This window comes from Sus scrofa, chromosome 8 (genome assembly GCF_054392235.1).
Source record: "Sus scrofa isolate SSC_HxYL_T2T_F1_AM1 chromosome 8, Sscrofa_HxYL_maternal_Yorkshire_Landrace_v2.0, whole genome shotgun sequence".
NCBI classification, from domain to species: domain Eukaryota; kingdom Metazoa; phylum Chordata; class Mammalia; order Artiodactyla; family Suidae; genus Sus; species Sus scrofa.
The window spans coordinates 7102149-7246327 of record NC_139390.1 but is presented as its reverse complement, the minus strand read 5'-3'; positions in this window follow the sequence as shown (position 1 = coordinate 7246327).

Genomic DNA, 144179 nt, shown 5'->3' with positions numbered 1-144179 from the left:
GCATCTTAGGAGGAAATGCCATATTAAATATCTCCCGAGTGTTAAATGGATCTCCTTCCCGTAGGTCTTTATTCTTTCATTTATTCATTCTTTACTCACCATCTATGTTTATAACACATCCTGGGTACCAAACACTGTGCCAGTCCTTGGGGTGCTCAGCTGACAAGTTACCCTCCCGCTCCGCCCCCCGGAGGACTCAGGTCTAGGGCAGGTAGGGCGGCCAGCCAAGGAGTTGACAAAAATGAGAATATCTGTGAAGACCAGAGAAGGGAGTTAGTGAGGATGTCCCATGTGGAGCTGCGGGCAGAAGGGGCGTCACAATGTCCCTGAAGGGTCTTGGAGGGAGATGGGCTGCTCGCCATCTGGTTTCAGACCTGGGGCAGCAGCCCGAGGACCGGGGGCTAAATCCCAGGACAGAAATCAGTTTCAGCCTGGGTACTGGAAAGACAAGCATCACCCAGAGCAGGCATCTTGTCTTTGAAACCGTCACTTTTGCCCTTTCTTTCTTTGAAGATACTGACTTCTCATGAGCAATAAAGGAGAGCTGGCCAGAGCTGTAATTCATTTGCTAAGGTGTTGGTTCAGGTGTGACCATAAGTGTTGAACAGACTATTTGATGCAGCAGTTTTTACTGAGCACCTACCAGGACAGGCAGGTATCCAGAAAGAGCCCTGCACATAGTAGGTCTTTGTAAATGGATTTTCCACACTATCTATATGGATTTAATCTCTCCCCCAAGTTACTGCCTTAGTCTCTCCAACCCCCTCTGTATGCCTCTCCTTCTCTCTCTCTCTTACACACACACACACACACACACACACACACACACACACACACACACACAGACATCAGGGATGTCTCCCTCCCCTCATCCTACCTGGAACACACCTACAAGCCATCTCTTTAGACACAGGGTATAAAGGGGGCTATAGGGGGTTGTTCCAATTTCTCCTGTGATCCAGCAAAGGCATGCCTGCCCTCCAGATGCCTTCAAGTCCTCAGCTGCAAATAGATGCATGATCACACCAATCTAGTAAGGTAATAGCAGTGATCAAACTGTATAAAATAATAGCCATGGTGACTGGCTACACAGACACAGGGCTAAACCCTACTGAGAGTCTCTCCTTGAATCCTAGGAAATAAATCATAAGAATAAACCCATTTACCGATGGGGAAACTAAGGCTTTAGAGGTTAAGTATCTTTCCCAGATCACAGAAGTGCTACGTGTGCATTGACAAGCATCTTTACTCATCTGTTTCAGTCATTCTCATTGCGCTAAGAACAAACACAAGATCCCAGCCCTCAGTGCAGCTGGATGCATATGAGGTCCTGACCCAGCCAGGGCTTATCTGGCTGACCTTGGCTCTTGTTATTTCTCTCTGGTGCTTGGGCCATGGTGTTCCCATGGTCTGGAACACTTGTTGACTCTTCCTCTCTCTCCACTCTCACCTCTGCCCTGGCTTCCCATCTTTTAGGGACTGTCGAAGCCTGGTTGTACATTTTTTGGGGGAAGCCTTCATATGGTGCCCATGCATGAAATTCCAGCTCAGTAGAGAGAGTGCTTTTGACAAAGAATTCTTGCCCATTTCCTTGTCTGCCTCCTATGAGACAGTGTGCTTCATGGAGGCAGAGTCTGCAACTATCTTGTTTGTCATTTTATTCCTGGTGCCCAACTGACATTTCCTAAATATTGGAGTGAGTGCATCCACAGTTGCTTTCCCTCCTGACCCATCCCTAGATTCTGAGGCTAGACCTCACTTGAGTCATGGGTCACGACAATACCATTTGTATATGATTATACAAATTCCTTTTCTGGAGGCTGGGAACCCTATTCACCCGCTTCATTTCTTCCTACGTTGTCGTAAAACGTGTGCCCAAGGAGTACATGTGCTTATAATTGAATCAGAGAGCATCATACATTAAAGCATTATTCACAATAGTTAAGTATGAATACCTCTGTGCACAGATAAGAGAACTGAGACATGTTTGTTGAATGGATTAATTTGGTTATAAAACTTGGGTAAACACACTCAGAGGTAGAGACTATCACAGGCCTTGATGTCATACTTTATGCACGTATGGGCTTAGATTCTGTTTCTGTCACAAACCAGTTTCATTACCCTGCATAATTTTTTAGCTTCCTTGAATCCTCCACGTGGTCATCTCGGAAAAGTGAACTCACAGTAACTCACTCACCAGGATGTTGTGGGAAATGCACATCGGAAGCATCCTTTGAGAGACAGCTCCTGAAAGTCCTTGAAACTTGCAGTACAGTGCAGGCTCCCTTTGGGTGTCAGCCTGCCTAGGTTCCAATCCCTGTTCTTCCCCTTACTAACTGGGAGACCTTAACCTCTCTGTGCCTCAACTTTCTCATCTATAAAATGAGGATCATGGGAGTTCCCTGGTGGCTCGGTAGGTTAAGGATCCTAAGTTGTCGCTGGCGTGGCCTGGGTTCAATCCCTGGCCTGAGAACTTCCACATGCCTTGGGTGCAACCAAAAAATAATACAAATAAAATGGGCATCAGGAGCTCCCATCATGGCACAGCAGAAACAAATCCGACTGGGAACCACGAGGTTGTGGGTTCGATCCCTGGCCTCGCTCAGTAGGTTGAGGATCCGGCATTGCCGTGAGCTCTGGTGTAGGTCACAGATGCAGCTTGGATCTGGTGTTGCTGTGGCTGTGGTGTCGGTCAGCAGCAACAGCTCTGATTAGACCCCTAACCTGGGAACCTCCATGTAGCTTGGGCGTGGCCCTAAAAGGACAAAAGTCAAAAAATAAAAATAAAGTGGAGATCATAATAATTTACTTCCAATGATTATTATGAAAATGAAAGATCTAGATAATAAAAGCCCTCTCCCCTTTCTCTCTCTCATTCTCTCAGGAAAAGTAAACAGGACTTGCCACATCAGAACAGTCAGGGAGTTCCCATTGTGGCTCAGCAGGTTAAGAACCCCACTAGTATCTCTGAGGATGCAGGTTCAATCCTTGGCCTTGCTCAGTGGGTCAAAGATCCAGCATTACTGAGAGCGGCTGTGTAGGTTGCAGACGCGGCTCCTATCTGGCGTTGCTGTGGCTGTGGTATATAGATTGGTAGCAGTAGCTGCAGCTCTGATTTGACCCCTAGTATGTTTAGGTTTAGAAGAAACCACCAAACCATCTTCCTTAAACCTAAACATACTCTTACTACGTGATCCAGAAATTATTCTGCAGTTTTATTCAGCAGGTGAATGGATAAATTACTGTGGTCCATCCGGACGACGGACTCGTACTCTGTGCTAAAAAGAAAAGAGCTGTCAAGTTGTGAAAGATATGGAGGAAACTTAAATGATATAAGCTAACCTGAAAAGCCTACACGGTATCATTACAACTATATGACATTCTAGAAAAGGCAAAACAGTGGAGTTAGTTAAAAAAATAAGTGGTTTCCAGGGATTGATTGGGAAGGATGAACATGCAAAGCATAGAGATTTTTAGGGCAGTGGAAGTACTCTGTATAATTCCATCAGGATGGATACGTGTCATCGTACATTTGTCCAAACCCACAGAATGTACGACAAAGAATGAACTTTAAGGTAAACCATGGACTTTGGAGGATTATGATGGGTCGGTGAAGGTTCATTAACTGTAACAAATGTACCGCTCTGGGACACTGATAACAGGGGAGGCCGTATGTTTGGGTTGATGAGGGGGTGGATGGGAAATCTCTGTACCTTCCCTCAACTTTGCTGTGAACCTAAAACCTCTTAAAAAAAAAAAAATCAGACGATTAAAAAAAAAAAAAAGAACAAGAAAAAAAGCAGTTGGATTTGAATTTCAGAGAAACCACAGTATAAGTAGTCCTACTTCTACAAAAAACAATCATTATTTACTTAGAATGCATATTTTAACTGAACATTCTGTATTTTATCTGGTGATCCTACCTGGGTTCAAACCCTCGTTTCTCTATTTCTTCATTACATTACACTGAACAGGTACATCCGTTCTTTCATCTGTGACCTTGAAGTTGTCATGAACTCATGGATATAAAACTTCTTGTAAAGACCCTGACATAAACAAGAAAAGTCAAGCACTACTATTCTTCTCATTATTCATCGAACACTGGTTTCCAAGGGCCTGCTATGTGTCTTTTCTCTCAAGAGGAGGTGCATTCTTTGCTTGAGGAGTTCTTGTAGGGGTTTAACGAGGCATTGTATGCAATGAGCCTGGTGCAACGTGTCTACTCTGTAGATGCTGGCTGGTTGCTGTGTCAGCATGTGAGTATAACTGACCACTTCTTGTCTCTAAGGAACTCAGCTTTACTTTCTCTATCTCATCCACCTCAGGACTCAGGTGAAGCAAGCAAGACACTCACCTTGAGAACAAAATTCAAGCAGTGACAAAAGACTCCGTAGTTGGATCAATAATATCTTTATGTTATTTAGTGAAATGTTAAAAAAATCAAAGTTAGTGCAAAAAATCCATTCTGAACAAAATTCAGTTTAAAAAAAAAATTCAGGCAAAATCAGACCTTGTATTTTCAGGATCCAAATTCATTTGATGAATTGTATTCCTGGTCCTGCTAATCATTTTAATGAAATGATTGAATATTTTCCCCCTGAAAAATTATCTAGCAAAGAAAAGCATCTTCTGTTGCTGGTGGTAAACTTGAAAAAGTTCATTCTCTATTCTTCCATATTGTTTTTTTTAATATTTTATGATAGCCCAATAAAACTTGAAACATGTAGTTGTTCGTGTTACTACTTTTGTTTTCTTTAATGTTTCATGAGGGCCTAATAGCAGTGAGTCACTGTTCCATACTCACGCAGACCTTGTATAATAAAACTTCATCAAGTTCTCCCAATCCTATGTAATTGATGCTATTAATCCCAATCTGCAGAGGAGGACACAGGTTCAAGGAGATCATCTAATCATCCAAGGTCACAAAGCTGGAGGGGCATGCGGCAGGGCTAGGGACCAAATACCATCTGGCCAGATGCCATATTTTAACATGACATCATGTTTCATCACCCTGAGTCCAGAATGAATGAGATTGTCTTGAAATAAATCAACAGTACGTGGGATGTTTATCCACATCTGGCTCATCCTTCATGGCCCAGCTCATAGCCACTCTTCCAGCCAATACACAGTCTGGGCAAACTCTTCTAGACAACCATCTGCTTAGAATCTGCCTTCTTTACAATCACAACTCACTGACAGCCTGCACATAAGGACTTAATTAGAATTATCATCTATATTATAACTCTTTTTTCTTAGTTTTGTATCATCAATAAGATCCCTAGTATCTTGAGGACCAACCCCATCTCACATCCTTAGTATCCCAAGGACCACTTGCATCTCACACCCCTGTTTATCTCAGGGACCAACCCCATCTCACATCCTTGGATCATGTTTTCCTCTATGCCCATCCCAAATCATAAGTTTCAGCCATGGGGTAGACATTTCATACATTCAGGGGACTCCTTGTCCAATGTCTTCAGTTTACAAATGCAGATGCAGAGACTGAGAAATTAAGCAATTCAAGCAAAGCCACACAACTAGCTCATCCATTCATTGAGTATTTATTATATGCCAAGCACCAGGGGAGGGAAATTAATATAAATACAAAAATGTTTATGATAATTTCTGAGAGTGACAAATACCATCTGGGGAAAAAAGCACGAGAGAGCTGTGACAGAAAATGGAGGGTGCTGAGTTAAGCAGAGGGGTCAGAGACACCATATTACAACAAGGATAGCACGGGGACCTGAATGAAGGTAAATACATGATGATGCAAAGTCGTGGGGTGAAGCATTACTGTGTGGAGCACAGTAAGTGCCAACATCCGTGGTGTGAGCAAGGCTCCACGTGTAAGGAGCAGAAGGAAGGCAGAGTCTAGAGTGTAGGAATGTTAGAATTTGACAATGTCAGGGCAAAAGCACTTGAGGGCTTTAAGCAGGGGAGCCACAGGGTCTAATTTATATTTTACAACAATCCTCTAGCTGCCATGTGAGAAATGGGTTAGAAGGAAGAATGAAACAGAGATCAATTGGGAAAGCATTCCATTATTCTTTTTAACAGCTTTGTTGAGGTCTAATCTATACACAAAAAAAGCATGCATGCTTAATGTACACAATTTAATTTGGACGTGTGCATTCACCAGCGAAACCATCACCACCTTATTAAGGTAACAGACCTATCCATCACCTCCAAGAGTTCCCTTTGTGTGTGTGTGTGTGTGTGTGTGTTAACCATAAGATCTGCCCACCTAAAAAAATTTTAAGTGCACTATTAATTATAGACATTATGTTGGACAGATCTATGGAATTTATGCATCTTGCATAATGGAAACTTCATACCAATTAAAAGACTTGCCAATTTCCCCATCCCCTAGCCCCTGGTAACCACCATTCTATTCTTTGCTTCTATGAGTTTGACTCTTGTATTTATTTATTTTTTAAAATTTTTTGCCCATGCCTGTGGCATGCAGAAGTTGCCAGAGCAGGGATGGAATCCATGCCACAACTATATCCAGAGCCATGGCAGTGACAGAGCCAGATCCTTAACCTGCTAAGCCACAAGGGAGCTGAGTTTGACTTTTAGATACCTTATATTAAGCGAAATCATATAGTATTTGTCCTTCTGTAACTGGCTTATTTCACTCAGCAAAAACATCCAAGTTCATCCATGATATCACAAATGACAGGGTTTTCATCTAAGAAGAAAATTTTGTTTTGTTGAGCTTAATTTCTTCTATATTTACTCTGCTGAGAGTTTTTATCATAAAAGATTGATGAACTATGCTAAGTGCCTTTTCTGCAATTATTGAGATTACTGTGTAGTTTTTATCTTTCACTTCTTTAATGGTTACATATTAATTAATTTTCACATATTAAACCATCACTCTAACCTGGATAAATACCACCTAATCATGGTTAAGGTCATTTTAATGACCTGCTGAATTTGGTTTGCTAGTATTTCGTTGAGGATTTTTGCATTTGTTTTTTGTCACGGATATTGGCCTGTAATTGTTTTTTCCTGTGGTGCCTCTGTCTGGCTTTAGTGTCGGGATAAGGCTGGCTGGCTACTTCATTAAATGAGCTTATAAGTGTTACCTCTTCTTCAGATTTTTGCATGAGTTTGAGAAAGATTGCTGTTAGTTCTTCTTTAAGTGTTTGGTGGAATTCACCAGGGAAGCCATCTAGTCGTGGGCTTTTCTTTGTTGGGAGGGTTTTGATTATTGATTCAATCTTCTTATTCGTTTCTTCATGATTCATTTTTGGTGGGTTGTGTTAGGTGTTTTTAGGCATTTATTCATTTCTTCTTCTTTTTATTTTATGGACACACTTGGGCATGTGGAAGTTCCCAGGCTAGGGGTCAAATCAGAGCTGCAGCTGTGGCCTACACCACAGCCCCAGCCACAGCCACAGCAACACTGGATCTGAGCCCCATCTTTGACCCAAGCTGCAGCTCGTGGCGACACTGGATCCTTAACCCACTGATCTGAGTGAGGCCAAGGATTGAAACACGCATCCTCACAGGCACTATAGTGGATTTGTAACAGGAACTCCCATTTCTTCTTGATTATATGATTTGTGGGCATATAATTATACATAGAAGTCTCTTATGATCGTTTTTATTCTATAGCATCAATTAAAATGTCTCCTCTCTCTTTTCCAATTTTACTTGTTTAAGGTCGAAGAACCAGGATTGGCATTTAGACCTTCGGATTCCTTGTCTTTCTCTGTCTTCTTTTCTGTCTTTCTCTCTGTTGTCTACCCTGGTTTTTCCTTCATCCCCAAATATTTGTGAAGTTCTCTTACCACGAACATTGCGTTTGACCGCAGAGGTGGCTCCGTTGAGTGGATGATGAGATGGCCCTCTTTAGGTTCACGCAATGAACCGGTTTGGGGGTGCATTTCTGCAGGAGAGGCTCTGCAAATATGAGCGGTATTATTGTGCAAAATGTCCCTTCTTGCCAAACTCTACTTTCAGCATATAGGCTATGTCCTGGTACGTCATCTTCTCAAAAGAAAACAGAGTAAAGCAAAGAAAGAAGGGGGAACCAGTGCCCTTCCCATGGGGCACACTTCTCCAGGCCCCTGCCTCTCCGTGTCCATTTAGCACAGTGGTTAGAGATCAGTCAGTCAAATAAGTTGAAGAATAAACAGTGGTCACAGTGTCTCATGTAGAGTGGTTAACAGTTATTGACGTCGTCCTTCCATTTTCCAAACTAGTGGTAATCACTTCCCATATTACTCTGGATATCTTCCACGTTGAAGAATGAACACATGTGTCTGCACTGGGAGGGGCCCCAAGTGCCAACAAACACCCACAGTCCAGGCAGAGCTTCCAGCTGACGCCAAGGAGGGAAAGCTGGCTAATATTATTACAATCTTCATTGGGAATCTTATTTTTATAGCTTCCTGATCTGCATACATTTAATATTAATTTTGAGTTTACTGATATCACAACTGAGTCCCGTGAGGGCAGAGATTCCAATACTTGGGGTCAAGGACATGGTCTGTGGAGAAGCATGGGGGCATGTATGGGCCTCTGCTTTGCTGGTTCCATAAATTCTGGCTCCTAGAGGAGGCCTCCACAAAGGCAAAGGAAGTTTTCAGTCAGCATGGCTTCTCAGAAAGGAAAAAAATCTAGATTATGAAATGAGAAGAGGAAAAGAAGGAGACAGCGCTCAGCTTGTGTTGCTTAATCTCAGAGGCTCAGTGAGGACAGGGGTCTCCAGCTTCAGTCCTGCAGACGAGGCAGGGGAAGGATCGGAGGAGCGAGTCTTTCTGTTTGGGTCGTGCAGACAGCAAGACTCAAGGGCAGACTTTGAACTCATGTTTCTGTGAGGTGGTTCTCTCCTAGGAAGGCTTATGACGTGAAAGGAAGGTGCAGGAAGGTAGAGGAATGAAACTTACCCGGAGGACACATATCAGGGCAGCCTCTCCCGGGAGCCCCTCCTTGCAGAATAAAGAGGCAGGGAGCCCAGTGGGTGAGGGACCACCATGTACCTGGCCTCCCTCTGTCTGTCAAAGTAGCTGAGGGTTAGTGGGGTTTTGGGGGGTCCCTGAGAATCTTCAACATCAGGCATCCAGGTACTTCTGGGTAGCGTATTAACCAACTTCCATTTCTCTGAACTCTTTGCCTTCTTCTAAGTAATCCTTGCCTAATCCTTCCAGATAGGAATTGTATTAACCAAGACGCTTCTGGTTGTAAGTGACAGAAAGCTCATCTTAAGCACAACTAGGGGTTTTATTGGCTCACGTAACAGAAATGTCCAGGCAATCAACTAGCTTCACATGCAGCTGGATCCAAGTATTCAGTATTTATGTTCAGAGGCAGACACTTTTTCTCTCTCGCTATGCTTACGTTTCTGGGCACTAATTTCCCTGGCAGGCAGGCTATTTTAAAGAATATAATGGCTTCTGTGTTTCTAAGTTTGCCTTTTCAGTGAGCCCAGCAACACGAGAATATCCATATTTCAATAATAGGGGCAAACATTGGAAAATCTCCAGTTTGCCTCGTTTCTGTCATATGCTGATATAACCAATATGTCCAACAGCCAGGGGAATAGAATGTACTAGTTGGTCAAGCTTGAAGCACAAGCCCACACCTGGGATCACAAGACTGCACCTGGACCACAAGCCCACGCCTAGAGTTGGGGCATGGGAAAGGGCTGGATAGACATCATTACCCCAGGCTGACATTGTGTGGTGGGGAATGAAAAACTGGCCTTATGAAAATGGAGTGTTAGTATCTGAGGATGGAGGAAGAGATTCTGGAGGGAGGTACAAAAGATAGATTGATACAATTGATGCCCCCTGGAAGAGCCATGATATTTAGACCTGCCTGGATCTTTTCTAAATCTTTGCTGTTCAAAGAGTGGCCTGGGGGCCCGCAGTGTCAACATCACCTGGGATCTCATGGTAAATGAAGAATCACAGGCCTTCCCAGGACCCAGGGTTCAGAATTTGCTCTTTAACAAGATCCTTCTGAGAACGTTGTGCATATTACATTTGTGAGGCACTGATCTGAACTTCATTAATTGTTATTTTTATCAACGGGCAAGTACTCCTTAGGTAGAAGAGAGAAGCGCAGTCTGAGAAAGAGAAGAAAGCGACGTTGGAAACCAGGATCTGTTACTGAGCTCAGAAACTCTGAGCTGGTCTTTTCTGCATTCTACACGTTGTTTCTGTTTTCTCATCAGGAAAGTGAGGTTTTGGACCAGCAAACCTCTGAGATCGCTGCCAGGTTCTGACCTTTCAAAATGCTGGATTTGCTATGTCTCAAAGAGGAGTTAATTTGGACATTAGACAAATCATAATAAAGAGTTTTATGCAGCTGTCAAAGGAGAAAGATGCCTTCAGAGGTAATCTTTGGAATACAAATTTTTGATTTTCCAGTGTAGAAAATAATCAAAGATCTACACTGGTGGTTTTAAACTCTGGGTCCAAAAAACCCTGCAATTCCAAGAAGGGGGCAGACAAAAGTTTGAAAATTCTGGACAAGATGTTATGATTCTAAGGAGAAGTTCTACAGCAGCTCAGAGACGATGTTAGTTAGCATCTGCTCCAAGAACCCAGGTATCTGAAGTTCCCGCTGTGGCACAATCAGTTAATGAGCCCACTGGTGCAGGCACCAGTTTGATCCCCAGCCCAGCGCAGTGGGTTAAGAATCCAGAGGTGCCATGGCTGTGTTGTAGGTCACAGAAACAGCTCGGATTCAATTCCTGGCCTGGGAACTTCCATATGCTGCAAGGATGCCTGGAAAAAAAAGAATTCAGGCATCCATCCTAGAGAAGACAAGGCATAAATTACACCCTACAAACTGCATAGAATAGGACTGGGTTCTGGGAAGCCTAGAGAAAGCTTTTAAAAGTTCAAGCCTACCTCTCCTCACTCGACTAATTGCTTTTCAGAATATAAAATAAATTAAGTAACAACAGCTCCAATTAAATAATAGCAGCTACCACTTCCTGTGGTAATTAGGGAGATAGATCGCATGTAATTAATCCAGATCCCCCAGAAACCACTTTCGCCCTTTGGAAATCAGCTCTCAGACGTTCTTTTTCAATGGAAGGAACTCTGAGGATTTCTGGTTGCCTTTATGCTCAGGGCGTTATTTATGCCCACAATTCCTCGGTGTAAAACACTAATTGCCTGCCTGCCCACTCATGTCTGAATCTCAACACTGGGTCTGTTGAAACCAAATCCATCCTCACACTTTGCTGGGTAACTGACCTCACCAGTAGAGTCTGAACGAATTTCTTGATGAATCTGATGCACACCCTTCATCTCAGATGGAATTTTATTTAAATTTTTAAATTTTTTTTTTGGTCTTTTTAGGGCCGCACCCATGGCATATGGAGGTTCCCAGGCTAGGGGTCTAATCGGAGCTGCAGCTGCCAGCCTATGCCACAGACACGGCAATGCCAGATCCTTAACCCACTGAGAGCAGCCAGGGATCAATCCCGCAACCTGATGGGCTCCTAGTCGGATTCGTTTCCCCTGCGCCACGATGGAAACTCCAATCCTAGATGGAATTTTGTCAATGCAACCACTGCCCTCAAGAAGAAAAATGCATTTGAAAACAAAGCAGACAAAAACACACAGCTCAATCCCATTCGCAGGCGCCACTTGTTTGTGAGCTAATATCTTGGGGAGCAAATTAAAGAGATAATGACTTTGGTAAAACTCTGACTTGAAATGGCAGTTTGGGAGGGGAACACGGCGAATAGCCTGACACTGTCTTTGTTAGAGGCGCTGAGGAAGAAGACGGGAAGGAAGGGAGTGGGCCCCTGTGCTCATTCCCTGGCCAGAGAAAAAGCACTGAGCCCTGTTGTAAGGGGTTCCGAAGGGGTCAGGAAAAATTTACCAGGATGAGCTAACCCAGTGTTATGACTTGCAGTGCCACTGATAAACACAGGACCCTTCAACCTTGAACTTGGGGCTTACCTCCTTGCTCTAATTCCCCACTGCTCTGAGGGTCTGCTGCCCTTTCCAGGTCCCTCTTGTATCCCTCAGGTACCTGGCAGCAAAAACTTGTGTATGATGATCAAATTTGTGAAGATTTAGGTCACTTAAGCATTTTTTTTTTTTTAAATAAAAGGACAACAGCACAGGCAGCGTTCAGGAAAAAACCCAACAAGGGACAAGAGGTTGATGATACTTACATCCTCAGCCTGAGAGGGTTAAAGGAAAGAGAAGGGCCACGTGCAGTGATAGAGACAGTAGCGGAGGAACGGGTCAGCCTCAAAAACTAGGGCCCCTGGAGGAGGAATGGAGTCTACACTTGCAGGACAACAGGAAAAGAGCCAGGGCGGTACACAGCCTGCTTCCACTCTCCCATGTTCTGGACTTTTCTTTTGGAGAACCAACTGGAAGACAGAGGGTGAGGAGGCCCACTGAGCCATTGTCTGTCTCCTATCATTCAGAGCCTGATGGAAAGCAAGGGAGAGTTATTGAGAGGGTCAGATGGAAGACATTCAGCACATCTCACTGGAGGGTATTTCACACCTCCCAAGCTGCAAGCTGAACTCCAGGTTTCTCCCAGCCCTGCCCCCCCTTCACCTTCCGTCTTCCCCATCGTGGGAAAGATACCCACCAGCCACTTAGCAAAGCCCAAACCTGGGAACTGTTCTTGAATCCTCCCCCCTTTCCCAAGCCCCAAACTGCATTCTCTCAGCAAATCCTAGAGGTCAGCTTTCCAAATGCAGCCCTTATAATTTGTCCCTGTCTCCACGGCTGCCCGTCTGGACCAAGCCACTTTTATCTCTCTAGTGGATTGCTGCAGTGGTTTTCCAACCATTCCCCTTGCTTCCACCCCCTCTTCTCTAAAATCTATCACTGACACTTAGCAACATTCTTTCTTTTTCTTTTCTTTCTTTCTCTCTCTCTCTCTCTCTCTTTTTTTTTTTTTTTTTTTTTTGTATAGCGCAAAGAACGACACTCAATATCCTTTGATAAACCACAAAGGAAAAGAACATGAAAAAGAATTCATGTATGTATAACTGAATCACGCAGCACATCAGAAGCTGTTACAACCACACAAACCAGCTCCCTGCCCTGGCACAGCACCTCCAGAGGCACACAGTGTCCCCAGGTCATCCCATCTTGTATCCAGCCGGGAGTGAGTTTCCACTGTTATTTCTTCTCCCTCATTGCCTTTTATACTCTCTTCCAATTTACACTCATCTTGCCCTGCCTTTCAAGTGGGTCACATACTTTCCCGCCTTAGGACCTTTGCACCAATGATTCCCTTCCCTTGCAAACTCCTTTCTGGAAACACAAGGCAAGCTCCCTTTGGTATATGGACATGAAATCATATGTCACGTTCTTCGAACTAGTTCTGGCATCTATTCCAAGGTTGGATCACTCTTGATCATGTCACCCTGCCTTAGTTTCTTGTACATTCATTTGTTTGTTTCCTTATTTGCTGTTGGTGTTCTTTGTCTCTTTCTCTAATATAAAGCCTAGGAGGTCAACGACCTTTTTTCTCTTATTTGTCTAGGACACTGATGGGGGCTCAAAAATGTAATTCTGATTGAATGTTTGGGAGCAGTTAACACACATACATTTCAAATTACCCAGAAAAGATGTGAAGGAGGGACAAAAGAAAGCATATGGACTTGGATACAGATGATCTGAATTTAAATCTGGGTTCTACCACTCAGAGCATTGATGAGAAACTGTGGGGGGATTTCTATGCTTCATGCCTCAGCACTTCTGTCTATTAACTGAGATCACAATCTTTCATATTTTATAGGTTTCTGAGAGGATTACATTGAAGAATGCATGTAAAATGCCCAGCAAAATCATAGGACTAGGCAGTTGTACCCTAGCAATAGTAGCCGTTATTTAATTTAGAACAAAATGAATAGTGTTATTAGGGTAAGAAGCTGAATAATTTACAAAGAAACCTAAGAATACTCTCTATATATTTCAATGTACTTGACAGTCAACTCCATCCAGGATTTGTGTATTTTACTCAACATTATAGAATTGTAGTATCAGATACAGAATAGATGCTCAGTTGTTATGAATGAATGAATGAATGAATGAGTAGTATAACAGAGTGATAAACAGTGTAATAAAATGGAAAGGAGCTTTGTAATTCAAACCAAATTTAAAAATTATATTTATAATGGATAAGCAATGAAGTCCTACCTAACAGAGGGAAATGTATCCAGTATCTTAGGATAGACCATGATGGAAAATAATATAAGAATTATTATATATATACACACACACATTCTCTTTATATATACATATACAAACACACACACACACACAAAGTGGCTGGGTCACTTTGCTGTACATCAGAAATTGGCACCACATTGTGAATCAACTATACTTTAATAAAAATTTAAAAATAAAACAAACAAATAAACAAAAAATGTTTCTTGAGCACTAACTCTGTGCTGGTCATGGTTCTTGGTAACGGAGACAGCAATGAGGAAAACAAGCATGTCTTCATGAAGCTCCCATTTGTGACGTGCCCATATTTGTTTTTCCTTTCAAAGATATTAGCTCTTGATTTTAGTTGCTATAAAATTGTTGTAAACTCGAGTCTGCAGTAGAGAATCAGAAGGAATATAACCTAACTTCAAGTAAGGCAAGTCAAGTGTGTCTGAAAAGGGCACCAGTTATTTCTTGAAGTCTCTTCCTTATAATACTTTCCCCATGAAATTTTAGTGAATTTTTTTTTTTAAAGTCAAATAAGGAGTTCCCATCGTGGCTCAGTGGAAACAAAACTGACTAGTATCCACGAGGATGCAGGTTAGATCCCTGGCCCTGCCCAGTGGGTTAAGGATCTGGTGCTGCCATGAGCTGTGGTATAGGTTGCAGATGTGGCTCGGATCTGGCCTTGCTGTGGCTGTGATGTAGGCCGACGGCTACAGTTTTGATTGGACCCCTAGCCTGGAAACTTCCATATGCCGAGGGTGCAGCCTTAAAGAAAAAGAAAAAGTCAAATAAGTTTAGGAAAGACAAAGATAAATAATATATTTGCTACCAGATTGATCAGAGCTGCTAGGATGGCACTGTGCACTCTGAGCCTTCACGTCACAATATCCCCAGGGTGTTCTGGGCTGAATTATGTCCTGCCCCTAATCCATACATTGGAGTCCTAATCTCCAGGTCCCCAGAATGTGACTATATTTGGAGACAGGCTCTTTCTAGAGGCGATTAAATTAAAACAAGGTCATAGGGATGAGTTCTAATCCAATTTTACTGGCGTCCTTATAAGAAGAGTAGACTGGGACACAGACTCACACAGATAAGACCACATGAGGACAACACAGGGAAATGGCCACTGGTAAACCAAGGGGAGACACAACAGAAGAAAGCAACCCACTCCTTGACCTCAAACTTCTGGCCTCTGGAACTCTGAGAACACGTATTTCTCTTGTTGAAGCAGCTCAGTCTGTACTGTTTGGGTACGCAGCCTTAGGAACTAGAGTATCTGTCCGTTTTGAAGAACTTACCAAAGGCAGATACAGGTCTATGTGTGGTCATTAGTTAGGAGCTCAAAACAGCTCAGGAAGATTCAGGGGCAGGTGACTAATTGAGAGGAAGTTCCCTGAATGATAGCAGAAGTGACTCTGTAGTCACTAATGGTAAAAAGCCAACAACGAGCAGAATATAAAGACATATTCAGGGGTGGACATAAAATTCCACATAAAATGCATGCATGCACAGGGGCCTTGCTTACTTACTCTGAGGACAAGGGTTTTAAATTAAGGAAAGAAGACCATACCCAGCTGAAGCGGTGCCATGGATCCTGAGATACCCAAAGATGGTGCTACACCATGATCCAACAAGTGGCTTTCTCTCTTTAGCTGCTGAGATTGAGATGAAGGACTGATGGAAATTGGGGGGAAAAATGGGGACTTACAAGATCAGTCTTTATTTGGTAACACAGCACTTAATATGTTATGATATGCTCTGCCCTGTTAATTGCCTTTTATTTTCATAATCTCTTGAGACGGAACTGCCAGCAGAATTCTGAGAAGGTATGCATGCATGCATGGTATGAAAGGGGATGAGTAATGCATCATCAGAAGCTACATCCCCTGAAAATAATTCATGGGAGAATTTGCAGAAAGGAGCACCAATACTGGTATAACTTAAAAAAAAATATATGCACAGGAATTCCCATTGTGGTGCAGCAGAAATGAAACTGAAACTGACTAGTATCTATGAGGTTGTGGGTTTGATCCCTGGCCTTGCTCAGTGAGTTAAGGATCTGACATTGCTGTGAGCTACGGTGTAGTTTGCAGGGGTGGCTTGGATGTGGCGTTGCTACGACTGTGGCTGTGGCTGGCAACTGTAGCTCTGATTCGACCCCTAGCCTGGGAATTTCCATATGCTATGGGTGCAGCCCTAAAAAAAAAAAAAAAAAAAAAGCACAAATGAGTTTTCTATCATTTCTGCCATGCAACTTGATTGATTCACTACTCTTTAAGGGTTTCTCATAATTTACTAGGAGAATGAATTCAATACTCTTCCTTCCTGAAGTGCTTTTTTTTTTTTTTTTTTTTTTAACGTGGCATTGGTTGCAGAGATAATTAATTCTTCCCTGTAGATGTATCCTCAGTACCTGATGAGGTGCTACAAAAAGAAATTTCATGTCTCAGACCAGCACTTCAGATGGTGTGCTAACTACCAGACTAATCACAAAATGGATCACACAGTGGGAATGAATACAGAACTAGCAGGAGGTTTCTAGGAAGGACTGGGCATTAAAACCTGCACTGCACTGAATTCCTTTAAAGCAAACCTGAACAGGGAGACACAGTAGCTGGAACAGCATAGCTAAGTGGTGAGCTAATCTTGAAAATGACATTAATCTTGAGGACCGTCTCCCCTGAGCAAACATTAATTAGCTATATGTAGATATTATGTTGAAAAATTGTGTCTTTATGTCTCATCTGATACATTCTTGTGTATACAAGTTTCCCATTCCTAATTCCTTTTCCTTACAGAAGCCTTCACAATGAGCATCCATCTATTCCCTTCTTAACCATTTGTAGGACTTATAATTTGATATATGCTCTGTGTATCCTACAGTGTCTTAAGTACTCACTTTTTGTATTTCATATAAACTAGGCAATGTTGGAACTACAGGGGGCCTCAGAAATAAACTCTTCTGTATAAGAGGAATAATAATACCTTCCATTAAGTGTTCTTATGAAAGTTAGAGGGCATGCATAAAAAAAAAAATCTTAGTATTGATTAATGCTATCTATTTTTGTTTCTGATTAAATTAGCATTGGAACTTTTTAAAATCAAATTCTAATCCATACTTGTAATTTTACACATGCATGAACTGAGGCTTAAAAAAGACTTCATTTTTGTCCTCCAAATATTAAAAGGGGGAAGGGTGGCAGATAGACCATGGTTTTGAGCCCCCCCAGATACTGTTAAGAGGTATTTGACTTCCTGACTTGCCTTAGAGAAAACCTAATTTTTTTATGATTTTTATTTTTCCATTATAGTTGATGTACAGTGTTCTGTCAATTTCTACTGTACAGCAAAGTGACCCAGTCATACATATATATATACATATTCTTTTTCTCACATTATCCTCCATCACATTCCATCACAAGTGACTAGATATAATTTCCTGTGCTATACAGCAGGATCTCATTGCTTAATTTTTTTTCTATTTTGTAGGCTAGTTTTGAAGATTAAATAATAGAACAAACTTATATGGTTATGTGGTACCTGGAATATTTTAGACAATAATCATTAGGAAAGAAAAAATAAAATAAAAGCCTGTAAGATAAAATAAATAAAATATAAAGAGTGTAAAGTATATACCATCTAGAACTTGGTAGCTTGTAAGAATAGGAAGAAAATATGAGAGAATTTACCCTAATGTTTTTGGACAGTTGGTTGGGAGCACAGGTGAAAACCTGGACTTGGAATTGGTGTCTGGAATTAGCGAGAGGGCAGTCTTATGGGACTAGCCCTTAACTTCTGAGATTTGATGATCCAATGATCTGATGCTACCTCCAGGAGGACAGACTCAGAATGGAGTCAAATTTTAGGCCATCTGGGTGGTGTCTGGAGAGTTGGAGAACTGCATGGTTGGAGTCAGAAGTGAAGGGCTGTGAGTAGCGGAATAGTAGCAAGGAGAAACACAGAGTGTCTTCCCTTTTCACATAATGTTTGGTGTTTAATTCATAGTTCTGGTTTAAACAAAAATAATACAAAATAAGAAACAAAGCTGCTTTTAAACTATAAAGGGGCATGCATCCCAGTGTTCATATCAGCACTGTTTACGGTAGCCAAGATATGGAATCAACCTAAGTGTCCATGGATAAAGAAGATGCTGTACATATATATGCACTGGAATATTATTCAGCCTTAAAAAAGAATGAAGTAATGACATCGGCAGCAATCTTGATGGACCTAGAAATTATCATATTAAGTGAAGTAAGTCAGACAGGGAAAAAAAACATCAAATGATACAATTTACATGATAAATTTTTACAAAAAGATGAAAATGAACTTACTTACAAAACACAAATAGATCCACAGACATAGAACACATACTTAAGGTTACCAAAGGAGGAAGACTAATTTAGGAGTTTGGGATTAACATATACCTACTACTGTCTTAATCACTGTGCTGTACACCTAAAACTAATAAGATATTGTAAATAAACTATCATTCAATAAATAAAAATCATATAACTTCACATGCCAAAAAAAACAAGAAGAAACAGAAAGCAATTTTTAAGTCCTGAAAGTGTTAGCTGTATACAAGAGGAAATGTTGCCAAGGCATGACATAGAACCATGAGCGATAAAATGTGCATAGATATAATACTATAAATTCTGGATAGGGGCTTATCCAAAATAGCTGCTAAAACGATATTGGATGATGGTGATGGGGTAATGAAAGTTTATTGGAGGTGGGGCTGGCCACAGCATTTTCTCTCTCATGGTAGGACGTCAATAGATAATATCCAAGGTCAAAAATCAAATCGTGGACAGTCTATTCAGCTGCAATACCTGTGTCCTACGGGATTAGTTTATCCATATTTGCTGGGCATACACGTGGAGATCACATTGGTTCCTGCCTGATGTCTTTCAGGAGCTACTTTGAAACTACCAATCGCAATTTTTTTCACAATGTAAGACGAGAGCATTAGCACCGTACAACGACTTAAAAAGGCATTAAGCTAGAAAATCCTACAGAAATGAGTCCCTTTGGAGCAAACTGTGACATTTTAGTGGCTGTAGGAATCATTACAATTTCCAGTAGCTTAAGGTGTATGTGGATGCTGAGGAGTTAGAGATGAAGAGGTTGCAAAGATAGCTCTGTCAAGACAGGAAAAGGTTGGTGATGAAGTCTACACCTGGGGAAAGACATTTAATTTCGATGAAACTGGTCTCTTTTAGAAGCAGATACCCTCGAGTATCGACATTTTGGAGGAGAGTATGTGCTTCAGGGTATGAAACTTTGATGACCCAGGAAGGTTAGTCTGGATACAAATGCCACCAGAGCTGTAGCCTTGAGACTCTTCCTCGTGGGTTTGCTGTGGTTTTAGTGGATGCTCTACCTTGTGCCCTCCTTAGGTTTCTAGGGGTCTGTCTTTAATCCTGGTTTTCTCCTAACTCTTATTTTTAGGCTTTTTTGTAAGACATTCAACATTATAGCAGAAATGGCTATGCTTAGAAATACGGAGATAAATGCCAAAAGAAACTATTGAAATAGATGAATTTACCGCCTTCAGAGAGCAGCAATTGACAGAAGGGAAGAATGAGATCATGGGATTCTCTTTTCTTTTTATAAGCCTACTATGTATACCATCAATAAAAATAAACTTTAAGCACATCAGTAATTTTCAATGAAAGGATTTAAGCAAATTTACATGCCTAAGCAATATAACAAATTAGTTATAAGGTAGGCAAGTTATATGTCTAGCAATAGAACAGATAGATAAACTTACCCCTTCTTATTACATACCACTCAAAAATACTGGGCACATCATAATGAGCAGCCTTGGCACACATAGTTGGGTGCTTAAGAAAATAAACTCAGGACTAAAAATAGATGAAGAATTAAAAATGAAGGTGGGAGTTCCCATCGTGGCTCAGTGGAAACAAATCTGACCAGTATCAGTGGGTTAAGGATGCCGCATTGCTCTGAGCTGTGGTGTAGGTTGCAGACACAGCTCAGATCTGGCATTGCTGTGCCTGTGGTGCAGCCCAGTAACTGCAGCTCCAATTTGATCTTTAGCCTGGGACCCTCCATATGCTGCAGGTTCAGCCCTCAAAAGACAAACAAACAAACAAAAAAATGAAGTGTGAGCTCCTGAATGAGTTGAAGGATGATTAGAGGTCTCAGTACGTGGAGATGTTGAGATTGAGGCCCACAGATAAAGCCAAGATCCTCACGTCACTGCCTTTATCTACTATTTATATGCACACATACCTGTTTTCCTCTCAACAGTGGAGGATGATCACAAAGCTTGCTTGTCTCTGCCTGAACACTACTTGAGAAAAAAAAAATCTCTGAAGTTTTATTGCCACTGCTCTCATCAAGTTCGAGGGTTAAAGCCATACCATCCCTATAAGCAAGTGAATTAAACTGAAATGTAGGTCTTATGACAACCTGAGCTGCTTTAACACAGAAAATACAAAGCACATCCTTAACTGGGCCACTCAAGAGATCTATATATAAAACTCAACTGAACATAAGGGAACAAACCAAAACTGCCAAACCTGCAAAGAAATAATCCAGTAGTTAGTCACTCAATGTATTTACCAAGACCACTTAGATGCCAGACATCGATCTAGGCACTGAGAGCAAAGTAAGGGAAAAATTGTTCTCAAAGGAACTTTCTTTCTTTCTTTCTTTTTTTTTTTTTTGTCTTTTTTGTCTTTTGAGGGCCACACCCATGGAGGTTCCCAGGCTAGGGGTCTAATTGGAGCTGTATGCGCTGGCCTATGCCACAGTCATAGCCACGCCAGATCTGAGCCACATCTGCAACCTACACCACAGCTCACCGCAACGCCGGATCCTTAACCCACTGAGAGAGGCCAGGAATCGAATTGGCAACCTCATGGTTCCTAGTCGGATTCGTTTCTGCTGAGCCATGATGGGAACTCCTGGCATTTTCATTCAAGAGAAGGAAAAGAGTGCAAACCCACCAAAACCCCCGGCTGGATTAGATTTCCCACAATTCACACAGTAGAACAACTGAGTAAAACCTATAGAGTACAAGCATTGCTAGAATGGCTAAAATTATTAGAGAAATGCAAATTAAAACTACGATGAGGTACCACTTCACACCGGTCAGAATGGCCTTATTAACAAGTCAACAAATGCTGGAGAGGGTGTGGAGAAAAGGGAACCTTCCCACACTGTTGGTGGGAATATAAATTGGTACAACCACTACGGAAAGCAGTGTGGATGTTCCTCAGAAAACTAAAGATAGACCTACCATATGATCTAGCAATCCCACTCCTGGGCATATATTTGGGCAAAACTATAATTCAAAAATATGTGTGCACCCCTATGTTCACAGCAGCATTATTCACAACTGCCAAGACATGGAAACAGCTTAAAAGTCCATTGACAGATGAGTGGAATAAGAAGATAAGGTCCATATATATAATGGAATACTACTCAGCCATAAAAAATGAAATAATGCCATTTGCAGCAACATGGGTGCAAATATAGATTCTCATACTAAGGGAAGTAAGTAGTAAAGAGAAAGAAAAATGCCATAGGATGTTCACTTATGTGCAGAATCTAAAATATGGCACAAGTGAACACATCTGAAAAACAGAAACAGACTCATAGACATAGAGAACAGACTTGTAGTTGCCAAAGGGGTGAGAGAAGGGAGTGGGAGGGATAAGGAGTTTGGGGTTAGTACATGCAACAAACAATAAGGTCCTGCTGTATAGGACAGGGAACTATATCCAATCTCCTGAGGTAGATACTGATGGAAAATAATATTTTAAAAAAGTATGTAAATATATATAATCACTGAGTCACTTTGCTATATAGTGGAATTTGGAACAACATTGTAAATCAACTATAATAGAAAATTAAAAAAAAAAGAAGAATGCTGTGTTAATATTTTTTCCAAATTTATAAAGCTTCATGGTAGACATAAACTCTTGACATTTTCTGAGTTGCTGAGTCTATAGCATTCTACGCATTCTAATACCATTGCAATTTTCATATTTGAATTTTCTGTTTATAATAATTTTTCCTGTAGTTTCCATTGTGGCTCAGTGGTTAATGAATCTGACTAGCATCCATGAGGACCCAGGTTGGATCCCTGCCCTTGCTCAGTGGGTTAAGGATCTGCCATTGCCGTGATCTGTAGTGTAGGTTGCAGACACAGCTCGGATCCTGCATTGCTGTGGCTGTGGCCTACGGCTACAGCTTGGATTCAACCCCTAGCCCGGGAATCCCCTTATGCTGCAGGTGTGGCCCTTAAAAGCAAAAAAAAAAAAAAAAAAATTCACTTTCCTCCTGCCTCCCTTCTTCTTTCCCTCTTTCCCTTCCTTCCTTCCATCCATCCCTCTTACCAATGGTCCCTGAGTACCTCCCACTCCTGGCCACTCTGGAGAACGCAGGGCTGAACTCTGAAGGGCTGTCTTTTCCAGCAGAGAAGAACTGCCAGCTGCATTTGCCGGTTCTGGAATGGGAAGCTGAGGAAGGATTGGTCCTTGGAGTGATGATATCTGAGGTCAAATCCTGATGCTTGTTAGGACTCTGTGATATTGGGCCTGTGAATGTCCCTTTCCTCATCATAAAACTAGGATCATAAAAGCTTATCAGGGTCAGTTGGGTTTCAGGCAGGAGACAAAGAGCATACTGTGGAATTTAACAGAGAAAGTTAATATAAAGAATTATTAACTAGGTATTAAGCAAGTGAAAACTTTAAGTTACAGAGGTGGAGGAACAAAGGGAGAGGCTGGAGTTATTTAGCCCAGAAGCTTGCAGTAGTGCTCTTACAGATGCAAGTTCCTCGGTCCCCAGGGACAGGGCACTGTGTTAGGGTGGCATCTTTGGTTCTCAGGTGAAGGCTTGCAAATCTAAGATCCAGGCCTGCTTATGTGTCTGTGTGTAGATGGAGGAAGGTGGGGAGGAGAAAAGAAGAGCTTTCACTAGTGTATAGAAGACGACACACTGAAAAAACAGAACCCGCTGCCACTATGAGAGGGGATTACTGCTCTCAAAGTGAAGAAATTGTGATGGGGTGACCCTGACCGGGACAGGAAACCCCATGAAGGAGCCAATCTCTCCTTCTTTCACCTTCCCATCTGTCTCAGCACCTCCCATGAACAAAATAGGAATGTGGCTGGCAGAGTTCCAGTCCAATGCCCAGACCATGAAGTCACAGAGCAGAAGGATGGGTCTGAAGTTGAAAGACACTAGCACAATCCTTGGACAAAGTTCGCCTTTTGGCTAAGCCAGCAACCACACACATATTTATAATGTATACAAAGACAAAGACGATGTCATGATTCTAACAACATGCTGTTCTTCTGCTTGTTTGTTTGTTTATGGCTGTACTTGCAGGATATGGAAGGTCCAGGGCCAGGTGTTGAACTGGAGCTGCAGCTTCAGCCTACACCACAGCCACAGCCATGCGGGATCAAAGCCATATCTGTGACCTACGCCTTAGGTTGTGGCAACGCCAGATCCTTAATTCACTGAGCAAGGCCAGGGATAGAACCTCCATCGTCACAGAGACAATGTTGGGCCCTTAACCTGCTGGAACTCCCAAGATGCTATTTTTTTTCAGACAAATGAAGACATTTCCACCTTCTCCCCTAAATGAGGAAATGGGCAAGGGCTACTGGTTATTGTATCCATGTCTGGGGAGCAGGGACCACCCACCCTCTCTGGACTATGCTAATTACATCCCAAGTTCAGTCAGGTCTCACTTGAATATTTTGTTACTGAAGAGTCAGTTGTGTTAGTCTCCAGTAAGCTTGGTTAAAAAATAAAATAAACTTAACTTCCTCTAAAATGTGCATAAAATAAGAGAGGAGAGTGTAGAAATATTGTTTTTTTTTTGTGTGTGTGTGTGTGTGTATACACTTAAAGTTGCATACAAACTTTCATATAGGCACACAAGTAAAGAATAAATAGGAGTCCCGTCGTGGTGCAGTGGTTAATGAATCTGACTGAGAATCATGAGGTTGCTAGTTCGATCCCTGGCCTTGCTCAGTGGGTTAAGGATCCGACGTTGCCATGAGCTGTAGTGTAGGTTGCAGATGCAGCTTGGATCTGGCATTGCTGTGGCTCTGGCATAGGCTGACAGCTGCAGCTCCAACTGGACCCTTAGCCTGGGAATTTCCATATGCCATGGTGCGGCCCTAGAAAAGACAAAAAAAAAAAAAAGAATAAATACACATAGCTTCTCAATCCTTTGCTTCTGTAACTGGTCACAAAGTCATCGTTAATATTTATAACATTTTTTTGTTTTATCCTGTTTTATTCCATTATCCTTTCTGAGTTTTCCTTGATCTCAACCTAGACCTTATCTGGTCAGCATTTTTTTTTTTATCTTGTAGCATCATTCATTCCTGAAGGGTGTGAGTCCTCAGTGGTCCTGCCCCTTTTTCATTGCTGTAGTTTTTCACACTAACTTTTCCTGGGCCTGGAAGTCTGAAGGGGAGCCCCTGAGACTTCACGGTTCTAGACAGCTCTCTGTACCCCCACCTCTCTTTCCTGATTGGGATTAGTCACCTCAGGCAGTAGGTTAATCCCTGGATTTTCCTAACCTTCCCCATTAGGCCACCGAAAGGACGGTGTGCACAGGTGTCTAACAAGTAATGAGGTCTCTGCATGGGTAAGCTCCTCCCCTTGACTTTTCCTGCAGGTGACACTCACTTGTTTTCCTGAAGGTTATTGTCAGGGGCCTTTTAGAAGACATTCCCAATTATACCCCTCTTTCTTGCCTGCGTACAATTTGAGAAAGAATAATTTTTGTCAGTGGAGATGAAATGATCCCCCTATTAACAATTGAAGCCAAAATGAAGGACGCACCTCTGAGGAGGAGTCAATCTGATAGAGACGGCTGCCTGAGCTCCAGGATGATTGACCCACCAGTCCCTCAGCACCGGGGAGCCCCTGGACCAGGTAAGGCTTGCAGCATGAGCAAAGAAGGGATCCTGGGAGCCTGCAGGCAGCTGGCTCCTAAGAGAAAAGCAGAGGTCAGAGCCAGGCATGGCTGCCAACTCTTCCCAAATTCACTAGTTAGGTAAATCTCATTCATTATCTCCTTCTTCCTCCCCCGGGGGAATTAGGAGAGGAAAGGCTGGAGGCAGAGGTGGTATTTGCTTGGGGCAAATTTCCACACTCTAGTAATTTACTAATAAATGTGTTAGGAGAAGCCAGACCTGTTCGCCCCTCCTGGATTTGTAGGAGTAAGTGCAATACCTCCAACTTGTCGGTAGGCCGCAGCCAGCCTGCCTTCCGGAGAGGCATGAGGAACCCCAAAGAGGGGAGAAGATGCCAAGTCTGGGGTATTTCAAAACCTGGAGTTCTACTGAAAGTGAATTTTAGTGCCTTTCAGCACTGTTTTATCCAAGGTCAGAGGAAATGTCTATTCAATACAGTTTTCTGAAACTTCATACATTATGCACACGGCATTCTGCTGGGATGGAGTTCAGCTCTGGAGAGGATTAAAATAAAACACAGATTCAATTATATTTTTAGTCATTGGATAGGAAAAAATGTATATATTATTTTATATGTCAATACCCAGAAAGCATTTGGATACTTCAAATGTTAGGAACAAAACAAACAAATTAGTCTGGCATTCTCTCTTTAAATCTTTAAATCTCTGCTTTTGTGCCAGGCGTGACCGTGCTTTTTATTTCAGCAATGAATGCACAATGGCACCACTTCTGAGAAATCCTAGACTAAAGACAGAGTTATCTCCCCAGCTATCCATTTCTTCAAACTGTCTCTCGTTCTCAAATTTCTCCTCCTTTCCCCTCGTCTCAAATGTGAACCCTCGTGTTTTCCCAGGGCACCAAGCTTGGAAAACCGCCTCCTTTTCACACAGTCTGATGGCCTGTTTTCAGTGACAATTGTGCCGTGTCCCCTGAAGGGGGCCATCTGTTCACCTTGGTGATGTGAGTGTCTCATTACCTGTCAAGATTTCTAAGCTGGATCCTGTTAGTGGATGAGATTCCACAGCTTTTGATTTTTCAGCTCCGGTCCTATTGGTGCCAGAGTCTCTTTCTGCGGCTGGGGAGATGGTTTCACGGGCTCTCTGGGGCCTTCAGGAAACATTTGATCAGGGTGCTGATGGCTTGGACATTGTTCATTTTCTGCCCCATGATCAGCCACTTTACTCTGCCCCCGCCTTGTGTGGTACATGGGCTGTGAATTACAAAATGTTGACCCTGCTTCCCAATCATTCACTGTTTTCTGAACAAAACAGAAGCTGAAATAATGAAAGGAGCAGAGGGAGCTCATCTTACCCAAAACTCTGCCAAATAAACTCATTATTTGCAAACCAAATTAACCCTACCATAGACCGCTAGTGCCAGGTCAGATAGCAACCCAAAGAGATTCACTGAACGGGCCTGGAATCAGTACCCTGAGTGAGACAGTGAGACAAGATATAGAAGATAATTATACAGTATCCAATGTCCTCATTTATTGTTATAAGTCCAACGATTTTCCTTTCTTCCCCCAAATGAGAAAACATATCGTGAAATAACTAAATCACTTTTCAGATCTCCAGAACAAACCAGCCTAAGATTAGTTTTCCAGGGAATAGCATTAACTGGGGAAAGATCAAAGAGCGGGAACCAGCATTTATTAGGAATCTATTATAAATCCATCATTTTGATGTGCCTTCTTCTGGTTTCTCTTTTAATCTCCATAGCCACCTAGAGAGGCAAAGGCTAAAAGTAGTACTTTATAGATGAGCAGAGGGGTGCATAGAGAAGCTAACTACCAAGTCCAAAGTCATACAGCCTGGGAATTTGGTAAGAGAGTAGATTTCAGGTGCTTTCAACATACAGACATACACACACACACACAAATGGTAACTATGTGAAGAGGTGAATATGGCAGTTAGCTTGACTGCAGTAAACATTTCACTATGTGTATGGCTATCAAAACATCGGGTTGTAACCTTAAAGAGATAAGAATTTTTATTTTAAAAATAATATAACAAGTAAAAAGCAAAGGTACCCAGCCAAAGAGTTAGAAATCAAGCCCAACTTGGCCTGAAGTGCATGGTTATTCCATTCAAGGAGTGACTTGAAGTCACATCTGTGTCTCAAGATGAGCTTCATAGGGAACTCAACCCAGGCAGGTTTTTAAAATGATGGAAGGGGCATTCCAGCCGAGGTGGTGGAAAGCCTGAAGCAGGGAAATATAAATGAAGGTGACTGGAATGATCCATTATTCAGTTGCTATTTTGCTCTCCTATTACGGACTAAATGTGTGTGTATTCCCAAACCTGACATATCGAAATCCTAATTCCAATGTGATGGAATTAGTGGATTAGGTCACGAGGGTGAGACGCTCATGAATAGGATGAGTGCCCTTAACAAAGGGACCCCAGAGAACCCCTTACCCCTTGTGCTGTATGAAGACACAGTGACAAAATGGGTGTCTATAAATTCGAAGCAGGTTCTCACTAGACACTGAATGAGTCCTTGGCTTGTGCTTGGACTTCCCAGCCTCTGAAACTATGAAAACTAAATTTTTGTTGGTTCAGCCATGCAATCTGTAGTGTTTTCATTACTTTTGTAACAACAGCCCAAACAAATGAAGACATCTTTCTACATTTGTTCACTCTGGCATCCTGAGCAGATTGCCTGGTCTTGTTCCCTTTAACTTAGAAAAGGATGTGAAACCATACATAGGCAGATGTTAACTCAAACAACCCCTCACCTTGCTGTTTATTTTCCAAAGGACTGGTTAAGTTCTTGAGAGAAAAGACAGAAGGAGAGTGGGAAAAAAAGTTGGCTGAGATTTCCTTTAAGGCTGATTAGGTGGCAGGTGTAGGCAGACATAGATGTGTCAGGTCTATGAAATTTGAGGGAGTCGGGAAATGGGGAGACCTTGAAAATGGCTGTGAGATACACCACGGAGTCTGGACCAGACACCAAGAAGGATCTCTGTGCCCCACTGGACCACACACCATATGGCCTCCTTGCTTTAAGGATTTTGTAGCTGGGACACCCAGAATGTCAGCAGCAAACGTAACTAGACAATTTTCTGGGCACCAAATAAACCCCCAGAATTCTTCTAAAACTTTAAGAATGGATACTAATAATGAATAAAACAATTGTCCATCTTTCTAGAGGCTGGATAGAGGCTTAGAATAAAGATATAATATGATGCAAAGGAAACAGAAATAAATATGACACTATTGTAGACTTGAAACTGTATTATAAGAAACACATCAGCTACAAGTGGAAATACTGTTTGAGTCAGATAAATGTGTAGATACTTTTGGCTGAAGCAGAGAATGCAAAAAGGGTTGGGGAGAGGAGGAAGGGGTATGTTCAGACAGATTGATTGGAGCACTGGTGTGCAGAAGTCCATTCTTAGCATTCGATAAGCCCTGGGGTAATGTTCTTTAATCAGCCCCACTTTATAGCTGATCTCTTGGCTCTATCCCAAGACCCACTGTGTACAATTTGAACTTAACATTTCATGTTTGGACCAGCCTGGATGGGATATGGATTAAGCCATTCTACAGATGGAACGGGATGCCTGGATCATGTCCAATTTCTGCTAATGGACATGGCTCTCTTTCTGAAGACATGTGCAGACAATTTGTCAATTGTAAAGAATAGATATGAGATGATGCTACATTGTTTTACAAATGGCATTGATGATTACTGAATTTCTTTAAACGGTGTAAATAAAATAATAGAAATAGTCACATGTTGTTTACTAATACAAAAAATATATTGGGTTCTAAAAGTTTTACATATTTCAATTCATCTTATCCTCACACAAACATTATGTAGAAGATGCTCTTATTATCCCCATTTTACAGATGAGGAAACTGAGGTACAGAGGTGTTAGATAATTCCTAGGTCACACAGCTTATAAGTGGTAGAACTAGAATTTAAATCAGTTTTTCTAGCCCTGGAGTCCTTAATTTTACCACTGGGTTATGTTACTTGTCTGAATTCTTGTCTCTTCTTCCAACTTACTGTGCTTTTCACTCCTTATTGATGTATTTGTTTCATTTGTCCAGGAATTTTCCAGACACATTTATTTATGTCTTTTGAGAGCATGACACAGGTCAAGGCTCCATGTGCTGGATCTGGTTTTGCCATGGCTGTGGCTAGCAGCTGCAGCTCTGATTAAACCCCTAGCCCAGGAACTTCCATATGCCACAGATGAGGCCATAAAAAGAAAAAAAAAAATCTCCCACCAAATAGAAGTTGAGAACCAGGTAGCTTCGTAGGGGAATTCTACCAACACTTAACACAGAGTTAAAACCTATTGTTTTCAAACTATTCCAAAACAATGAAGAGGAATTTTCAAATTTATTCTATGAGGCTAGCATTGTCCTGATACAAAGACACTACCAAAGGGAAAAACAAATTCACAGGCCCATGTCACCGATAAACATAGATACAAAATATCTTAGCAAAATATTAGCAGACCAAAAGATAAAAGCTGAAAGCTTTTCTTCTAAGACTCTCTAGAACAAGGATGCCCACTCTTGCCAATTTTATTCAACATAGTATTGAAAGGCCTAGTCACATTAGTTAGACAATGACAGAGATAAAATCCAAATTGAAAATGAAGAGTAAAGCTGTCACTATTTGCAGATGATATGATACTTTATGTGAAAATGCTATAAGAAAAATTATGGGGAAAATTCCCCTTTAAAATTATATCAAAAAGAATAAAATACCAAGGGATAAACTTAATCAAGGAAGTGAAAACCTTGTACTCTAAAGATATAATATATTGATGACATACATTGAAGACAACACAAGCAAATGGAAAGATATACCATTTTCATAGATTGGAAATTTTAATACTGTCAGAATGTCCATACTACCCAAAGCAATCTACAGATTTGATGCAAATACCCATGACATTTTTTACAGACTTAGTACAAATGATTCTAAAATTTGTATGGAATCACAAAAGATCCTAAATAGCCAAAGAAATCTCAAGAAAGAAGAACAAAGCAGGAGTCATCACAGTCCCTGACTTCAAATTATTCTACAAAGAAATAGTAATCAAAACAGCATGGCACAGATACAGACATCAGCAGAACAGACTGAAGAGTTAAGAAATAATCCCATGCAGATATGGTCAAGTAATCTATGAAAGAATTGGCAAGAACATACAATGGGGGAAAAACAGTTTTGTGGAAAAATATTTCTTGGAAAACTGGACAGCTACATGCAAAAAAAAAAAATCAAACTGGACTACTTTCTCATATCATTAAAAAAATAACCTTAAAATGGATTAAAGGTTTAAATATAAGACTTCAAATCATAAAACTCCTAGAAGAAACCTATGCAGTATGCTCTGTGACATCAGTCTTAACAAGGTTTTTTAGATCAGTCCCTTCTGACAAGGGGAATGAAAGCAAAAATAAGCAAATGGGATCACATCAAATTAAAGTTTTTCATTAGGAAAGGAAAATACCAACAAAACAAAAAGATAACCTAATCAACTTGATAAGATATTTGCAAATGACATGTCAGATAAAGGGTTAATATTAAAATATATAAAGAACTGATAGAATTCAACATAAAAACGGGCAGAGAATATGAATAGGCATTTTCCAAAGAAGACATTCAAGTGGCCAATAGACACATGAAGAGATGCTCAACCTCATTAATCATCAGGGAAATACAAATAAAAACTACAATGAAATATTATCTCACACCTGTCAATTGGCTATTCTCAAACAGACAACAAATAAGCTTTGGCAAGGATGTGGAGAAAAAGGAACCCTCTTGCACTTAGATTTGAATGTTAATTTGTACAGCCACTATAAAGAACAGAATGGAGTTTTCTCAAAAACTTAAAAGTAGAGCTAACATATAATCCAGCATTTTCACTCTGAGGATTTATTTGAAGAAAGCAAACAAACAAACAAAAAAACAAAAAACACATTCATTTGAAAAGATATTTATACCCCAATCTTCACTGGAGCACAATTTACATAATAGCCAAGATATGGGAGCAACCTAAGTGCCCACTCAAGGATGAATGGATAAAGAAGAAATGTATCAGTCATAAAATGTATAAAATCAGAGTTCCCATTGCAGCTCAGTGGGTTAAGAGCCCAATTTGTGTCCATACGGATGCGGCTTTGATCCCTGGTCTTGCTCAGTGGATTGGGGATTCAGCATTGCCACAGGCTGTGACTTGGGTCACAGATGTGGCTCATATCCCACATTGCTCTTGCTGTGGCATGGGCTGGCAGCTGCAGCTTCTATTGAACTCCTAGCCTAGGAACTTCCAGATGCTGCGAGTGCAGCCCTTAGAAAAAAATGTATAAAATCTTTCCATTTGCAGCAACATGGATGGACCTAGAGGGTATTATGATAAGCGAAGTAAGGAAAAGAGAGGAAAACAAATGCTGTATGATTTCACTTATAGGTGGAATCTAAAGAAAGAAAGAAAGAACCAAACACACATAACAAACAGAAACAGACTTATAGATACACAGAACGAACTCGTGATTGCCAAAAGGAAGGAGGGAGGGTGATGGGCAAAACAGGTGAAGAGGACCAAGAGGTGCAAACTTCCAGTTATACAATATGCCGCAGTAATACAATGCGCAGCATAGGAAATATATTGAATAAGGTTGCAGTAGTTTTGTATGGTAACAGAAGATAACCAGACCCACGATGGTGTTCTTTTCATAATGTATAGATATACAGAATCTCTACGATGTACACCTGAAACCACATAGTCAACTACACTTCAACTGAAAAAAAAAATTAGCCTATGCAGTTTGAGTGAACCAGATTACCCTCCAGAATGTGGGTGAGCCTCATTCAATCAGTTTATAATTTAATAGACCAAAAGGCTGAACTTGTCTTGAGTGTAAAGGAACTCTGCAATTAAAAGACCTTTGGGCTCTAACCAGCATTCTTCCCTGGGTCTCCATCCTCCTAGTCTGCTATGCAAATTTCAGGTTACCAAATTCTGAAAGCATATGAGCCAGTTCTTTCAGACTTCTCTAGATAGGCAGATGGATGGATGGATTAATGGATGGATGGGTGGGTGGATGGATGGATGGAAGGATGGATAGATGGATGGAGACTTTCTGTCTGTGTCCCATTGGTTCAGTTTCTCTGGAAAACCCTAAGACAATGTGGCACTGGAGGCCTTTTGTAGCTTAGTAGGTTAAGGATCCAGTATTGTCACTGCACATGCCAGAGGCATGGCCAAAAATAAGAGACAATACAGGATTTGTATAATTGAAGGCTAACATGGAGTTTTCTTTGATTCTGGTACAGTAAAAAAAATGGGAAGAGATATGACATTTGCAGATTTTTGCTTCCTTTTAGAAGAAGAATTCATCCAGTGATTCTTTATCCCAGGCACAGCTACAAAGTGTGCATGTTTACCAAGTGAATGCCTTGCCTACATCCTTACCTGCAGAGCAGAGAATGAGAGAAAACAACAATGATGATGATGATAAGGATTCTGAAGTGGGAATGACTTGATTTGGAGGAGATGTCAGACGTGTAACATACGGATTGTCAGCGATGGTAAGGGAATGGCCCTTCCTCCTGCCAGCATCAGCACCCTGAAGATGAAGATACCTAGAAGCTCACTTCCCACATCTGCCAGCTCTAACTGTTGGACTTCTGGCTCCTTTTGGACTCCTGTTGGACTAACAAGGGTCACCTGAGACACACTGTGGCCGAGGATGTGCCAATAGCGAAATGGGTATTTTCTAGTAAGTCAAGAAATGTTCACTGGATACCCTCTTCTTCCTGCTTGAGCTCCTGAAGTTGGCCCATCCATGAAATTTGTCCTGGACACACTGCAGCATGATGACAAACAAGGCATGTGATGTCAGGGAACAAGGCACAGGACTGTCTCAGGAAAGGGGGACAGGTGGTAAACACATGTCACCTGTGGCAGAGGATGGACAGCTTCCCTCCGACTTAGCAATACATGATCCTAAAGGAGCCAGATGCAGTTATCCGGAGGTTAGAACAACCTTGATTGCAGAAGGCTGAAAAAAGAAACAGGAGGTAAGAGGAGAAAATGCGATTAGGACTTTCCATAAACTTAGCAGAAGAAGAACATAGAAGTTTCTATCTCTGCTTCTGACTCCCTCCCATACTCCTTCCTTTCCTTCTTTTCTTCTTTTCTTTAGTACTAGACATGGGGTGGTGGGGGGGTCCCTCGAGCACATGTATATTCTGAGAAGAAAAAGGCAACAGAAACGGGAACGTTAAAGGAATAATTGGTGGAACAATCTTTAAGGAGGTCAGAGTGGTGGCATTTAAAGGAGAGCTGGAATGACTGTGTGCCAAGTGCTCTGCCTGGCACTAGACATCCTAACCAGCTCATGATGCCCGGCTCCCCCAGTCACTTACTGTCCAATGTCAGGAAAGAACACGGGAACTTGCAGCAGACAGTGTTGTGCTTCCCCCAGATCCCCATAATTTTTTATGTTTATTTGTTTGTTAATTGATTTGTTTGCTTATTTATTTAGTACACCCTTCAAACACTTCAAGTCTTCTCTGGCTTTTCACACAACTACCTGTAGATTTTCTTAGGAGAACAATCTTTTTTTTTATAATAGATTTTTTTTTTTTTTTTTTTTTTTTTTTTTCCATTTCTTGGGCCGCTCCTGCGGCATATGGAGGTTCCCAGGCTAGGGGTTGAATCGGAGCTGTAGCCACTGGCCTACACCAGAGCCACAGCAACGCGGGATCCGAGCCACGTCTGCAACCTACACCACAGCTCACGGCAACGCCGGATCGTTAACCCACTGAGCAAGGGCAGGGACCGAACCCGCAACCTCATGGTTTCTAGTCGGATTCGTTAACCACTGCGCCACGACGGGCACTCCAGGAGAACAATCTTTAAGCTACCTGCAGAAACAGGTAACAGGAAGTGCCTGAGGATGTATTTCTCACTGGGTGGGCTTTGACCAATAACAGGCAAATGCAGAAGTACATGCTACCCAATTCCCTTGCTTTAATAGGAACAACTTTAGGGCATGATTTGTAATGAAGCTTCCCTCTGGGACTAGATTGAAACCGATCCTCTGGAAGATTCTGTGTTCTTGGTCTTGTTCCTTTTCCTTTGGCTTCCTCTATGCCCTACAGTTCTCCACCTGGAGATCTTCCCTTTTTTTGTTTGTTTTTGTTTTTTGTTTGTTTGTTTGTTTTTTAGGGCTGCACCCAAGGATCCCAGGCTTGGAGTCTACCAGCCTATGCCACAGCCATAGCAACACCAGATCCCAGCCGCATCTGCGACCTACACCACAGCTCACGGCAATGCTGGATCCTTAACCCACTGAGCGAAGCCAGGGGTTGAGCCCACAACCTCATGGTTTCTAGTCAGATTCGTTTCCTATGCACCATGATGGGAACACCTGGAGATCTTCCTTAATAAGTCATTGGCAAAAAAAAAAAAAAAAAAAAAAAAAAAAAATCCTCATCTCAAGGTCAACTTATGGAGACCCACACTTCGAAAAGATTTGAGCAGAGTTGAACTGCATGACTAACTTGGAGAAGTTGGGAAAGAAGATTCTGGGAAGAGTAGTCAGTAGAATCGAGGGTGCAAATGTGGGAAAGCACCTGAAAAGAAAGGGAGAAGAGACCTCTGTGGCCAGGTCTGAGGGTGGAGATGGGGAAGCAACCTTGAGAGGCATCCATTCTACTTGAGAAGAGAGACTTGGAAGTAGGTCAATCCAAGTTCCAAAGTTTCTCTTTACTTTGTCTTCTGAGATAAGCGTATGGGTTGGGTTAGCAGAACTTCCTCTGGTCCATCTCTGTAATTTGGCACCACAGGGCAATTCTGTGTCTGTCGTCAGGGAGTTGTTTACTGATTCCCTTGCCTGCAGGTGCTGCAGTGTGTATCTGGAGAAGATGACATGGATTATTTTCCAGGAGCTCATGCACTGGTAGAGAGTAAGTCACAACAGAGGATGCTAAGATATCCGTCAGCTGTAGGGTTTAAAGGCAGGGTGGCCAACTGATTGAGGACTCAGAGGAACATCTGTCTTCTCTACAGGGGCGATGTGAGCACTAAATTTCCAGTGGGCATTTTAGCTGCAAAGGAAATGGATTGGGGAGAGGCAGGTGAAAAGGTATCCTGGACACATCAAACAAGACCAGGCAAGAGCATGTCTGTCCAGAGAAGAGTGAGTGAGTCCAGAATGGCCTCAAACACTGCATATGGCTGCATGGTGGTCAATGAGGCACCGAGTGGCCCATTTGTCCATACTAATGGGTTTGAACTTGCATGATTAGAATATAGTGAGTCAATGGCTCTTAACAACAGGGAGGTTAGCAGCAGTTCTTCATCTTAAGCACGTGATTAACCAAATGATGGCAAGGAAGGTCATGGTCAACCCTACTGCCACCAGTAAAATGTGGGCTTTTTCTTGCATTTTATCAACTGGGCTGGGAATCCACAGTAGGAACTTGTATCTGATAAAAGAAATTCTGCATTTTTGTACTCGCATTTCTAGGCAACCATGACAACTAGGTCCCTTGAAAGTATTCCTGTACAGTTTGTTTTTACGTCTTTTAATTTAGTAAATTGCCCTGTGAGACTGACACATATACTCATATGCTGCTGCTTCTTTTTCACTACTACTTTGCTATTTCTTTGGGTAACTGTCTTGCAGAACTAATAATTAGCATACAATTAAATACAAAAGCAATCAACCCAAGAAGATACTTCCTATAATTTGCTGCAATCTCACCCGGGCCCTGCATCCCTTTTACTGTTTGATAACTGAAGCCTGGGTAGCAAAACATTCAATTACAAGCAGTCTCAATATTGAAGAAGTACCTGGATGCAATGCAAAATCAAACAAATTAGGGCTGCCTTGTTTCCTTTGCAGCCTGCAGAGATGGGGCCTCAGCAGGTGGCAAAATGCACACGTTGACCCGAGGTCCACTGGAGTACTAATGATGGAAACCTGGCCGAGCAACCTTGGAAATGAGGGGAGCTTTTTGTTACAGCTCTCTTTGCTTTTCTGTTAAAACATTTGCTTAAGAAAAATATGCTGTATTTCCAAGCCGGGTTAGTGCAACAAACACAAGTCCAAAGGCAACACCAATCACTGGGTAAAAGAGGCAGCCAGGAGCCATTTGTTGAAGTTTGTTCTGTGCCAAGCACTGTCTGAACAGTGTTGCAAATTCTCACAATAGTTCTGTCAGTGGGTCTATGATCCTCATTACAGACTTGAAAAAATTAAGACTCAGGAAATTTGGTAGGAACTTATTGCAGTGGATGGGTGAGGAAGGAAAGGGATGGTTTGGACTTTCCAGGGAGGGACATACAAAGTGGGAAGAGACATATTCATGATTACACCATGGTGTGATGTTTTGCAAACTAAAAAATGTGTTTCAACACAAACAGAAGAGAGGAAAGCTTGGCCCCATCTGTCCATCCTGCAGGACTAGCTGAAGACGGATTTTGTATTTGTTGGATCGGAGTTAATGGAGATGCAGCACTCCTATCCCAGGACAGACTTAAAGAGAATCCCTTGAGGTTCCCACGATGTTCAAGTTGCCAATATGGTACACAGCTTAGAAGAGACTCAGAAACACTGCATTACCCACATACAATCTGTCACAGTGACAGGAATACATCTGTCATCAATTAAACATAAAGCCTCTTTATTGAGCAACTATAACACACCAGGCATTGTACTGGATGCCAAGGCCCAATGGAGGATAAGACAGAGTCCCTTCTTCAGTTACCTTCTATTGGGGAAGAGACAATAAGCCATAAACAATAATGACAGAAAATAAATGCTATCAGGAAACATACAAAGCAGGTAAGGGAGATAAAAATGAGTGTGGGGATGATGGCAGGGGTTCCTTAGGGTAGATGCATGGGTTGACATGAGCTGGCCATGGTGGACACTTGAAAAAGTGATATTGGAGCCAAACGCTAGGTGAAGTGACAGAGATATCCTACAGAGAAGGGCTCCGAGAGATGGCATTAGTGTGGTCCACAGATGACAAGAAGGGCAATGTGGCTGCTGGCCCCTAAGGTAGGCAGCATGAAGCAGATCTCACGAGTCCTGTAGAGCATGGTAAGGACTCTGAGTAATAAACACAGAGGTAAATAATAGTAATGTCAATTACTTATGTGCCAGTGTTCTAAGTGATTTCCATAGAAAGCCTCACTGAATTCTCCCAGCAACACTGCTTCATAGATGAGAAGTCAGAATTGGCTCAAAATCTTACAGCTGGTGAGAAGAGGAACTGAATTTGATAGTGATAAGCACAGTATTTTAACAAGAAGAAAACAGGATCCTAGGAAAGCGAGTCACAGCAGAGCTACTTTGTAGGGCTGAAAGCTTTGTGGGTTGGCTGCATGTGGACTTTGTCCATCTGTATGCCCTTCAGGCTGCTGAGAGATTAATCTACTAATTACTGTGCTGGTGCAAATCAATAACAGCAGTTTGCAAAAGTGAAATGTTTAAGGTCCGGGCCATTGAGTCATGGTAATTCAACAAGTCCTTGGTGGAAGGGGTGGGGATCAGTTGTGAGTCAGTACAGTTTCCCAGCAAGACTTGACATCGATCCCAAGGAGACTGGATCTCTGTTACTAGAAATACGGACACGGCGTAGAAATAGATCACCTTGCCAAATGCTTCCATTACAGGCCAGAATGGAGCGAGTGCAGCAGTTTCAGTAGAGGAAAAACATAGAAACATTACCATAAGGGGATTCAGTTTTTAGTCCTGCCTCCATCACGAGCTTGCTGTCATTCAAGAGAAGGTATGTCATCTTCATGCATTTCAGCTTTCTCACTGACCAATGGCAATAATACCTACCGCAAAGGATTTGGGGAGAAACAAAGGCCGTTGAAAGACATACCCCTTGCTCTTGTGATAGTCCAGCAGTGGAAAGGTGACATTCTTAGCATTTCCAGGGATGGGAATGGGGCAGAACTGATCCCTGATTCTAAGGGCTTAGAACTGAAAAGTGTTGGTTATCATAAGAACAGCAGGAAGCCAATTATAGGAAAAACTGTAGGTTCACATATCAAAAATCTTAAGTTTAAGCAACAAGCCAAAATGGCTCAGACCCGTAAACCAGGTCTGGCATCAGGAACAAGAATGGGAGCATCAAGAAGAGCCAAGAGTATGGAGTGAGAGCAGGGCATAAACTGAGGCTGGAGCTCAGGACTGTGGGCAAAATGCCCAGTCTTTTAGGTGGCTGGAGGGCATAAGTGGCCAAGGCAACTGAGCTGTCTCAGAGCTTCTGCGGGTCTGAGGACAGTGCTCTGTGGTTCCTGTATTCATTTGTTTTCTCCATGTCTCCTTTTCTTGTCTTTCACTTACTCAACAGAAGCTGCTGAGTGTCTACACTGTGCCAGCGTTGTTCTGGCTACAGCGGGGGTGAGCAAAGGGCAGAACAAGCCTGGTCCCTACTCTCATCGACCCTGTGTGATCTCAAAGACCTAGATAAAGACATTTTTATTTCTTTAATAAAAAATATTATCTTAAGAATTTTTAATAAATATAATTTAAAAATTTAACAGGAAAAAATTAAAAGATAGTGTTGTAAAAAGTAGCATGAAAATAAATTGGGACTCACTCAAATGTCGTCACTCAATGGGAGGTACTTTGGATAGTGTAGTCAGAGAAGGGTTCTTTTTTTCCCAGGTTTTATTTTGAAAATTTTAAAATTGCTGAGAGATTGAACGGCTAGAACCCGACGATGCCACTCAGGGAGGTTCACAAACTCTTCACTATTTTGTCACCCTTGCCTTGCTTTTGCTTTGCTGAATCATTTAAAATTATACTGCAGACCTCATGATTGATACTTTATCCCAAATATGTTAGCCTTTAGCTTGGGAGAACCAAGTCCTTCTTTTGTATACTTCCATATCATTAGCACAACTGAGAAATTTGACATTTATTCAACACTATCCAGCAGTAAGCTGTGTGGGCCTTAATGCTTTATGGGTGAAGATTTTTCAGTTGAGAATATTATTGGGTTTCTATACAACAAAAGAACAAGCAGACTACCAAAAAACGCTACATTTCAGATATTCAAAATATAGTTATGACTGAGGGTAGGTTTTTGGTACTAAAGATCTAGTAATGAGAATAAGGGGATTAAAGCAACATTTCACTTAATTGGGATTCAAAGGTTGTATTCCTTCTCTTCCGATTGATTGTATATACTCAACTGCTAATGCTGATCTGTGATAATCTTTACCTATTTCATCTTTGAAGCACTTTTTTTAATAGTTAGTTGCTGTCAAATATTGACATCAATCTACCGGCATATTATTAAGCATATGCACCCTTTAGAAGGCACTTACAGAATTTTTTTTTAAGGTTCCTTCCTACATTTTCCTTTTAACATGTCATTACCTTGTGGATTAATCACTTTCAATTGAAACTTAGAAGGAAGCTCGTCAATTGCACTTTTAAGTAGGATTTTAAATAGGGAAATCGCCTTTACACTTGAACTGAGTTCTGAAAAACACTCCTGGAACTCTAGCTAGGGCTCAGAAAAAGAAAAAAATCTATCTGTTGCAAAGTGGCATGGGAATGGAGATCTTATTTCTTATGTTAATTTCTGACAGAAGGGGGATTATAAAGCCGTTGACGTTACTTGTGGGACAAATATTAGTTGCCATTGAAATGACTTGACCACAGTCTTAACTTTTTCATATCGTAGCTCACCTCAGAATTTTTATGTTGCTTTCATTTCCCAACATTGTCAAAGCTACTGTGAAACAATTTCTAAGTCCATTCAATATTATATAATAGTGGTTGAGGATGGAGTGTCTTGTTCAGAAAAATTTTGATAGTGGCTCGAAACCCCAACAATTATAATAAAACCTGAAACCAGAGAATTGCTGATAAATTCAGGATATTCAGCTTTTATTGCTGCTCCCCCAAATCATAGAACTGAGGGAGTTCTAGTCCATGGAAGCAAAGGAAATAATGACACTATTGATGACATTATTGATGACATGGATAATGTCCTTAGTTCAATAATACATGGAATGTTCACGTATTTTCCACAAAATATCCCTTGGTGAATAATACGATGAATAACCTCGGCTTTTAATACCTTACATTTTCACAAATTTTGTCAATTTGACCAGGTAGACTTTTTTTTCTGGTTTGCCCATACTTTTATCAGCATCAAGAACAACAAACCTCCGCAGATTCTACTTCAGGTTGTACTAAATTAATGTTTTCTCTACTTCTTAAAAAATATTCTCACCTGTAATTTCTTTATAGAAATGATGTAGGCTTTTTAAGAAGAAAAACAAGTTAGGGAGCAACTGCAATAACCCAGATGAAAAATGAATTTTGCATGTGGCACAGCAGGTTAAGGACCCAGTGTTGCTGTAACTGTGGCACCACTACAGTGCGGTCACAACTACAGTGCGGGTTCAATCCCTGGCCCAGGAACTTCCACATGACATGGGTGCATCCGAAAAAAAAAAAAGAAAGAAAGAAAAAGTGAAGGCAGATTGGATAAGGGAGGAAATTGTAATGATTAATAATGATTTGTTGCATATGTACCTGCATTGGTGACTGATGAGGAGATTCATAATGCCCTTCCCTGATCACATGAGTTTCCTCCTGGAACATTCTGACACACCTCTCAGGACAACTTAGGAATCACCTCTTCTACGAATCTTTCAGAGCCCATTCCACACGAACTTCTGCCGTGTGAACAGCTGCAGCCCTGAGTGCAGCTCTCATTTCTGTATTTTCTAATAACACCCATCACACCATGTAGAAATGGTGTGTGTGTGTATATATATATATATATATATATATATACACACATATTTTTTTTTTGTCTTTTTACGTTTTCTAGGGCCACTCCCATGGCTTATGGAGGTTCCCAGGCTAAGGGTCTAATTGGAGCTGTGGCTGCCGGCCTACACCACAGCCACAGCAATGCGGGATCTGTAACCCACTGAGCAAGGACAGGGATCAAACCTGCAACCTCATGGTTCCTAGTCAGATTCGTTAACCACAGAGCCAAGACGGGAAGTCCCCCACTCCTCTTTTTTTTGGTATATTTCTTTGTCTGTGTCCACCATTGGACTTTGCTCCCTTCAAGATCAAAGACCACATACTCAGATCAAGCTCAGGTAGAGATGTGTTTATTTTCTGGATGGACTCTTTTGTGAAGCTCATAAGGGCACAGGATATTTCACTTTGTGAGTGGAGTGGCGTAGACATAAAGAGTGTTTAAAGGGCGATGATTTGGAAACCTTACCATTTCTCCTTATTATTTCTTAGCCTGTGTTTCTTCCCTAAGTTGCACCGCAAACTTGACAGGGGGTGGGGAGGGGCGGTGAGGATCTTGCTTTGACCTCAGTTTTCTCACATTCAACAAAATAAATAACTGTTAACATGTATTGAGTGATTCCTTTGAACCAGACACCGTTATATTAGAAGTACATATCTTATTAAATCCTCACAACAACCTTTTGAAGTAGATACAGTTTTTCCCTTCTTGTTACAAATGATGACATGGAGGCAAAGTGAGATTCAATAAGCTCCCCATTGTGTCACATAGACATGTAAGTGGTAGCTATCCAGGAAACCCTGGCAGTTTAGGATCAGAGCTGGTTTTGAGCTATGATTCTGTTTGGGAATTGGAGTCACAGTCTCTGAAGATCACCTTTCTAAGCTGGTATTCAGTGAGGTACTGATGCTAGAGATGGAGAGGCGGCTCCTGGGAAGAGGGACATGATGAAGCTGAAGTCATAGGCGTATATATATGAAAGAGCTCAGCCTGTTTTTATACACACACACACACACACACACACACACACACACACACACACACGCATGCTCATGTGCGTACCCATACACTTACAGATCACTGTCCTTGTGGCTAATCATAGTAGATCTACATAAAGGATTGTTCACAGACCGTCACTGCTGATGTTGAAACATAATGGATGCACTGGAATAATACAAATATATCCAAAGTATCCACTCTAAATTCAAAATGTACAATCTAATTCAGAGCCTAGAATCCAGAACACCTGAAATTGAGTGAGTGAAGAAACATAATAAACTATTACTATGAGCCTAACACACCCATCAAGGACAGGCATTTTCATAATGATGAATACAATGATTGAATTGAATAGTAAGGAGTTCCCTGGTGGCTCAGTGGGTTAAAGATACAGTGTTGTCACTGCAGCAGCTTGTGTCACTGTTGTGGCATGGGTTTGATCCCAGGCCTGAGAATTTCTATATGCCAAGGGTGCAGGTAAAAATGAAACAAAACAAAAAGAAAAACTGAGCAGTAAAGTGAAACAAGAAACACACACACACACACACACACACACACACACACACACACACACACACAAGTCTCCTGGGTGCTCACGTTCAGAAAGTCGGCTGTGGCTAAGGCACCTGTCAGGCATTCAAGCTGGTCCTGAAGATAACGGATAATGTGGTGGTTGGGTTTTCATGATTTCTCATCCTGGCTGTCAGCCTACAACTTGATAAAATGGAATAATTCGAGGTTTATTAGAATCAAGGTGCATTTAGGTCTCCCGTGAGAGACAGGTAAAAAGCTCAGTGTGGCAAGGTGCTTTTAAAGGCCGCCCGTTGCTAATTGCAGGTGTGGGGGAATCTGAATGTGGCAATCTTGACAGGAGACGGGGATCAGGAGCAGTGAAGCCGGCCATTTCCCACCTTGCAGCCACCAGATGCCTAAAAGCCAAGTCACACACACCTGTCACATAAAGCCTTTCTCAGAATCAGAGCGATGATTTACTCTGCAGGGGCTGCATCCTGGGGACTTTTATGCACAACGTAAAGTGGCTTGTGCCTGAAGGAGCACCCTTTCCTTCTAAAGTGTGGATTTGATGAGGAAATGGAAACACTTGTATGTTCACACACTCAGAGGCTAAGTCAAGGGAACAAACACGTGGCAGGAAGGGAGGGAAGAATCACTGTGAGCTGATCCTCTGTTGATACGCTTCCATTACTTCCTTGAAACCTTCCAACAACCTCATGTGTTGATTTGCATTATTCTCTTCCAAGAGGACCTGAGATTTAGAGAATTTAAATAATTAGCCAAATGGACACAACAAGAAGGCAAAGTCAACTCCAGTTTATCTGACCCCCAAAGCCCATACTTATTTTGTAACATATGCTGTTTTCCATTGAGATACGGCAAAGGCAAGCTTGCTTTTCTTACCTAGATCATCAGAGCCATTGCGTGGTTATGGCCCCTAGAACATGAGACCAAAAAGCAGATAGTAGTTGGGGGGTATTCCGGTTAGAAGACAGAAAAGTAATTCGGGAAAAGGACATCAATCACATGAGTGGGTGTATTTTACGGAGTTTCTCAGTCTCATCCATCTCTGCCTCCCTTTAGCAGCTAAAGGATGTGTAAAAAAAAGTGTCCCACTTTTTTTGGGGGACAACCTCCAAGTTCATCGGTCCACAAAGAAATCAGAACTGTTCTAGGAAACAGGTGAAGATTATTTCTTAGCAGAGAAAATTCCTAGCCAGCCTTTCCTCTAACGCTGACCCTACCTCCCCGTCTTTGTGGACCTGTGTGTACAGCAGACCTTGGGCTAAGTCATTTATTATCTTGAGGAAGTTGATTAAGCAGAGAACTTAATTTTCAGGGCAGTAGAATGATAATATTTATATTAGTTGAAGATCAAGGGATTGGCCGCCTGGCACCTGCTCTTCTGAGGAAGCACGTTCAGTGCTGGCTGCAGGCAGGGAGGTCCCTTGCACAGCTTCCTTGCACAGGAAAGTCTAACACACTGCAAAATTTTAGACAAAGGGACTTGGGTTCACACTGAATGCCATTTACTTGTTCTGGAATTGACCTCTCCTCATTAAGAGCCCTTTGAGAGAAAGATTCAGGCAGGAAGGTTGTTTGAAGGGCTATCTTCCCTGTTACCTGACACTTAGGCCAGTAGGTTCCCATTGGCTTGTTTGTTTTTTATTAAAGATTGAACATTTAATAGAAAATCACAGTAGCATAGATTTTTTTTTTTTGTCTTTTTAGGGTTGCACCTGCAGCATATGGAGGTTCTAAGGCTAGGGGTAGAATCAGAGCTGTAGCTGCTGGCCTATACCACAGCCATAGCAACACAGGATCTGAGCTGCATCTGCGACCTACACCACAGCTCACAGCAACGATGGATCGTTAACCCACTGAGTGAGGCCAGGGATCAAACCTGTATCCTCATGGTTCCTAGTCGGATTCATTTCTGCTGAGCCAGGATGGGAACTCCAGTAGCATTTTATTTATTTATTTATTTCTGTCTTTTTGCCATTTCTTGGGCCACTCCTGTGGCATATGGAGGTTCCCAGGCTAGGGGTTGAATTGGAGCTGTAGCTGCCAGCCTACGCCAGAGCCACAGCAACGCAGGATCCGAGCCATGTCTGGATCCGAGCCAGCTCACGGCAATGCTGGATAGTTAACCCACTGAGCAAGGCCAGGGATCGAACACGCAACCTCATGGTTCCTAGTCGGATCTGTTAACCACTGTTCCACGACGGGAACTCCTCCAGTAGCATTTTTAAAACAACCAAAATAATAAGCATTTTTAATGTTTTAAATTGTGAAATATTTAAATTGTCAAATTCGCTAGGGAAAAAATGTCACATACATGTTACCACCCCAATGAGAACAAAGCTTCAGACATTTGATGCTGAGACACCTAAGATTTCTTTCTTTTTTTTTTTTTGAAGAAATTGCATTTAGTTTGGCTACTCCCTAGATTTTTGGTTTACCAGCTTATGAGGAGTGCATCTACAAGGCTGCATGCCTTAAAGCCCTCTTTCCTTTGTCATCTTTGGATAGAAGCTTCACGGAAGGACACGGAGGGCTACAGAGGGGTGTTGGGCCGCATGTACCTCCCTCTCACATGCCACTGACTGGAGGGCTTGTGTCATCCTAGGCCATGGGGTCCCAGTCTGGTTCCTGAGGGCTGTTTATACTTTGGGGTTTGATGCATGATTGATTATCATCTTTCAATTCCATGAAAGCAGGGCCTGGCTCTGCTGGTGTCTCTCCGCATCGCAGTGGAGGTGCTTAAAAAGACCCACTGAGGGAGTTCTGTTTCTCAGGTGCTTGCGAAGTGTAAGACTCTGTACTACGCTCCAGAGAGACAGAGACACCAAGCCATTGTCCCCCCGCCCAGACTTGCGTAGAAAACTAATAATGAGACAGTAAATGCTCAGGAGTTCAGTGTTGGTAGTTACACTATCCACACGTGGCAAGGCACCCTTGGAAATGGGCACTGCTAGACTGGATGGAAATTAGATGCCCCAAAAATGTGGGATCGGGTAAGATTTCTGGACCAAGCTATGTTACTCAACATCCTAAATGAGAAAAAGCTAACCACCTGAATGTCCATCCATGGATGCATAGATAAACAAAATGCAGCATGTATACACAATATTATTCCAGCATGAAAAGAATGAAATCTTGCCGTTTGTGACAACATAGATGAACCCGAAGGCATTAGGATGTTAAATAATCAGGCAGAAATCTATAGATATCACAGGGTCTCACTTGTATATGGAATACAGAAGAAAGAAAGGAAGCAAGGACAAGAGGGAGGAAGGAAGGAAGGAAATGAGGGAGGGAAGAAAGGAGGAAAGAAAAATTGAATTCACGGGAATAGAGAATAGACCGGTGGTTGCCTGAGGGGAGGATGAGATGGGGTTGGGTACAGGGTTGAAGGGAATCAAAAGACACATATTTTCGGTTATAACTGAAGTCCTTGAAAATGTGCAGCACAATGACTATTGTTGATGATACTGTATTGCATACTTGAAAGTAGCTAAGAGAGTAGATCTTGAAAGTCTTCTTCATGACAGGAAAACAATCTAACTGTGTACAGTGATGGATGTTACCGGGAATTATCGTGATGACGATTTCACCAAAAATACAAATACAGAATAGTAAATTGTACTTCTGAAACTAATACCGTGTTACGTCAATTATAGTTCAATTAAAAAAAAAAGAAGAGCATGATTCACTGTTTTCTTGGGATGCAAGGGCTGTTTTAAGAATGATGTGGCCCCTTCACAGCCCTGGGCCCCACAGTTCTCAGCCTGCCTCACAACAACAGTTGGGATAATTCACTCTGTTGCCAGGTGCTCAGGGCACCAGCAGTGGGAGTGAGAGCCAGGACTCAAGAGTAATGGGATGGTACCTCTTACAGGTGCACTGATGGCATCCACCTATCAAAAGAGAGGAGTGGAAGACCTGTTTGTCAGCAAACAGCAGCCAGGTGAAAAGTTTAGGATGTAAGCAGGTGAGACAGGATGCCGGAATCAAAGCTTGGAGATAGAGAACCCCAGCCAGAAACCCTAGAGAGCCTCCACACAGAGATGAGATTGGCTTTTCAGGGAGTTCCCATCAGGGCTCAGCAGTAACAAACCTGACTAGTATCCATGAGGACAAAATGTGACCTCTGGCCTTGTTCAGTGGGTTAAGTATCCAGAGTTGCTGTAAGCAGATTGCAGATGCAGCTCAGATCCCATGTTGCTGTGGCTGTGCTCTGATCTGACCCCTGGAAACTTCCATATGCCCCAAGTGTGGCCTGAAAAGGCAAAAAAAAAAAAAAAATATATATATATATATATATATATATATATGCTTTTCAATTACTTCCCACATGTGCCATGAAACTTGAGGATTTATGTATGTGAAAAAAAATCGTGGCTTTCACAGTCGCTGTGGTCTGAAGGGCAGGTAAACGTGGTCATTCCTTCCCATTTTTTTTTAAGGCAAATGCTCTCAGTCATGCCTATTTAGGCAAAACAAATTTGAAAGCAGATTAAGGTCTTGCTGTCTGGTCACTGCTTATCAGAGAGGCAGGTGGGCTGGCTGTGTTGGGAGGACTAGCATGGCATTGTCTAATCTGCCTCCAGCCAGTGATCTTTAAGGAAAAACGGTGGCCAAGACACCATACACTTTGCTTAAACCAGCCACTGACCGTTGCTATGGAAATTCTGGTCGTTTCCTAGGATTTGAAGGCTGACCAACTTGCTGACGCAGGATGCAAATAGCTTCAGTCTTATAAAAGCTTTTGTGAAAGGTCGGATTCATGTTCTCACTGCAATGACTCCAGAATCTTCCATTTGGTGACTTCATCAGAAGAAATGCTCTAGGAACATAGCATTTGAGATCTCCTACAGGGTCATGAAGACTTTCTGTCTCCTTTTGCCTCCCTTTATGTCTCAATACAACCCCCTGGTGCAATCACTTGAAATATCTTCCTTTCTGAGTCGGTCAGACCCAGCAAGCTATGAATGTCAAATCTGATCTGTACCATTGGCACAACCTTGGGAAAACAACTGTATTTTCACTGAGCCTCAGTTTCCCTATGGTTAAAACTGAAATGGTCATAAAAACTACCTCAAAGGGCTATGAAGAGGGTTAAAAGAGATCACCAGGCCTGCAAATGTACATAGTAAGTAGAGGTAAGTCACCCCTGATCCTTGCTTCCCTTCACTTTCTGGTGCCAAGATGCATACATTTCTAAGAAACATCACGAAATTCTGGAATATAATTCTCACCTCATCAACACATAGTCTTTCTTCAAGATCCAGCTGGAAACTTACTTTATTTAAGCAGTTCTTTCCTATCTTTTCCCTGGGAAGTGAATTCCCCACACTTTTCACTTTGATTATACTTGATATCTGTTATAGGACATATCTTGCCATTTGATAATCATTCTTGAATATGATCATTTATTTAACCAACATTTATTCTGCATCTCTTCTATCCCAGGACCTGGGACTATGTTAGATGCTAGGGATACCATGAGAATAAGATGAGCTTGCTGCTACCCTCATGGGTCTGAACTTTTGCTTTTACCTCTGGACTTGATCATGAAACAGGCTTTTGTATTGTCATCATGCCACACAGCATCTGAATTGAATTCCAAGACTCACAAGAGAGAAACAGTTACATTATCCTGGAGCCCCAGGGGGTGTGGTTGAAAATCACATATCCCTCATATCTTTGAATATCCCAGAACCCCATGCTCCATGCAGGTGTGGATCTGGAAGCAGAAGTCTAGAATATTCCATAAGGTATCTGGGGACTCAGAGAGATAAACAGGGGAGGAAGGATTTACCTTCTACCTCCCAGGTTTGATAGGTGGGTATATGAAATAAACTGACACTGACAAGAGGAAGATTACCAGGAGAAAACGCACACACATTTATCTTTAATATGCATGCATGGGGGCACCACAGAAAAAAATGAATAGCCAAAAGTTCAGTGAGATTTGAGAGCTTAAATACCATCTTAATAAGAGAAGTCTCTAGGCGGTAAGGGGAGTTGAAAGAAATCTTCTCCCAATATTTGCTATTTCACAAATGCCTTCAGCTCCAAACAACTGATATACCAAAGTGGCATATTTTGAGGGTAGTGTGCCTTAAAATTCTTTCAGGTGCAAAGAAATATGGCTTTCATCTCCTTAAGCTCAGTAGAGTTGGAGCAGGAGCAGACAGGCCTCCTGGTGAGGAGGCGATGTTTCTATGCAGTCCACAAAGATGAACAGGGACTCACAGGGGGATAGGGGGTATGGGGGAGACATGGGGGGTGTGAGGAGGAGCTAGCTCTTCATGCAGGGGCAGAGAGAGCTGAAAACAGATCTTCCTCTACACTGGCCTTGCCTGGATTCCCATCCAATACCCAGACTGACACTCTGCCTTCTTTTGCCTCTCCTGCCCTTTCCCAGCTTGTCTGTGGTCTTATCTTTGGGTCACTGATCTGCTTGCTCCCCTTCTCATGACACCAGAGCTGCTGGCTTCCCCAGCCCCATCTCTAGCATCAACCTATTCTTGAGAGGTATCTGTCAACTCCAGGTGCTTGGGCATTTAAAGCAAGAGTTCTATGGTCCCCTAAGATATACCCATTGCACAAGCTATCTTTCCTCCTGCTCAGTAACGTTTAACTTCCTCTTTTGTTTAGAGAGCTGCCACTGTATGGGTTACACAGACAAAGAGCCATATTCCACTGTGTCCCTCCACATACAAGCCATGTCTCTGCCCCCAAATAGTCAGCAAATGTCATGTCCTCTGCCATGCCGTCTGTATCTTGCATGACTGCCCACGGCAGCAGCCCTTTTCAAATCTCTCACTATTCAGGGTCACTAGCATGACTGCTACACTCACCTGTGAATGTGTTCTCCTATGTCTGACCTTTAGTATTCCCAGTCCATCACGAGGGGTTTCCCTGGAAACCTATGGCCCCTTCCCAGTGCCTGCTTGGTGTGGCATTCCAGGCCCACCACAGCCTGCCTTTCATTCTCCTCTCTTTCTCCTGTTTAGTAAGTATCATATTTCCCGATCATGAAATTGGTGAAGACTCTAGAAGAGAAGCATGGTGCAGTGGGTTTGTTCTACCCTGGGAGTATAGGACCTTTATTTTCACATCAGCTCTGCCAGTAAGTATCAAACAACTACAGGTAAGTAACTTCAACTCACTGAGCTACAACATTTTCTAATCTAAAGCCGGGTCTGCAAATTATGGCCCATAAGTCAAATCTAATGCACTGCATAATTTTGTAAAGAGATTTCAAACATTCAGAACGTAGTAAATGAATGGGTATTCATTTCCATGTAGTCTATGGCTTCTTTTGTGTTACAGCAACACAATTGAGTAGTTGTGACAGAAACTATCTGTTCCCCAAAGCCTAAAATATTTACTATCTGGTTCTTTGCAGAGAAAGTTTCCTTAATCCTGAACTATAGAATGATCTGATGTTTATAATCTCTAAAATTTTATGACTATAATTAAATATATTTATAACTGTTTAAAATCATGTACATATAAACACCAGTGGAAAATTAAGCTGCTTATTCTTCTGTAAATTGCTATTTACAGGCTCAGGGAGTTCAGACAAGTCACTTCATCTCTTTGAGTTCAGATTTCCTTATTTTTAAAATGCTGCTAGCACCTACTTTTTAGGGTTGTTGTGAGATTTAAAGGTAAAAATACTTGAAGAGCCATCCAGCCTCATGCCTGGCATGTGGCAGGTTTTCAATACATGTACTTTGCTTTCCCCAAATCTTCTCAGTCATTTTATCACAATCTCCAAGTAGAGAAGAGACAAAAATCTTTCTTATTTAACAGGTCCTGAGATAAACTCCCATCACTTCAATATCAATATTCCAAGCCAGCTGTGGCTTCAACATCTACATAAATGCACTTAATACCTTTGCATTTGCCCTCCCTTCCTCCTCTCCCATTACTCTGTCTTTCCATGCATGAAGATGGTAAACACAATCTGCCTGCATAATTAAAGTCTCTACGAAGGGTCAAGTCACTTGGGGCAGGTGCTGCCCTGGAGTGTGTAGGATGATAATCATCTAGAGATGCATCAACAGGACCAGAGCTATTGGAGAAGGAAGACAGCAGCTTATTATCTGTTCATCTTTGTGTTCATCTTTGCATCCTATGCCATCCTGGAGTTAGAATCTTCCCACCACATTTTTGGAGATAGTGTTGTGTTTAAGATAGAATGAGTATCTCAGGAAGAGATAAGGCATCCATGAACATGTGCTGCCCAGGTCATTTGCTTTGGGGAAAAGTAGTTGAATGATAGCCCAGGAGGTGAACCTCTGATCCATCACCTTGGATGTGCTAGGGCCGTGCTTCCCCACAGTTGCTCACAGCCAATGACTGAGCACTGGGGAAACTAAAGCATCTCAGGAAATGGGAGGTGTCTCCATTGGGCAACATTGGCTAGAAGAGTCCCCACTGGCCCAGGGGAAAGATACAGTTTCAGAGTTTGAGACTCCTCTTACCCAATCTCCCTCTTTCTCCCTCTCTCTTCATAAATGTCAGGCCCGCATCACAGTCTGAAGGCTCTCCCTGCCCATTTCTACTTTCTCACCTTTACCCTATGCAGGTGTTTGTACCAATAATTCCCTCAGTCCTGTCTCAGTGTGTACATCTCAGAAGATAAGATCTATCACAAGCATATCGGGAATGGTCTGAGAAAGCAGGTGGTGAGATGCGGATTGATGACCATCTAAGTCACTATCTGGATGGTTGAGAGAATGCCATCCTGAGTGGTGTGTGGGCACAGTAGTCCCTGGTAGACTGTAGTAGCCTCATTACTGAATATTTCACTGCTGGTAACTTGGAATGATGTCCTGAGGAGGCGATCCCACCTGCAAATGTGATGTTTTGGGCATTGGGAAAGATAGAGTCTGCACAATGCTTGGAAGGACAGTGAGGTTAGCTGATTATGGCTAAGTTGTATGGATGCCCTACAGAGGGATCATGGGAAGCTATTTCCGAACAGTTCAAGGCAAAGTGTGGAGCCAGAGGAGTTCTTTGGTAGCTTATAAAAAGGCTCTTATTTTCTGCACAGGAAGAGCAGACAAACCTGAGGCGACAATGCAGGACTTGATAGTCACAGAGCAACAGAGCTAAATGCTCAACAAGTGCAGGTATGTTATGCTAAGGTCAAGGCTCTGGATGCAAAAATCTTGGCCCCAGAAATATGGAATACATGTAAATGGATCACCCAAGCTTTGTAGAATCCCTTGAATCTTCACAGCTTAGAGTAGCCTATAAGCCCCTAATAAAAGCTAGCACTTCTACTGGGCTGAGTGATGCCGCAGAATATTCTTCACCAGAAAACAGGTCCCTTACCACGCTCACCTCCTTTTCCTGCTTCCAGATCAATAACTAGGGTTAAGTCCTGGCATAAATCAACTAGGGATATGCTTAGTCTGATATAAGGAGAGCCTGATTATATGCCAAATCAAGTACCAGGAATCAGCCAGCATGTACCAACAGGAGCCAAATGGATGCTGCTGGTATTGGAATTGGAGTATGTTTCACCAGAGGGAGAGAAACTAAGACTGGATAGATAAGAAGTTTTTGAATCAGGGGCACTTTTTCCAAGACATAGAAGTTAACATCTTGGCAAGGATCCCAGGGAAATAAGGCAAATTTAGTACTAAATTGGCCCAAGTAGAGCAAGGTAGAAGTGCTTAACTTGGCCTGGCAGCTGGTGGAAGAAGAAATAAAGGAGCTGGAGAGTGGGCATGCAGAATCAACTTAATATTTAGACTACAAGACCCACGCGAAATCACATTCCACCGAGGAGACTGTAGGACCCATCAAAACAGCTTAGTGAAGTGGAGACCTTCACTAAGACATTTAGTGATGACTTTCCTCTGTTGGCCAGGGAGGAAACTGGGAGTAGTGGAGGTGATCCCGGAGCTGGGATTGTTCATAACAGGGGGACAATAAGAAAAATCAAGAATGATTGAGCAGGAGATGGAGGCAATCTGGTCAATAATAAGTCATGATCTCCTGCTCAGCTCCAGGTCCTGAGCCCATGAAATAAAGAGGTAGCTGAATCCCTCGCAGGAAAGACTTTGTGATGCTGCAGCAAGACTGTCTTGTGATGATCTCTCCAGTCCTTCCCCAAAGGGACCTATAGTTGTTGATAAGGAGAACGTGCACTGGGGAAAGGGGACCATCCAGATGTCACAAGGACTCTGGGACACAGGGTCTGAATTGGCCCCTAGTAGAATAGGTGCTTGTGAATCTGTAAGAAGTGGGTCTGTGTACCACCAGGGATGTACCTTGGTGGCCATGGAATGCCTCTGCTCCAATCTTTCTCCAGCAGCACCACCTGCAGGGAGTGGACTTGACTGACAGGTCACACAGGCTCAACCACCATGAAGGCTGACACCATGCCACCCTCAGGCTGATCCTGTTAGGGATACCGGTTCTGGCCAATTTATCCTGATGTGGGACCCTTCTCATGGTTCCAGCAGATCAGAAACTCTCATCAGGCTAGAGAGATTTCTCAGACCACCATCCTGTGTCTGGAGCCTTTTCCTATTCAATCTTTCCTTCCTTTCTCCTTTCATAAGTGCAAGAGGCACTACGTATGTGATAGGTGTTATTATTATTCAATGATGTGTTTGCTTCTTAGACAGAACAGAAACATTTCCTCTATGGCAGCACCATATTAAATATTGGGTATATAGGAAGTTATTTTTAAAGAAAAGATCTAGGAGAGTGACTGGAAAGATCATGGCATCATGATTTCAAGATGTGCCAGGTATGGTCTGATGGCTCTCCCCACCTATGCCAAGGAACATTTCTCATTCACGATTTCCCCAATACATCTCTTGCATGTGCAGTTTTGCCTTGGCATCTTCCTCTCCATGGACTCAGAGGTCCACCAGAGCAATCAGAAAAAAGGAGCCAGTGATCATTGATTCAATCATCAATTCATTCAACAAACATTCATGGATCCTCCTATGTGCCAGGCATTATGCTAATGATAAGAAGTTAAATAAATAAGAAGAAGAAGTTAAATATTAAGCTAGTGTCTGTCCTTTCAGTGGAAACAGTTCAGTCAATATTTTCTGACATAGTCTTTTTTTTCTTCTCTGACATATTCTGAATGGGGTGCACACATTGTCACAGTAGCAGGAGTTTAGCAGAAAAAATGACCCTGCACTCACAGCAGTGGCGAGGAAGAACACAGGGACATAAAAAGAAGAGCTGGACACTCTCCAGGGAGCAGGTTAGAAGAAAAGTCACAAAATTAGCCGCTTGGCAATATTCTAAATGCAAAGGCTCAGGTTAAATACAACCACATTAAGAAAATGTGAGGATTAGGGAGGATGTGGTTGGGTCCATTGTCTCGGGTCTTTTCAGAAGTTTTCCTTGTGATGAGTCAAGATGTTACCTCTGGAAAAAATCTGTTTATGAAGCCTATTAAAAATTTGCATCCTCGGAGTTCCCTTGGTGGCACAGTGGTTAACGAATCCGACTAGGAACCATGAGATTGTGGGTTCGATTCCTGGCCTTTCTCAGTGGGTTAAGGATCCGGCGTTGCTGCGAGCTGTGGTGTATGTTGCAGACGTGGCTCGGATCCCGCATTGCTGTAGCTGTGGTGTAGGCTTGGCAGCTACAGCTCTGATTCGACCCCCAGCCCGGGAACCTCCATATGCCGCGGGAGCGGTCCTAGAAAAGGCAAAAAGAAAAAAAAATTGCATCCATCACCTGAATCAACACAAATAAAAGTGGAGCTACCAAGCTGAGGAAGAAAAAAGAGGAGGGGGCCTGTGGTGAGCTTGCCAAGGAATAAATTGGTGAAAAGTTGAGGCTGTATAAAGCTCCTTAGTTGGAATAACAGAATGAACTTTGGATGCATTGAAGCTGTTACACATTTTGTGGAAATAAGCCCCCTTCGTGTTGTTAACGTGGCCATGTGTACTGCTAAAGACCATCATGTACATCTCGTGGGGAAGATGCTTCATTTCTGGTTTCAAATGTAAGTACTGAGCAACCAGGAAACAGCTGTCCGGGCTAATCACAATAAATAGGACATTTTCCAGGATAATCACAATAAATGGGACATTTATGGGGCAAATACACTTTTAAGCATCTCACGTCCATTCCCTTGTTTGGGGCTCAAGATTACTTTACAAGAGGCATTGTAGCGACATCATACCTGATTCATACAGAGATGGGGACCGGGATAAGGAAAACCCCAGTGATGGAAGACGGGGACCCAGGTATCCTGATGCTTTGTCCTGGGCACTCGTCACCACCATATATTTGCACCACTGTTTTCAGCATACACATATGTACACATATTGTTTCCCTAGGAAACATCTAAATATTTGACCAACGGAGAACTTCTGTACAGCAAAGGGAACTCTGCCCAATATTCTGTGACAATCTATATGGGAAAAGAATCTGTTAAAGAATAGGTGTGAGTGTAGGTATAATGGAATCACCGTGTCATACAGCAAAAATAATCACAACATTGTAAATCAACTATATGTCAATAAAACTCTACAAAAAATTAAAAAATAATTTGCATTTGATCATTACTATTATGATTAATTTAGTCATCATTTTCTATAAAAGTAAGGAGAGAAAAAAAGGCTTTTTGTATGTTTTCTGGTTCTATGTGTATGGATCCATTTTAATTACATGATGGCATTTATTTAGAAATGTCTGCTGTGACTATGCTGCTTCTTAACTGCATACTCAACCTCAGCAAGCTAAACATACAATTCTTGTTAGGAAATTACCCCTCCTCCAAAGACCTAGGGGAGATCTGAAAAAGCCCTTGAAGTTCTGAAGAGTTATGCTTAGGACTCGGCTGGCTGTGTAGCCCCCAGCATCACAGGGAGGAGGGGGAAGCAGCCTCTTCATGGAGTCCCAGCTGGCTTAGCTGGCGTGGGCTCTCCTCCCCACAGGACAGGTCACTGTGGGGTCCCCATTCTGAATTCTTCCTGGAGGGATGTATTTTCCTCTTTCCACATCAGCTGTTCTCTAAGGTTCTTCCTGAATGATATGCAGACATTGTTCTCAATCCCTGGAAGCTGGCGGGGCTCCCTAGCCCTATGTGGGAGGGAGACAGCCTGAGCTTTGGGACGGTGAAAAGAAATCCATTAATCTTCTAGGAGGCAGCAGGATACAGCTCCTTGCTCTCTGCTCCTGCCAGTTTCCCAACCTCTGCTGGTGAAGGGCTCAGAGGACAGAACGGGAACTCATGAACTGCTCCTGTTCCACTGATGGAATCTCATGGAAATGGGATCCCTGCATCCTTCTCTGTTTTCCTGAATCTCCTAAGCTGACAATGTCCTCTATTTTTTTCTTTTTCCCCAAAGGGAGGCCACACAGTAGCCACTGCCCCTTGGGGAAGCAAGTTGCTCCAGAAACCAGAATAAATGTCCTCGACTTGTGTGAAATGCTTTCAAAGAGCAAAAGTGATCTGTAGGTGTTAAGACTGCATGCCCCCTTGGAGTTCCCGTCATGGCTCAGTGGTTAACCAATCCAACAAGTATCCATGAGGATGCACGTTCAATCCCTGGCCTCACTCAGTGGGTTAAGGATCCAGCATTACTGTGAGCTGTGGTGTAGGTCAAAGACATGGCTTGGATCTGGCATTGTCGTGGCTATGGCTGTGGCCGGTGGTTACAAATTTGATTCCACCCCTACCCTGGGTTCCTCCATATGCCGTGGGTGCAGCCCTAAAAAGACAAAAGCCAAAAACAAAAAAAAAGAATGCACGCCCCACTCCACTTGCAGGACTGTGGGGCCGGGAGCAGAGAGGACTCGTGATCAGTAACAGTAACAATAGCAGTAACAACTATCATGGTAGAAGCTAAGTTATTGAGCACTTAGGTTTGTTAGGCACTGTTCTAAGGACTTGTGTAACTGACCCAGTATAACTATTGGATCTTCACAATATAACTGTGGAGTTCCTGTTGTAGCCCAGTAGAAACGAATCCAACTAGTATCCATGAGGATTCAGGTTCTATCCCTGGCCTGGCTCAACAGGTCAGGGATCCGGTGTTGCCGTGAGCTGCAGTGTAGGTCACAGATGTGGCTTGGTTCTGGCATTGCTGTGGTTCTGGCATAGGCTGGCAGCTGCAGCTCTGATTCGACCCCCGGCCTGGGAACTTCCACATGTTGTGGGTGCAGCCCTAGAAAGCAAAACAAAACAAAACAAACAAATGAACAAAACCAATGGAACTGGAAGATGGGAACTGAGAGGAGCTCCACTGGACAGAGCTGAAGCTAGTGCACAGAGAGGTTAAGCTGATCACACAGCCTGGATGCAGCAAAGCCAGAGGAAATTCAGGTCACCGGACTTCAAAACTCCTGAGTCATCCCCTGATGACGTGACAGGCACTAGCACTAGAAAGCAGCCTTCCAATGAGGCAGCATGTCCAGAAGTTGAGGAAATAGAGGCTTACAAAATTTCCATACTTTCCCAGAGTTGTAGAGTTAGTGACAGGATAGGAAATGGGAGCCTGGCTCTAAGGTCATTTCCGTTTCTCCTCTGCTATGTAACTTTTCATTCCATGAGGCCCTGACCATAACACAAAGCTTTTCTAAGTGAACCACATGTGGGAAAGAGACTATTTTTTATGCAGATCTATGAAATGTCAAAAATACAGTACGAGTTAAGTTATTGGGCAAAGGTATGATTGGTGGTAACTTAGCAGCCGAGGACTTATGTCATGACATTTAATTTTAGCCTTTGTCCTTTCAAGAAAATAAGTCACACTCTATGGATCCCACCGCATAGTTTAAATATGTGAAAGTTACCGTTTTCCTCTTAAGTGTTCCCCTTTGGAAGAGTCCTTTCCAGGGTCAACGGGCGATACTCACCACCGTTATTGCCCTGATCATTTTGAATTGAGAGCTTTATCTACTCCATGCATATAAAAATATGAGGAAGTACTGATAAAACACAAACCAAAAAAGTGTTAATAATTTGCCTATCAAGTCACTTTCAAATGGGGGATGGGGAGGGGGCACAAATAAGCCTCAATGATTCAGTTTGAAAGACTATTTAATAGAAAGTATCAACATGTATTGACTCTTCTCTTTTAACCAGACAATGATCTGAAAAATTAACATCTATTAATTATTGGAATTTTTACATCAGCGCTATCGGATAAGTGCTATAATTACATAGATCATATTTGCGGTCCTCAACCAGAGCCATTTTTTCCCTCCCCTGCAGGGGGCGTTGGCAATGTTAGGAAATTTTAGGTTGTCACAACTGGGAGTAGGGATAGGAAGGTGTCACTGGCACCTAGTGGGTAGAGCCTCAGGAACGCTGCTAAACATCCTACACAGCACAGGCCAGTCTTCAATAACAAAGAATTATCCAGCCCCAAATGTCGACAGTGCCAAGGCTGAGATACCTTGCAACAGACGAAATGTAGAAAATCTGAATAATCCAATCAAAATTCCATAAAGTTAATCTACATTCAAAATCCCCCCTACTTTTTTCCCTCTCCAAATAAAAAGGTAGTAAGGTTTTAAGACAAGTATTAAAATTTTAAGACAAGTATTAAAATTTTTTCTAACTCATGCTCTTAGGCTAATAAATCTTGATCCCTAAATTACACAAGGGTATTTCCAAAAAGAATATTATCAACTGATATACCTAATGAATTATGATGTGAAAATCTTAAAGAAATTATGGCACATTAAATCCAACAAATACAAATGAATACAACCTGACCAAGTAGAGTTTGTCTCAAAAATTCAAGGATGGTTCAACATCAGAAAATTAGTTAATGCAATATATCACATCAAAAGATTACAACTATAAATAGATACAGAGAAATATTTTAAAAAACATCAATTCTCATATTTGAAAAATAAAATTTTAAATGTTAAGAATATAGGAAATTATTTAAGTTGACATCAACTAAAATCATTTAGCAAAAAAACATGCATAATGATGACCTTTAGAGGCATTCAAATTAATGAAATAAGAATGTTGAAAGTCATCATTTATATTTAGTACTAGAAGTCTAAAAAGGAAAAATATGAATATTTAAAAATGGAAATAAGGATTATAAACAAATAAAATGAAGGCAAAGCTACAAACTAAAACCTAATAAAATGGTGCATCTAGGTCGCTATAAACAAGATTACCATATGAAAATTCATGGCATTTATATACCTCATAATAGTTAATTAGAGATTATAATGAAAAGAATGCATTCACTATAAAAATAAATTATAATAAATTATAAGATCCTTAGCAATAAATGTAACAAAATATACAATACTCTTATAGAAGGAATTACAACACATTATTAACAAATTAAAGAATGTATTAAAGAATATACTACTAAATAGAAAGATATAAAATAGTCATGAATGCAAGATTTAATATTACAAAAATGTCAATTCTCTTAAATCAATTGCCAATTTTTTTTTTCCGTGGAGCCACATCTAGGGCATATGGAGGTTCCCAGGCTGGGAGCTGAATCAGAGCTACTGCTGCTGGCCTACATCATAGCCACAGCAATGCAGATCTGAGCCAGATCTGCGACCTACACCACAGTTCCTGGCAACGCCGGATCCCCAACCCACTGAGCAAGGCCAGAGGTCGAACCCGCATCCTCATGGATACTAGTCGGAATCGTTTCTGCTGTGCCACAACGGGAATTCTGATTGCTAAATATTAATCCCATATAGTCTCAACAATTTTTAATGGACGTTTTAAAACCATGACTATCATACTCTTTATAACAAAGTGGTAATTTACACAAATTCATTGAAACGAATGGATAGAAATTCCCAAAACAGCTCTATACCTGTATGATACCGTGACATATGATGTAGACGGCATACGCAGTAAATCCTGCCTGCAAATGGAAGGAGACAGAGTCCCCTCCTCACGTCATAAATAAAAACCGATACCAGACATATATTTTAAAACACTTTAAAGGCCAGCACTTCAACATTTTTAAAAAAGAAAATACAGGAGAAATTCTTTAAGACCTCGGGACAGGGAAAATAGTTATTGGAAAAAAACAGAGATGCAAATAATAAAACAATTTGCCTATTTTAAAATCAAAACTTTCAGTTTAATTAAAAGATTGAGAGAAGAAATTGACAATACACATAACTATTAAAAGATTAATTTCCTGCCTTTAAGAAAAGCTCTTACAAATCTGTAAGAAAATGATTTTTAAAAAAATCTAATGGAAAATGGGCATATGATACAAATAGACGAGATGCAGAAAAAAGGCATGAATGATAATCAAGTAAAATGAAAATGATATTCAGCCTTTCTGCTAATAGGAAAAGTGAAAATCAAAACTGCAACAAGAAACCACTTCACACACGTATCAGAATGGTGAAATTTACAAAATAGGGAAGTACCCACTTTTGTCAAGATTCCCGAAGGTTGGGAACAAGCCTGCACCGCTGGGGAGATGGTGGGTTTAGGTGTCTGTCTTTGAAAGCACTGTGGTACACAGCCAATAAAGTGAAGGATGTGGAGGTGACTGACTCAACAAGGGCCTTCCTGAATGCGAATCCCGAAGACACTTTGAACTTGCACACAGGATGACCTAGACGAGAAGTTCAGGTGGGGGCTTGAGGAAGGAAAGGCTGATTCTGCAGGTGGGAAAGGTTTACGAGCCAGGATGTGGCTAGAAGGCTGTGATTCCATGAAGTTCAGGTCCTTGTGGGGGGGATATGGGACCTTCAGAAGGGATCTTTGCCTTGAAGGAGGCTGGGCCCTGAGCAGAAATTTCTCAGCCTTGGGAAAGATGCTCAGTGGCCCGGTTCAATGAAGAAGCAGCAAGACATAACTTTGAAAAGCAGTCCGAGCGTTGGGCGATGAACACAGCCATAGTGACCCGTGAGGCCCAAAGACCGGAGGACACAGACATGTCACCTAGTTTCCAATTCCCTACAAGACTAGCTGGGCACTTCACTCTAATCAGTGATGAACAAACCAGAATGACTTCCGTTAAACTTCTACCAGCCTGGCAGGGCAGTGGTTAATAGCACACTTCATTTGATTTTGTTTTAAAGTAATGGGCCGATCTTTGCAAACTCGAGTTTGGAGAGTAATTTCCATCCGGGCTGTAGATACGTCCACCATGCAAAGCTCAGGCATGGAACTCCTGATGGATTATCCGTCTAGAACCCTGCCTAAAAATCCCTGTCTTAGGCATCTTTCCTCGGCATTCCCTGTATTAGAGCAATTATCACATGATATATAACTGTAAAGATTATTTTTATCTCTTCAGACTCAGAGTCTGGGATGCCTGTCAAGTAACAGCCTTTTTGAAAAGGTCATTGTCTTCCTTCTGGTAGGTCTGAAGTCATACCCTTTGTGTGCCTCCTTCACCAGCAGGCAAGCCTGTGTCTCCTGCAGGACAATGATATTTAGGGATATTGTCTTAAAGGTTTTTTACCCCTAAACTCCAAACATCTTTCTTCCAACCCCGACGCATCCTGAAATCAGTTGTTCCTCCATCATATTTGTTCTGGGCTTAGTGCTAAATACGGTGCCAGTGAGAACAAAATAGAACTGACCTCCTCTCCACCCCCTCCGCCTCATCTTCCATGGCTTAATTTTGAAATTAAAATCCCAGGGATTCTGTCAGAGCATTTAGTGTCAGACCTTTTTCTCCTGATGCTCCTCACAGGCTATTAGGCTAATAAGCTTTATTATCTGCTCTGTAACCACTGGTAGTAACACAGCTCAGTGACCATTAAGAAGGAAAACGTAATGATAGAAGAACAAGGTAAACTTAATAAAGCATTTTGTTCTCGTGGGCAATTTCTTCTTGTTTATAGACCACATAAAGAGTTTGATGTGATCTGTACCTTCTCTGAGACTGAGAGCTCCATCCTGCCGACCTTGCTCTTAGCTGAGAGGCAGGTTTGAAGTGGCTACTGGGAGGTAGAGAGTGGACACACTAGGCATTTTCACATATGCCGTGTCATTGAGACCTGCCGGCAGCTCTCCCCACAGCCCTGTGAACGCAGATGTGTTACCCCTGTTTATAGGTAAGAAGAAGGTTTGTAAGTATGACAGTGATTTATACAAGGTCATTGAAAGAGCTGAGGCTCGATATCAAAGAGAGATGCCTGATGCATATCCAGCATTTTTTAAATTTTTTTAAAATTTATTTTATATATATTTGCTTTGCTTTTTAGGGCCACACCCGAGGCATATGGACGTTCCCAGGCTAGGGGTTGAATCAGAGCTGCAGCTGCCTGTCTACAGCACAGCCACAGCAATGCAGGATCCGAGCTGCATCTGCAGCCTACACCATAGCTCATGACAACACCAGATCCTTAACCCACTGAGCGGGGCTGGGGATCGAACCCATATCTTCATGGATACCAGTGGGGTTCCTTACCCCTGGGCCACAAGGGGAACTCCCTATGCAGCATATTTTAAATGTCAAAAGTCACGACCCTCTCTATCTTTTCAAATCTTCCTGAGCTTTTTTTAATTCAAAGAATGTGTCACCTCCTCCAAGTAGCCCTCTGTGACTGTCCTGATGTCTAGAGTTATATCAGTGTGCTTCTAATAAGCTAGTTCTGAGAGACTTCCTGTCGCCCTCCCTCCTTCCCTTGGGAGAATTGGTCTTTAATTCTTTGATTTCAAAACAAATCTCTCTTCTTCTTCTTCTTCTTCTTTTTTTTTTTTTTTTTTTTTTTTTTTTTTGTCTTTTCGCTATTTCTTTGGGCCGCTCCCGCGGCATATGGAGGTTCCCAGGCCAGGGGTCGAATCGGAGCTGTAGCCACCGGCCTACGCCAGAGCCACAGCAACGTGGGATCCGAGCTGCGTCTGCAACCTATACCACAGCTCACGGCAACTCCGGATCATTAACCCACTGAGCAAGGGCAGGGACCGAACCCTCAACCTCATGGTTCCTAGTCGGATTTGTTAACCACTGTGCCACGACAGGAACTCCCAAATCTCTCTTCTTTAGGAGATCCATGTACTTCTCACCAATCCTGTTTGGGCTGTTTTACTGTGTATCGAGTTATAATGATATATAGATTTGACCATTTTTCCCTACTAGGAAACCAGGTGTGTCATTCTGATTTAGAAGATGGATTCTGTGTGTTTTTAAACCACATTGCAGTTAAGTAACACAAAGGCCCTGAGGGGGGTCACCCATCTGGTTAGTTCTCAGTTTCAGAAGGGAAAAAAACCCTAGTATCTCTTTTGGCTGGGGGCGTGTGTATGTGTGTTGTGTGTGTGTGTGTGTGTGTGTGTGTGTGTGTGTGTGTGTGAGTGGAGTAGTTAGGTAAACATTTGTTTTGTTAATGAGGTAATGAGGCTTCTAATTTAAATTGCAAAACATCAGAGCTCCTGTCTGGTGCAACAGAAACAAATCCGACTAGGAACCATGAGATTGCAGGTTCCATGCTTGGCTTCGCTCAGTGTGTTAAGGTCTGGTGTTGCCCTGAGCTTGTTGTAGGTTGCAGACACGGCTGGGGTCTAGCATTGCTATGGCTGTGGTGTAGGCTGGCATCTATAGCTCTAATTGGGCCCCTAGCCTGGGAACCTCCATATGCCATGGGTGTGGTCCTAAAAAGACACAAAAAAAATTGCAGAGCATATTTATTTAACAAATGCTTATATGAAGTCTACTCTTTGCCAATCTCTAGCCTGAGATCTTTACAAATATTAAAACATCTAATACTCCTAATATTCCTATGAGGTAAGTACTCATTATCCTCAATCTATAGTTGAGAAAACGGAGGCACAGAGAGGTTAAGTAGCTTGCCTAAGATTACACAGCATGATTTGTCCAAGTGTTGGAATTAAGGTTCGAGCCCAGTCCACCCGACTCTTAACCAGTGCATTGAAATTATGGGTGACAGATACTGTTGCTAAAAGTGTACACCGCTATAGAGTTAACCAAATAACCCACAGTAAACTTATACTGCTGATGCTAAATGCACCAGAATTTCTAATGGAAAATAAAGGAAGGAATAACTATTTCTTGAACATCTAATTTATATTTAGAAATTAAAATGTGCTATCTCATGTACTGACATCCATAAAAGTAAATTATTATCCTCCTATTACAGATGAGGGAATAAGGTTTATAGAGATTAAAAGATGTGTCAGTGGCCCCACTGTTAGTTGGCAGCAGAATTTTGATTTGAATACAAGTCTGGATTCAGGGTTTTGTGTCTCGCTTTCTTGTAAGGGCCAGTCTATCCCGAAGCATGGAATTGATGCCAGAGTTTTCCTTATTCTCCTGCAGAACAGTCAATGCAGTAACTGGTTGCTTGATACTATGTGCTATCATTACAAAAGTCACTACATCAATCTAAAAGCATATTTTTGGCACAGAATAATTTTCCACTTTTATCACAATTCACCAATTTGCTATGGTTTGTATTACTGTGCAGTGCTTTGCAGTGCTCTGAAAACAGTTTTTAACTCCCTGTTAATTTTCTTGGTTTTCTCTCCCACTTTTCATTTTGCCAAGAGATGACAGGCTTGGTTTGCAACAAAGGCATTGTGTAATTTTATTCCCTTCATAAGCTGCTGAGAAGCCCAGATTCATGATACTCTGCCTCTTCCTTTGTGATCAGTCCTTCTGCTCTGCTGTGTTAATAATTAGAAAGATAGTTGCCTTCTTTTCCCTTTGCCTAGAATAATCGGAGAGCCATCTCTTCATCTTTTTTCCCCCCATTTTCCTACTTTTCCCCGTCATGTATTCTGAGCTGATCAAAAGTAGTTTATTCAAGTGTCAAAGATGTTTCCAGGAGTGCTAAACTGCAGAAAATTCAATATCGCACAGGTACAATGTATGTATAATTTATAGATAAACAGAATGAGGCTGGCAGGTGCTTTTGAAGAGCGTTATGACAGAGATGTAAATGCTCCCAGTTCAAGTATTCATGAGTTTATTCAAAGGCCAGTTTCTAGTGACCAGGTGCCTGGAAAGAGTGGTGTGGCTTCTCCTAATCCTGGCGTCAAATCACAGCAATAACAACATTATTACATGAAAAGCATCAAAAAAAGTCAAAGTAGACATATTCCAGTGAAATATACTCCCATTGACTTGAGAGTTCATTTTCTTTTCTTTTTCAAAAGTAATCTGTTTATACCTGTCACCTCTCAGCTCTTTATATAAAAATGTCCTGTAGGAGAAACCTTCAGAGGGATAGTCATGTGCCATAAACGCGCATTTAAAAAATGCATTTCAACACAGTGCTTTCTTTAGTTCAAATAAAACCATTTAAAGACTTTATGGCAATTATATTCCACATTGAGATCTCAAGCGTAAACAACCTCCTTCCTGTTTACATACCCAGTTGCATCTAGATATAGCTGGATAGGCGAGCAAAAGTCTGGGCTATCTACAGTAGAATGATGTAATGTTACAACATCTGGGCATTAAATACACTTTTTTAGCTTTATCTCCAATGATATGATTGTATATCTCATAGGATTAGTGCAATCCTTTTCAGGAATGCATAGGTGGTTTGTAGAAACTATCGGAGACCTAATCCTTCAGCCAACTATGAAGAATTCCTTAAAAAGGATTCCTTAAATACATTGCGAAATCTCTATCAGGCACTTGAATCATTTCTATCATGTAGCCATTATGTAATTGTCCCCACGTGCATGGTCAGCTCCAAGATAGAGACACACAATATTTTCAAGGCTACTCCCCTCAGGGATTTTTTCTGATTTTGAGCCAATTTTATTTTCTCATATGATATCCATAATCCATCCATCCATCTGTTCATCCAACCTTATTTCCTGGAGGAGCCTTGAAAAATAGGTCAGACCCCACCAATGCATGAAAGGTCTCATGTTGAGAAGAGATAGTGTTGGCTACCTGGGACGTCACTTTTCAGTATAAACATTCCTAGTTTCTTCAACTATTCTCATATTTTCTTTCAAGAATTCGATTAGAAGCCTTCCCTAAGTTTTCTAGGCACAGTCAGTCCTCCTTCTCCAAGCAGGGTGAGATTCTGACTGCACCTCCAGCACCATTCTTATTCTAATAAACATTATATGCCTATAGTCACAGTTTATATCAGTTAGGAATGCTTCCATGCAAGTAACAGAAAGTCCAAAGAATATCACGTTAAACCTTGTTGCTATTTATTTACTTATTTTTTTTTAATGGAGTTAAGCAGGTTCATGATTAGTCTGGCCACATAACCATGCCATCAAGAGCCCCTAAGTTTCTTTTTTTTTTTTGTCTTTTTACCTTTTCTAGAACCGCTCCCACGACATATGGAGATTCCCAGGCTAGGGGTCGAATCGGAGCTGTAGCTGCTGGCCACAGCCACAGCCACAGCAATGCGGGATCTGAGCCACATCTGCGACATACACCACAGCTCATGGCAACACCGGATCCTTAACCCACTGAGCAAGGCCAGGGATCAAACCTGCAACCTCATGGTTCCTAGTCGGATTTGTTAACCACTGAGCCACCACGGGAACTCTAAGAGCCTAAGTTTCTTTAAACCTCTCCTCTGTTTTCCATGATTTTTGAATTTTATCTTACTTCTCTTCATTTAATAACTGCAAGATGTTTCCAGATATCATATCCAGAGTCAAGGCAAAAAAACAGAGGAAGAAAGTTGCCAAATTTTCGTCTCCTTATTTCATTCCTTTTATAAGACATCCAAACTTTTCTGAAAATTTAGTAAATTGAAACTAAAAATGTACAAGAAAAATGGAGTTTATCCCAGGAATGCAAGGTTGGTTTAACATTTGAAAATCAATCAATGAGATTCAGCTTACTAACAGAAAAAAATAATAAGTGATATTATCACAATAAGTGTAGGAAGGTCATTTGATTAAACCCAACATCCATTGAAACCCAACATCCATGATAAAAATTCTTAGTTAAATCTGAATAAAGGAACTCTATCTAATTAAAGCAATCATAAAAAAATCCCCACAGCCAATAATGTGCTGGTGAAAGCTTAAATGTTACCCAAGAAGATCAGGAACATAGTAATAATGTGTTCTCTCCTCACTATTTTTTCATTGTACTGAAGGATTTAGCCAGAGACTTAAGACAAAAAATAAAATAAAATAAAATAAAAGGCATCCAGATGAAGAAGATATATGTAAATTGTCTTTGTTAGCAAATAATCTATGTAGAAAGTACAATGATACCCACACAAAGTTATTTTAACTAATAGGTAAGTAAGATTATAGGATGAAAAAAAATTAAAGTCCATCTGAAGGTTTTCTAATTGTCCCAAGACTTTCTAATATGTACCACTCGTAGCTGAGGGGAAGGAAGGAAAAGTGGTTATCTAGTTTGCACTGGCAATATTGTTGACTAAAGAGAATTAGTTAAGAAGGAAGAAGGCAGAATTAGTTGCCAAGCCAGGACAAACTATGCTTGCCACATTGAGTTGTAAATTTTTTGTGAGCAGGAAAAATCTTATTCATTTTTGTAACCCTAGTTTGTGGACAGAACTCAATAGTGATGACGAATGAATAGGTGGAGGATACATTTGATTGGATAAGTAGATGAAAGGAGGACTCCATCTTGGCTTCAGTCCCTTGGCCACTCTTTCCTCACCTTGCTCACATCCTTCTTGGAAAAGGCACCAGAAGAGAATAAGGACAACCAATGTGGCCTCACACACACAGAGCAAAGGAGCATTGACACCTGCTTGGTCCTGACACCATTCCTCTTTGAGTGCATCCAAGAAATATGTGACTTTAGGTTCATTGACTTCACTTCAGGCTAATGTTGCCTTTGTCTTGAGCAATTTTATTTTGTCAGTTTCACCTAACTTCATCATCTTCCCAAAGAGGCATGATGCATCTCATGTGTCTTCATTGAACCCATTCTCAGCAATATAGATGAGGAAAGAACTCAAAGTCTCAGTGGACTTTCTGTATTAGTGTCCTATGATCACCCTAATGAAGAACTATAGATTGGGTGACTAAAACAACAGAAATGTATTTTCTTGCAGTGCTGGGATCAAGGTGTTGGCAGGGTTGGTCCTTCTGAGGCTGTGTCAGAGAATCTGTTCCATGATTCTCCTGCCTTCTAGTGCTTTTCTGGAAATATTTGGTGTTCCTTGGCTTGTAGAGCATTATTTCCATCTCTCACTTCACTTTCGCATGGTATTCTCCTTGTGTATATTTTTATCTCCAAGTTTCCCTTTTTGATAAGGATACGCATCATATTAGGGGCCACCATAATGACCTTATTTTCACTTGATTATTTTTTTAAAAATTCTGTGTCCAAATAGGCTCATATTTGGAAGTTGCTGGGGGTTAGAGCTTCAACACTTGAACTTATAGCACCTTCCTTGGTGTAATTTGGTCTATTAAACAGAACACATGGGGAACTGTTTGAGAAATGGTAGTTCCAACAGGGCCCTGCACAGGTCAAGGTGTTGGATGGCCTGGGTTAGAATACCGAGTCTGGCCCTTATCCTCAGCATGTCCTGGACAAGGGACTAACTTGCCATGTGCCTTATTTTCGTCTAAGGTAAAGTGGGATCATGTTCATACCTACCTCACAAAACTGTAGTGGGAATAAATGAGGTAACACAATAAAGTTCTTAAAGAAGAGTCTTCGAGAAGGGAATATTATATAGAATATTTTATATATCCCCTTTTACTACTGTTGATCAAATATACAAATGGTATTTTTTTCCATTTACTGTATAATTGATTTTATCTAAAATGTACTATACAAGAACTTTCCAAATACCTTGTTGAATTCAAACATACTTTGCCTTTCTATATGCCTCTGATCTATCTCACCATTAGCTCTGCCAAGGATAGAAAAGATTTTATTAGAAATACTCAATTCTAGGAGTTCCCATCATGGCACAGCAGAAATGAATCCGACTAGGAACCATGAGGTTGCGGGTTCGATCCCTGGCCTCGCTCAGTGGGTTCAGAATCCGGTGTTGCTGTGAGCTGTGGTTTAGGTCACAGACTCAGCTCGGATCTGGCATTGCTGTGGCTGTGGTGTAGGCCAGTGGCTACAGCGCCGATTAGACCCCTAGCCTGGGAACCTCCATATGCTGCAGGGGCGGCCCTAAAAGGACAAAAGACAAAAAAAAAAAAAAGAAATAATCAATTCTACAAGAATCCATGTGAAATGATCATCTCTATATGTTCACAAACTATTTGTATGTGTATTTCACTTAAAGATCTTTTCAATCATGGGATTTTCCCTAATTTGTTTAGCCTGCAATCCTCATATCACTAATCTGTGTTTTCAGAAATCTATTTTCTCTCACTCGCATTCCCAGTCCTTGATATGCACATGTGTGAGAGCACACACACACACACACCTGCACACCTATGCACACAGATAGGCTTCTTTTTATTAGTGGAGTATATTCTGTTTTCAATCTCTTAAGACATTCCTGCTCTCCATGCTCTAACATAACTCCACATGGACTCAACAATCGCACATTCAAAGTTAATTCTGTTCACAAAGGAAGGAAGAAAACCAGTAATTACTGGGGCTGTACTAGACACTGGGCATTTTATAGGAAATATTTCTCCTGAGGTTGTGACTCTCTAAGGTGACACTATTAGTAAGAACCAGAAATAGAATTTGACCCTCCTCAAGCTAATTTTAAAAGATGCATAGTCTTTTCCCAGTATTGTAAAGATACTGAATAAAATAAATATTGTTCAGACCTACTATATCTAACACGATTGTAGCAGATTATTTTCTTATGACCGACCCTGGGTCATCTTTTCCTGTGTTTCACAAAGTTCCCAGGGATTCTGAGTGTGTGTCTGGGTATGGGGGGGGCACAGTTGGAGTTTCTGATGACAGCCTAGGCCTCAGAATAAGACCAATTCAATTTGGGAGAGGCAAGACTTATTTAGTTTATTTACAAATAATGCATTTATGTGATTCAAGAATATGATTTGACAAATGTTATTCTCCATCTGATTTGTACTCAGGTTGACAGAGAAGGACAAAGAAAACAGGAGGCAGCTTCTGTAAACTTCCAATTTTGCAGGAGCATAAAGTCACAGCTGACTGCCTGGCCCATGCACTGCAGGGATTACAGGGTGTGACGGCAAAGTGGCTTTTTGAGAAATGAGATGCTGCATATTTCATTTTTTTTTTCAATTTTGCCACGCTGCCAGGAACTGCTATAAAAGTCTCCTGAGTCCTGATATGGGAGGGGTGGATTTTCCGAATATCTGCCAAGTACTAGGGAAGCCTCCAAGCTTGTACGTCGCCCATTTGGGCTGTTGGCAGCAGCATCAACCAAAGTGTTTATTAAGGGCCCAGCTGTCCTGGCTGCCACACAAGATGCTGTGAAAACAGCCAGAAACAGGAGCAGCCCTGCTCTCAAGGCTCAGATCAATAGGAGCTGACGCTTTCAGGCCAACAGTCCAGGTATGTCTGGTGGACACGTGCAACACAGCCTGACTTGCAAAGCGTGCCCTCCTCCCCTTAACCTCAAATACATCCTAGAGGACAGGAAGGACAAGAGATGCTATCCGGCTTTCCCAGCAGAGTTCATGTGCTCCTCCAGGTTCCCTAGCTGTGGGTAACGGAGTCACAATTCAAACCCAGATCTCTGGTGTGTTCTGTCTTACATTCCTTCTATACCATCTAGCTGCCTTCACCCCACAAATTTCGAAATTAAACATTTTGTAAAGCGATGCAGCTATGAGGCAAATCTTATTATTTTTTCTTTTTCTCACTCTCTCTCTCTCTCTTTTTTTTTTTTTTGCTTTTCAGTGCCACACTCAGTATACGGAAGTTCCTAGGCCAGGGGTAGAATTGGAACTACAGCTGCTGGTCTACACCACAGCCACACTAATGCAGGATCTGAGCTGTATCTGTGACCTACACGACAGCTCACAGCAAAGCCAGATCCCCGACCCACTGAGCAAGGCCATGGATTGAACCCACATCCTCATGGATACCAGTCGGATGCGTTTGCGCTGCACCGCAGCAGGAACTCCTATGATGCAAATCTTAAAGTGGCAGAATTTCACATCTGAAAGACACCTTGTAGCCAAATTCAACTCCTTTAATTTATATATGAAGGACCCAAGCTTCTTTGAAATGTCCAATGAGTCCCAAGTATCGCACATTCTTGGCAGAGCCCTGACTAGAACCCAAGGCGGGGGCGCTGAGGGTTCCAAAGAAAGTTATTTGCTTTTGAATTGAGAATTCCATGGGGCTAGATATCTCACTTAGGTTTCTCTTTTGTGGTGAAACTTCTCTTTGCCCCCATTGCTTCCCTTGAGGCGACACGCAGTATTGTCCACCTTCTGGAACAGACGATGCCCTGGATGAGACAGAGCAATGGGCTTGTTGAAATACTTGAAACAGAAGGAGAGACTGTGAAGCCAGGCTGAGGTCCCTGTGTGAGGAAATGGCTTCATTTTTCCCAACTGTGGAAAATCAGTCTAAGAGAAAAAGAATGGTCTGAACACAGCAGCTCACACTGCAGAACGATGAATATATCTGAAGTAGACACACTATTTTGAAAGTTCTAACTGAGGCAGGGGAGAATAATACTAAGGGAACAAGCATGTCAGGAAACAAGAATTCATGCTTTGCGTGCCAGGTGTAAGACTCCGGACTAAAATTAGATGCACAGAGCATTGATATGTGTGGAATTGAAATTGACTTTTTGTCATCCTCCATGGAAATGAACTGAACTGAAATATCATGTCCTAGAAATGTCTCTTTCCAGCTCCTTTACTTAGAAAATGGAGAGAAAAAAAAAAGGTCATACAGACCCCCACGCATAGGCACATATGCATTCATTCTTTTAATGAAATATGCTATTTATTTTTAATCAATACATCAATACGTGTTTACTGTGAGACGCAAGGATAATAAAACAAGATTAAAAACACACAACATCAAAGTCCTACTGTATATCAAGGGGAACTATATTCAATATTCTGTGATAAACCATAATGGAAATTAATATGGAAAATTATACACACACAGACACACACACACACACGTGTGTGTGTGTGCAACCTGCACCACAGCTCACGGCAAAGCTGGATGCCCGACAAATATATATATATTGTAACTGAGTCGTTTTGCCATACAGCAGGAATTAACACAGCATTGTAAATCGACTATATGTCAATAACATTTACAAAAAGACTAACAAGACACGGTTCCCTGCCTGCATGAAACTGTGAGTCTAGTTAGCAAAATAGACAGGGCCATAGCAATCAAAGCATAATATAGAAAGGGCTACAAAGATGAACTTGAACTTGAACAGTGTCATGGGGGCTCAGGAGGGATTCCTGTGAGAGCTGGTGAGAAGATGCGGATCAGGGAAGATGTGATGGAGGAGGTGATGTTTCCACAAGTAGAAAGATAGGAAATGACATTCCAGAGAGAAGAAATGGTAGAATAAAATCATGGTCAAGTGGAAGCATGAAATAGCACTCTTTATTCAGTGAATGGTTAGGATCCTGCAGGGTATGGGGCGAGATGTGGGAAGAAAATGAAAGATGAGTCAGAAGAAGAGCATTTGGTTGGTACCACATGTTGAAAAGCTTTGGGTACCTGGCAACGTAGCTTAGACTTTATCCAGGATGCTACTTAGCAGGGGTGTGGCACATTTAGCTGTCTGTCTGGGATGATTGTGATGGGAGGTGGCGTGGTGGAAGGAGTTCATGGGATAACAGTGCCTTTAAGCTAAATGTAACAAATAAATGTATTTTTTAGAAAAATAAATTCGAAAAGAACACCCTGAAATAATAATGATGATTATGATGATACAGTTCATTGGGCAATATTAGTCATATTTCTGGATTAAAATAGCATATTACTTATTATCAAATTTCTAAATTTAGCATAAAATTAAAATTCTGATGATAGGCAATGCTTTCGAAGATTTGCTGATATCAATATACTTGCTGATGATGTCAATTGTCAAGGCTGTTTTGAAAAGAAAAATGGAAGTTCATTATCAAGAAAAATATAAGAAGCCAAACCCCTTAAAGTAGCAGTCTCACTTTTGAGACCTTAAATGAACACAATTATCCAAAAGCCAAGAGGACCACATATTTACAGATGTTTACTGCAGCCTTATTTATAATAGCTAGAAAAAACACAAAGCATCAACTATAAGACAATTATAAGTCCATTGCATCATATTAGCCAAATGAGGTGTAAAGTGCTGATTAAAATATCTACTGAAATATGAAAAGTTCAGTTAATATGATGTTTAAAATTAAAAACTTATGTGTACATTACTGTTCCTGCTATGTGAAATAATGTGTGTGCTGCAATAAAAATTGAAGAGAACAAAGACAAATGAACACTGTGTAATGTGTTTGGAAGGTAAAATTTTTCTCATTATATTTAGAGCTGCATTAATGTTTTTATAATGATGTTTGTGTAAAAAATCACATTTACAATATCTGTCATTTATTAAATGTCTATATTATGCTAAGCACTATACATGCTTTATCTTATTTAATTTCTGGAATATCCTATATGGATGGGACTGTTATGATCCACCCTTTAATTGAATTTTAATTTTTTTCAAATTGATACATGTGTATATTTTAAAAGATAAAGCATTATGACTAATTTTATTAAAAGTAGTATCTTTTCCCTTCAACTCCAATTCACTTTAATAATTTTGGAAGCTTCTTTCTTTTGACTCACCCGTATCTCCAAATCATGTGATATTATTATTTGCAAATTTCAGCTTAAATATTACTTAATAGAATTAAACCATTCTTCAAAAATGTGTCTTTGAAGAGAGGCATGCAATTGATAAACGTTGAGCAAAACACATCCACAAAAAAAGAGGGAGAAAACAAAAATTATCAATATCAGGAATAAAAAAAAAGGATGTGGTGCATAATCTATGGATATTAAAATCATAATAAGACAATATAAACTATTCTATGGCAGTGTACTTGAATATTTAAGTAAGTGGGACAAATTCACTGGAAAATACAATTTACTACATGGAGGAATAAATAGAAAATACCAATAGCATTATATCTATTAAGAAATTGGCTTTAGTTAAAAATGTCTCACAGAAAAAAAACCCAGGTAAGATGTCTTTGCTGGTGGATTCTATCAAATTTTGGAAGGCATCGTACCAAGATTCTCCACCTTTCCAGTTTTTTTCTGTTTTTTGAATCAAGTCTCTGAAGGCTAATCTCCACACCCAGGTTAAAAATTCCACTGAAATACATGTACAAAGTTTTGACAGAACCTTTATTCATGGTAGCTAAAAACCAAGGCCAATTTGAATTTTTATCAAAAGGAGAATAAAAAAATTGTGTTATATTCACACCATGGAAAACTATGCAGTGATGAAAAAGAGATACATATGATAACAAATAAATCTCAAAACCATGTACTGAACCAAAGACAAAAGGCAAAAGAATATATATTGTTTGATATTATTTATATGATATTCATGAACCAGCAAAATTAACCTATGGGAATGGAAGTCGTAAAGTGCTGACCTCAGGGACTAGCATGAGGGACCCTCTGGGGTAATGGAACTGTTTTATATCTTGATTAGGGTGGTGATTTCATAGGTGGATACAGACAGGCAATTTATCCACCTGTACATTTAATATGTCTGCATTTTACCAAGTGTACAGTATACCTTGATTTAAACCAACTTCTTCCATGATAAGAACAGTAGGGTTCCTGGAGGACTATCCACCAAACAGAGATAACCTGCCTGCTCTCGTCCTCCTTTCTGTCCTTGCCCTTCTTCACTGTGGCATAGAACTCACCTGAGTCCACATCTCTAGGCTTCTAGTCTTCTAGTTGAGTTTGACAAGGGGGTTCATGGTCAATAGATTAGAGGGTCAAACAAAGGGAGATTCCTGGATGTTCTTGCTCCCCCCTTCCTCCCCCATCTTAGAGGACACCTCTGGCAGTAGCTACAACCTCCAGCTCCCAAGGAGAAGGCTGTCCATAGGCCTGGGTTCTTCTAGACTACTCCAGCCCCTGGGCACTGTGCCACTCCTACGTCCCTCTAGAATTCCAGGTACTAACCTCTGAGTTACTTCATCATCTTCTCTTACCTTCCTCCCCTGTTTTCATTATTTGTGTAACTAACTCCCCGCATGTAGTTCCCTCTGTAAATACTTTGATTGCTTTTCTCCTTTTTAGACTATGAAAATGATACAAATGACCACCCTAATATTTTGGTTTGAAATTGAATGACTTTTAAAACATCACTTTATTGAAGTACGACTGACATTCAAAAAGCTGTCCCTATTTAATATATGCTTAATTATTAATGAATAACTTAATGAGTTTGGAGGTAAGTATACGCCACTGAAGCCACCACTACCATCTTTATTTACTTATTTAAACTTACACAATACAAAACAGTACCCATTTCTCCCAATCCCCATCCCCTGCCTATGGCAACCATCAATCTATTTTCTGCATTAATTAGATTTTTAAAATTTTACATATAAAATAGATTGCATGGCATTTGTCTTTCTCTGTTTGACTTATTTCACTTAGCATAATACCCTCAAGGTACATTCATGTCATTGCAAATGGCAAGATTTCATTTTTATGGCTGAATTATATATATGTATATATCATAAATAATTATGTACGTACCTATATATACTACACGCACACACAATTTCTTTATCCATTCATTCATAGATGGACTCTTATGTTGTTTCTATTTCTTGGCCATTGTAAATAATGCAGCAATAAACTTGGATGTGCAGGTAACTCTTTGAGTCCAGTTTTCATTGTCTTTGGATAAATACCCACAACTGAAATTGCTGGATCACATGGTGGTTCTGTTTTTAATTGTTTGAGGAAACTCCATACTGATTTTCACAGTGGCTATACCAGTTTACAATCCCACCAACCGTGAACAAGAATTCCTTTTTCTCCACATCCATGCCAACACTTGATGTATGTTGTCTTTTTGGTAGTAGCCAATATAACGGGTGTGAGGTGATGGCTCATTGAGGTTTTGATTTACATTTCCCTAATGACTAATGACATTGAGCATATTTTTATGTACCTGTTGGCCATCTGTATGTCTTCTTTGGAAAAATGTCTTTTCTGGGCGTTTTTTTTGTTTGTTTGTTTGTTTGTTTTTTGTATTTTGTCTTTTTAGGCCCACACCCATGGCATATGGAAGTTCCCAGGCTACAGTCGAATTGGAGCTACAGCTGCTGGCCTACACCACAGCCTCAGAAATGCTGGATCTGAGCCATGTCTGTGACCTACACCACAGCTCATGGCAACACTGGATCCTTAACCCACTGAGCATGGCCAGGGATCAAACCGGCAACCTCTTGGTTCCTAGTTGGATTCGTTTCCTCTGTGCCATGATGGGAACTCCCTTCTGTCCATTTTAAAATTGAATTGCTTGTGTTTTGCTATTGAGTTGTGTGAATTTTAATATATTTTGGATATTAGTCCTTTATGAGATTTGCAAATTTTCTCCCATTTTTATTTTTCTGAATTTTCTAGATATTCAACAAAGGATATTACTCAATTAACAAGTTTCTTATGTGTTAAATTTTAATAGTATTCAGAAAAGCAGTTCATTTAAGCCTTAGCATCTTCACAAACATTGAATGGATTTTTATTATCGTTAAAAGAAATGTAAGAAACCTAAGAAATTATGTCTTCGATTAATTAACAAAAATATTTGGGAAACATGCTTTGACCATTAGGAGAACAAAGAAGATTACTCAAATTTTTCTTGCATTCATTCCACAAACATACACTGAACACCTTAGGGGAAAAAAAGGCTTCGTTCCATGAGTCAGGAAGAAATTAAGCGAAATATAGCTCTAGTGAAGAAAATAGATATGGGCCATAGCAACCATAATAAGACACAACTTATAATAATAAAGCATTCAAAATGCAAGAGAGATGGAAATTCTGCCCAGAGATAAGGGAAGATCTCCAAAATCAAGGTAACATTGGAAAAAAGCCCTGGAGATAACCAACGAGAAAAGAGAAGGAAAGTATTTCAGATGCAGGAATCAGCATAAAGCCACAGAGAGCTAAGTGTATACCTTAGTTGCCTATAAATGAAGGCAGTAGGAAAAAAAAATATATATGTGTAGATGAAGGATAAGGCTAAAAATGAAGCTAAGAGGAAAACTGTACACATCTTGCACATTTATGACTCCAAATTCGGCCTCATCCATAGGTAACAGGGATGCTGTGGTTGTCAGATGCAAAGGGTCATACCCATAAGTGCACACTAGACAGATTCTTCCAGCACAAGCAGATTAAAAATTGTGAGGAGGAGACAATGGAGGCAGAACAACCTGTTGGAAAAGAAATGTCTGGGTAGACTAGGATGTGGTCTGAATCTAATTAGAGGTGATGGAGACAGTGGAGAATATAATGCAGAGGGATGCTGATGCTGAGGATTTGTCACACCGTGACTACTGGTCAAGGAGTATCATCCTCAGAAGTGGAGAGGAGGACTCAGCTCTCATCAAATCAATGGATGACCACATGGGTTGTTTTTTGCCTCTCTTTCAGGACGGGTGAATAAGCCAGTCTGTCTTACCTGTCCATCCTGTACCAATGGGCTCGGGTTAGGGAATTAGAGGCAAGACACTTAGTAAAAACAATGAAAAATATTTGAAATTACAATTGAAAACCTCATCAAAGAGCTAAGAAATTAATGAGAAGTAAATGAACAAGCCAAGTTCAAGCAAAGTTCTGGAACCAGACAGGTGAGACTAGCACTTGAGTTACCTTTATCCTGGATCTTGATGCTACCTTGGGAAAGGCAACTAAGAAGCCCATTGGTGATTTTGGTGATCTTGAGAGGCTACAAAGGTGTGGTGCCCAATAAGCCATCACCTAGACTGTGCTGGGACCCAGATAGATGTGACCTGGTTATTGCCATAGTGATGTAGAAAACAGGTCACCACAAAATTCAGTTCCTTAGGATATGAATAATTTGTTTTGCTTCCAATTCTGCAGGCTGGTGGTGCGGGGTGGGGAGAGCTGCTCTACTTCCATCTGACATCACTGGGCTTGTTTCTAAGATGTAGATGAACTTCAGGTGTGCCTCCTACATCTGTTATCCTCCTTCCATCAGCTGTTGCCATGGGCATGGACTTTTCATGGGGAAAGTCTAGAGAGGAGGCTGCACCGTGCAACCATATCTAAAGGTCTTTTGCATTCTGTTGGCCTCAGTAAGTCAAAGGTCAGATCCAAGGATACACCCACAAGAGGAAGGGGCAAGGGGGGCATGTGAAAGTTTTCTAAACAATATTCCGGTTCATCCCAGCACCTGAAAGACAGTTAGCAGACATTTGGTCCTGTCCAAAAGATCCTTGATATTTGGTTCTGCACAAAATTATCACGAAACATTTGGTCCGTAAGACATTTGGCCCATGCCAAGAGGTCTTTGATATTTGCAGGACCCATTTGGTCTCATCCAGACCATCCATAAGACATTTGGTGCACGCCAAAAGACCTTTGCTATTTGATCATATCTGGACCTGTCCAAATTGTCCATAGAGACATTTGGTCCATACCCAAAGTTCCTTGACATTTGATCCTTTCCAAAACTGTTTGGCATGGTCCAAGTGTGCTCATGGACTTTTTGGACAGAACCAAATTCATGAAACTTTTGGTGTGGACCACAGCCTTTTGGGTGTTTTGTACAGGACCTAATGTCATGCAAGGTGAAATAAACCTTAATTTTTAAATATATTTTAAAAGGTAAACTTTGAAAATATCTTCAGGGCAGGGAATAATTTATTAAAAATGATACAAGGGAGTTCCTGTTGTGGCTCGGTGGGTTATAAATCCAACTAGTATTCATGAGGATAGGGTTCGATCCCTGACCTCGCTCAGTGGGTTAAGGATCCGGCATTGCCATGAACTGTGGTTTAGGTCACAGACACAGCTTGGATTTGGCGTTGCTGTGGCTGTGGCATGGGCTGGCAGCTCCAGCTCTGATTTGACCCCTAGCCTGGGAACTTCCATATGCTGCAGGTGCAGCCCTAAAAAGAGAAAAAAAATGATACAAAATAAAAATAGATGGAATAAGACGAACTACCATAAAATTAAGAATGTATATGATTAAATGATTTTGCTAATGAATGAAAAAAGTAAGCCATGAAAATGGAGAAAATTGTTGCAATACATATAATTGCTAAAAAGTTTGATTCTGGAATCCATAAATGTTTCTCACAGGCCAATGGGCGATAGAAAACACAATAGAAATCTTGATTAAATATGTGAAGGTACATTTGATATAAGAGAAAGTTTAAATGCTCAAAAAATATAAAAAAAAATGTTCAGGAGTTCCCGTCGTGGCGCAGTGGTTAATGAATCCAACTAGGAACCATGAGGTTGCGGGTTCGGTCCCTGCCCTTGCTCAGTGGGTTAACGATCCGGCGTTGCCGTGAGCTGTGGTGTAGGTTGCAGACGCGGCTCGGATCCCGCGTTGCTGTGGCTCTGGTGTAGGCTGGCAGCTACAGCTCCGATTCGACCCCTAGCCTGGGAACCTCCATGTGCCGCAGGAGCGGCCCAAGAAATAGCAAAAAGACAAAAAAAAGACAAAAGACAAAAAAAAAAAAAAAAAAATGTTCAGTCTCCTTATTACTGGAAGAAATGCAAATTAAAACCAGGAAAAAAATCATTATTGTCATTGAATTGAAGATTTAGTTTCTTCTGAGACCTCTTTCCTTGGCTTGCGGATGGCTACCTTCCTGTGGCCACACGGTGTTTTTCTGTGCACGAAGGCATCTGGGGTCTCTTGCTCTCTGTGTCTTAATATCCTCTTATTACAAGTAAGAGGATATTAAGATTTGGATGAAGTCTCACCGTAACAACCTTGTTTTAGCTTAATTTCCTCCTTGAAGGCCCTATCTCCAAAAACAGTCACTTTATGAACCACTGAGGGTTTGAGCTTCAATTTATAAATTTTAGGGGACACATTTTAATCCATTAATAGTGCCTAAAATTTTCTCATAGGAAAATTCATCACTTCTTTGAATTTCCAACAATGTCTTCTGCCCAGTCTGACCCTTTTCTGGGTAGCAAGGTGGTGGCTCACCATTATTATATTTTTAGTATCTGCCAGGCACTGTTCTAGGTACTTCACCTGCAGTAAACTATTTCATATTCACAGCTAACCACATGGATGCTTTCATTATTCCCATTTCACAGATGGCAGCACCAGGGGATCTGTGTAGCTAGGACCTCCATGCAAATGGCTAGACTCGAAAAACTTTTTCTAGCCCCTTTGCACTGTCCTTAATCTCCAGATAAAATTCCAGGTGGCCAGGGGAGTTTGGAAGCAGAGGTGTGTGGGGGCTAAGGGGTGTGATTCAGAGACTCAGGTTAGAGTGCCTGGGGGGAACAGAGGAAGGATTAGAAAGTTGTAGTTGCAGGAGCTTCGCCAATCTTCACAGGAAGTTCGCTATGTGATTGTTCTAATCCCTTCTCATGCATGTCTTCATGGGACTTTAGTAAAAAGAGATCTTGCTTTTCAAACTTTGTTCAGTTGAGATTCCCATGTATCTCAGCGAGTTTCCCTGCCCAGAATGGGTAAGTCTGCTCCATTCAGGTAAAACACACAAAATGTTGCTTGCAATTTCAGGCCCTCTCAGTGTCTCCAGGGCTGAATTTCAGAACTCTTCATGTTATCATTATCATTCTAATAAGGGAGGAGAAATAAAAGGAAAGCAAAATGAGTCTGCCTGGGGAAACGATGCTTCCCAGCGTTGTTAACCTGGGAGACAGAGGGGCCTCATTTTTCACACTGCGCTCCGCTCACGCCACCCCTTCGGAACTGCCCTCACTGGGCACCTGGGAACACTTTGGAGATAATCACACACTCTTCTGTATTAGAGCGAATAAGCCACATGTTCGTGGGACCCTGGAGAGAGTCAGTCAATTAGCATATAGAAGATGCTGATCTGCAACAGGCGCACACAGACATTTTCTTGGTTTAGATTTATAGCTTGACATTCGTTCTTTTCCTGCTAATTCATGAATTAGCTCAAAAGAAATCATCGTCTCTTTGCAATTTTTTAAACAAAATGACAGATTGTTTTTATGTTTCAGTGACAAATTTTTATTGAGGTATAATTGACATAATTATATTAGTTTCAGGCATCCAGTGCATTTGCATATATTGTGAAATGATCGTTGGCATAAGTCTAATTAACCTCTGTCACCATACGTCGTTGCAGAGTTGTTTTTTTCTTGTGACGAGACTTTTTAAGATATAGTTTCTTAGCACCTTTCAAATATGCAATACAAGGTTATTAACCGTGACACCGGTTAGGGGTCACCATGCTGTGCACTAGATCCTCTTGACGTCTTTATTTTATAGCTACAAGTCTGCACCTTTTAGTCCCTTTCGCCCGTTTTTGCCACCCCTACACTCCAACTCTGGCAATCTGTTCTCAGTACTTATGACCTATTCTATCCTAGTTTTTGACAGGTGGTTTTATTTTATTTTATTTTTTTAATATATGGCATGAATGAAGCTATCTACAGAAAAGAAACAAACTCACAGACATGGAGATCAAATTTGTGGTTGCCAACAGGGAGGGGAGGGACTGGGAGTTTGGGGTTTGTAGATGCAAACTATCGCATTTGGAGTGGATAAGCAATGAGCTTCCGCTGTATAGCACAGGGAATGTTGTCTGATCACTTGTGATGGAATATGATGGAGGAGCATGTGAAAAAAAAATGTATATGGAGGTATGACTGGGTCACTTTGCCATGCAGTAGAAATTGACAGAACGTTGTAAATCAACTGTAATAAAAATTTTTTAAATTAAATTAAATTAATTAGAGTTGATTTACAATGTTGTGCCAATTTCTGCTGTACAACGAAATGAACCAGTCGGACATACATATATACATTCCCTTTCTTTTATTATCTTCCATCATGGTCTCTCTCCAGAGACTGGATGTAGTTCCCTGTGCTACGTAGTAGGACCTCATTACACATCTAATTCTAAACGTAGTAGTTTCAACAAACAGATCGTTAATGTGTCCAGTTCAATATAAATTTCCTGCCTTTCTTCTTTCCTTCAAATTCTTCTTCCTTTTTACACATCACCATCCCTTCCTCCACCCTTCAAAACTCATCCAAGTTCACATACGTAGAGATTAAGATCACGCGGCTAAGCATTGGATGGGGCTAGTCTGCAGTCAGCTCTGCTATGTGTTGCCCATTATTCAGCCAGTAAATTACATTCTGAGCTTCATCTCCTCGTATGTGAAATGCTGAGAATGGGGTGATCTCCTTTGTAAGGTTGTATGCGTATTAAATGAGAAGATTCCCCTGCAGTACTTATCCTGGGAGTGAGCACTTTGGGAACATGCCATATCTTGTTACCCTCTCCATCATCGTGTCACTGAAGGTGCAATGTGCCTGCATTTCTCTAAAATTCATACTCTCCTCTTTATCCCCAAACCCACAGAGAAAGCAAGGTCCTCCATGTCATCATCATCCAAACCGATGACCCCTTCCTGGACCTAACATCACAGTTAAAAAAAAAATAATAATCCTTCCTCTGCCATGCCTTCCTGCTGCTTTTTAATCCCCATTTTTTTCCTTATGATGTTTTTATAAATCAAGGTTTCTTAGCATTTGTTTTATTATGGCCTGAATTAATCAAAGTGTCACAAGCACACAGACTGCCAACCCACCACTCTCCATAGCTCACTTGTTTCTGATTTCCCTGATCTAAGATTCACTGAAAATCTTTGGAATGCAATTTGTTATCTCAACTAGCACCATTGCAATGAAAACTTCACCTCTTTATTTGTTTTGGATTCATAAAATCCTACAGGAATTGATAAGTAAAAAACATGAAAGAGGAAAGCTCAGAGGGCAAGGATTTCATAACAGACAGAACACAGGAATATATAGGAATGAAAATGGCTGCAATCATACTTTTTTAGGGAACAAAACTTTATCTTCCACTTAAATCAAGGGCGAAAATAATAATTACAACTTGACTTAGTTTTTTTTCATGACAATTTCTAGTACAAAATAAGTGCACTCTGACCAAAATGAGTGCCATACATATATTTGAAAACCAACTAGAGAGACAAGGTTCTTTCACTAGGCTTCAAATGAAGCATCCTGAAAAATGATAGCAATAATAATAGCTACAACAGGTCACCTGGCTGCTAGAGGCACAGAATTTCTCTCGAGGGTTTGTTTGCTTGTGCAGCAAATTATTTGCCATCTAGAAATGTGATAAGCACTGGAGTCGCCAAGAAAAACAAAATAGATATATATTTTTTTTCCTCAAGCTCATAAATCATAAAGGGATAATTATCACCCAGTGTGCTAAGTGCAGTAACAGACACACATGAAAGAAGAGGGGAATAAAGCCAGTCTGAGGGTGGCTAGGAAATCTCTGAGCAGGTCAGTTCAGAGAAGAATTTGAAAGGCTGCCAGAAGTAAGGCAAGGGATGGAGGAAGGAGAGAGCAAAGAAGAAGAGACACAAGGAAAAACACAAGCCAAGCATAAAAGTGGCGTTCAGCAAAAGAACTCAGGCTACTCAGGGTTCCAGAAGCCCAAGTAAAATGAGCACACGAAGGCAACTGTTGAGGAGTAGATTGATAACAGATAATAATGGATCTTAAAGGGTCTATTCAGACACTTAGATCTTTCCCAGAATGCAATGGGAGGGCCTTAAATGATTTCAAGACATGATTGTAATATTGATCACTGTTGACTGATGAACTTATTATTTTTCAGACTTTTAATTCAGAAGCCTCTCTAATTTCTATTGGTTTCAAATGGTTATATTTTTGATTAAAAAATAGTTTTAAAAAAAGACCACTTCCTTAAGGAAATTTTGTTAACCTCCTACCTGCAAAGTGAGGCCACTTCCATAGATTTCCCACCATTCTTCTTTCTTTCTTTTTTCTTTATTGGTGAAACCTTGACTTGGATTTTAGATTGGTATCCTTTTCAATTCTTCTTACTGTGTATAGTCCCTACTACATCTTTCTAAACGTAATTATGTTGGCATTTGTTCTGCAAATGTCTCTGCAGCAATTATGCAGGTGTCATGAAAGATAGAGGTGCCGTACTACCTAACTTATGTTAACATCTGACCCCACATCTTATCTTTGATGACTGGTTGCCCTGGGGGTTGTGAATGCAGCAGGTGCAGCAGCTCTGACTAAATGATCTTGGTATTTATTCTGCATCCTAGTATATGGGATTCATTCTTAAGGTCTTTATTATTCTTGTATGTTATTAGGTATTATTTGAGTAGGTGCCGTTCCCTAGCAAGGGTGGTATAATTTCTAAACTGTTGCCTATCTTAAATATTGCTCCCCTAAATTTCACACATACAATTGAAAATTCATCTCAAAAATAAAATCTTAGATAGCTTTCATTATTCCTTGAGTGCAAACATTTTTCCAGTTTTTTGGCATCTTTTTTTTTTTTTTTAGAGAAATGTAAAACTGGTTGGATTTATCTTTTTTGCTTGTTTGTTGGGTAACATTTATTTATTTTCCCACTTTTTCTAGATGTTTTCTTTTGAACTGAAGTTCAAGACTTTCTGTAGATATGGATATTTTAATATTTATTTCCTGGTATTATATAAATTTTCTAATCTGTAGATTCATTGCTTTTCAGCTCAGGGAATTTTTCTTCTTCTTCTTTTTTTTTTTTTTTTGGAATATTGCTTCTGTCTCATTTGTTCTGGTGTATTTGCCGGAAAAACAAAGGAGGGGATACCTGCCTCTCATTCAGAAATGCAGGTGATGGTCTTGCTTGCTAAGCAAGGAGAGGGGCTCTTTTTTATCTTCCCTTTTTCTTTTTCTACTTTTTTACTGAAGTACAGTTGATTTACAATTTTGTGTTAGTTTTTTCAGCAAGGTGATTAAGATATATATGTGTGTGTATGTATACATATAACATGTATCATTTCATATATATTATATATTATTTTCAGATTATTTTCCCTTATAGGTTATTATAAAATATTTAGTATAGTTCCCTGTGCTATACAGTAGGTCTTTGTTGGCTATCTATTCTATATATTTTATATATACAGGTTTGCATATATTAATGCCAAACTCTTAATTTATCCTTCTCTCTCCTTCCCCTTTGGTAGATATAAAGTTTAATTCCTACATCTGTAGGTATATTTCTATTTTGTATATAAGTTCATTTGTGCCATATTTTAGATCCCACATAGAAGTGATATCATATGATATTTGTCTTTGGCTTACTTAACCTAGCACAATAATCTCTAGGTTCACTCATGTTGCTACAAATGGCATTATTTAATTTTTTATCAACTGGGTCACCATGCTGTACAGTAGAAAAAAATGGTATGGGGAAATAACAATTAAAAAAATTTTTTTATGGCTGAGTCATAGTCCATACATTATCACATCTTCTTTATCAATCCATTTTTTGATGGGCATTTAGGTTGCTTCCATGTCTTGGCTATTTGTGAATAGTGCTGCATCAAACACTGGGATGCATGTATCTTTTCAAATTACAGTTTTCTCTGGATATATGCCAAGGAGTTGGATTCCAGGATCATATGCCAACTCTATTTTGTTTTTTTTTTAAGGAAACTCCATACTGTTCTCCGTAGTGGTTGCACCAACTTCCATCCCTACCAGGATGGAAGGTTCCCTTTTCTTCACACCTTCTCAAGGAGAGCTGTTTTTAAAGATCACAGTCTCTCTGAACAAAACAGAGCTGGGACCTCACATGCTATTTTGGGAAACACAGGGTTAAAGTTTAGAGCACTCTAATAAGTGGAAGTGTCAGGGATTGGCTGATATTTTGACTGTAGCAGGTGGATGTTAGAGCACTGCTGTTGCTGATTGGCTGGATTTGAAAAGCGTGGTTATGAAAGAGAGTTGTCCAGAGTGTGTTCACTTTCCGCAGTATCTTCTTGACTGCTCTTGATGACAACCCAGTGTATCCATATCCTTTTTATTTTATCACGCCTCCCCATGAGTCAGGTTCCACTGCGTCTGACTGCGAGTGAGGTCACGAGAGGATCATATGGACCTGCTGCTTCTCTACGTGTAGCCCAAGCCTGGTAATCCCACAGCACGTTTCTTTCTTTCTGCCTATAAATGCCTTTGAGGCTACATATGAGCTCATGGCCAACAGAGATTGTGCAATCTAGTAAATTACTAGATTACTGATGTCTCGTGAAATCTCAGTCTGCCAGGGTGTGTGATATGCTGAACATGCCAGGACAGTTCAAATAGTGTCTCTCTCATGGTGGAATTCTAACTTCCACTTGGAGTCACTGGGGGACACTTTGCATTACCAGTCCTTCCGTCCCGAAGTTTCTCAGGTGATGTCATGTAGGCATTCAGGTGTCCTCTACTATCAGAATATTCACTGAAGGAGTGCTTGTGGCAAGCATACATAGGCAAACATAATAACAACGGAAAGGCCAATTCAAGACATACTGTCCGCTGAGATCAATCATATGTACTCATCATAAAGTTCAGATTGGGGACTTTCCTTAACTTTTTAGATTACTTTTAATAACAGATCCTCATAACTATTGTATAATGTCTGCTGAAAAAAGTATTTTTATTGTCTTGTAAATTATACATTATATTCAAATAAAGAACCATCTAAGATTCCTGCAAAAACAAATTTTTAAATTAACTTAAAAATTCAATTAAAATTTTAAATTAATTTATAGTTAAAATAAAAATTAAATTAAAACAGAAAACTGCGGAGTGTTTAGTAATTAAATGTACAAAATCTGCTTTTGAAAAAAATTACAAGAATAAACTTACCAATATTTGTGTATGTGGCAGTTAATAATAATCCAATTTCCTTTCTTATGTGGTCCATATTTTTATTATGTATTCAGAGGAGCCTAGAGAAGAACTCAGAGAAAACCAGTAACATTTTAGCCATGTCTGAAAGCTGAAAGAGAAGTTGCCACTGAAGAATAGCAATGGATAATGAATAAAGTCCACTTGAGTGTAACGTAAATCTTTCAGGGAGCCAGCTCTCATGTGATTGAAAGTAACACTTACTTATTTTGCATTACACACTTCTGTCTGCAATGATTTCCTGACTGCATTTTCAGGAGCTTTTTCAGCATGGTGCTTGAAAAGAATTTCTGCCTTCTCCTGGTGCCAGCCTGACTGGGAATGGTATGGAGTTTGCAGAGGGATGTGAACCCTAAAATTGGCCGAACTACCATTTTCCCTTGATTGAGGAGATTCCCAGGTGCAGAACTTGTGGTGTCAAACCTGGGCATGTCCGGTTTAGCCACAACAACAAGTTAGTCACTCTACTAAAATACAGTCCATATTTGCTTAAAGAATCTTCTTTCTTTCCTTCCTTCTTTCCCCTTCCCTCTCTTCTTCCTTCCTTCCTTCTTTTTCTTCTTTATTCCCTCCCCCACTTCCTTTATGTCCTCTTTTATCCAAGTTCTTTTGAAGATTGTCCCGATTCTCCAAATGAATTGAAAGAAAATTGGGCTTGATCCAGCAACTCCATTCCTTTCACTTGCCAATTAGCTTCCATGTTTCCAGAGCTTAAAAAGATGCTATCACTGTGGTGAGTGGTAAGGGAGATTTTAACCCCTGGATAGCAATGAGTATGAACAAAAAGCCCATTTCCCCCAAAGACGGATGATTAGGAAACAGAAGTGAGTGTCAGGAACCCAGTTCCTCAAGTGAATTATTTTCCGTAATAAATTTTTGTTGTTCAAACTGGAGAATATATTTCTGAAATATTTGATGGTGGAGAAGGCTAAGCTATACTGTTTTAGAACTTGTGGGACATTTTGAGATCAACAAGAAAATAGGGTTTCGAACTTTTCCCTGCAGAACAAAAATGTCTCTGGAAGGTCCACCTTTGGGGGTGAGAATGTAAAGGAGCAGGTGGGACTCCCAGGCCCCCACTTTCATTTTCTTTAGAACACCCTTGATTTTATCTGGTGATATCTCCTTGTGGTTTTGATTTGCATTCTCTGATGGCTGGTGATGATGAGCACCTTTTCATCTATTTGTATGTCTTCTTGAGAGAAATGTCTACTCAGGTCCTTTGTACATTTTTACAATCAGGGTATTTGGGCTTGAGGGGACTATTGCATGTCTTTTTATACCAGTGAAATAAGCCAGACACTGAAAGACAAATATTCCACTTATACGTGGAATCTAAAAAAGTGCAACCCATAAAAGCAGAGAATAGGACCATGATTTCCAGGACCTGGGCAGTTGGAGGAGGAGGGAAGATACTGGTCAAAGGGTGTAACATTTCAGTTATACAGGATGAATAAGTTATGGAGATTGAATTGATCACTATAGTTAATAACCTTGTATTATATACTTAAAATTTGCTCAGAGGGTAGATGTTCAGTGTTCTCACCAAAAACGGGAGGGGAGTGCTATGGGAAGTGATAGATATATTAATGAGCTTGATGATAGTAATTATTTCACTGTGTATTCATATATCAAAGCATCAAGCTGAAGACCTTAAATATAAACACCTTTTATTTGCCAGGTAGATCTCCGTAAAGCTGGGGGTGGGGTGGGGAGTCCCATTCAGAGCTTTATTACCTTTGGTAATGTTTTTTAACATCCCAAAAGGGGAAGGGGGTGGGAAATAGTGAATTGTCCCAACTCCTCCATTATATAGAGACAAGACATAGGGCTTAAAAGGCAGTAGAGTTTGAGAGGCGGGGAAGAACTGTTGCACTGCGTTGTATGGTTTGGGGCATATTTATGAATTTGCAAGTCTCTCTTCTTTCTCTCAGCCCCCATCACCTGGGTTGAAAGAGAGGGTAAGATTCTGACATCACAATTCTTACAAGGATCTCCATGACATGTGGTGAAAGTTCCATGAAAAGTGCAGGGAATTAACGTCTAGCCTAAGCTGTCTGCCTGGCCTACCATGTATTTGATACAATCAGTCAATTACTCCATTTCTTCCCAGGATCTTTGATTTTTGCTGGGTCTCATACTCCCTTTTTTTGGAGGGGTGGGAACAATCCCTGCATCAGGTCGTGGGGTCCCCAGTCTCTTCAGAGGAAGCTTCCATCTCTTCCTCTCTCACTGATCAAATGTCACCACAATTATCCTGCTGCTGGAAATAGCTCTGGCGTTTATGGACGCTGCACAGCTCTGAAGCTCCTGTCAAGTGAAATCTCTGCTTTGCTCTTTCCAGTCTCCTCTTCTCTGGGCCCTTTGGTTAATTAGCTATAGAGCTGAGGTAACAGTCATAGTGCACCTCCTTGTCCTGCTCAAGCTCCCCTTCCAAACTAAACTAAACCAAACCAAACCAAACTCTTATTTTTGTTGACTCTTGAGTGAGTTCAGATAGGGCTGAGTAGAAATACACTGTTTCCCTCTACTATGGGGTTGTCCACAAGGGCCCGTCTCTCCATCCCAACTAGCATCTCTAGCATCTTCCGATTTTGCACCATCCACAGATTTCATCAATGGGCCATTTCCTCCCCTTTCCAGGCCGTTAATGGAGAGGTGAACCTGTCGGAAAAGTGCCTCATTTCAAATCCTCCTCCCAGCTGCAGACCTGGCTGTCCTCCTCTCTTTTTGGTCTATATTTCCTCAGTCACTTTGCAATCTCTGGGTTCAGATACAATTTCTCTAAGGGTGGGAGACTGAATTTTGCAGACATGCTGGGGACAAGGGAAGGACAAGGGCATGGGGTCCCTCTAATGAACCCCAGGCTGGCCATGACCTTGTCCGGTGATTGCGTCAAGGGACATGAGGGGCTCTGAGACTCGGAAAATGAAAACTGGGACTATTGACAACACAGTCCAAGAATCACTGTGAAGATTAAGTTGCATGAGACAGTACACAAAACCCCCTGCATAAGGTCTGTTTTATATCAGGGATTCAATAAAAGTTGATTTTCTCCTCTCATAATGTGCATTGAGAATTTTTGACTGATGCTGCTTATGACCAACTTCTGTCCCCTTGCCTCGACTATCTCGGTGTACCCAGCCCAGCGAGCAAAGCCAGCACCTGCATTTCCTTCTCAGTGCTCTCCTTCACCCCCAGAGCTTATTTTGTTGCCTAAGAGTCAGGCAGATGCACCAGGGAAGGAACACCCCCCAGTCAGGTACTCCTAATCCATAAAGAAAGGAATTAGTCCAAAAATACTTCAGCTCCTCCACCCCTGTTTGGATAATTCCAAGGTGCTTGTTCACACTGGCTCCAGACTTCCTGCAACAGATCCAATTCCCAGTTTCCCACAATGACAACTGGCTTAATACTACATATTTTACCATCTGCCTTACTTTCCCTGATCTAAGACAACCTAAGATCACGGTCTAAGGAATATACCCAGGCAGTGTGAAGTACTAATCAGAAAGCATTTCCTTCTCTATATCTTTCCCTGTCCATTAAAGTGTTCAGACTCAGGCCAAGCACCTGCTTCATGGTTTGCACCTATAATAGGATTTCGCATCAACTGAAAGATTGGTGACTTCCCGTTGCGGCTCAGTGGTAATGAACTCGACTAGTATCCATGAGGATGTGAGTTTGATCCCTGGCAATGCTTAGCAAGTTAAGGATCCTGCCTTACCGTGACCTTCGGTGTAGATCCCAGATGCAGCTCAGATCTGGTGTTGCTGTGCTATGGTGTAGGCTGACAGTTACAGCTCCGATTTGACCCCTAGTATGGCAACTTCCATATGCCATGGCTATGGCCCTAAAAAGAGAGAAAAAAAAAAGATTGGACGCAATTTATAAAAATTTCTTCTAATACATGAGAAACTGTGCTTGGCTTCTACACAGGAGGAAAACTACTCAGGGACCGTGTGATCATTAAAGTCACAGTCTGTACAAATATTGATCCCTACCGATTACTTGTTTTCAGTCCTGCTCAGCAGGGTACCAGCCCCAAGGGGAGTCTACTGTGGGAAGAACAATTGTGGTAAATAGTGGGTGAGGGATGGGGGCAGAGATAATAACCCAGGTCAGAGATGATAAGAGGGAACTGAAAGTTGGTGGATGGGGACATGATCAGAGCAAATGCCTGGTCAAGAACCTGGGAGCCGGGGCATCATGGAAAGATGGAGCCGAGAGTCAAGAGCCATGAGGCCAGGTCCAGAAGGGGGCTGAGGGCTAGTGAGGTGGTTCCAGAAGAATCCCAAGGCTTCACAGTTTACCTTTTGGCACCACCAAGGTTCCCGGCTTTATAAGCACCAACAACACTAAGCACTACCTATGACCTGGGCAGCAGCGTGCGAGCTGGCCTATGGGAGGAGAGTGAAGACACACAGTCCCATCAAGATTCAGAAAACAGGACAAGGGTATTACAACCCACCTGCTGCTCAGTGCATGAGTGTCTGCCCTTGTATTCCTTCAGTTTCGCACAGCTGCCTCTTTTTTTTTTTTTTTGGTCATTATGGCTTCACTGGTGACTTACCTCCCTTCTCGACACAGGCTTCACCCCTGTTTCTGTGCCAGCTCATCCATTGTTGGTTGACCTGCAGCGGAAAATAGGTTGCTTAATAAATAGTCCCAGCATCGGTACAATGCGGCCTATTTCTAGGTCAGCTGTACCTGGTGGGGAGGGAACAATGGTCTCCTGGATAAAAGGAAATGTGCTACCTATTAGGAGTGCCGTCTCTCAGATGGTTAATTAACCAGAGACCCGGGAGCCCAGCTCCGAGAGCATCCTCTGAAGATGAGAGAGAAGAGGTGGCACTGTAGGCAAGCTGTAGGGGGGAACCTTGGATGTTCTGTAAAGAGCTGGTCACACAAAACCCTCCGTGGAGAATGACTGATGTAGCATTTATACAGTACACAGCATTGTACTCTCTCACTGCTGTGGACCTCTTGGGCAGGAGCTGTTTAATCCACTAGGACATTCAATCAAGCCCTTTTTGATAGTTTCTGGTCCTCCCTGTTCTCTTTATCCAAGCAGGTCACCTTCCCCCAGTGCCTGCCCGGGCAGCTGGTGCCACACAATAACAGTCTGGGAGCCCTGCATGTGTCAGCATCTCCCCTTGACATTCCTGTCCTGACTCTTCACCCTTTCCACTCCCTGGCTATTTCCAAATCTCGCACTTTCTGACTGTGCTATTTATAAAACCTGCTATTTATCGAACATCTTCTATGACGTAAGTGTTCAGTAAATATTAGCTGTTATTACTGTTATGAAGTGTTAGCTTTTTTTTTTTTTTTTTTTTTTTTTGTCTTTTGTCTTTTTGTTGTTGTTGCTATTTCTTGGGCCGCTCCCGCAGCATATGGAGGTTCCCAGGCTAGGGGTTGAATTGGAGCTGTAGCCACCGGCCTACGCCAGAGCCACAGCAACGCGGGATCCGAGCCGCGTCCGCAACCTACACCACAGTTCACGGCAACGCCGGATCATTAACCCACTGAGCAAGGGCAGGGACCGAACCCGCAACCTCATGGTTCCTAGTCAGATTCGTTAACCACTGCGCCACGACGGGAACTCCTGAAGTGTTAGTTTTATTCTATGGTTATAGACTAATGATATCAAATACATAATAAATAATACACTATTATAACTATAGTTTATGCAAATCCGGGTATATGATTATGCACACTATAATGTACTTATTTGTAATTGTTTATCTCTGTTATTGTTAATAACTACTGTCACTATTACTTTAACTTATCACCATTTTCAGATTCATATTACATATTATGTACTGCTCAATCCTGAGGCATATATAATTACCCTCACTTTATGTATGGAAAAAGGAAGATTCAATAATATTCTCATCATGACACTGCTTATAGTGGCTGGTTGGCCAAGAATTAAGTCTTGTGACTGCCAAATCCACTTTCTTTCTCATTCTCTTCCTCCTCCTTTTTTTTTTTTTTTTTTTTTTGCTCTTTAGGGCCACACTGCATCAAGTGGAAGTTCCCAGGCTAGGGGTCAAATTGGAGCTGCAGTTTCACCAGAGCCAAAGTATTGCAGGGTCTGAACCGCGTCTGCAACCTACACCACAGCTCACAGCAATGCCAGATACTTAACCCACTGACCAAAGCCAGGGATGGACCCCATGTCCTCATGGATACTAGTCGGATTTGTTACTGCTGAGCCACAATGGGAACTCCCTTCCTCCTTCTTCTTTTAACTCCCTTCTTTCCCACATTCTCTTTCTCACTCTCCTGACCCTGGGAATCCAGAGTTTAGAGACAGCTGCCCTGACACCTGACAGTTGAGGACAGAATGGGTATTTCAAGAATGGGTGTTTTCTGCATTGTATTAAATCATGAACCACCACACTTGAAACTAGAGCTTGAATCTGGGACTTCTCTGAGGAAGGAAGAGCAATTGGAATCCAGGTCATGGTAGCCGGTCAGAAATCCTGTAACATCTACCTGTCAGAGAAGAAAGCCTCAGCTCCAAGAACCAAGGTGTGCAGTGAGCTCTCATGTATCTGGTCCAGGAGTGCTCAAGCTTGGCACTATGGCATTTGCCATAGACAATTCTTTCTCATAGGGTGCTGACCTGAGCATTGTAGGATGTTGAGCAATGGCCTTGATCTTTACCTGCCAGATGACAGTAGCACATCCCCCAAGTTGTGACAAATCAATATGTTTCCCAGACATTGCCAAATGTCCCTCAGGGGGACATTCACCTCCAGTGGAGGATGACTCATCTAAGTTAAGGAGGAAGACCAGGAGGAAACTGTGAAAAATGATGTTGAGTAAAAGAATCTTTGAAAGAATGACCATAAAAACTTGCTTGCTTGGCAAGATTGTAGAATTCAGGATTGGGAGAATTTAGCTGGGCTCCACCTTTGCCCCTCTGTTTGTCTTTGATTAACCCCATGTAGACAAGGTCAGTTTTGTCTTGAGTATCTTCAGTGGGGAGGCACGGTATTATGAACCAAATGTTGGTGTCCCTCCAAAATTGTTAAGTTGAAGCTTTTACCTCCAATGTCCCAGTATGATAGTGCTTAGAGATGAGGACCTAGGAAATAATTAAGTTTGGATGAGTTGTTCGTTTTTTTGATATTTAGTTGTGTGAGTTGTTTGCATATTTTGGAGATTAATCCCTTGTTAGTTGCTTCATTTTTCAAATATTTTATCCCATTATGTGCATTGTCTTTTCATTTTGTTTACAGTTTCCTTTGCTGTGCAAAAGCTTTTAAGTTTAATTGCATCACATTTGTTTATTTTGTTTTTATTTTCATTACTCTAGGTGGTGGATCAAAAAAGATATTGTTGCAGTTTATGTCGAAGTGTATTCTGCCTGTGTTTTGTTCAAAGAATTTTAGGGTATCAGTATTATACTTAGGTCTTTAATCCATTTTGAGTTTATTTTTGTGTAAGGTGTTAGAGTTCTAATTTAATTATTTTATATGTAGCCACCCAGTTTTCCTAGCACTACACATTGAAGAGACTATCTTATCCATTGCATATTCTTTCCTCCTTTGTTGTAGATTGGTTGGCCATAGGTGTGTGGGTTTATTTCTAGGCTCTTTATTCTTTTCCATTGGTCTACATTTCTGTTTTTTTGTGCTGGTGCCGTTACTGTTTTGATGATTATAGCTTTGTAGTATAGTCTGACTTCAGAAAGCCTGATTCCTTCAGTGCCATTTTTCTTTCTTAGAATTTCTTTGGCTATCTGGGGTATTTTTCATTTCCATACAAGTTTTAAAAAATTATGTTCTAATTCTGTGAAAAATGCCATTGGTAGTTTAATAGGGATTGCATTGAATCTCTGGATTGCCTTGGGTAGTATGGTCATTTTGACTATCTTGATTCTTCCAATCCAAGAACATGGTATGTCTAATCATCTCTTTGCACCTCTTTGATTTCCATCATCGACATCTTAGCATTTTTTGAGTACAGGTCTTTTGCCACCTTAGGTAGGTTTATTCTTAGATATTTTATTATTTTTGTTGAAATGGTAAACAAGATTTTTTCCTTAATTTCTCTTTCTGATCTTTTGTTTTTAGTATAGAAATATGAGAGACTTCTGCATATTAATTTTGTTTCCTGAAACTTTACCAAATTTGTTGGTGAGCTCTAGTAACTTTCTAGCATCTTCAGGATTTTCTATGTATATTATCATGTCAACTGCAAACAGTGGCATTTTTACTTCTTTTCCAATTTGGATTTCTGTTATTTCATTTTTCTTCTCTGTTGCTGTGGCTAGGACTTTCAAAACTATGTTGAATAAAAATAGTGAGTGCGAACATCCTTGTCTTGGTTGGTGAAAGTGAACATCCTGGTCTTGTCCCTGATCTTAGTGGGAATTCTTTTGGCTTTTCATCATTGAGAATTAGATCAGCTGCAGGTTTGTTATATATAGCTGGCCTTTAGTATGTTGATGTAGGTTACCTTCATACCCACATTCTGGAAGGTTTTTATCATAAGCTGGTGTTGTATTTTGTGAAAAGCTTTTTCTGCATCTATTGAAATGATCATATAGTTTTTATTCTTCAGTTTGTTAATGTTGGAAAAATCCTTGCATTCCTGGGATAAATTCCAAACAATCCAATCAAAAATGTGCAGAAGATCTAAACAGACTAAATAGCTGGCCAAAAAAAACAAAACAAAACAAAACAAAACAAACAAACAAACAAACAAACAAAACATGAAAAGCTGCTAAACATTGCTACTTATTGCTAATTATTAGAGAAATGTAAATAAAAACTGACACTTGTCAGAATGGCCATGATCAAAAAGTCTGCAAACTACAAATGCTGGAGAGGGTTCAGGTAAAAGGGAACCCTCCTACACTGTTGTTAGGGATGCAAATTGGTACAACCACTGTGGAAAACAATATGGAGGCTCCTCAAAAAAACTGAAAATAGAACTACCATATGATCCAGCAATCTTAGTTTTGAGCATCTACTTGGAGAAATCCATAATTTGAAAAGATACATGCACCCAAATGTTTATTGCAGCACTGCAGCTATTTACAATAGCTAAGACATTGAAGCAAACTAAATGCCTCTCAAAATAAGAATGGGTAAAGAAGATATGGTACATATATATAATGGGATATTACTCAGGTATAAAAGAGTGAAATAGTGCCATTTGGAGCAACATGGGTTGACCTAGACATTATCATACTAAGAGAAGTAAGCCAGACAGAGAAAGACAAACATCATATGATATCACTTGTATGTGGAATCTAAAAATTGATTACAAATGAACTTATTTGCAGAACAGAAACAGACTTAGAGACTTTGATAGCAAACTCATGATTACCAAAGAGGAAGGTTGGCAGGGGATGGACTGGGTATTGGGGATTGGCATAGGTACACTGTATATGGAAAGATTAATGATTGGCCATTGGGGAACTGCTGTATAGCACAGGGAACTCTATCTAATATTATGCGATAATCTATGTGGGAAAAGTCTCTGAAGCAGAATGGACGTGTGTACTTGTATAACTGAACCCCTTTGTTGTACAGCAGAATGATCACACTATTGCAAATCAACTAATCTTCGATAAAATATTTTTTAAAAAAAGATTAGATGAGGTCATGGGTGAGGCTTTATGATGGGATTAGTATGCTTATAAGAATAGCATCAGAGAGCTTGTTCTCTTCTTGACCATGTGAGAACACAGCTAGAAGGAAGCAATCTACAAGCCAGGAAATGGGCTCTCACCAGAACCCACCCATGTTGGCACCCTCATCTTAGACTTTGAGCCCACATAATTGTGAGAAAATAAGTTTATTGTTTTTTAAAACCGCACAGTCTATAGTATTTTGTTATGGCAGCTGGAGTAGACTAATACATAGAGGTAATCATTTTGCTTATGGCTTTGGCCTCTTAAGGGAATAATTGTAGTAAATCTGAAAACTGGAAAGTGACATATTATATTCAGTTTTATTGATAGTTATTAGCTTCAAGATCATTGAGCAATTATCTGCTTATGAAGTTTGGCAAGCGCTAGTCCTACTAGACCCACTTTGCTGAAGAAGTGATATAATTGTAATTAGCTCATTATTGGTATGCCACAGAAGCCTGCTAAAAACTTGAAATTGGTGTACACATAATGAGCTCATTTAATCATTTTACATAAGTGAACAAGTCAGGCTCAGAACTTGCCTTCATGGAGCATCCATTAGGGTAGATACCCAAACGTGTCTTACAAGATTGAGTCAATACAAATATTGAACAGAATAAAACCATAGATCATTTCATTACAATTTTAAGTGCTCTGATGGAGAAGTGCAGAGTATCCTTATAGCACATACCAGAAGAAACTTCTTTCTTAAAAAGCAGCAGCTTCCTTGCTGATCCATTCTAAATGACCGGATTTTGCTTAAGAAAACTTTCTTCATAAATCTTTTGCACTATTAGAGATATGATACAATAGGGCAATGAATCATGATTTAATTTAGTGTTTTCCTGAAAGTTGTTAAAGGTAAACCATTTTTACATATATAATGTATGAAACAAAAAGTGGAATGAGCAAATACTTGTCCTTATGCTGCTGCCAGAACCGCACAACACCAGCCAAGAAAAAGCTGGTGGGAGGAGTTGGAGCCAAACAGAATATACATCTCAAAGAACATTTATTCACAGACATTTATGGAACTTCCAGCATGTGTCAGGCACAGTGCTGGTTGGCAGAACACCTCACTCCTACAACTGCAAGAGTTTTTGGTTTACAAAACCCATCCCACTCCTTATCTCACTCATTTCTCATTTGTGTATCAAATAAGATGAACTCTAAAGCAAGCAGAAGTTATTGTTCTCATTGAATAAGTAAGAAAAACAAGGCATAGAGAGGATAGGCGCTATGTTCATCACCAGCCCCTGGCAAGTTATAGAGTGAGGGTTCACATGCAGTTTAGTCTTGGGTGCCATGCAGTGGCCTTTCATTGTACCACAGAATGTCATGCTCCATCAAAACACACTTCTCTCAAGCATACTAGTAGGCATACAACAGAGGAGCCAGGTTTGTTGTCATTAACTAGACAAATATATTCTCTCTTCTTCTGCTTAACAGCCCTATGCAAGCCCAGGTGAAGGAAGGTTCAACTTTTCCTTAGTCTTGTTGGCATAGAGTTGCTTCCTTTCTGGATCCCTTACTCTGGTATCACCCACACCTCTTGACTGCTCTACTTTCTTTTTTGTTTTTCTGTTTGTTTTCTTTCTCTGAACCATTTATTGAGGGGGCTACCATGGGCCAGAGAGAGATATCTTGTTGATATCAAGATCAATAAGACGAGGCCCCTGATCTTTAAGATTTACCATCTATCAGAGAAGACAAATTTTGAGAACCAACCTACCAAAATGTGAAAAGTTTACTTTGGTCGAGAGAGTACAATGAGCTCCAGCACTCGAGAAAAAGCCATGGCAAGGATGGTCAGAGCTAACCCACGTGTGCCTGGGCTGGCCATTCCAGGATCAGATAATGAACCACTTGAGCAAACGTGGATGCATGTAGAAACACAGATATGTTCAAGGAATTCCTCCTTAGAATTGAAGCTTAGCATTCCTGAAGATGGTCCTGCAAAGCATTTTGGAAAACCAGGTTTGAGGACATCTCATTGCATCAAAGACCCTTTGAGCACCAAGTTAATGTCATCATTAAAAAGAAGCCTGTCACCTCCTCTGTTTTGGAGACTAGAGATGCCAAGGGTCTTTCTGCGAATGAGTTAAATGGAGTTAGACTGTGCCTCTTCATCCATCATATCACATAAATCTTCCTTTTCTCCAGTTCAAACTATCAGCCCTTTGAAAATATGGACTGGACTTCATTACTTCACAAAGCTAATGACAACATAGAACTCTAATATTTATAATCATAATGTGTGTGGCTTTGTTAGAATTTGCAAAGCAATATCATTCACTATTTCCCATTCTATATATTGAGGGAGGTGTTGGGGGTCCAGAATTTTCATTTAGGTTATCCCCGTGACATGAATACAATTAGTAGAAGTAGAGCTAGAACCCAGGTCTTCAAGCTCCAGGCTAATGGACTTTCCTTTAACTTTCAGTGGTTGCATCCCTCAGGGAGAAAAATAATAAATTTAGCTGGAAGTAGAAGACATAAAGAAAAAAACATCTCTTCTTCAATGATCCTCTGAGCTACCAGCCTCTGCCCCTGCACTGATTACTCATCTCCCATCCCATTTATGGTGCAATTGTCAGGTGTTTTAGAAAGGGGTCTGGGAAGTCTGGGAGCAGCTGTCGGCTTTTCAGAGGTTCTCTGATCTGTTTCTGAGATCGTGTCTGCCTCTGAATGCAGGTAGCCTATCACGCCCCAGAGAGCATGGATAAGAGGCATGGTCTTCCACTGACATTGCTTAGGTCCACAGTGTCCAACTCTCTTTTGTGGAAATGTCCTGTCAAGCAATTTGGATAAAACACTAGCCTTAAGGTTATTGGATGGGAGTGTTTCGTCTGTTCCTTCTTTATGAAAAACATAAGAAGGCGAAAGAACTGGAATTTCAGACCACATAGCAAGGTGCCCTGTCATGATATTCACCACCAAAACTTTTGAAAAGCTTTAGAACATAACTGATATGTAAGTCTGATTCTTAAATTACCTTTTATATTAGGCAATTTTAATTCCCATTTCATGGTTAAAGAAGGTGCCAGTCAGAGATGAAGGAAGGAAAAAAAATTGAAAGCATTTATAATATTAAGCATTCTAAGAATTTTGCATATATATATATTTGCCTACTTGTCATGAAAACCATATAAAATAGTTGGAATTTGTTTTTGTTTCTTAGAAGAGAATCAATGAAGAGTCAGATTGGTCATGTAACTTACCCGAAGTCACCCAACTAGCAAATATGATATTGAGATAAAAAGACTGCCATGGTCCTCCTACAATAACTCATGCTGGGAGATTTTCTTTGTGGAGTTCCTCTTGTGGTCCAGTGGGCCAAGAACCCGACATAGTATCCATGAGGATGCAGGTTTGATCCCTGGCTTCTCTCAGTGGGTTGCGGATCTGGCATTGCCACCAGCTGTGGCATAGGTCTCAGATGTGGTTCGGATCTGGCGTTGGTGTGGCCCTGGAGCAGCTGTAGCTCCAATTCGACCCCTAGCCTGGGAACTTCCATATGCCACAGGTGTGGCTGTAAAAAAAAGTTTTTTTCCTCATATATAGCCTCACTCAATGAATCCTGTTTGTCACCTTGGGAAAGAAGTAATGGAAATCCTAGTCTTTCTCTGCTAAGAATCAGAGAAACTAAGGCACATGCCCAAATTCATACAGCAGAGCTGACATTCTGAAAACTAGTCATTTATATTCTTATGTTTGTGTTAGGGCAGTGATGAAACACATAGATTTTGCCATTATTATTTAGGCTAATTTCATTTTTTAAGTTTGTGATTTCATTCTTCACAATAATTGGTTAAAAGTAAGTAGTAAGAGAGCTTATTCTCATTTGAATACTCAGTTTCTTAGGAGTAGAATGAGAAAATATTCCAGGGCAGATCAGATGGGGCAGGTATGTGGGCTGTGGGGCTTCAGATGGGAACACCTGATCTTATGGATAGGTAATGTTTCTGCTCAGTGGCAGAACCTAGTCAAACATACGTCACTACTCAAAATCAAAGCTCTTTTTTGCTTTTTTTTTGCTTTTCAGAGCTGCAACTGTGGCATATGGATGTTTCTGGGCTGGGGGTCAAATCAATGCTACAGCTGCCAGCCTACACCACAGCCAGAGCAATGCGGGTGCTAGCTGTGTCTGCAACCCTCGTCACAGCTCAGGGCAATGCCAGATCTCCAACCCACTGAGCAAGGCCAAGGATCGAACCACATCTTCATGGATACTAGTCAGATTCATCTCCACTGTGCCACAATGGGAACACACACAAAGCTCTTTTTGAAATCACCAGATCCATACGCAGAAGTCCTTGGGCTTCACATCCGTTATTCTTTCCTATTATTGTTAACACCAGGTTGTCACTCTTTGAGTCTTGCTGCCTTGTTTCCTCTGGCTCTTTGAGGCTGGAGTTTTCAGATCCCTTCCTTTTCCCCTATTTGTTAAAATTTTATTGAAGTATTGTTGATTTACAATGTTGTGATATTTTCTGCTGTACAACAAAGTGATTCAGTTATACATACACATGTCCATTTTTTTCAGACCCTTTCTCGGGTATTTTTTTTGGGGGGGCATACCCCCAGCATATGAAAGTTCCCAGACTAGGGGTTGAATCAAAGCTATAGCTGCTGGCCTACACCACAGCTCACAGCAACAAGGGATCCTTAACCCGCTGAGCGAGGCCAGGGATCAAACCTGAGTCCTTGTGGATACTAGTTAGGTTCATTACTACTGAGCCATGATGGAAACTCCCAAACCCTTTCTTGATTTTAACAGAAGTACTATTTCAAAAACATCTCTTCCAGAGTTTCCTTAGTTGTCAATTTTTGCACCATTAAAATAAAATAGACTACCTCCCAACCTACACTTGCTAGCTTCCATCATTATATAAGAATTGACAATCATGACTACATTTTTGCAAACTTTAATCTGCAGCTGCTAGGTAGAATCTGATTTTAAATAATAAAAGCTTGAATTATAATTTTAGCTTTGCAATTTACTGTGTGTATGGGCATTATTATGAGTTAATATTTCTGATTCTTAGCTTTATCATCTCAAATTTTTAAGCTATGGTATCGATCATGACGGTTGCGCTGGAGATTAAGGGCAACCATTATTTCATTTATTCCCTCACTCATTCATCATCTTTTCAATAAATATGGGTTGAAGGTTCACTAAGTATCAAATATTCTGTCAATCTGTGGAAATGATAGAAGTCACAGAGCTTTCATTTTTATTCTCAAGGAGTGCATAATCTATTGGGAAAGAGATGAGGGTGAAATTAACATTTGGTGTGGTGTCTGCTAAGAAGATGTATGCGCAGAAGCTCAGAAACAGCAAAGGATGAGGGGAGAGTTTGGTGTCTGACATTGGTTGCGTGTTGAGTGGTGAAAAATGTATGGAGGAATCAAGGTATGCTTTCTGAGGACGAGAAAATTAATCAATGACTTAATAAATGAATGAGTAAACCAAGTAAGGATGAGGCTGGAGCAGGAACATAAGAGGCATACGTCTGATTGGAGAGGCGCCAAGGCCAAAGTGTGAAATGTTAATACGTGCTTAGTACTTGAAATCTCTTTGGTTCTAAATAAAACAATGAAAAAAGCCAATTTGACCTCAAAACCTGCCTTTGGTTGCGGGTAACCAAAGCTATTACTTTTCACTGTTAACACTGAATCTTCACAGCTTCCCAGACTTTGAAGTACACAAAAGATAAGATCCTATGGGGACAGGAACTTTCTGAACATGGAGAGATTAATTTACACCGCCGCTAAATAAAATCAACCTGCTGCTAATCAAAGTTCCAAATCCTACTTTCCAGGGCATTTCACAGGAGGATTTTCCCACCATGGAAAAAATGTAAAGATAGTAGAAAAATCACTCTTGTGCTACTTTGGGATGAAAACAAACAACAGAGTCATGTTCTGATGAGAAAGTTAGTGGGCCACCATTGATATGTCTCCATAGAGGAGGAAAGGTAGCATTTCAAAGAGTGCTGTTTCGATCAAGCAGTTTAACCTCTCTATGTGTTTATTTTTACATGCACCTAATGTGAGTGCAGGGCCATGTTGGTTATTGTGGCCCTAACTCCACGTAGTCCAGTCTGATTAAGGATGAACAGGATGTAAAGAAAAGAACAGCATTTTGATTGAATTATGATTGTGTCACTCTGATGATGTGACCTAGGGCAGAATTTCACCTCCTTTTCCATGTATTCACTGGTACTAATTGCATCAGCTTAGCCCACAGCACTTCTGACAACTGATTATAGTGCAGCGGATGCACAATTACTTTAGATAAAATAATGCAAAATGAATGATGGATATTGCAAAATTAGACTATTCAGATATTCCAATGAGGAATTCATTTCCCATTAAACCTTCCCTAACTCTGGACTTGCATTCACAGGACTAGGAATAAAACAAAAGATACTCATAAAGATGTGTATCCTGTGCTTTGTCAGCTTGGTGGCTACAACAAAATACCATAAACTGGGTTGGTTTCATAACATTTATTTCTCATAGTTATAAAAGCTGGGAAGTTCAAGATCAAGATGCCACTGGATTTGGTGTCTGCTGAGAACCCTCATCCTATTTTGAAATATCTTTCTCTATCCTCAGAAATATCAACTCCCTCATGTCCCTTCTTTTAGGGCACTAATTCCTCCTAAGGGTTCCAGCCTCATGAGCTAATTACCTCCCAAAGGCCCCACCCCCAAATGAACTCTGGGGAGACACTTCCAGTCCATAGCACCTACCTTTAACTTACAGGAAATTTCTACTGTTGTAGCAACTTCCAGACTTATCAGTCTCTTGACTTTGTTTGGAAACTAGTCCTAGTCCTTCCTATTTTTATAAATAATTGACCCTAGAGGGGATCCATCTATCTACAACACAAAGCAGCATAGTACATCATTTGACATGTAAGTTGATGAACTTAAAGAAATACGTTAACGAAGAAAACGCAAGGTCTTCCCTTTCTGGAGGAAGTCTTACCTGTAGCATCTTCTTAGGCAAGCCCCTCAGCAGGAAGACTAATATCTCTGTCCAGTATAGATCTTGGTACCAAGCGGATGTCCATGTGATGTCAGTCACGGCCTCGCCCTCCCCTTCACTGTCCTCACCCTCAGCCTAATTCTGAAGAAATAATTGGAAGATCAGGAACGTTGTTCCTTTTGTGTCAAGTTCCAAGGCCTAATTCTGCCATTTGCCCATTGTTTTTTTTTTTCCTGAAATTGATAAAGATCACTAACATACATCAACTGGCATACACCACATAGTAACGGGAAAGATCCCAAACACTAAAATGGGTGTCCATAAAGAAATGCAATACTGGCAGGAAGAGTACAGGGATTCATTTCACTTTGCTATTTATGCTTGGTCCTTATTTTCCTGATACTGGAGTGTAATTACAGGCTGGGCTAGCTTTCTTTTTTCGAGGCGCTGGAGACTGTGATGGGTTTCAGAGAAAAGGGTCATCATTAGCCAGTTGCTGAAGCCTGTCCTTGGTCAACATGGTAGCATTTTTCTCAGAGAGCGTTCCATTGGGAAAAGGGAGAATTAGCCAATGTGCTGTACAAATTTCCAAGAAAAAAGAATCTGGAAACAAGCAAGTAAACCCAAGCCCTTCAGGCTGAATCTTCTGCCCTGAAGCTACTCCATGTGACAGTAAGCTCTGGCCAGCCTGTTGACTCAGCATCCTGCCTGTCTCCTGGAAGGGGACGCAGAGGAGGAGGAGATGTGGCTGGACTCCTGAGAGCCATGGAAAGATCAGTGGTGGGAGGATGTGGCCATGACTGTCACTTGACATGAATGGATTCTGAGAGAGCTTTAGTTCTCTGTGCAGTGAAAATGATGGTGAAACACGAGTGTCTTTTTTAATGGAGATACTCCTGAGCACACCTGTGAACTTTCTAAATCGGAACCCACAGAAACGCCCAGTGCAGCAAAAAGAGGACTTTCCCAGTACACTCGTTAAAATTGAGAAACGTTAGTAGGTGCAAATATTAGTTAGAATAGATACGCAATGAGGTCCTACTGTACAGCACAAGGAATTATATCCACTCTCTTGGGACAGACCATGATGGAAGATAATATGAGGGAAAAAATGTGTATCTAAATACACACATGTACATGTATATGTGACTGGGTCATTATGCCGTATGGCAGGAGCACTGTATATGGCACAACACTGTAAAGCAACTGTACCCTAATTAAAAAGTAATAAAAAATAAAATAAAAACAGACAACTCTTAAGCAGGATGTCCTTAAGAGCAGCATAATCCAATGTCATGAAACGACCATTTTCTAAAAGTAATTCCTATGTGCAGTTGAAGCCAACCCTTATTCAGCCTGACTCCTATTAATTCCTCCACAAAGGTATCAAAGATCATAAGGTGGGGTCATCTATCTCAAAATTTTATTTTTCCCAATTACATATACATCAGTATATATATGAAAACTATACATTTCTTCATATGCTTTTAAAGTTATATAAGTATTATTGTGACATAAAAATGTAAATTATGATTTATATAAGCATGGGGAATACTGGATTTTTCAGAAGCTTAAAAATTATGTCTTGCAGTACTTATTAATCTCAGTTGACCATGAGATTAAAAATAATATCAAGTTTAATAACAGCAACAATAAAAGAAATCAAATATTCTGTCTATAGCTAAGAGTTCCCATTTTGGAATTAATATAAAACTCTGATCAAAGTGATCCTTGGAATTAATATAAAACTCTGATCAAAGGATCTTTGCACTGCACCCCAGAACAAGAAAGCTGCAGGATTCAGGAGTGAAGTGAGGCTCAGGTTCAACTCAGGTGCACAGCAAAGCTGTTCTTATCATGGTCCCTCAGGAGCCTAGGTGAGGCAGCAGGTAGCCAGGCAGAGTAAAGGTCTGAGTGGGCTGGGGGTCCTCTGACATCTGGCAGCAGCAGCAGGATCAGCCCTAACGGAGTAGGATGCTCAGCTCCAATCTGATAGGATGGTTGTGAAGATGAAATGAACAAGAGCACATGACAGCATCTTGTAAACTGCAAAACGTCACCTCTGCATGCCATTGCTGCTACAGGCAGTGTCAAACCCTGTGGGGGGTGTGCCTGACACAGGAGATACTTTTAAAACATCCATAGCCAACAATTTTTGAACACTCACAAGAGTTTTGTTGTGCTAACAATGTTCTTGGTGCTCTATGTGGATTAACTCATAGCGCTATTTTTTTTTTGATACAACTAATTAACAATGTTATCTGTGAGTGAGCAGGAGAACTGGGCTCCACCCCAAGCAGCCTGATTCCCAGGGCGACTCTCACCCTCTTCATGGATCACGTAATAAGCCTATGAGCAGCATATCATTGCTCTGGATTTGAGAATGAGGAATTTGAATCTCATGGAGAACCAATAAGTTGCCTAACGCCACACCACTGTTTTAAGAGCAGAGCTCTTTTGCAAGAGAAAATGATAGCTCTGGTTGAAGTTGCTGAGGGGGTAAGGGCAACGGCCGCCCCCAAGCCCTGTCTCAACCATATGATATGCAGGTTTCTCGCCTAGTGATAATTCTCTACCTCTCTGAGAGGTTTGCATCATTTGCTGGATAATCGGTTTGACTAGGGGGCTGGAAAGCCTTTATGGAGAAGAAGGAAATATCGAAATGTCTTACAGTTATGTAGTCAATTATGAGTTTGTGAAAAGGCTTTCATATCCAATTTGCTGCATTGTTTGGTTCACCCAATATCTGCCCAAAGTGGGTAGTTGCTTTTCAAAAGTACACCAGCTTTAGATTTATTCTGTTTGGATCCCAGGTCAACCGTTTCACAACACTGTGATCATAAATAAGCATCTTAAACTACCCGAGTCTAAGACTGTTTCAAAGCATGCGAGTTAATGTGACAAACTCTAGTGGTGAGGGATACTTTAAATTCGTGTCAGTTGACTGCCCTCAGACAGGTGGTACCTCCTGCAGCTCATTTATCCACCAGGTGTCTATTGAGGCCACTGTGTGCTGGGGGCGGATCCCCATTCTTGGGGAATCTGGTTTAAATATGAGGGATGAGTTTCATTGGCCTGGGGCTGTGGATAAGACTGGGTAACTTAGGACAAGAGATGGGTTTCTGGATCCCCAATTTGCCACCCTGTCTCCTTAAAAGCAAAGCAAACAGGACTCTGCGCTCATATCAGTGGTTTTCAACTTGTGTTCTCTGTGTCCCAGAAAGTTCATAAATGTGTCTTGAGAGCCTCTCATTAAAATGTGGGATGTCAGTTTGACAAGAGTCTAACAACCATGCACCCCACCACCTTCCTTCAAAAGTGATGGATTGCTCATGATTGATAAACACATGCTGATATGGTTGGAATATTGTTTGGTTTTATGTGAAACATAGTTTTTATTTATTTATTTATTTTTACAAAGGATGTGTGTATTTAAATCCCTATTCCCAGTTTAAAAAAAAAAATCAAGGAACTATCACAGAGAGGATAAACCAATTGTGTCAAGCAGATCTGAATTCACTTGCGAGCTGTGTGACGACAATGTGTGTTAAACTTCTCTGAGTTTTAAGTTTCTCACCGATAAAATGGGATGATACTGTGTCATAGAATAGCAATAAGACTTAAGTGAAATCATCCTTTAAACAAGATGTGTCGGCCCATAGGTTTGCTAAATACATGGTAATTTGTTTCTTTTCACACCATCTTGAGGAACAGAAATATCTCCAAGGCTTTGTTCTCTGGATCTTAAAATAGAACCAGAATCCTTAAAGGTTGTTTTTTTTTTTTTCTTTCGATTCATGATAAATGATTCTACCTATCTTTCTTTATGACAGCATTGCCTGATTTCAACATTTTCAACACTGAGAAAGTTTATACATACCACATATTTATAATCCAATAAAAATTAAAAATATAGAAATTATAATCACTGAAAAAAACACAATATACAACAAAGATACTTTAATCCTGCTTTGCATTTTACGATTATTAAAGACTCTTTCAGATTTTCATATATAAGTTTTAAATATATGAAATGTGTGCATAGACCATTATTTATATCTTGATGATTATGATTTAAAGGGATCAACCTTTCCACTTAGTGGGTAATTCAGGGGACACCGGCTGTGCTCCCAACATCAAGAAGTGGCTGGATTTAGCTCTAAACCGCTGAGGTCTCCATTGCCTTATACACCCCTGGGAGCCCCTATAAAAAGGTGGCTATTAGGCCAAAGTTCAGGGCAACTATTCCTTCTTTTTTTTTTTTAATTTTTCTTTTTTCTTTTCTTTACCTTTTTGCTTTTTATGGCCACACCAGTGGCATATGGAAGTTCCCAGGCTGGGGGTAGAATGGAAGCTGAAGATGCCGGCCTGCACCACAGCCACAGCAACGCCAGATCTGAGCCGCATCTGTGACCTACACCACAGCTCACACCAACACTGGATCCTCAACCCACTGAGTGAGTCCAGGGATCAAACCTGCATCCTCATGGGGTCAGGTTCGTAACTGCTGAGCCACGACAAGAACTCCCAACTATTATTTTTCTCTTAAAAACTTTTTTTTTTAATTGAGGTGAACATGACATGTAACATTTTATTAGTTTCAGATATACCATAAATGATTCAGTGTATGTTTATACTGATTCATGGTCACCACAGCAACTCTAGTTAACACCCGTTGGCTTATGTCGTTCCAACTTCATGGTGATGAGGACTTTTAAGAGCTACTTTCCCAGCAACATTCAAAACAGGCGGTTAGCTATAGTCGCCATCCTGCACGCCACAGTGTGTGACTTATTTAGTTTTCAATGGACGTTGATACCTCTTGACCTCATTTACCCATTTCTCCCACACAGACACCACCTCTGGCAATCCCCAATCTGCTTTCCATATCTGGGTGCTTTGTTTTTGTTTTAAAGTCTATATGCAAGTGAGATTATACCGTATTTGTCTTTCTCAGTTTGAATTATTTCATTTACCCTAAGGCCCTCAAGGTCCATCCGTGTGGCTGCGGATGGCAAAATTTCATATTTTTATGGCTGAGTAATATCCTGCTGTATATACATACAGCAATTTCTTCATCCATTCCTCTATTGATGGGCACTTCGCTTGTCCCCCTAAGCTGATTATTGTAAATAGTGCTGCAACGAACATGGAGGTGCATATATCTTTTCAAGTTAGCGCCTTCATTTTCTTTGGACAAATACCCAGAAATGGGACTGTTGGAGTATACAGGAGTTCCGTTTTTAATTTTTGGATGAAACTTCATACTGTTTCCATAGTGTTTGACATCAACTCACAGCCCCATCAACAGTGCACAGATGTTTTCAATATTCTCCACATCCTCACCTACACTTGTAATTTTTTTTTTTTGCCTTTTCGATAATGGCCATTCTCATTGTGCTTTGATGTGCATATTTTTGTTTCCTTTTAATTTATTTTATTTTATTGGAGTAGCGTTGCTTTTCAATGTTGTGTTAATTTCAGGTGTGCGGCAAAGGGATTCAGTTATACATTTACATATATTCATTCTTTTTCAGATTCTTTTCCCACGATGATTTGTGGTTATTGAGCATCTTGTCCTATACCTGTTGGTCATCTGTATTTCTTCTTTGAAAAAAATATCTATTCAGATGCTCTGTCATTTTAAAATTAGATTGTTTGTTTTTTTTTTGCTATTTGGTTGTGTGAGTTATTTATATATTTTGGATATTAAACCCTTACCAGATATATTATTTAAAATTTTCCCATTCAGTGGGTTGCCTTTTTATTTTGTTGATGGTTTTCTTTGTTGTGCAGAAGTTTTCTCTTCACAGTAAAGCTACTTCTCACCCTTAATGCAGTGGGAAAATGGGCATTAAAAGGAAATATTCTTTCTAAATAAAAAGGAGAGAGAAGATACAGGAGGAATTTGTTGGAGGATGAAGAAGCATTCATTTGGGGAGATGGCTAGGGTACGTAAGTGATAAATCTTTTGATTAAAAGGATCCTTTCAAATGAACGAGCTTGGGATGAGTGAGAAAACCCAGTTCCCAAGGCTGGATTTGCCTCTAAGTCCCTGAATGACCCTCTTATGTCTTAGTCTTTCTTGAACTGCTTAGCTCAAGAACTGATGTGAGATTCCATGAGAATCGTGAAAGTAAAAGTGTTTAGGAAACAGTAAAAGCATAATTTAAAATATACATATATATATATATATAGAATAACAATGGAATACATAAGTTTAAGTCAAATTTCAGGAGCTTTCTAGTTTTAAGTGCAACTTCTAGAGACTGAGAAATCTTTATGAATATACTAATTTTAACACCCACAGCCTCATTCTTAAGTATTTTATATAATTGATCTAAAAATCAGTTTTCTCCTTTATAAACTGGGCATAAATTGAGTTCTCCCAAATAAGAACCAAAGGACAAAGTGCTTGCACAATGCTCAGTTCAGTGCCTGGCACAGAATTACCCCTTAATAAGAAGTAGTAGTGAGAATAATGAGATGAGATGATGGCTATGGTCCAGTCAAAATGTTCGCCTTAACAGCTGAATCAGCATGGAATTCCATTTTTCAGCTAGTTTTAAAAACCTGAACACTTGGGTATCATGGAAGGAGAGTTAATTTCTGCATATGGAGACTAGTGGGTATTTGGGCTGAATTTTTATTCATTGCATTAGATAAGCTATAGTCATCAGGTTAATACACTGGTATGTTGCAAATTGCTATGTTAGGTGAGGGGTATCAGATAGGTTTGTATATTGGTCAGAAGTATCTGTGAAAGGTTGCCAAAAAAACAAACAAAAAGAACTGAAAAAGGAAATCTCATCCTAACCATGTTTTTCTATATAAACCAAAATAATGACACCCTTAGGCTCGTGCTCTTTGGTGTTTCTGGAAGATCATGGGTATCAAGAGGAATCACAGGTTTTAGCTTATCCTATACATCCTCTGAGATTCCTCTATGGCTCTAATAACACATCTGCAGGATGATTATGAGACATAAAAAGTGATATTGTACTTGAAAAGAATGGGAAGGTGATAGTTTTTCTCAACTGAATAAATATTACATCAGCTCCAGCACATCGAACACATCATGATGCACAGTAACGATGGATAGTCATTCAGCGCCTCGTCCCTGGGTATCTCACTGAAAAGCTACCAGGATCAGGAAATTAGCACATAACCTTAGTGACTTTCCAACTGCACTAACAATCTTGGATTAAGATATGTCCTAACCCAGTTTTAAATATATATATATATTTTGAATAAGTAGTCCATGAATCCAGACTGATGAGAAATATTTAGCCAGGTGCAAGTGTGGAAGATGAGTTTGAACAGCAAGATATGAGGATGGAAAATATTACAAAGGAGAGAAACTGGAAGTATGTTTTTTGGCGAGAAGGGGCAGTAGAGGGTGTGCTGAGAGAAGTGCATCAATGTAAGGGTAATCGGAGTTGATTTCTTTAACCATGGGAAAAGAAGTTTAATCAATGGGCAGAGACCTAAGTCATTGACAGACACACCATTGGCAGTGAACAATTACAATAGAGCCAAAGATGGTAAAACAAACTGTCACTTGGAAGATTTCTTAATTAATTTTAAACATTAACACCAGGAAACCAAATACATCTTAACCCTATGTGGTCAATGGACATTGATCGCTGTTGATGGAGGCACAGATGTTGCTTTTCGTCCTCACTTCCCGACCTTGGGCTGGATCCCTGTAAAGTCACAAACAGCTCAAGGGTAGAAGGGGAAGCAGCTATTGTTCCCTCCATACCCTCTTACACTAGCAATCATTTCCTGGATGCCATGTTACATCCTTTTTCCTCAAAGAAATTAAACAAAGGAAGAAAGTGCAGTTGTAAAAAGGAACTATAATTTTTCAGGACCATGGGCCAGTGAAGAGATAGAGTGGAGAAGAAAAAGGGGGCAAATTCTTTTGGAGAAGGGGGATCTGTTAATCATACTGATAAAAATGAATGTGGCAAGCTGACCTTCCTTGTTTTCTACTCTCTTAGGGTTTAGTGGGACAAGTGGACTAGCTTGAACCCAGTTTCCAGGATGAATGGGCTCTAAAGAGGAGAAATTCCTGGCTTAATCATGAGTCAGCCTGACTGGTACCCAACATTGACCTTACTCTCAATTTCCTTCTTTAGATGTAAAGCTCCCATCTTGAACTTCAGTTCTGCTCTAATTCCCTCAAATTGAAATTATTCCTTCCTTTCATATATATTCTCCACTTTCCCTGATTCTAAGGCCAGATATTTTTCTGATCACTAGTTCTAGTCTCTGGTTTCCAATTCCATAACTCTAGGCTTATGTCTGATATCTGCTACTGACATCTTTTTGACACTATTGATATTTCCTCATATATTTATATTTTATATATTCTCAGGTGTCCAAATTCTATGTTCTCACCGTCTTATAGAAATCTCACTTGTGGAGTTCCTGTTGTGGCACAGTGGAAGCAAATCCAACTAGGAACCATGAAGATGCAGGTTTGATCCCTGGCCTCACTCATTGGATTAAGGATCAGGCATTGGCGTGAGCTGTGGTTTAGGTCGCAGACACAGCTTGAATCTGGCATTGCTGTGGCTGTGGTGTAGGCCGATAGCTGCAGTTCTGCTTCAACCTCTAGGCTGGGAACCTTCATATGCCACAAGTGCAGCCCTAAAAAGCAAAAAAGAAAGAAAGAAAGAAAGAAAGAAAGAAAACAAGCAAGCAAGCTAGCTTGTTACATTATTGGTTGATTGATTGATTGATTGATTGATTCTTTCAAAGATGATCATTTGTTTGCTATGTGCTGGTTGGTAGGACAGCAGATGTCAACAGGACATGGTCGCTGCCTCACAGCAGAGCAAAGAACAGTGAGACATAACATGCAAGGATTAATTATATAGAAGTTTGGATAAAAAAAATGAACTAGCAAGTTTTCAAGCCTGAGGAATAAGAAGACAATGCCAAGGATGGAGCTCCAGATATTTTTGCTTCATTGAAAACCTCGTATGTATGCAGATTCTGTGGGTTAGGTCACCTCATGGAGAAAGGTTTGTCTTAGTTTCCCAGTGTTGAGGCCTCACCTGGGAAAGGGGTATGATGTCACAGCTGGGGCCTGGAACCATGTGGAGGCATCATGCCTTCCTTGGGTGGGCTGGCAGCTGGGAAACCTACACAAGACGTTTCTGTGTAGCCTGAGCTTCCTCACAGCATAGCAGCCTGGGAGTCATCACATTTCTTACAATGGCAGCTCAGAGGCCACAGCTGAAAGGGCCCCCTGAAATCATCACAGTAAGCATCCCAGCTTTTAGGGCAGAAGTTGCATTGCTTTTTATAACCAAGACTCAGAAGTTTTACAGCATCTCTTCTGCTCATTCTGTTGGTTATATATGAGTCAAAAGCCCACTCATGTTCAAAGGGAAGGAGCTTAGGCTTCTCTGTGGGAGGCAGAGTCGTAAGGCTCTAGAAAATCCTGTGGGTTTGTCTGACTGGGTCATTTTGCTGCGCAGCAGAAATTGGCAGAATATTGTAAGTCAACTGTAATTTAAAAGAGAACAAAAAGGAAAGAAAAAGAAAAGCACGTGGGAGGAGTCCAACCAGAGCATTCCATCCATCTTGCTGGGGTTGAGGAGCAGGCATATTCTGAAGACACAGCTAGTGGAGATGGACGTAGGATTTCTGGAACAACTGGAAAAGCAATCTCTTCTTTCCTACGGGAAATGTAAGAATGACTTAATGCCAGAACTCCCATTTGTCGTATTTTTCCAAATGAAGAGCAACGGTCAGAGAATGAAATTAGCCCAAAGAAAATTCTGGCAGAGAGGGGCAAAAGAAAAGCAAGCACCTGAAGATATTGTTAGAATCCTCAGATCCAGCTGAGCCAAAAGCTGTAATTCAGGTTACACAGACCACTGTGTTCACTCTTTTCGAAAGCTTTTTTGAACTGTACTTGCATCCTCCTCAATCAAAGAATGCTGACCTGTACAATAGAGAAATTGAAGAGGACTCTGAGCTTCTCAGCTGGGCATCTTGGAAAGGGCGATAAGATACTGTGACTGCCGTGAGGACCACAGGAGAGGAGAATGTCTGGCGACAGCCCCTATCTTGTTTTGAACACGTGGGAGTGGAAGCACCTGTCAATCAGCCCAGTGATCAGCATGCTTGTCTCACTGTGACACATGCCAGCACGCACACAGGGACATTCCTGTTCCTATGTGCATACCCCATACTGAACACAACAATTAGTCCACCACATCTAATGCCAACACACCCTTGCTCACTCAAGAAGTAATTCGTAATGCAAGCAGGTGGACTTATGAACAACCTCACTGATTTATATATTTCAAATTCACCATTTGATATTAGGAGTGAATTAAATATTAATGTGATACATGATCCTGCTGTACTTCAAGACGTACCGTGGTGTTTGAGTATGACCTACGCCGTGGTTGTGACCTGATGCTTTTGGTTATCTGAGTGTAGAGATTTGGAGAGAAGATGGAGACTGGAGTTGAAAACTGTGGAATCAGCTAGGGCTTTGTCAGCATTGCTCTAGCCGCTGTGACCAAAGATAATTCAAGCTACAATGTGAAGCCCCTAATTCTAAGTGTAATACAAGTAGCTTTTCTCTCCCCAGTGTGTTCTATTGATTGCAGACAAAATGTAATTACCTTCTGAGATATACTTTTCCCATCTTAGCTCCCTCTACATGTGAAATGAACTGTAACAGACAAATTAGCCTTTTTTTTTCTTTCTAGCTCCTAACATTCTTAGATTTTTTTTTTCCCCTCTGATCTGATGATTCTCTTCTCCTACCAATGTAGCAGTGCAATTGAGGATTAATGATGTGTTCTACAAGGCCAGATAGAAATAATATGTGGTTGGGTGCCTTATCTAGAGTTGTATTGGACTAGAGGCCACAGCTGAAAGGCCCCCCTGAAATCATCGCATCTTGAATCCCATCTTTCCCAGTGGGAAACAGGAAAACCCAATGCATACAAATTGTCCGAGATAGCGTACTCTTTAGTTACAGGGCTGCACAAGCATCTCAGGTCTTCTTTCCTGCATCTTGGTTCTTTTCATTACCTGCAGATTTGATTGCATGTATTGAACATACTGTATTTTGTGGGCATTTTATGTGGTTTTCTAGTCATTCACAAGTTCCGTCTCAATGTGATTTGTTTCCATCAGAGCCAGAGGATTCTCAGCTCAACTTTAGCCCATTGCTCTGCTCTGGACCATTTTGTCAGCTGCATGGTGCCAAACACACAAGCCTTAAATTTTGAAAATCAGAGCATCTCAGCCAGTGCACATTTTAGCTGTACATATCAGGGTGCTCAATATTAAGAATACTCTTGTAGAACAAGCAGCACAATGCTTTCCAGTGTATGAAGTATTTTCAGGGGTCATTAAGAAAGGACAATTAAGTGAGCTAGGTAGATAGAATAGCATCTGTCAGAGAACGGACTTAAAGGACTTGTTGAACCCATTTAGGCAAGAAGTGGCCCTTCATTTAAAAAATAAAACAAAATCGCAAAGGATATTGTAACCAGAATAAAAAACACAAAACGTAATCTACAGTCTAATTACAAATCATTTCTTATTTTCCATGTTTCTTTTTTAAAGAGGTCTGTTTATATTGTGTGTGTGTCTCTCTGTGTGTGAGTCTGTGTGTGTACACATATACATTTATACATTCAGGTCTTTTAAACCTTTTTATTTCACTGAACTCTGGATTGCTCTGTTGTTGCTACACTGTATTTATAGTACTCATGACTAATTATTGCTCAATATTAAAGTGAATAGATACAACTAAACATATTTTCCCATTGGTGTTACTTCTTTTGCAAACATGAATGAAAAGGGAAGAAGTAGGGGTGAGATGAGAGGCTTTAAAATGAAATTGTTGATTTTTCATTTGTTTGTTAATGAGGATGGGGTGGCAATAACTGGCAGAGAAATTAATGACGACAACCCAAATGAGAACAGGCAGAGGCGATTAATCCAGACTTCGCCAGGGCATCCACCACTATCCCATGGGTCTGACAGAGATGCAAGGGCAGGCAGAGGAATGGGGAAGCTTGCTAGAGGAAAAAGAGGAAGCTGCAGGTGTGTCCTGACTGGAGGTCAGGGAAGCTGAATTGTAGTTTTCCTGCTAGGAGATCACATGTTTGGTTGCAGGAATATGTGTATTTGCCTTTGTCTGAATGCTCCTGAGTTGAAAGAGGGGCCCCAAAGGAGAGAAACTGGCAGTCACTAACTAAGCCCTGACCTTTGGGGGTAATTTTAGTTCTAAGTTTAGTTCTAAGAATAAATTCTATGATATACATAATCATTATTTGCAACACATTTTTGGGCTCATTTGTGCTCCAAGACTATGTGACAGACCCTACGTCCTCATTCAGAATCTGCAAATTCTGCAGACTAGATGATCCATTTACCTGACATTACACTACTCCGTAAGTAGTGGAGACGAAGAATTTTTACTTTTAACTTCCTATCCAAATTTCAGCCTCGGGATGCAAAGAAGTTCCCCTTATTTCAGCATTCTAGTTCTGAGCTTTTGTCTTGGAGGAATAAGGGCTCAGGGAAGGGGGAAAGAAAGGAGAAATAAAGAGAGAGGACACAGGGAAAGAATGGCATGTGCGTGTGCATGTGAGCTGTAGGAAAATTCCGTGTCGCAGTTCTCACCTGAAAAAAAATGGTATTTCAATGCCTGTAGGCATTTGACAGGAGAATGGTGAATTTATAGCACTGACAAATCAATTGGAAAAAACATCTTAACTAGAATGTAGGGGAAAATAGATTTTCCCTAGTTTACTTCATCTCACGGTTTTTTACATAGACAAATAAGTCACTTCAATTTTATTAGGAAATTGCTTTCTGAGTTTTCAACAATAAGTTTCTCCAGTGGCACTTTTGTACCTTAAAAAGTTGCAAAGTTTTCCGTGTGATGGCACTCTTAGAAGAGAGAGTGTAAAATGTAATTGCTTTGGTAACATTTTTCAGCGACATCAAGAAAGACTTTGATGTCCCTGAGGTTTTAAAACTCAAATAATATCAACTGTGTTTCTTGGGCTCTTTTTTTTTTTTTTTCTGATCTACATTCCTATTAATCACAAGGTGCTGACAACTTGACAAATATTCCTTTGCATGGCATTCAATTGATATTTTCAAGAGTCCAATAATATATCACAAGGGGGGGAAAGAGCTGATAAAAATAAATTCCCTACTGTTGATAGCCAGAGCTTTAGATCTCAAAAATTTTTTCCTAGCTACAAGGTAGCATTACTTCAAAGAGATGAAAATCATCCAAATGGAGTGGAAAAACTTCTGCTCTTTCTGAACCACATTTCAGTTGAGGGAAAAGAAATGCATCTACATTATTAATCATGGGGGGAGAAACCCAGCAGTGTGTGAATTTTCACACTGTTTGTTATTTCCTTTTGGACACAGTGCTCCAGGTAGCCTAGCTAGGTGATGCTCTTAAACCCAAAGCAGATGGTCTTTAAAATGATCATACAGGTTTTCTTTCATAATGAATCTCAAGAATCCTATAGGATTTAGAACGAAAACTGTTCATACATATGAAAAGGCAGATGTTTCTTTAGCTGCTGCTCACCAGTTCCGTGGCTGAATCCAGGAAGAGCCATTAGCTATGACTTTATCTTCAAGCAGTTGAGTTCTGTGAGACTTAAGTCTCAGCTAATCAATGTCAAAACACCTTTTAAATGGAAATTGTTTTTTCTCTGGGGTGGAGGATGGAGATCTTGTGTTTAGGAGGCTGGGGAGTTAAGTCCCCTTTCATATGTATCTTTTGTTTCACAAGACTTGGAACCCTCATCAGGCTTCTCTTTGCAATGTTTTGTCAGTGAAACAAGACAAGGTTCAAAACACGTATTTTCTGTCTAATAATGACTGAATAGACTGACTATCCTGAGAAAGAGTAAATTCTAAAGTTTGGATATGATCGTGTTTTCCAATCTTGCTCCAGAAGGCAGGATACTGAGCTCCAATTGAGAATCTATCACTCACTAGCTTCAGAGTACCTCTTGAACTCAATACCTAAAGACATTTGAAATTATTTGGCATATCACAAACCTAACATCCTCCAGATAACCTGAAGAGGTTTTTAAAGTGCTTTTCCAAGCCTTAAACCAGTTGAATGGCATCAGAATTTCTGGGAATTGGGCTTAGAAAGAAGTCGTAGTTTAAAAAATTAACTCCCCAAGTTATTTCTCATTTCTTCACATCTAGGAAAGAAAATAATAAGCATTTTTCACAGTTGGTAATACACATACTCCTCCAACTGAGTCTGTGTCTCCAGCTATGGAAAACGCTTAGCTTGAAACTCTCTTTTTCTTATTTTGGCACAAATAAAGACACACATGCATACAGCACTCACACTTAGAGTCACTCCTACATATGCTCATATACATCCACCCACATGCACTCACACATACTCACACTCCTATACACTCAGTCGTGGATATGCACACTCACACTTCCTCCGCAGTGACAGCATTACATTGTCGATCCAACAGTATGTCTATGAATATATGTATTCCTATGTATGTACCTTTATCAATTTGTTAGTCGATTGATCCATTCACTGGGGCATAATTTTTAAAAATTTTCCACTGAATCAATGTATTTAGTCTATACCAGTAATAAAGCACTCAGTAGTCACAACTACACAATAGCAATAGTTTTAGTATGCTATTAACAGCGTATTGTTAATAATGTGTGTTTTTGGGAAAGAAATCTGACCATTGCAATATTTATAATATTGGGAGAGTGGAAACAACTCAAATACTGGACAATTAAATAACCAAAGATAATACGTCAATTCTAGGGTTGAAGACTGTCTAACCATTGACAAGAATGCACACCAAATTTTGTTAATTATGAAACATTTTGGATTATTATGTTAATTTTGAAATTCAGAATAAATGTGTATGCCTATTATGATCCATATGAATGTTTTTTTCTTCTCTCCCTCCCTTTCTTCCTGCCTCATTTTCTTCTTAACAGGAGACCTTTGCAAGGCAAAACTTTTCATGCATTTTTTAAAACAAGGATTTAAAAAGAAGTTGTATTCATTGAATTGGAGCAAAGGGTGCTGAGTTTCATGGGATGAGTAAGTCTCTGGAGACCTCAAACCAGGCAAAGATGGTAAGCCAGAGGGAGAGGGAGTGCCAGAGTTAATTCCTTTTTGAGCATCGCTGAAGTTCTCTAGTGACCCTGAACTTGCAGTTTGATACCTGCCAGAGAGATAAGAAATAAAGCTCAAGGCCTGACCATCGTGGGGATTCTGATTGGAGACCTTTATAAAGATGAGATCCCAAAGGATTAAACCCTCAGTGGACAGATGATTATTCAATCCCACACTGAAGGGTCTGCTTCTCTTGACTTTGGACAGGAAAAGGGAAAAATCCTCTCTAGAGATTCAAGATCATAAACCACACTTTATATGGGCTTCTTGTTAAACAATGATCTTCTTGTATCATGGAAAAACCTGTCTTTTCATTCAAAAGTATCTACTATTGGAGTTCCCGTCATGGCTCAGTGGTTAATGAATCCGACTGGGAACCATGAGGTTGCAGGATCGACCCCTGGCCTTGCTCAGTGGGTTAAGGATCCAGCATTGCTGTGAGCTGTGGTGTAGGTTGCAGATGTGGCTCAGATCCCACATTGCTGTGGCTCAGGCGTAGGCCGGCAGCTACAGCTCCGATTAGATCCCTAGCCTGGAAATCTCCATATGCCATGGGTGTGGCCATAGAAAAGACAAAAAGACAAAAAAAATCTATTATTGATGTCCTTCGAATGGCTGGCAAACAAATTCAAATTCTTAGTGAAGTACAAAGAGTCTCAAATAAAATAAATATCCAAAGAACAGAGGGACTCCATCATTCTCTCTCTTTCTTTCTCTCTCTTACTCCATCCCTTTCTCTCTCTCTCTCTCTCCCTCTTTCTCTACTTTTCCATCACACACACACACACACACAAAGACAAGTAAATCCATCATAACAAAGCTCTATGAAAACCAGTGGGAAGAATAAATAAGACACACAGAATTGCAAAGGGGTTTAAGAATTACAAAATATGTATTTTAAAAGCATGTTTTATTAAATAAGAAATAAAAGAGGTTTTGGAGAATATAAGTAAGGAGCAAGAGACAATAAACATAACAAAGTAGACCCTCAAATCCTTAAAATAGAAATTTTAGTCAATACCGTAGTAATTGAAATGTATAAGCAAAATAAATGTGCTAAGCAATATATTTATTTAGTGAGAGCTAAAAAAAGAGTTAATGAACTAGAAGGTAAAATATAAAAAAAAATCAGTTTTCAGCACCAGAAGACATAGAAAAAATAAATGTGGAAAAGAGAGCAAAGTATAAGGGACCTAGAATATTCAAATAGGCATTAGAAGCAGATAACAGACATAAGACAATTTTCAGTGAGACAGTAGCTGAAGACATTCAAAAATTATTGAGAAAAAGAAAGATAAATTAAGGAAAGAATCCTATTTACCATCACAACAAAAAGAATAAAATATTAAGGAATAAACCTACCCTAAGGAGGCAAAAGACCTGTACTCTGAAAACTATAAGACACTGATGAAAGAAATCAGATGACACAAAAGATGGAAAAATATACCATGATCTTGGATTGGAAGAGTCAAGATTTTCAAAATGACTATATTACCCAAGACAATTGAACACAATCCCTATCTAATTACCAGTTACATTTTTCACAGAACAAGGACAAGAAATTTTAAAATTTGTATGGAAACACAAAAGACTCCAAATTGCCAAAGAAATCTTGAGAAAGAAAAACAAACCTGGAGGAATCTGGGCTCCTGAATTAAGACTATACTGCAAAGCTACAGTCAACAAAACATTATGACACTGGCACAAAAACAGAAATATAGACCAGTGGAACAGAATAGAAAGCCCAGAAATAAACCCAAGCAACTATTGTTAACAATCTACAACAAAGGAGACAAGAATATACATGGAGAAAAGACAGTCTTTACAATAGCAGTGCTGGGAAAACTGGACTGCTACATGTAAAAGAATGCGATTAGAACACTCTGTAACATGACACACAAAAATAAACTCAAAATGGATTAAAGACCTAAATATAATACTGATACTGTAAAATTCTTCGAACAAAACACAGGCAGAACACACTTTGACACAAACTGCAGCAATATCTTTTTGGATACACCTCCTACAGTAATGAAAATAAAAACAAAAATAAACAAATGGGACCTAATTAAACTTAAAAGCTTTTGCACAGCAAGGGAAACCATAAACAAAATAAAAAGACTACTCACAGAGTGGCAGAAAATCTTTGAAAATGCAGCAGCTGACAGGGGTTGATCTCCAAAATATTAAAAAATAGTCATGCAGTTCAATATCATATAAACAAACAACCCAATATAAAAATGGGCAGAAGATCTAAATAGACATTTCTCTAAAGAAGACATACATCTGGCCAGAAAACACATGAAAATATTCTCAACATCACTAATTTTTAGAGAAATGCAAACCAAAACTACTATGGTACCACCTCACAGGAGTCAGAATGACCATCATCAAAAAGTCCACAAACAGAAAACACTAGAGAGGGTGTGGAGAAAAGGGAATTCTCCAACACTGCTGGTAGGAATGTAAATTGGTAAAATCACTATGGAAAACAGTATGGAGGTTCCTCAAAAAACTAAAAATAGAATTGTCGTATGATCCAGCAATCCCACTTCTGGGCATCTATCTGGAGAAAAACAGAATTTGAAAAGACACATGCACCCCAGTGTTCATTGCAGCACTGTTTACAATAGCCAAGACATGGAAGAAACCTAAATATCCATTGACAGATGAATGGATAAAGAAAATACAGTAATTATATAAAATGAAATATTACTCAACCATAAAAAGAATGAAATACTGCCATTTACAGCAACATGGATGGACCTGAAGTCAGACAGAGAAAGACAGACATCATATGATATAACTTACATGCAGAACCTAAAAAAGGATACAAATGAACTTATTTGCAGAAGAGAAACAGACTCACAGACTTTGAAAGCAAATTTATGGCTAGCCAAGGGGATAGGCGGGGGGAGGGGTGGACTGGGGAGGTGGGAGTGGCATATGTGCACTGTGGTATATGGAACTCTTGGTCAGTGGAGCGCTGCTGTATAGCACAGGAAACTCCAATATTCTGTGATAATCTATATGGAAAAATAATCTGAATGGGAATAGATATATGTATTTGTATAGCTGAATCACTTTGTCATACAGTGGAATTATCACAATATTGTAAATCAGCTATGCTTTAATAAAACTCTAAAAAAAAAAAAAAAGAATTGTGGAAAATATAAATTTCAGATCCCAAAGCCAAAATAACTCAAAAAAGATAAATAAACATACATTGACCCTTAGAGACCCACTAGTAAGGCTATATAAAGCCAACTAAAGTGAAAAGACTTAAATATCACCTTGAGAAAGTGGCAGTATAATAACTGGCTTCTTAGCAGCAACAGTGTAGGAGTTTGACATGACAATGGAAACCCAAACTGCTCAAGGAATTTAACAGTCAATTTCAAACTCCTTCCTGAACAGAGGTCTTTCCTAACCAAAAGCAAAATAAAGATATTCTAAACATTACTTGCTATCATTTAACTGAGAGAATTTACTCCCACCAGCCTTTCATCAACAATATTATAACGGTTGCACTTGAAGAGAAGGAGAGTGATCCCAGAGGGAAGGTTGGAGTCGAAGGAAGGAATAGGGAGAAAATAAAAATATGTGAGTAGATATAAAGAAAAATTGGAGAAATGTCTATTCAGGTCTTTTGCCCATTTTTCCATTGATTGATTGGCTTTTTTGCTGTTGGGTTGTATAAGTTGTTTATATATTCTAGAGATTAAGCCCTTGTCGGTTGCATCATTTGAAACTATTTTCTCCCATTCTGTAAGTTGTCTTTTTGTTTTCTTTTTGGTTTCCTTTGCTGTGCAAAAGCTTTTCAGTTTGATTAGGTCCCATGGGTTTATTTTTGCTCTAATTTCTATTGCTGTGGGAGACTGACCTGAGAAAATATTCATGATGTTGATGTCAGAGTATTTTGCCTATGTTTTCTTCTAGGAGTTTGATGGTGTCCTGTCGTATATTTAAGTCATTCAGCCATTTTGAGTTTATTTTTGTGCATGGTGTGAGGGTGTGTTCTAGTTTCATTGCTTTGCATGCAGCTGTCCAGGTTTCCCAGCAATGCTTGCTGAATAGACTTTCTTTTTCCCATTTTATGCCCTTGCCTCCCTTGTCAAAGATTAATTGACCATAGGTGTCAGGGTTTATTTCTGGGTTCTCTATTCTGTTCCATTACAGATGGCCAACAAACACATGAAAAAATGCTCAACATCACTGATTATAAGAGAAATGCAAATCAAAACTACCATGAGATACCACCTCACACCAGTCAGAATGGCCATCATTAATAAATCCACAAATAACAAGTGCTGGAGGGGCTGTGGAGAAAAGGGAACCCTCCTGCACTGCTGGTGGGAATGTAAACTGGTACAGCCACTATGGAGAACAGTTTGGAGATACCTTAGAAATCTATACATAGAACTTCCATATGACCCCACAATCCCACTCTTGGGCATCTATCCGGACAAAACTCTACTTAAAAGAGACACATGCACCCGCATGTTCATTGCAGCACTATTCACAATAGCCAGGACATGGAAACAACCCAAATGTCCATTGATAGATGATTGGATTTGGAAGAAGTGGTATATATACACAGTGGAATACTACTCAGCCATAAAAAAGAATGACATAATGCCATTTGCGGCAACATGGATGGAACTAGAGAATCTCATCCTGAGTGAAATGAGCCAGAAAGACAAATACCATATGATATCACTTACAACCGGAATTAATATCCAGCACAAATGAACATCTCCTCAGAAAAGAAAATCATGGACTTGGAGAAGAGACTTGTGGCTGCCTGATGGGAGGGGGAGGGAGTGGGAGGGATCGGGAGCTTGGGCTTATCAGACACAACTTAGAATAGATTTACAAGGAGATCCTGCTGAATAGCATTGAGAACTTTGTCTAGATACTCATGTTGCAACAGAAGAAAGGGTGGGGGAAAAAATGTAATTGTAATGTATACATGTAAGGATAACCTGCCCCCTTGCTGTACAGTGGGAAAATAAAAAAATTATTAAAAAAAAAAAAAAGAAAAATTGACTCAATGAAGCAGTAACAATGATGTGTAAATGTTGGTATTGTAAAAAAATAAAATCCAAGGAATATCCACACAAAATAGTATCTAAGTTGGGAGAGAAAAAAGTTGGTTCCCTGAAAACACTACAAAATGAACAAAATTTAAAAATAAAAATTTATCGATAAAACAAATAAGGCACAAATGCATAACCAAAAGAATGATAAAAATCACAGTACCTCAAAGGTGACAGTTATTAATAAGGGTAAAACAAAATATCAAAGATGGTTTTATGCTGATAAATGTGAGGACTAATGTAACTATATCTCTAAAATCAAGTCAAGAAGGAAGTAAAATCTGAGTATTCCTCTAATCAGTAAGAAATTAATTTATATCAATGTTAATTTTCTAATTTTGATAATTGTACTGTGGTAATGAAAGATAATGTCTATTTTTAAGAAACATATCTATATGATAAAATAAATATGGTAAAATGTTAATTGTAGGAAAGTGTGGGTGAAGACTATATGGAAATTTAGTGTATTATTTTCAGATTTTTTTGATCTGTCTGAAATTATTGCATGACAGGGAATTGAATATAATAAGTTAATTGGCAGTATTTAACTTTACCTCCCCAAACACTCAATATGGAGAATTTCTGAGTGTGTTTTATCAAACAGCCAAAGAATAAATCAATTCAAAGTACATAAACTCAGAGCACAGGAAAAAGAGTATTAAAAACTCTTTTAATAGTTTCATGGAGAGAACATCTGTTTAAGTATAAATCCAGAAAAGCCGATCTCATTAATATAAACGAATGCAAAAACAGACCAAAAATAATGAAAATTTGGGGTTTATTTCAGGAATATAACATTGGCTTAACAGTAAGACATTAATCAGTGCATCTTAGTCTACAAAAAAAAAATTGGATTCAATTAATTATCCACTTATGAACTAAAAAATATAAAATACTTTATCCAATTAAGGATGAAAAGGACTTTTCATACCTGACAAATGATACCTTTTTAAAAAATACAAAATTTAATAGCAAATTTAGAACAAAGTACTTTTTATTTAAAGCTATGAATGTGTCTATTCAGTAGTGTACTTGAAATCCTAGGAGGGCAGTAAGTCCAGAATTAGAAGAAAAGGACACAGGAACTGGAATGTAAGGATTAAAACTGCCACTACTTTCAGATAATAAAATTATCTATGAAAAAAATGACCATGAAAAATTAGAATTTGGAAAATTTGGAATTTAGTAGGGCGAATGGTATAAAATCAATATTCGGGTGTCACATATGTTTCTCTACACATGAAACAACCTGTTAAAAAAGTAATAAAAAAAGAATCACATATAATAAAAAGGGAAAAAGGGGGCTTGGGAATAAATTTAACAAAATCTTATAAGTCTTTTATGAAGAAGTCACAAAATTTTATTGAAATGGCTAAATACGTTTCTTGGGTTATTGAATAAGATAACCTCTTCTGCTGTGAAGAGCGAGTATTGTTGACTTAAAGAAAATTACATAAGAGTTATGGGTTTTATTTAGGGTCTGAGGACAGTAGTCCAGGAGACAGCCACTCAGCTCTGCAGAATTGTTCTAAAGAAGTAGAGAAGACAGTTTATATATAATTTTTTTGGGGGGGTAGTGAATGCATGCCATCAGGCTTACATCTTGGTGAAAAAGGACTGCTAATCATAAAGAATATATCTTTCCAGTTAATATTAGTGCTTTCCTGTGGGCATGATGCAAGGATCTGGGGTCATTGAAATTCCTCCTAAAACATGCATCTAACTATCTAAGGCCACTTTATTCAAAGTTCAGAGTACTTCATCCTGTTTTCTATCCTGAATTCTGCTCAGGTTGCACTGTAGCAGGATGCAGGGGGTTATGACTTAACCCTTGTAGAACTGGGTTGTAAGCAATACTCTTTTGTGCTTCCTTGTTCAGAATATCCACACAGGAAAAACACGAAGTTAGATGTCTATCTCACACTATTCAGAAAACTCATGTTGTTAATTATCGTCATGTAAAAGGAAAAGTGATCCAAGTTTATAAGACAGTACGGGAGAATCTCTTGATGACTTTGAGGCAGAACAGTATTTCTTACACAAAACAAGTCATTAAGCCAATGATTGGTAAATATGAATTCATAAAGAATGAAAAGACAAATACAAACAGAAAGAAGATACTTGTAACATGTAAGAATAAGACAGGATTTGTATCCAGAATGTATAGATACTTTGTGGAATAACTTTTTAAAAAAAATCTCAAGAAGAGAGGCAATTTGACAAAAAGGTGGTAAGGACAAAGGGAACTTAGAGTATTTAAGAAAAAGAAAAGCCCATTTGGGTCAACCAACAGACATGGGAGGATGTTAGGAGCAAAATGGTTGGAAGGAAGGCCACCTGGAATAGGCAGAGCTCCAGGGACCTATAATAATACCGAAGTTTATTGTTAATACAATTGGGAGCCAATGAAGGATTTAAAACAGGAAAACGATGTGGATTGATACAATTTTTTAAAAAAAAATCCCTTTGATCTTTGTCAAAGTCTGCAGGGACACTGCCAAAAAACAGTAGGGCTTCATCCAGGAAGGGACAGAGAGGATGGCAACATAGACAGTGTGACAAAGCTTGAGTCCAGAGAGTTAGCTGATAGATTAAATGGAGGTGGGGTGGGAATAATGAGGAAAAAAGAGAGTGGATATGGTTTTCAGAATTTGAAATTAAAGTAGGGTAATGATGGTGCCAACTGAAGAGATGGGAAAGTCTGGGGCAAGTGTTGGAGAGGTAAATGCAGAGTTCTGTTTTGAACTTGTAAAGTTTGAAATGCCCAGTAGAACTCCTTTGTTCATTGGTCAATAGCTGAGAAAGTTAGCTTGTGAGGTCTTACAGGCTTTGAAGTCAGCTGCACAAACATTTAAATGCAGGTTTTTGTCACGTGCACTTATGGCCACAGTCATCATAGTTTTCCTTTATTGAGTTTATTTGTTTGATTCTTTTTCTCATCCTCAAAACTCATCATGAGGTCTAAATGTGATGAGGTATTTTACCTCCTTGGTACATTCTAGGTACTCAAATACTAAAGAGTTTCTTCCCCTTCCAAAGTTTCTGATGAGAAGACTGAAGTTTAGCAAAAGAATGGCATCCGTAGACGGAAAGACTTACGGTTTCCCAATTGAGACAGGTTGGAGGGTGGGGGCATGTGCTGGGGGTTTGGGATGGAAATGCTACAAAATTGGGTTGTGATGATTGTTGTACAGGTATAAGTGTAATACAATTCATTGAGTAATAAAAAAACAAAAAATAAAAATAAAAAAAGTTTTACGGTTGGGAGTAGAGGTAAAGGAAACACCAGTTTTATTGATTTCAATTCCAATTCCTTTTTTTTTTTTTTTAAGATCCCCTCTGTGTACTTACACCTCTAGCTGGTAGATAATCATAGGTGACACATTTTGCTATTCTCTCAACAGAGTAACCTGCTGAGAAGGTGAGAGTTCTTTCACCCAAGTGATGCCTCTGTGGAAGGAAAGTGATGAAAAGTCCAGGCACTGAAAAGAAGAAGAAGGGCAGGTGATGTTGAAGCACAAGGATCTCCAGAAGATCAAACTCAATGGCGAATGACAACCTTTAAGGACCCATCTCCACTTAGCAGAGCCAGCACCTGCCCTCTTCCTTTGAAAGTTACCAATGAGATGAACTTCCTCACATTGTTCTGGGAGAGGAGAAAAAACAGGCTTTGTTTGCTTTTATCTTCACACCCAAATGAAAGCCAAATTAAAAATAAATACAAAAGACAGGGGAAAATTGAAGATGCAGCTGAGTCAAAATGGATGCGTTTTGTGGAATGGGTTTTAAAATCATTTAAATATTCATTTCAAAATTTAGCTCTGGGGAGTTCACGTTGTGGCACAGCAGAAACAAATCTGACTAGGAACCATGAGGCTGGGGATTCAATCCCTGGCCTCGCTCAGTGGGTTAAGGAACCAGCGTTGCCTTGAGCTGTGGCATAGGTCACAGACCTGGTGGTTGCTGTGGCTGTGGCGTAGGCCTGCAGCTGTAACTCTGATTTGCCCCCTAGCCTGGAAACCTCCACTTGCCGCTAGTGCAGCCATAAAAAGAAAAGAAAAAAAAAAAAGGAGTAAAAAAATTTTTTTAGCTCTGATTTCTAATGGCATATGGTTTCAGATTGGTAAACTTTGTGTGTCTCTTTTCCTTTTCTCCTTCCCTTCCTCCCTCCCTCTCTTCATCACTCCCTTCTCTTTCCTACCCTTGCTCTCCTTCCCTTCCTTCTTTCTATCCACTCTCCCTCCCTTTCTTCCACTCCCCTTCCTTCTTTGACCTCTCTCTCTCTCATCCTATCATCAATCCAGAGTTTCAACGACGACATCTCAGAGAGCAAGTAAGTGACTACTCTTCAAAAATTTGTTTTACTCTCTTCCTTCAGGGCACTTTGGAGATAAAACTGCCTCTTCAGTGCTTGAAAATGCAAACTTGGTATCCCAGAGAAAATGGACAATTGTAACACATTGTAGAGATACCATTTGCTGCTGGAGTGATACATGTTAATCTGGGTTCATGCTCCAGTTTAATCTTCCTTTCACTGTATCATTTTAGGAAAAGTCACTTTGAGTCTGTTATGTAAAAAGGCCAAACACAGCTCATGTTTATTCACCTAAAGTGGTCCTTGTGGTGTTTCCGTCTTTGCAGGAGCCTAGGACCATTAGTCTAGAGTTTTCTGACATTAAATTCAAACTCTTCTATATATAACTAAAGATAGATAGATAGATAGATAGATAGATAGATAGATAGAGTCCAAACATATTTAGCCATCTAGAATCTATGCATTTTACATTTCCCACAAAATGTACCCAACACCCACTAATCACAGCCAAGACAAGCCTTACAGCTATATTCTAACTGCTGCTTCCCTTAGGAACCCTTGACCTGAGAGACATGACATGTCACCTAAACTTGTAAGCTCCCTCTATGATTTGCTTTTCTCCCTTGGGTCCTCAGCCTATTTCCTAAAAGCTTTGTGCCCTTATCTCTGGAAGATCTCTTGATGGGGTCACTCCTCATGCAACCCTATCCAAGCACAGCCCCAAAAAGCTGTGTTGCTGCATTTTGTGTCTGTTTCTTTCTAAATTAACCCTGAAATTCTTGAACTCATCTATAAAGTAGGGAAATATTATTTACCCAGCAGAGTTGTTTAAAAAAGAATCTAGCATCACACCAGAAATTTAATTGAAGTTCATTAAATGCAATACTACTCTCTGTAATTGATTCATATGTTGCGCCACATATCCAGAAAAAGGAAACAAAAAGGTACTAATAATGAGTCTGTCCTTACTTAGACATTTTATTTTTTCATTTTTTAAAGTGTTATTGAAGTATAGTTGATTCGCAACACTGTAATCATTTCTGCTCTACAGCAAAGTCATTCAAGTATAACCATACACATGTGCATTCATTTTCCGATTATTTTCCCATATAGGCTGTCAAAGAATATTGAGTAGACTTCCCTACTCAATATACAGCAGGTCCTGGTGGACCATTTATTCCATATACAATACTGTGTATATGCCAATCCCAAACACCCAATAAAACATTCCCCCCACCACCTGTCCTCTTTGGTAACCATGTTTCTTTTCAAAGTCTGTGAGTCTATTTCCATTCTTCAATTAAGTTCATTTGCATCTTTTTTTTAGATTTAGATTCCATGTATAAATGATAACATATGATGTGTTTCCTTCTCTGTCTTATTTACTTCAGTGTGATAATCTCTGGGTCCATCCATCTTGCTACAGATGGCATTATTTCATTCTTTTTTTATGGCTGAGTAATATTCCACTGTGTGTGCATGTGCGTGTGTGTGTGTGTGTGTGTACATCTTCTTTATCCATTCCTCTGTTGATGGACATTTAGGTTGCTTCCATGTCTTGGCTGTTGTAAATAGTGTCGCAGTTAACATTGGAGTGCACGAAATTTTCAATTGGTTCTCTCCAGATAAATGCCCCGCAGTGGGATTGCTGAATCATATGGTAGTTCTATTTTTAGTTTTTAGGGGAACCTCCATGCTTTTTTCCGTAGTGGTTATACATTACATACCCACCAACAGTGTAGGATAGTTCTCTTTTCTTTACACCTTATCCAGCGTTTTATTGCTTATAGATATTTTGATGACGGCCTTTCTGATTGCCCTGAGGCAATAACTCATAGTAGTTTTTGATTTGCATTTCTCTGAAAAATAGTGATGTTGAGCATCTTTTCAGGTGTTTTTTGGCCATCTGTATGTCTTCTTTGGCAAAATGTCTATTTAGATCTTCTGCCCATTTTTTAGAATTGCCTATTAGAGATTGGAGGAATAAATTTGCAGGGGTGGACTGAGCAGTTTTGATCAGTTGGCTCTCTCAAAGTAATTGATTGGAATCTGACAAATATTCATATTGGTTTGAGTTTTGAGGGAAAAATATTGAAGACAATGAAATTCATTCTGTGTTTATTTACTTATTTATTTTGCTTTTTAGAGCTGCAGGTGTGGCACATGGAAGGTCCCAGGCTAGGGGTAAAAATCTAAGCTGCAGCTGCCAGCCTACACCACAGCCACAGCAATGCCAAATCCAAGTTGTGTCTTCGACCTACACCACAGCTCATGGCAACACCAGATCCTTAACTCACTGAGCAAGGTCAGGGATTGAACCCGCATCCTCATGGATACTAGTTGGGTTCATTACCACTGAGCCACCTTGGGAACTCCTCTGTGTCCTTTTCCATAGGATGATAGTTAGTATCAAAGATGATATACTGTCTTTTGCTCGGACAATATGAGAAATATTTTCCAATGCAGATAAGTGAATAAGTAATAAGTAGATTTCTCTTTTCCTTCTCGTGATAGGGATGGACAAGTAAATGAGCAAAATAAGCAGTTGTTCTTCTTAAAAGGGCTGGGGCAGGGAAAGTGCAGGACATGATAGAAATGCACAGGGCAAGTAACCCTTCAGAACAGAGCTGCTCAAGGCACACATGACTTCAGATGAACAACCAAAAAGATTTCTGTCACACAGTGTATCAAAATATTGAAACCAGATTTCTGCATTTGCAAAAATGCAGTAGCTTACCCTAGAGAAATTCTCACTTCCCCTCAAAAGTCATTCCCAACTGCCCACCTGACCACAGCAGTCTCCGCTGCACTCTCAATCACAGTATTGTACTTTTAATGGACTCTTTCTTGTGTACCCAATAAAGGTATATATGGGGACCCTCTCACTTACTAGCTCTGTGACCTGAGTGGAGTTTCACAATCCTTTTGAGAGTCCGTTTCTGCCTCTACAAAAATAATAGTGAAATATCCACAGGCATACCTCAAGATATTGAGGCTTTAGTTCCAGACCACTGCAATAAAGCAAATATTGCTATAAAGTGAGTAACACAAAAATTTTTTTTTGACTTTTTGACTTTTCTAGCCGCTCCCATGGCATATGGAGGTTCCCAGGCTAGGGGTCGAATCAGAGCTGTAGCCCCCGGCCTACTCCAGAGCCACAGCAACGCTGGATCCGAGCCGCGTCTGCAACCTACACCACAGCTCACGGCAACACCAGATCCTTAACCCACTGAGCAAGGCCAGGAGCCGAACCCTCAACCTCATGGTTCCTAGTCAGATTCATTAACCACTGCGCCATGACGGGAACTCAACACAAAATTTTTGTTTCCCAGTGCATATAAAATTTCTCTTTGCACCATACTGTAGCCTATTAAGTGTGTAATAGTATTATGTCTTTAAAACACAATACAACTTAAAAAACAGAATTAGGAATTCCCATTGCGGCTCAGCAGAAATGAATTCGACTAGGAACCATGAGGCTGTGGGTTCAATCCCTGGCCTCGCTCGGTGGGTTGGGGGTCCAGTGTTGCTGGTGACCTGTGGTGCAGGTCGCAGACACGGCTCAGATCTGGCATTGCTGTGGCTCTGGCTTAGACCAGGGGCTACAGCTCCTATTAGATCCCTAGCCTGGAAATCTCCATACGCCGCTGGTGTGGCCCTGAAAAGACAAAAGACAACAAAACAAAACAAAACAAAACAAAACACCAGCATTAATTTAAAAAGAATGCTGTTGGCAAAATGCTTCCAATAGACTTACTTGAAGCAGGGTTGCCACAAATAAAATCTCAAAATTTGTAAAAAACACAGTATCTGCAAAGTGCCATACACAGAGTGGAGAATGATAAAATGTGGTATGCCTGTACAACAAAATATTTGGGGGAAAAAGAGCTAATATTTAAATTTTCAATCAAAACAAGAGAAATGTTGAAAAATAAAATAGGCAACAGAGCGGGAGTATGTGGGACAGGACTCCTGATTGGGCTGCAGGTTGGGCATCTGGGAAAGAAGAGAAGAAAGGAAGATGGGTAGGAAGACCCTCAGCCATCAGGGAAGTCCCGAGAAAGTCTGGTCCAGGGTGAGGTTGGTGTAAAGGCTACTTACTGGGTGACTCCCATATTGGGCTGGAAAGGTCCACAGTGGTGGTCCTGCCATATACCATCACGGTTAGGATTCTCCTGGGAAAAGCTGGTCTCACAGTGAGTTCGACAGTGGATCCTGAAGTCATGGCACCTGTCAAAGGCTGTCGGGTCTCTAGGTTCCTTGCAACTGTTCCTTCTTGTGAAGGGGGTGGGGTTGGGGGGCATACTCAAAGTCAGATCTAATTCACCCCTGTGCTGCACAGAATGACCTTGCCATCCACGTGTGTAGGACAGTTTCTCCATGACAAACAGAAGCCTCTTGTACTAAAAAGAAACTAAGAAGAGGAAGGTTAGTGGACAAATTACAGCCACCATGGCTACAGTTGGTCACAAGGTGTTGCAACTGGTATTCATTGTCTTCTTATTCCGTCATCTATTTTAAATGCTCCTCACCCTCAGTAACTACTTCTGCAGGTCTTACGGGTTTATCTGGTGGTATTAAGTCAAGCATTCATTCCTGATGGGCTGAGCTCTTGGTAATCATCCACTTTGTCAGGTCAGGGTTGCTCCAGATGTCCATGCACAGTTACATTGAAGCAGACTATCAAAGTGGTTTTCACACATGCTTCCTTTACACATTGTTGGAAAAAACTTCAGAGAAGAGAGGCAACTCCTCTCTCCAAGAGGAGATGTTTATTGCTTTGTTGGGGAAAGTACCTTCCAGCCCAGAGGAAATGCTTGCTCTTACCAGGGAGGGCTGTGTCCACTCTGAAGACACTGACAGTCCAGGTGAGGTTGCAGAGCTAAAATTCTTAGGAGCATCTGTTCAGATGCACACCCATTCCATTTTACAAGGTCTCGTAGTTCCCCAACCAGGACATTTATGTTAGCAAAATAGACCATGCTCTCACTGAGCCTGTTTCTGGAGAGATACGCTATGGCTATCAAATCTTGTGTTTCCTCCTCTGCTGTGTTTGGTCTTCCACTGAACAAGATAAGGACTTCTTTTTAAGTTTTGGAGAAGCCCTCTGCATCTCACACTTAGCTTTTAACTGCTTGTTGATCATTTTTCATCCTTTCAATAGAGCATCGATATGGACTGAATGTTTATGTCCCCTTAAAATCATTATGCTGGAGCCCTAATTTTCAATATGAAGATATTTGGAAGGTGGGATCTTTGTGGGGTAATTAGGTTTAGAAGAGGTTATGAAGGTGGAGCCACCATGAAGGGATTATCTCCTTTAGAAGGAGATGAAGGGACTGAATCGCTCTTTCTCCACTACTTGAGGATACAGCAGGGATGCAGCAATCTCTAAGTGAGAAAGAAAGCACTCACAGTGGCCCAACCATGCTGGTACTCTGATCTTTGCCTTCCAGGCTCTAGAACTGTGAGAAGTAAATTTCTCACAGTTAACCAGTCTACAGTATTTGTAACAGCAGCCTAAACAGACTAAGATAATAATTGGTATCACAGACTGCAGTGCAGTTGTCACAAATACTAAAAATGTGAAAGCACCTTTGGAACTGGGTAATAGAGGCTGGAAGAATTTTGAGGTGCATTCTAGAAAAAGCTGATAGTACCATGAATGGATTTTGTTTGTTTGTTTTGTTTTTGTTTTGTTTTTTGCTTTTTAGGGCTGCACCCATGGCATTTGGAGGTTCCCAGGCTAGGGGTCTAATCAGAGCTACAGCTGCTGGCCTACACCACAGTCACAGCAGTGCAGGATCCAAGCCACGTACCACAGCTCGCAGCAGCACCGGATCCTTAACCCACTGAGCGAGGCCAGGGATCAAACCCACAACCTCATGATTCCTAGTCGGATTTGTTTCTACTGTGCCATAACAGGAAATCCGAGATTTTTAAAGGCTGGTGAGGACTCGAAAAACAAAAATAACAAACAAACAAACAAAAACCAAAAAAAAAAAAAAAAAAGAAGAAGAGGAGCTATGGAGAGCTGTAGAGAAAGCTCTATTGAGGTATGATTGACAATCAAGCTTGTATATATTTAAGGTGTACAATCTGATGACTTGAGTACATGTACATCATTGTGAAATATTCACTATAACCAAGCTAATCAACATATCCATCGTCTGTGCCATTGTCATTTTTCTTTTCTCCAATTTCCTCAGCGTTTCCACAATATCAATGTAATATCAACTTGATTTGAACTCTAAATCTCCTTTTACATAATTTGTTTCCTCTTTCCTTCATTGGTTTCTCCTATATTTACCCATTGTGTCCAGGCTGGTAAATGAGAATAGCATCCTGTTGGACCTACAAGCAACAGGCGGAAGCTTTATTCATAGCATTAAGAGTCTAGGAGCATGTGCAGCTGTGCATTTGTTGATATGATCATAGGCTGTCCATGCACACATGAGTGCATGCACACACACACACACATAATATGAGAGCTAGGGGAAACTGGGATAACAGAGAAAGTGCAAAGCTTCACCAAGATCCCATGGCCCCTCCATCCGGTGGGCAGTGGGTGAGTGTCAGACTCTGAGTCTCAGGATTCGGGGGTTTAAGCACTTTCAGGCAATACCCAATTATCACAGTTTGTCTCTCTAAAGATGATGGAGGCAGAAAGGGGAATAGTGAAAATCGATGTGCTTTGGTCTATTTGACTCTTCTGGGGGAACGCTGGATCTAGGTGGTAAATCTAGGTAGAGATAATGATGCTCATGCATCAGCCAGACAAATAAGGTAATGGAGTCCTTTCAACAACTTGGATATTGTTAAGTGATTCCTGGTGAGACATATCTGAGAAACAAAATTCAATCAGGTGCTTTTTCCTAGAGCTTCCTAGCACTTTCATTTGCTACTGTGCTGAGTATTGTGAAAAGAGTATGCAGCATTAAATAAAAGTATTTTCTAATAACATCTTATTTCACGAAACATCACTTAACATTGAATCAAGGAGATCTGTATCTATTACTCACTGGCTGTATGATCATTAGTTAAATGACTCAATCTTCATGATTTTTCCATGTTCCCATCTGTAAAACGGGAAGATTACCCCCAGCCATGCATGTTGATCTCCCTTCCCTGAAGGACAGGGGTTTCATATGTGCCCAAGGTGAGTGCTTGGAAGGCAGACAGCCTCAGTTTCCATCAGCAGGTGAGGATGTGGAGTCAGGGAACAAAGGAGAGCAGAAAGTTTCCATGGACCTGTGCCCGTCCCTGCGCATTTGTTTTTGGCCAGCAATAAGTATGGGAATTAGAAAAATGTGTTTAGAAATGTTTAGAGCAATGAGATCGGACTGTGAAAGCCAGGATTGTGATCAGAGGAATTCCTCAACTTTTATATTACAAAACAAACTGGAGAAATAACAAAACACAACCAGTTCCTGCACAGATCTTTTGAGAGGTATTTCTCTTCAACACACCGAATCTCCCACTCTAAGAGACTTTTAAATATTAGATAACCACAAAATGTGTTTCCTTTTCAATATTTCAAAATATTTCTTTTAGAGGCTTTCCTAAGCTTTAGCTTACTTGGATACAGCTATTGTGCCACAGACACAATGCAATGCCTTCCAATGCTGCAGGCAACCTCACTGTTGATGCAGAGAGCAAGAGCAGAGCCCAGGGTGAGATGGAGAGGCTTTGGAAGACCAATGACGTGTCCTTCTACTCTTTCTATTCTGATTTATCCTCCTCCAATCTTTTTTAGCTTTGCCTGTTCTCAGTGAAGGACTAGCCCTCAGCATTCAGCACCCCTTGTCTTGTTTAGTTTACCCTGATGACACCCACTTAACAAGTCTTGGCATACATCTCTCCAATTGATTTTTTTTTTTTTTGATCCAAGAGAGGACAGGAGGGCTTATGTCAAATCAGCACTAATGCCAATCCTGCCTGAAGGGTAGGGGATGGCTTGGAACAGGGCCTGAGGTGGCTCCAAAAATGACGGGAGAAATAATGATTGCTACAATTCAGGAGGGAGAAAAGACATGATTTCAAAAAAAAAAAAAAAAAAAAAAAAAAAAAAAAAAAAATAAGAGGCCAGATACTGACAACAAAAAGTAGGTCAAAGCCCAAGTGAATATGAAGATAGGGGATGAGACCAGTAGAAATCCTTCTGCTCGAAGGAAAAAAAAAATCAGGAAATGAAGTTGGAGTCCAAGAGTATTTACAATGAAGAGTGTTTCCAGGAGTCAGGCGGTATCTGGTCCACAGAATGGGCTCCACCCTGGTCTACATCTGGCTCCACTTCTTGCAGAGACATATTCTTGTCCAGATCTGTCCCTCTGGTTACAAATACCCAGGTTCCATTTTGCTACAAATACCCATGTTCCCAAATACCACAGGGTATCTCTCTCCTGCTCCTCATCTTTGTGTGTGTATGAGGTCTGCTATTTATATTCTAATGGGTTTTTTGGCTATAAAACAAAAATTCTGAGAAGTAATTGTCCTTGATATGAACATAATGTAGGCTGCTTAATATTTTTAAGATGGGGTATGCCCAGTTACACACAGTAGGTTACGAAGACACTGCAGGGTTTATGTTCTGAAATAAGTTCCACTTCCATTAACCCGCACCAGAGGTACACGGAAAGAAAGACAACAAGGAAAAAGTGACATGACAGAGGAGGAAAATGCACATTTACCCAGAATAAATCTGCTGCTGTCAGAGCTCAGGTTCTGTCAAGAGAGATGACAAAGCTTGATTGTGTGCATGTAATGAAAAGGTTTTTAAGCAAATATGTTTTGTACACACCAGGTATTTCTGTATAAGTGCTCAGGAAAAATAGGGAAATAGCTTTCAACCTGGTGTGAAGCTTCCTTTTCTGATTCTCCATCTTTTTTATCTATTATCCACTCATCCTTCCATCCATCCATCCACTCGACCATTCATCCATCCAAACACTCTCTACCATGACTCCTTCTTCAAGTTTGCCTTTTCACTATTGCTGTAAGCATTCCTCTTATGTTCCTCCTACTTCTTTAACGATGTATGAGGAGAGAGTGGCCAAAATATACTGAAGATTGTTGTTAATAAGTCAACTTAATTTTACTTAGTGAGGAAAACTTAATCAAGTCGGGAAAACCCAAGCATCTGAGAGTTTTCTCAATCAAGTTGGAGGGTTTCATCGGCTCTTAACCATATCTTTTCAAACCTCATGCCAATCACACAAGTGTGGGGGCTCATGGTCCTGTCCACTTTGCTACCTGCTCATTTTATTTACACCCTTCCTGGTCCCCAGTTATTGCTCCACAGTATTTTTTCCTAATCCATCTCTCCTTATCCTCAGTCAGCCAATGCAGCCTTCACAAGGACAAGGAATACTTGAGCATTCTCTCCTCTAGCTTCTAGCTCATTCAAGAGCCCTGCTCAGATCCTCTTTTCCTGTTCATGCCACATTATCAACCATATCTCTATGAGTCTCTGCAAGAAACGTTTGCCAGACTTATGGTCAACCCTACCCCCTATGGGTTGTTCAGGACAATGAACCATGTGGCCTTTGATCATTCATCCTCATATCATTTCCTATGTTCTATATTTTGTGGTGCTACCATCTTGGTCATCCTACGGATCAAAAGATAGGGAGAAGAGTTTGGGTTCAGGTCTCTTTTAGGGACCCATGTCTAAGCTCTTGCTTCCCTTCACAGAGTTTCTCTTTCCCTTGCCTGTGGGGGCTTTAGCAAATTTAGGGTGAGAAGAGTAACTCTTTCTTCTCAAGTGTTCTTCACAGTCTATAAAGTGCAGTGCATAGTGTATGTTTAAATCTTTGGGTCTTTATGAAACCCCAAAATTTAAAAAAAAATCTTCGAAATAAAGCCTTGACTTCCCAAACTTACTTATGCCATGGTTTCTATCAAAGGACTATTTGGAAAATCAAAACTGAGCATTGACTTTTTATGTGTGTGTTTCCTACTACAACAACCCTTTTCCCAGGCAAAGGTGCCCATGAGTGCAATGCCTATGAAGACACTTAGGAGTGAGGTGAGGGAGCCTTAATCACTATCTTATCATCTCTATAACATGCCCTAGTCTTGGCACAGTCTGAATCTTTCTTTATCCCTTGCAGCTACTCACTGCTTTTATTTCATGCTCCAGCTTTAGCTAATCCCTCTCAGATCTGCTGAAACCTGCTCTGTTGCTCTAAGACTCCATGACTTTGAACAAAACTATTCCTTGTAAACACTTTTGTCTACATGAAAAATCCTACTCATTCTTTGAAAACTCAAATTTTTTTTCCCTTTGAAAGATTCCTTGATGCTTCTAAGCCAAATGGAATACTTTTTAACCAATGAAGAGTCTATTTGAAACTTACTACAAGTTGTCCGTTTTTTGGTGACTCCCCTCTCTCCCTCCCACCTAGACTGTGAGTATCTTAAGACCTGGGACTGTTTTATCTTGATATCTGTCTTATCATGAAATCAGCACCTCTATACAGCACATTGTACATAGGGGTACTTTTCAGTCAAGGCATATATCCAGAAAAGGCCATAATTCAAAAAGATAAATGCACTCCAGTGTTCATTGCAGCACTATTTACAATAGCCAAAACATGGAAGCAACCTAAATGTCCATTGACAGAACAACTGATAAAGAAGATGTGGCAGGAAGTTCCCACTGTGGCTCAGCAGTAACGAACCTTATTAGTATTCATGAGGATTTGGTCCCTGGCCTCACTCAGTGGGTTAAAGATCCAGTGTTGCCATGAGCTTTGGTAGGTTGCAGACACAGCTTGGATATCATGTGTTGCTGTGGCTATGGTATTCTATCCAGGGAACTTTCCTATGCCTCATGTACAGCCCTAAACGGTGCAAAAAAAAAAAAAAAAAAAAAAAAAGAGAGAGAGAGAGAGAGAAAAGAGAAAAGAGGGAAAAAGATGTGATATATATATACAGTGAAATACTACTCAGCCATAAAAAAGAATGAAATTATGCCATTTGCAGCAACATGGATGGACCCAGAGACTAAGTGAAGTAAGTCAGATAGAGAAAAACAATCATCATATGAGATCACTGATATATGGAATCTAAAACAAATGATACAAAAGAATGTATGCACAAAACAGACACAGAATCACAGACTTCAAAATCAAATGTATGGTAACCAAAGGGGAAATACTGGGGGAGGGATAAATTAGGAGATTGGGATTAACATACACACACTACTTTACTGAAAATATGTAAGTAACGAGGAAGGACCTATTGTATAGCAAAGGGAAATCTACTCAATACTCTATAATAACCTGTATCGGAAAAGAATCTGAAAAAGAATGGGTATATGTATAACTGATTCACTCTGCTGTGTGCTTGAAACTAACACAAAATTTTAAGGCAGCTGTACTCCAATTTTTTTTAAAAAAGAAGGAAGAGAAGGGAAGGAAGAAAGTAGCTCTTCTAAGATAAAAGGAGATATAAAGGAAGGGAAAAGTAGTTTATTTTATGCCCAAGTGAGTAAAGTACTAGTAAGAAAAAACCAAACCAAAACAAAACAAAACTTTTGTCTCCAAGCTATATTGTACTAGCTACATATTTTATTTAGATTGTTTCGTTAGACATAAGAATTTCATGCCCTCAATTCACAGGTGAGGACTCCAATACACAGAAATGTTAAATAACTTATCCAAGATGCTTCATACAAAAGAGGATGGAACCAAGCTAGGGAACCAGAGAAATTCAGTGCTGGAATCCACATCCCTGCCCAGGATGTTCTACTGACAAGCTAAGCTGAGGCTAGAGGCATTTATCTTAGTACCTGCCTTAGATGCTCTTCTAGTAGCCTCTTCTGCTGCCTTTTGCTTCTTTGTGGCTCTTCTTAGATATCCACCTGCTTTGGACCATATTCTCTTTCCCCAGTTAGGGCTCTGTTTGCTATTTCCTTTCTATAGTCATTAAAACACAAGCTCTGGCATCAGAAACCCTGTTTGGAATCACGATTCTGCCATACTTTACCTTCTGCGAGTAATTTAAGCTCTTTAAGCCTATTTATTCTCCAAATGTAGGTTGTTGTGAAGACCAAAGGAGATAATTTATGAGGTGTTTCATAAGTTTTAGTTTTTATTTCCATTTCCATGAGATGCTGGCAGTGGTGACTGTCCAGAGCTTCCTGCTTATATAATCCATGCCCTTTTGACCTTGAAATTCTGTCTATTTCCATCTGTAATTGGATTGGTTACATTACTGGGAATGCTAAGAGAAGTTCATAAGAATCAAGGGTAGAGTTCTCTGGTGTCGTGATGGTGCCTGTAGAAGTGAAGTTGGTTGGAGGACGTGCAAAACATCGTTCAGAAAAGTGCTAAATCCACAATTCCTCCCCCTACCGCCCCAGCAATAGGCAGCACTGTGGAAACTCAATTTTTGACCTGCAGGAATATGGAATCTTAAATTTTATTTTATTTTTCTGGATGAAAAAAGGGCTGAAGCTTATCTGTTCTGAGTCAGACAGGTCCAAAGAGAAGGCAGGATCGATGTGACCGAGTATTGTTCTTACCCAATTTGGGTGACTTTTGGTGAGTGGAGTTGGAGATGGGATCAGAAGCCAGGAGTGTTTGAATCAATTCCTGCCGACAATAATCACAAAATGATTTTATTGTGAATTAGTCATTCCCCTGAACACGTGGGGCAGAGGATCTCTCTTTAAACATGAGAACAGTGTAGAAGTTCCCGTCATGGCTCAGCGGTTAATGAACCCAACGAGTAGCCAGGAAGATGCATGTTCCATCCCTGGCCTCGCTCATTGGGTTAAGGATCCAGTGTTGCCATGAGTTGTGGTGAAGGTCGCAGACATGGCTTGGATCTGGCATTGTTGTGGCTCTGGTGTAGACTGGCAGCTACGGCTCCAATTCGACCCCTAGCCTGGGAACCTCCATAAGCCTTGGGTGTGGCCCCAAAAAGACAAGACAAAAAAAAAATGACAAAAGCGTCAAGGAATATGTGCATGAAACTTTCTCTGTTTCTCTTAAGGCCATAACCTGAACCAAAGGGAATTTATGAGATATAAGAATCAAAACACCTTACGGAAGAACTCCAACAATCAGGGTGAGCTATCAAATGAATGAACTGACTGATGAGATTCTTAGCAAAGGGAGAGAGAAGTCAGAGAGGTATTCTTTATTAGAAAGTCATATTTGGACCGTTTCGGTTAACTGCATGGGTCCATGTCTTGGATGAATCACATGGCCATTGGAAAACCTTGTAACCCAAAGAATCTTACTAAATCTGACCCTGTTACTTTATTAACAAAACTATAGCTTCAAACTAAATTTAAGTCCCAAGTTGCTTCCTTCTCTGAAACTTTAGAAACACACCCAGTTCAACGGTCCTGTCTGTTATTTTCCATATCTCTTTGTGGTATACATTCGAAGTATCTGTTGCAATTAAATTACACTTTCTATATTTTTAAGAGCCATGTGCCTAAAATACATTCCTGAGCAAAATAAAAGAACAAAACATAATCCCCCAAATAAAATACAATTGGCTTAAAAAAATTTGTTCAATAAGATTATTCTGATACTAAATCACACTAAAAATAAAATAATAATCCTTCACGACAAACTATAATATCTAGCTAGATTTATGCTTAAGGCTACCCCACATTCTGATCGCAAAAATGAAAAATTGAAAAACAATGGTACTTCCTGAAATAAATTGTATCATATGGATACTTGAAATGATAAATATCCCTAGCGCTTTCTTTTGTTTATGATGTCCTGAGAGTCTGTAGTTGATTTCACAGCTGATTATACATCACTTTAAATACTGAAGAACCATTGAAACACTCTAAAATAGGAAAGATAATGGCATTGTTCCTGAGAAATAAGGCAAGGCTGATTATGCTGTGTTCACTCCAATAGATTGTATTCAATAAATTCAACACAGTAGGGAAAAAAAAAAAAAAAAAAAACAGAGATGCTTTTAGTGTTCTCACATTAATACCGAATATATGTCTTTTTATTTTACAGGAAATATTCATTCATCCTTATAATGTTTCAAGTCAGTTTCCATCGAGTTTAAAGCAGATTTGCTTCCTGAAAAAGAAAACTGCTCAAGACCAGAAACTGCCAGCCAGTCACTTGTTCACTTCTGGAGAAACCAGGGTAGCACATGGCTTTCCCCAGTAGGCTGAGACTAGTGTTCACGTTGAATGGTAGATGTTTTACCCAATTGAGGGGTTAGGGAACTCTAGTGAGTCAATTTATTTAGGACTCACTTTCATGGGCTGCCACTTGCTCTCAGTGAATCCGCGTTTAACTACTAAGAATGTATCCTGGTGACATCTGCGGTAAGGGGGCAGGGGTGGGGAGAAGATACTGAGGCCGCTCCTGTTTCTGTAAATGTTCTTGTGTTTCCCAAAAGGAAGCAATCTCAGGAGCAAAGTGAAAGTGAGTGTGGCGTATCATGTATCTTTGACACTCATGACCTCAGTTCTTTTTTGTTTTTAATACATTGTTATCAAATACAGTCACCATGTTTTGCATTAAAAGTTTAGAAATTATTCAGCTTATAGCTGACAGTTTTTCCCTTTTATCAACACCTTCCTATTCCCCAAGCCCCGGCTTCAGGCAGCCACTTTCTCACTTTCTGCTTCTGTTAGTTTGATTTATTTTTTTCAATTCCACGTCTAAGTGATACCATGTCGTATTTGTCTTTTTAACTTATACCATTTAGTATAATGCCCTCAAAGTCCATCCATGTTGTCACACATGGCAGGAGTTCCTTCTCTCTCATGGCTTAATAATAGTCCATGCATACTTGTATCTGTATGAATGGAGTTTTATATACATTACATTATATATTATGTATTACATTGTGTACATTATTTATTGCATTATATCTATTACATTATTACATATTGGGCCTGGGTGTCTGTGCTTTTCCTTGGATCTCTGATCTACTCCTGAGACTCCCATCTTGCTCACTGTTATCTTGGTCCTGCGTCTAACCTGCCATCATAGGTGGAAAGTTCTGATATAAAGGATGGATGCCACTGTCGTGCCAAGTAAAAGGGCAGAGAAGGTGATACACTTTTCTGTCTTAGGAAGGATATTGAACGTTGTATAAAGAATAATTTCAAAATATATACTCACTTACCCATTCATCCATTCAACAAATATTACTTGAATATTACTCTGTGCTGCACACTCTGCTAAGTACACTGGGCACTGGGGGAAGAAAACACAGTGAAAAATGTAGAAGTGGTCCTTGGACTCATGAAGCTTTGGATCTAGCAGCAAAGGGTGATGGTAAGAGAGAAACCAGATGGAGTATGGGAGAGAAGAATCAAATCAACTGAGTCAGGTGGAAAAATGGGAACTGCTTCAAAGTGAAAGACCCGAATCCATGACACCCCAGGGGAATGAGCTGGTGTGAAGAACGGAGAGATAAGGTCCCTGCAGCAGTGACCAAAGACTCCAGGGGGCAGGAACAGATACCATTGTTATGGTACCTCTGCTGGGAGTCTATCTGAAGAGGCCATTGGAAGCCTGGAGTGGATCCAGGCACGCATCTGAGAAACTGATCTTGTGCTTCCAATTCTCCTACCACTAGAATCCCTGCTGGGCTCACCCCCATGACTTCAGATCACTCCCCCATCCTCCATCTCACACATTCATTCCTTTTGTTGATGTCAAAATTTCCTGAATCCTGAACCTCTGAGCAGAAACCTTTCTTGTCTTCAGGCATAGGTGTCTCTGACCTAATCCATTTCTTCATCTTAGGTCATGTTGATGGCCAGCCGCCGTATAATTGTTGCTACATTCCATGGTTCATGGATTCTGCATTCTGACTGGGACTTTTTTTTTCTTTTTTTAAATTTAATTTTATTGGCGTATAGTTGATTTACAATGCTGTATTAGTTTTGGGTGTACAGCTAAGTGTATCAGTCATACATATTAATATGTCCATTCTTTTTTCCCCATAGAGGTTATCACAAACTATTGAGTATATTTTCCTGTGCTATACAGTAGGTTCTCATTAATCATCCTTTCTACACAGCAATGTGTATGTTCTTCCCTCTACCCAAGGGCGTCACCCATGGCAACTAGAAGATGGGTCCTGAAATTTACAAGTCCATCTCTGCCGTTAAAATAAGTTCTTTTGTATCATTTATATTAGACTTCTCATATATTATATATGTCTTTCTCAGTCTGACTTACTTCACTTAGAATGATAATCTCTAGATCCATCATTGCTGCAAATGGCATTATTTCATTCTTTTTATGGCTAACTAATATTTCATTGTATATATGTGCCACATCTTCTTTATCCATTTCTCTGTCAATGGATTGGAACTTTGTCTCATTTCTTGGCTTGGTTTCACTCCCTGTACTTATCTCCTCCCTCAAGTGTGTATTCCTAGTCTCTGGTCCTTACTTTCTGTCCCACCCCACAAGTATTAGCCCCAAACATGACCTAGCCTTCACTTTCCCATCATTTTCCTCATTGCAGCCACACAATTGTTGTTCTGGCCCATTTGACTTAGAAGAGATAAATGTCCCTCCAAGGTTTCTTTTTTGTTTTAACATTATCTGGATTGTCTTGCCTATTTTTTTGCACAGATCTTCTGAGTAGGAGTCTTTAGAACATGAGTTGTAAGTTTC